Source organism: Gavia stellata, chromosome 29 (assembly GCF_030936135.1).
Source record: "Gavia stellata isolate bGavSte3 chromosome 29, bGavSte3.hap2, whole genome shotgun sequence".
NCBI classification, from domain to species: domain Eukaryota; kingdom Metazoa; phylum Chordata; class Aves; order Gaviiformes; family Gaviidae; genus Gavia; species Gavia stellata.
Genome location: NC_082622.1, coordinates 3,931,030 through 4,056,611, shown reverse-complemented (window position 1 = coordinate 4,056,611; position 125,582 = coordinate 3,931,030). Strand labels below are relative to the sequence as shown.

The 125,582-nt window shown below is 47.7% G+C and overlaps 5 protein-coding genes across 6 annotated transcripts; 2 read left to right on the top strand and 3 right to left on the bottom strand.

Annotated features, from left to right (window-relative positions):
• Positions 1-14,620: 14,620 nt before the first annotated feature.
• MACO1 (macoilin 1) lies at positions 14,621-44,769 on the bottom strand. Of its 2 annotated transcripts, XM_059830729.1 has the most exons (11): positions 44,690-44,769; positions 35,429-35,570; positions 34,585-34,711; positions 32,381-32,504; positions 29,963-30,141; positions 28,994-29,492; positions 20,565-20,723; positions 20,187-20,369; positions 19,223-19,343; positions 17,542-17,716; positions 14,621-16,403 (listed from the first exon to the last, which is right to left on the bottom strand). In XM_059830729.1, exons 1-11 carry the CDS (start codon positions 44,767-44,769, stop codon positions 16,201-16,203), a joined length of 1,992 nt encoding a protein of 663 aa, XP_059686712.1. In that variant the 3' UTR covers positions 14,621-16,200. The 2 variants fall into 2 exon arrangements, with proteins under 2 accessions (XP_059686712.1, XP_059686713.1); XM_059830730.1 differs by lacking the exons at positions 28,994-29,492; positions 29,963-30,141.
• Positions 44,770-48,425: 3,656 nt separating this feature from the next.
• RHCE (Rh blood group CcEe antigens) lies at positions 48,426-57,722 on the top strand. Its single transcript, XM_009811864.2, has 10 exons — positions 48,426-48,558; positions 49,796-49,982; positions 50,212-50,362; positions 51,037-51,178; positions 53,845-54,002; positions 54,313-54,450; positions 54,690-54,820; positions 55,740-55,819; positions 56,947-57,020; positions 57,659-57,722. The coding sequence occupies exons 1-10, from the start codon at positions 48,426-48,428 to the stop codon at positions 57,683-57,685; spliced, it is 1,221 nt and encodes a 406-aa protein (XP_009810166.2). The 3' UTR covers positions 57,686-57,722.
• A 1,949-nt stretch (positions 57,723-59,671) lies between these two features.
• TMEM50A (transmembrane protein 50A) lies at positions 59,672-62,786 on the bottom strand. The gene is made up of 7 exons (XM_059830845.1): positions 62,728-62,786; positions 62,233-62,344; positions 61,717-61,829; positions 61,252-61,319; positions 60,953-61,045; positions 60,308-60,368; positions 59,672-60,006 (listed from the first exon to the last, which is right to left on the bottom strand). Exons 2-7 carry the CDS (start codon positions 62,323-62,325, stop codon positions 59,961-59,963), a joined length of 474 nt encoding a protein of 157 aa, XP_059686828.1. The 5' UTR covers positions 62,326-62,344; positions 62,728-62,786; the 3' UTR covers positions 59,672-59,960.
• A 274-nt stretch (positions 62,787-63,060) lies between these two features.
• RSRP1 (arginine and serine rich protein 1) lies at positions 63,061-68,205 on the top strand. Its single transcript, XM_059830792.1, has 6 exons — positions 63,061-63,256; positions 63,453-63,508; positions 64,784-65,413; positions 65,754-65,908; positions 67,112-67,195; positions 67,678-68,205. The coding sequence occupies exons 1-6, from the start codon at positions 63,168-63,170 to the stop codon at positions 67,861-67,863; spliced, it is 1,200 nt and encodes a 399-aa protein (XP_059686775.1). The 5' UTR covers positions 63,061-63,167; the 3' UTR covers positions 67,864-68,205.
• A 951-nt stretch (positions 68,206-69,156) lies between these two features.
• SYF2 (SYF2 pre-mRNA splicing factor) lies at positions 69,157-71,666 on the bottom strand. The gene is made up of 7 exons (XM_059830901.1): positions 71,610-71,666; positions 71,413-71,520; positions 70,913-71,038; positions 70,509-70,626; positions 70,297-70,387; positions 69,671-69,769; positions 69,157-69,561 (listed from the first exon to the last, which is right to left on the bottom strand). Exons 1-7 carry the CDS (start codon positions 71,664-71,666, stop codon positions 69,396-69,398), a joined length of 765 nt encoding a protein of 254 aa, XP_059686884.1. The 3' UTR covers positions 69,157-69,395.
• Positions 71,667-125,582: the final 53,916 nt, after the last annotated feature.

The following is a 125,582-nucleotide window of genomic DNA, read 5'->3' as shown; positions in this document are numbered from 1 at the left end:
TTTTTTTCTCCCTTTCCTGAGCTTCAGGCTGACATTTGCTCTCTAGGATTAGGAGGTCACCATCTTCATCACTCTGGGAGAAGAGTTTTCACCCCAGAGCCTCCAAGCCCAGCTGCCAAAGCATTACCATTGCTTGTGAAGGGATGCTGGGAGCTTTTAAGTCTCACTGCAGTTGATGGGATGTGCCAGGCAGAGACCAGACAACCAAGAACACTGACAGACTCAGCTGTGAAGCCCACTTGCCACATCCTCCAGCCCACGTGCCAGGGACTCCTTGAAACCATCCTGCTAACAGGCCAGCCGCTGATGCGAGTGAAATGTCTTGGCAGCTAAAGTCCAGCAAACAGGGTCACAGCTTTCTTTTGGATGGGGACTGAGGCTTGGCAGGGCCAAATCTTTGAGAAATCAATTTTCTATTCTTTTTTTCCTTTACGAAGAGAATTTCAAAGCCTCTGTGCCTCTTCCTCTGCTTTCCGGCATAGCCAACGCCTCCTACCATCCTCCTCGTTACATCAGCACCCGTTATCATTGCAGAGGTGCAGAGTCAACACAGCAGGAGCATAAACCAGACAGATTGGGGTTAGCACCAGCTACAGTGGCTAAGTGGACTGACGGATGCTTTTAATAACCGCAAATGCTATTCTTGGTGTTGATGATTTAGCAGTTATCATAAGATACAGAGGGAATTAAAATGAATCTAAGGAGAGTACTTACTTTTCATCTATGCCTGCCTGCTGCCCGCTGGCTTGGCTCTGGCTTGTACTATTACTGCAGGGAGATAGCACAGCCTTTCAGCAAAGAATCCAAATCCACAATCGCTTGATTTGACAGCTGGAATATTGCAGTCTTCCTTCTGCACGTGGTCATCCGAGGTCACTGAAAAACATTGCGAGGTTTTATGTTTTGATTTGTTTGTTTGAATAAAACCTCCTCACCCCAGAAGCAAACGACACAAAACTCAGGCTGAACTAAGTTATGTCATTAGTTACTTGGTTAAAATGCATTTTTTTAGTAACTCTGTTTAAGTATGTGTGAATTTTTTAAACAAACAGTGGGTTGCAGTGTTCCTTTTCAGTCCAAGAAAGATTTTAAGGCCAATCATGAATGGTGGAGTTTGGGAGAAAAACACAGGGACACAATCCCCTTCGTGCAAGCTTGAACTGTCCGAGAGCCAGAGCCCAGCTCCCTGGCCATGATCCCAGCCTTCCTAGATGAAACTTGCTGCCCTCAGTGTTAGCACCTGGGGTCTCCATAAAGATCCTCTAAGGCAGCAGAAATCCTTGCACTGAAAGGTTTCAGAGAGCAGAGACACTGGGTCTTAGGAATCGATGAAATTTTAACTTTTTTTCCACCTGTTTTTAACAGCGTGGGTCCAGTAAATCTATTTCTTCTCACGCCCTGAGCACTGCAGAAATATCTGTCTTGTCTAGGCGGCTAACAGTGCGGGTTTTTAAACATGCATGGTACTACAGCAAAGACAACCCAAAAAACGAGGCAGGGGCCACAGAATCAAAAAATTAGGCAATTGCAAGAAAACAAGTGCTAAGTGCGAGACTAACTGCAGGATTAAAACAAGCCTCTGATTAAAACATTTCTCTGAAGGCAGAAATAGTTCATGTTACAGGACAAACGCAGCCAGAATAGGATAAATGTTGCATCTCTGCTATCAACACCCATAAGCGTGCAGAATACTGGCTTGTAGGTGATCACGTTGCAGTGGCTCAGTAAATCCATCAGCTGATGCCCGTCAGCGGTGCCACAGTAGCTGCCTGAGCTCACCGGGACCCATCGGCAAGGTACCGCACCCAGGCAGCGGGGAGGAAGGACCAAGCCGTGGCTCGGCAGGGGCAGAACCCGCCTGCCGCCGGCCACGGTGGCTTGGCTAGCAGACGGCACCACGCAACCGGTAAAACACTGTTGTCTTCAGGTGTGTGCTTGTAGCCTGCAGATGGGACTGTCTGAGGGCAGGCAAGTCAAGACTTGGCTACAGCTGATTATTCCTTTAGATTTACCAGTACTGGCTACATGCATTAAAACTACAGGTTCCTGGGGCAAGTCAGGCAACAAAAGGTTCATTAAAATCAAGCAGGTTAAAAGGTCAGCTTTTTGCTTCGCATGGATGATTGAAAGGGCCAGGGAGAACGCAGCTTCCAGGCATTTACTATTGTATTTTTCATTGCTCTCCAATAATTTGAATTTTTGCATTCATTAAATCAGCATTATCCATTCTCAACATTACCGCTTGCCTCATTTCCTCTCTCATACAAGATCTCAATTTATTCCATTCAAATCCTCAGAGACAGCTTCCTGTGTCCCTATTCTAACCCTCTTTAATGTTTAACTCTTCTTCTGGTACACCCCAAACTTTCCAAGGAGCAGGGGTCACAGGACTAGCTGCCCTGTGGATCCCCAGCCCTTCTGTCTCCGGATGGGGAAGGACAGCCTATTCCCCCGATCTCCAGCCTGCGCTTTCCTTTGCCTCCTGGGTTTGCTTCTCCACCTGCAGCCCCTTGTGCCCTTTCCCCATGGCTTAGGCATGAAGTTGATCTCTCAGCTGTAATAAAGGGGAGTCAAGTTTTGCACAGCCTGTGGACACAGCCCCATCTCCCCTCCACTGGGATATTTTGCCATTATCTATTTTGAAAGAGAAGGGGAAATTGTGTTTGGAACATTGAAAGCATCTTAAAAAATGAGGTGACATTGTCGCTGCTGGTGCTTCCATGGCAACCTGCATTTGTTTCTCAGAGCTGTTTCATAATAATTAATACACCACTTCCATTCACGTGGCCCACGTTCAGAGTGCACGGCACAGCCTCCACTGGGATTTTCCTGGGTCACATGAAATATTTATACCAAAGAATCAGAAGAAAGAACTTTTCTGGTGAGTTCTGGCCACTGGGACAAAGCAGTGACACACAGACATCCCATCACCCCTTTGCTAGCCCAGCTAGCAGGAGCACATTTGCTGACAGTAGCTGGGCAGAGCCCGTGATGACATCCCTCCCACGCGATGACGGGGCAGCCAGAGAAGCCCCGGTCCTGTTGATCACACCAGGATGGAACAAGGCAGGGCTTGTTACGCAGTCACAGCAAGGAATCCAGGACTCTCCTCTTCATGCGCTGGCAAACGCAAGCCGCCCTACCCTGCCACGCTGTGCTGACGTGTCTAGACGTGGCCAAAAGTGAGGGGATTCGGGGAACTGCACCAGCAAAATCCTCACGTGCAGAGAACTTGCCTATCTTGCATTACCTCCCTGCTGCAGGCTCTGGGGGAGTGTTCAGCTGAATGTGGGAGAAGCGGATCAAAGATGCGGTCGCCTGCCATAGCAGTAATAAAGACAAAGCTGTGAGCGGAGCCTGCAGACATACTGCCTCTGGGCTGCGATCCTGCCAGATCCCACATGCGAAGAATTAGGCTCTCAGCTGGCAGAACCTGGATAGGGATTGCCAAAGAAAATTCAGGTGCTGCAAGCTGCGGCTAGGAAAGATTTGGTAGGTGCTACTACATAGCCTTACCTCCCGCAGGAAGCCAAAGGCGTTTCCTGCTCCAGCAACTTTCAGGGGATACATAAAACCGAGTGGTTGGACCCAATATAGCTATCAAACATCCAATGGCACTTTCCCAGGAGGAGGAGGGTAAGCCCCAGGGTCTTGGCTGAACTCCAATTTAGATAATTACGTTCTGCCAACCGTCGTTCTTCCTGCAGCTTCAATTGGATATGGGATTTGGAGGCTTTTCTCAGCCGAGATGTATTTCTGGCCCTTTTGCCTGCTGACTAGACTCTTAAAAGTCCCTAGCACACCAACCCTTCATGTGCAGCCTGGCCTGTACCCCACCAGCATCAGTCTGGGAGGAAATCAGTCATCTCCATAGGCTCTGAAACGCACTTCATGAAGGCACTCACATATGAAGTCTGCGTCCTTCTCAGTCACTTGCTGTCCACATCCTTCCATAATCAAGAGCCTCTGCCACAGACAGCTTACCAGTACTGACCTACTCCACGGCTAAAATACTGACATCCTTCACCAGACACCGTAGAGATCCACAAGTGTCAGACACTTCTAAAGAGCCTGGCATCGCAGATGTGCAAGCCAAGAACTCTGCTCTCCCTTGTTGACCTTTCTTCTGCTGAGTGAAATGCTTGAATGGGGGACATTAAGTGATCAACAAGCGTAAATTAGGGTAGCGAAAAGGAGAGACCTCTCGCTGGAGCTGTGCCTCGATATCATTTAAACAGGCCTGAGGGGCTTAATTGTAGGCTCTGGCAGAGTACAGACAGGCTGCTTTACCCCGTGCTTGTGTAGTCACAGCTACGAGCAGGAACTGCCCCAGCTCCCGGCGACACACAGCCATTCACTGCCTAGCAGTGCCGGTGTAACTGAAACATTCCCATGTCCCTGTGAATTATAGTGAAAAGAGGGCTGATAAATCTCAGCTGGCTGAGTATACAAAACCCCTGAAGTCCCAGACAGTGTGTGTTTGTTTTCTTGCTGCTGCGGCTCCTTGTTTTCTTGCTGCTGTGGCTCCTGTTGTCAGAATCTGTCAGGAGATTTCTCTCTGTATTGCACTATGATGGGAGCACGTGCAGCTTGGATTCTGCTCAATCCCCTTTTATTGGCTTAATTTGAAGCTGCAAAGCAAGGGGCCAAACACCCAGGAGACAGAAGCTGTTCCCTTGAGCCTGCCTATGAAGATCTAAGAGGTTAATGAAGAGATCCCCAAAATTACAACAATTGCACAGACAGTCCGTGACGTGCAGGAGCTTTCCTATATCAAAAAGTCAGAATTATTTCAGTTCTCTCCCACCTGATGATCTCTCATGATCCTTTATCAGACTAACAGGGCTTCTCCTGGTGCTACGTGTCACAGGAGACATCTCAGAAGTCCTCGTCCTCTTCCTCCTGGGGAACAGTGCTTTCCCAGCAGACACTTCCAAGGCCCCCGTCAGTTCTGAAAGATAAAGCACCAGCTTGTATTTCTTCATGTCAGCAACCACCCTTTCCGACTCTGCTTTCACATACTGTGTTGTTCACTATAAAGAAGGGTCTTACACTATGTCCCTTGTTCTCTTGAGGTGTAGCTGCACCAAAGAGCATTTGGCTGCTCCCCCCTTTTTTGTTTCTGACTGTTCACCTCTGGCAGAGACTCACCTCTTGATATTCCCACTCTTACTACGTTTCCTTTTGCGAAACACACTGGTTTCATCCCTCTGACAAAGCAATGAGCTAGGGAGTGTCTACAGGGACTTGCAACATCATTAATGCCTAAAACCCAGCAGCTACGTGCAATGCTCTGCTCAAAGAGCGTTTTGTTTTGTTTAATTGTGAAGTTAAACATCCGTTCTCCTAACAACTACAGAACTTGGCAGCACTGTGACAACACCCTTCCTACAAGGCTCTCGATGGTTTTTCTCAAGGTTGTATGTTATCATCCTTATTTTAAATAGGGAAAAAAGTTCAAAGCGCAGACAGGTTAAATGCTTTGCCTGAAACCACAAAGAAAGTGAGTGGCAGCGTTGGGAAGAATCGAGGTCTCTTCCACCCTTACTACTACCAACCATCATTTCAGAAAAATCAAAATGTTAAGCTAGATTCTTGATGTCCTTTCCAATTAACTTGCCGTAGAGGAAAATAGTCAAAGCACTGGATTCAGTATTGAAACACTGTCACAGACTCTGGCTAGCCTGCAGTTAACTTGCCCCTACGAGATCGGATCAGAAAGGCTCAGCAGCATGCCTTAGACCTAAAATTAATAGAGAAGATTGTTCTTCAGCTAGAGCAACGGCATGCCCATCTCTTTTGGGGAAGATACTTGCTGGTGCCATTCAATTCGGTTACACCTGAAGATTGTATCTGGGCAACGGCACAGAGAGGTTTCGGGATGACACCCTCCACCCCAGCCGCACGGCAGGCTGAGTTTTTGCAGCACAGATTATTGCTAGACACTTCTGATTGCACATCATTTCAGAACAGATTATGGGCGTAAAAACATAGCATCCGCTCATCTCCTTTGCATATCTGCCACGTGCTAACTGAGCTCTCAGGAAACTGCGTGCACCGCAGCCCTTTGGGCTGCAAAACACTACAAACCACCCTCAGCCTGAGGTTCATTTTCAGGTAGGGATACAGAATGAGGTGCTCATGCCCCATTCGACGAAGCACAGTAACAGATGTAATTGCTCCCACTTAATTAAAACAGGTGACCTTTTGGGTTGCCACTGTCCTATGGCAAAACAGCTCTTCCTCCAAGCTCATTGTTTAGGATGATAAGGCGGAGTGTAGTAGAGAGCACCAGTGCATATCATGAAGAGAAGGTAATTGTGCTTTCACCTGCTATTACAGAGACAGGTTTTCTACTCAGGCTTGCAGATGACCTTCTCCAATCAAACATTAACTTTGCAGCAAACAATCATTAGGGAGCATTTGCAGGCTTTAATTATTAACGCTTTTATTAATCCACTGACTCCACTTCAAGCAACAGGTCTCTCCAAAATTAATTCTGTTGCCATTTAGAGGAGAAAGAAATGAATACCATTTCAAGGCAGAGAAGGAAGAAGGTATTTAGATTCCACTGCACTTTCTAAAGGTACTGGATCCGCTCCTAGAACTGTAATTATGCAACTTATTACCTGAACTGCCAAACATAAGGCTAAGTAATTTTCAAAGCCTGGGCTTTGAGAAATAGTATTACTGGCAGCCATGCAATCCAAAATCCAATCAAGAAAGACCACAAACTTTCAACAGCCTGAAACTCCATCAGCTGCTTATTGGCTGCAAAAAGCAAGGGCGATGAAGAAAGAGGTCCAGCTAAGCAAATTACCTCCTTTAGAATAAGGGACCTGCTTCTCTGAAGAGCCAAGCAAGGAGTGGAGGGGAACACACCTCTTCAGAGCTGTACTGCACAGAAAGCCCAGCTGGGAGGGAATAACTTCCACCTGTTAGGCAAGATATCTCAGCTCAGTGATGTCTTTGGCTTGTGGGGCTTCGCAGTTGTGCTGAGCGCCCCAGGAATTTTAAAAGTCAAAAAAAAAAAAAAAAAAGCAACAGGGACCCCAAAGCAAGCCATCGCTCAGCTGCCAGTGATGATTTTGAATCCCTGTCCAATAGCTCTTTTAAGCGCTATCACAGAACAAATAAAGTTGCTGTTTCCCAAGCTTACTAGAGAATCAACCAGATCGGATACACAGGCTGGGGAGAACTCAACAGTATTTCTTACCCTTACTTTTTTTGCTTCCTTGGATCACCACCCATTTAAGAGCAGGGCAGGCACACAGCCGGCGCAACTGAAATACAAAGAAATTGCAAAGCAAACTCAGCTAAGGGCAGAAGGGGATCAATAAGTGTTGGTTAATGTAACTACTATTGAATATGCAATGCTGAAAAAAATAAGGAGGAAGTGCTCAGAAAATTCTCCTGGTTAATCCTTCTTCCTATGTCCCCCCAGATCAGTTTCTATGGGGCAAGAATCTGCCTTACCATTTTTCAGCTAAAAGCCCCCTTTTTGCAGCAAGTCACAGTGACAGGGCTGAGCGCAGAACCCAGTCTTGCTCAGGGCTTTGCAGAGCTCTGCTTGAACCACCGGATAATGCTCCCTTTTGAGTGGTTTGGTGCATGTGGGATAATTGAACAGGCTCCCTCTGCAATGAATAACTCTTGCCTTTGTGTTTGAATACTTGAGGAGCGTTTTGACTTTCTAAGTATTGCTGCCATTTAGAAACACAGCATGAGAATCAGACTGTTAATGCATTACTTCGTGCCGTAATATGTAGTAAAACTCATGGTTTCAATTCCTCCAACTTCTCCCCTGTCAATGCCTAAGTGGGGGTCCTGCTGCTCTCCATCGCATTACTGCATTCCCCCCCCCCCTTTTTTTTAGCTATGGTAAATCAGAAACAAATTAAAAAGAGAAGGACCAGAAGACACCAGACTCTTTTCTTACAACTATGCATATATTTAAGTTTTCCTTTTATTGTTACTAAAGTTTTGCAGCTGTGGGCAAGATAAGACATAGGAGGAAGCCAAATATTTTACAAAATATCTGGCAGAGAAATTCCTACCTGCAACTATTAAATGCAGCCTTTGCATTCCTGTATGTCTGAGCCCAGTGAAGTCCCCCGCAGAAATACTGAACATTTTAATAATGCCCTAAACATTTAAAGCAGCAATAAATATGGAGTGAGCTTTAAAATATTTCCCTGAGAAGCCAAGAAACAAAAATCCCATTTTACAGATGGGTAAGCAAGTAGAGAGGTTAAACCATTTCCTCCAGCATACATACCTGTCACGAGGAAGATGGTATTAAAGTTACAATGATCTTGATTTCTTGGCATCATTCAAAATTAGCCGTCACCCTCTAAAACCCAACATGCAAAATAGAGAGCATTCGAAGCTTCAAAAGCAAAGCACGAATGGCAAGACTACTCTCTGAGAAAGAATAACGTTGATTTGTTGTCAGCCAAGCGTTTTTGTTCTAACGAGTACAACTTGGTCTGTTTTAAATAGGCTTTAACACAAAGTAGTTGTATGAACACACTTAACTTGGAGTATCTGCAGTCCTGTGGCTATGGGTCTCCTGATTATAAAGCCTAAGAAGACTTGACCTCTACGCAGAGATCTTCCCGCAGCAGCTAACGGTCTTCCCCTCCTCTACTCAACTGCCTGTTTTCTCACAGGTTGTAGAAGCTTGTATATCCTTAACGTTAATGATTTGCTGCCAATTTTAACCAAAACTAGCAAACTGATTTTAAAACTAAGCAGACAGAGAGACACCCAGCCATATGGAAATACTTATATTTCCCTATGAAGACCAGGTAAAAGACAGTAGGAAATATACTTTCAAATTCTTGTATTAGAGCCAGAAAATTAAGAGCATCAGGCTTTATCAGTCTGCACCTGTAAGGCACAGTTACTGGCACTCAGAAGTATATGTTAAAAAAATTGCCCATAGTGTATAGAATTTTTTTTTTTAATGTAGTGACAAAAACCAGGTGAATGATACTCAAATTCAGCAAATTCAAACAGGCATCTGGAAAAAATGTGTCCTTGAGAAAAATTAAAGGGATCATTTGTACCTGGTAAGCCAGCTGTCCACTGATGGAAAGAGCCTGAAGGTCTCCCTTTGCTGCAAGGGGGTTTGGAAAGTTTGCTAATGATATGTAAAAATGCCATTATAAAAGGGCAGGCCCATTTTTATACTCCGCACTCGCATTGATATACTGACTCCTCGGAGCAGCAGACATGAATCTTTAGATGTAGCAGCAGTTCAAGCCTGAATTGCTAGGTCTTATTCAAGTTGCCAGCTCTGCCAAGGGCTTGAACCTGCCGAAACTCACACAGCAAGACGAGTTTTGCAAAGAGCTCGCCTTCCATCTGGGCACCAGAACGTGCACGGAGCTCCTCCGCAAACCTGGCCCCAGCAGAGCAGTCTTTGAGGCAGTGGAGGAGGCGAAGCAAACCCGGCATACTTGCATCTTGCGAGCCAAGTTGTAAAACGGGAACGCTGCTGTGCTGCTTGATTTGATTGATTTCTCCCTCGTCTTCTGCAAGTCCACTCAGGCTCTGAGCACTTCAGGGCAAAAAGCCCCCTCGTTGTCTGTATACGTATAACACGAGGCACAAATGCTCTGAGTTCGGTCCGGACTTGTAAGCGCTACTTACAGATTGCTAACATAAGTAATAAAAAGAAGGAGTTAAAAATAACTAAATGGAAGGGGGAGAGGGAAAAAAGGGAAAACAAATTCATTCCATAATCCTCCTCATCTTCTTAGAAGAATAACCTCCCACCCACCGGCCCGCTCAGTCCTGCTGTACAGCTGCGTGGCGATGCACGCTGTACACGCCGGACAATGAGACACAGCACAGAGTTTAAAGGAGCCAGCGTGGAGAATTGCATTTAAATCAGGAAGCCAAAGGAATGAGCTAATGAAGGTCAACTCCACAACAACAGGGTGTTAATGGGACATCCCACAGCACTGGTGTGGTTTCTCCCTGCCCCATATTAATTTGTGTAAGGTTTAAAAATGCTCTGTGTTTACAAATACACTTTTTTATGTAGTGACTTTTGATGCTGGGCATCTTTTACTATAAATTAAACTTTAATGAGAAGAATTATTCTCAACAGAAATCTACACCAGCTCCTCCACACAAAATACATATTGCACCTCTTTGCAGATAGAGGAGAGTTTCAGCAACTTGTTTTTAGCCCTAAGAAAGTCAGATACTGGATCACAAACTAGACTTTGGTCCAGGACTAGACGTTTTTCACCTGCATTTCTAAATAATACCTTTCCTTTGTGGGAGGTGACACTTCTCCACTTTCGGATAGCAAAGACGTAATGGCTTGTAGGATAGCATGAATAGCCATAGATCTTTGAAAGGTACTTAAGCTGCAATATTAGTGTTCCCGAGGGAGAGGAGTTACCGGCAAGCTGCAGCTGAAGCAGGCAGGCACCCGGTAAAGGCAGTTCAGCACGTAAGTACCATCACCATGGGCTGAAGACGGGTGAAATACTGTAGGTGTATACACGGTGGAAAGTTTTCCTGTGTTTGCGTCAAACTTCAACCAAGGATCTATATCGCTTCAGTTTCTGCACCAGAAAGGCTTCTGGATATGGAGAACAAAGCAAAGCCGCCTTTCCTCCCTTTCTTTGAATCTCTGTATAGTCGCACATGGAGAGAATGTTTGCATATTGATTATACTTTTATCGTCACACAAATCCATGTATTTCTGAGCTCTTCGGGCTTCCCAAGATGAATTTCCTATGCTTTCATAGAACAGAAAGACTACGAAATAACATTCAGACGTCTGTTTAAAAAGAAATGGAATTTTTTGCAGTATGTTGGGGACTGAGTAACGTTCATGATCTGCTCTCCGAGCAGGGCCAGGCTCACTCCAGGCATCCTGGGCCCTCTCGTGGCTGTCTCGGAGAGGGCACAAAGTACTTTTCCTTTCAGCAACTTCTCACTTTCAGAAAACTCCAAGATATGTTCTCTTCGGGCCCTCCAGATCTCAAGTATTTCCCTTGAAAACTGCTGTGAACCACAACATTCAGTTTCAGATCAAAATTTACTTGGGATTTAGGGTTATTTGGATTTTTTTGTTTGTTTTTGCTTCAAGCTAATCACCAATAAAAGATTACTTCCCTTCTAATCTTTTTACCCCATCAAAACAGTTCAATATTTTAAAACTTAAGTCTCTAAGGATGCACCCTGTGTAATCGCTTTGGTTTGCTTTTTGGTACATGGGACTAAAAGCAGATGAAGCATAAATCTTCTCATGATAAAAAATTGCTTGCAATTATTCTATATGGCATTTAATTCATAGAGAGGTCTGAGAAAAAAGAAACCCTAAGCCTATTTAAAAAAAGAAATTACAGATAAACAGATGGTTTTAAGTGGCAATACACCTGAAGAGGTTACAAAAAATACAGAGTCTGCCTAAAAAGATCATCAAGAGAGCAAATTGTTTAGTCAAGGTTAATGGAAGTTAGGATATAGTGGCAAACGCACGAGGAAACAGAGCAGATTAAGTGAGCAATTATGGAGATAAAGATTGTAAAATGCTGGTTGTTTCAATCTCGTAAGAATCCCTCGGTTTTAGCACCGTCTTAAATTGTCTTTAAAATGCTTGTCATGCATTTTGCATAAGGCATGTTTCAATCAGACTTTGAATGGAATGGCTTGAAAGCAAAGGATAAGAAAATTCACCTGAAGCTGACATGGGGTTTATGATCCGGGTACTGCATTACAGCTGTGTTTGTTAGGAAAAGGAAATTGTTAAGCTAATGCTTGGGGGTAGAGCAAGAAAAAGCTGCATTTCCCCACAAAAAAAGGTACTACTCCTGGAGCATTTCCAGAAACGTAAAGAGAGCAGGCTACACTTTCACTAACTGCCGCTACTATTTTATTATAATCAAACCATTTTTGTTCATATCAGCTAAATTTTGATGGGAAATAATTTCTTGTTAATTATGTAAGACATATAGTTTAAAGAATTTCATTGTAAGCAGTAAAACCCAGTATTTTCTGAACCTGACAACATGCTCTAGAACAGCATAATTGCCACTCATAGAGATTATAGGTAAATGAGCCACTTACGTACATTTGAACTTGACTGAAATGGATTCTTGCCCTTTTTCCTGCCCATTCTCCTTTATTAGAAATGCTTTAGTCAAACAGTTGTGTATTATTTTAGTGCATCATAGAAGCTGATTTAATTAAGATACTGTGGCATCTCAGATTTCATTTTTATAATCTATTATGTATTAACTTGCTGAAGGTCCATTTCTGACCTTGACTTCCAAATTGCAATACAGGAAAAGGAAGTGTCCAGTAGTAAAGAAACACATCCCCCACTGCACACCAACTCCTCCGTGAGTATTTAATAACCATTGAGCTTACAACTAAAACTTTTAAGCTTAAAAACAACCAAACAAAACCCAAAAAACCCACAGCAACTTACTGCTGCAGATGATCAAGCTGCGGCACTACAGTGGTGCTCAGTGCCAGTAGTACACAAACCTGTTTGGACGAGGTCAAATGCAGACTTTGGGTTAGGCTCTCTTTCCGCTCTCAGATCCTAATCTTGGGAACAGTCTTACTCTCAATAGCAGGCACTATTGGTAAAGGAAAAGGGTTAAACCTTTTAATAGAGCGTTTTCTGTCTTATGCTATTGGAAGGAGTCTGATTTTTATTTTGAAGTGGGGAAAAAAAAAAAAACAAACAAAACCTTATCTGTTGCATACAAATGTCATCAACAACTATTCGGAGCAGACAGCTCCTGGACACAACAATGGCAGGATCAGGAAATGCCGAAAGGCAAGATTCTTTTGGTCTAAGAAACTGTCTTTGAGCCAGTTACTCTAGTTTGCAGTTCCAGTGTGATTAAGGCAATGCTGGGGTAAGCAAACAACTTCTAAATCTGATTTAACAATTAAGACAGACAAGGGAAAAAACAAACCACAGGTTTGTTCTGCTTAAGCACTTCAGAGGAAATAGCTACTTTAGAGTAGATGGAAGTTCACCTGCTTTCCTGCACTGAAGTTGGTATCTCCAGCTTCATTTCCAGCTGGCCAAAGAGGACATTTCAGTCAAAGCAGCGATTTTTTACTTTCTGGAAGTTACTTGATGAAGCAAGACTGAGTTTAATACACGCATTCAAGCCCTCCCTTCCCCATCACCCCTAAGAAAGGGGTGCTAGTTCATCTTGGCACAGTTATAGAATAGATTCTGTTAATAAAGGAGCTTTTCATTAAATATTAAAAATAAAATTACATACTGCTTTCCGCTCTACTTAAAATTTTAGTGAGGATAAACCCCGAGGTGCTCAAAGCTATTACAGAGAAGTCCTGTCTTTCCATTACCTTTTCTTCCTAGATTTATACTGGCTGGAAGAAGTTCTGGACACTTTAGTTTTCTTTGGCAGATCTCTCTAGAGTATTTGTTCTGCAGTAGTATTTCAAAATTGACTGTAGAAAAAACAAAATATCCTAGGTGACCCTTCTGCAGTCTTACGTTCTTAAATTCCCCATATATTAATCTTGCAAGTACAATTTATGATGAGTCATTAAGATATTTTCCATTTCAGACATTTAAATATTTAAAGACCCAGAAGGTTGGCTGGTATAAGATTTGAGTGCTTAAATTATCCCCTTCCACTGACTTCACTTATCCTGCACAGCACACTGGTGCCTGCAAATACTTTCACCTTTCCTAAAGGAACGTTTCCATTTGAACTGAGGAGGGTACTAGAGAATGCAACTTCTGCTGCACTGCAACGTGATCTGTTAAAATTGCAAACTTCTCTATAATGTATTTTGATTAGGAAATGATCTATGCGTATATGTCAGACTGGTGGTGATTTGAGAAGAAGAAGAAAAGAAAATGAATGTGCCCTCAGGGAACTGGCAGTGCTTGCAGCAGAATCGCAGAATAGTCGAGGCTGGAATTTCTTGGTACCTGAAAAATTTTACCTGGAGGCTTAATGCAGTCAGAGAACACCACCCATGTCAGGACCAGCTACGGCAGTAGCCAAAGCAAAGATGTAAAAGACAGCACATTTACCCTGAATACAACGGCAGGATTCCAAAGAAAAAATTTTACAGCAGCCACAGCTCCTGTTAGGAGCATTAAGTGGATATACTGCAAACCAGGAAGAAGTTGTTCTTTCTTTTTGCCTAGACAAGGACAATGCTTAAGCCTCCAAATCCATCTCGGCTTTGCTTTTGCAGTAAGGAGAATGGCTGGAAAGGCTAACCTTCCAGACATACTTCTGCAATTCTCAAGACATTTCCCTTTTTTTTTTTTTTTTGAGCCCACAGACAGGGTAACCTGCTAAGTTTATACATCGAATACAAAAACCATCTGTTCTTCCTTCTGTTTCACAGAAGTGAAGCTCTGTTGCAAAAGAGAAGACTTACCTGGAATAACAAAGTGCTCTTTAAACAAAATGTATTCTTTATACCAGGCTAAATCAGGTCAGTTAAAAAGGAAAAAAAAAAAAAAATTTGTTTTTATCTGCAAGAAAACGTTTATTCTTTGTAAACCCCACAGAAAAAAAGAATGCAGCCAAGACCAAGTATTGAACGAAAATTGTGCCAAAGTAGGCAGCAAAATGGGGGAACCTCAACACAAAAAGTCAGTGACAATATTTCATGTTTTGCACAAAGATGAAAAACCTATGACATTTCTGAGTAACACTTTTATGGTGACAATTACACAAGATGATTCAAAAATGCAAATGACAGCAACATGCACACCTGGCTAAAGCTAGAAGTTTTATCCCAAAAGAATATCTGTGATTAAAATGATGAAACTTTAATACTTCTATTGACTTGCGTGTCCTACTTCATTTTTTTTTAAGGAGGCATACATGCCAATTAACATGAAACTTTTTTAAAAAAATTCTTTTAAGAACTTTGTTCTTCCAGAGTCCACTGCATGTTTGCGAAATCATAATGTTGGGTTTGTAATTCTGCTAGTTTCCAACACAATTTTGCTTCCCACCCCTCCAATACCCCCCCTTCAAAAAATCTGAAACACTTCAGAAGTTGCCAGTGCAAACACTTTCTATCAATGTATAATATACATTTTTAACTTAAACCTTTGTGCAATTTATGAGTTTCCTTTAAAACTCCTTAAAAATTCCTTGGCACAACAGCTGAAAAATATTCAGCTCCATTTAAATTGTCAAACACAAGGTGATATCAAGTGTAAATCACAGTTGAATAAAATAAAAAAACCCAGAACTGCAGCTTTTATTAGCCAGCTTTACAGTCTCTTGTATACAGTACATTGCACAGTTCCGCCTTCACAATAACGCTTCCTGTATTAATATTGTGCCTTCCACGATGCAGTATAATCAAGGCAAGTTACAGAACACTGCTGAGTTTATATCAAAATAAACAGAAGATGTAACCTTGGTTTATAATGAACATCCAAATTACCATGTACAATTTGCAGTAGACTCTGTAATGAGCTTGATATATAAGCTAGATGACAGTGAAGGGGGAAAAAATAGTTTAAACTATCAAGTTTCCTCTTGAAATGTCTTTTCCCAAGGCACTGTGAACAAGACTGTTAGCAATTCTCAATGACTAAAAACACCAATGGGAATATAAATATTTCACACAACAACCACCGTCACATCATCATCTATTCTCTTATTCTTTCCCTTAAACAACGCCCCTGAAATTTGTTTGGTCCTTTGAGGGGTAATCAAATTATCTTCTGCAACATCACATATTTGTATTTAATACATCTATAAATCAAAGCTTTGTTAGATTATTTAACCCTTTCACTGTAAAAACTAAAAGTTTTTCCTCACTATTTCTGAATGAATCTGCAAATTCAACTTGATTATTAAAAAAAAAAAGAAAGGGTTCAAAATCAAGCAAAGCCCTGTATTTTTCAAGAGGAAACCATGCAAGAGTACATAAAAAGGCAAAATTGGCTACTTGAAAACCAAGAATTGTTTTTAATGCATTGGCCAAGGAAAATAAATTGCAAAGTTCTGTGAGGTTTTCTAAAAATTTACAAGAAAAACTGATGGGCAGTTCTAGTCAATCCAGATGTTCTTTTATCCTTTTTTAAATGACAACAAATACAGTCTCACACAATACAATTTCATCTTGACTGCAAGAGACACTCCTGTGTGATGCCTTCAGCATGACAAAATTACTGGGCAAAAAGAAAATTGGCATTCATTTCTTCAAGGGCTGATAAACAGAGGCATTTGGATCAAGTCCAGAAGGGCTGGTCTCCACAAATTTGGAAGAGTAATGTGGGGAAACAGGACTCAGAGTGCTGGTGGCTGCTGTGTATGTTATGCTGGGCATTACTGCCATAACTTCTGCAATCTTCTGTTTTAGGTCCTTGATTTCCTGATCTTTTTGAATTATTTGCCCTGAAAACAGCAAATAACATCACTTAGAACCAGCAGCATGTTTTCACCCTCCACCAACTGTTCAATGATAAGAGCTGTTGATGCAAAACACCCAGAAGACATTCAGCGCTCTAACATGACATCAATAAAAGCACAACTCACATAATTCGTTGTTTGTGTTGAGGAACTATGTTTAATTACCTTTAGTTACCATGTAACCCAACTAGGCATAGCACTTCGTTAGATTTTGCATTGTTTGGATTCACAGCTGCACCATACCAAAAGATTATTTCTATGGCTCAATGTTTTTCTGCACTCTTTCGTTCATATTTTACAAGCACCTCACAGGGACACAAGTGTTTGCTTATTAAATGTGTTATGTATTTTCAAAACTGTCCCATTCTCACCATTCTTGTAAACCCCCTTTGTGCACACCCACAACATCACTACAGCAATTTAAGAAACTACATAAACACCAATGAAATGAAACAAACAAAAAAATTTTCACTCTAATCAAATTTTCCTGCAACCAAGCAAACTTCTGCAAGGAAATTAAACAGGTGCTAAATCAAAAGGTTATTTAATTTTGCTTCACGGTTTGCACAACTGAAGAAAGGACAGTCTGGGCAGGGTTTTATATTGACTTCATGCTCCCTCTGGTGGCTGCCACACCAGCCCAAGACGGACACCAGTGTCCATGCTTACCTCACCAGCATGGAGTTTAAAACAGGTTGGGTTATTTTTTTTCCCCCCACATTTAGGTTGTATTTACTTCAGGAGTATCAAAATATTATTAGGATTCAAGGACGGGGGCTTAATAGATGGCGACTATTATTTTATCTTCTAGCTCTTTAAAAGAAGTTCTCCAGCTTTAAGGTAATGGTTTATAAAAATGCAGAAAATCATCATAAATTAACTTAAATGCCCATCTTGACTTTTACTGTCTTCAGTTTAATAGCTTGGGGAAATTAGGGCAGCTGATCAGCTGGATTGCTTAGGCTCACATTCACAAAGCTGTAGAAGACAAAAACCCACTGAAAGCTGAAATGCTGCGTGGAGACTGTAGCCCACCCCTAAATAAAAAGGTAGGATATTCTTTCTGTCATATTTTCGCAATTTCAGTCAGTACTATGTGTTGAATTAAACTATCCCACATTACCTTGGGCAATCTCAAGCTGCCGTTTTGCATCTCCTAATGCAGAGAACAGATCCAGCTTGATCCTGGTCTCTGCACTCAGGCTGTTCTCTAAGTGCTGTGTTTTATCCTGCATGGCTGAAAGTGCTGACATTAACACCTCCGTATCCTTCTCATTTTCCTTGTACTTCCGCAGTTCCTGTAGGAGTGATTAGGACAAATGTTATTCTCATCGACTTTACACATGAGATACACTGAGAAGTCTTTCTCTTCCCCACAGCACACCACTGGGCCTGCTATTAATACTGTAAAATTAAAATGATGGTTAATTAAGGACACTGTAATATTACCTCCAGTAATTATACACAGCCATCATACAAGTGATTAAAGCCATATTGTACAATGCATAATTACAGTGAGGTGAGCAAGTACCATTTACTCTGCTTCTCAGCCCTTTATCATCCGTACCGAGACCCTCCACCCAGAAATCCTCCTCAGCACTTCCAAGTGCCAGCTAAGCAGCCACACAGTGCTCTTAGCCAAGCTGCGGCACACGAAAACACTTCCCACAAGCAAAATGGCTAGAATGGGAACTGACCTCTTGCTAGACAGTTTAAAGTGATACTAAATAAGCATTTTAAAATATTTCAGTCGGCTGAAGAGAGAGATTTATTTGCCTCAGAATACTTCCCACATTGAACCTAACTGTGCTGCAAACCCAGAAATTTAGAAAAGAGAGAAGGAGGGAGCAAGTATTCTGCACATGAGAGACAAGCACCTTATGGCTGGGAAGCATGCATTAACGTTTTGACTAAGAAAAAATGAAATACTGTACATAAAAATAGTTCAGTCCTTTTAAATGAAGAAACAATACTACAACGGGGGAAATAGTAATGCCTATAACAAAAAGCTTCTCTAACAGTTTGAAGATGGTAATAAAATTAAAAAGCTTGATTACAGCTAATTTTAATTATTTGAAAGCCATGCTCATATTCTCCATGGTTAAACCACACTTGTTTTCAAGGGTTTGGTAAAACCACAAACAACAAGGCTGCATATGTTATTTGGAAACAACTTCACAATAACACCAGGTGGATTTTGAAGAGTGTCTAAAAAACTACAAGACATTAAAAATACATATTCATGCAAATTGTCAGTTGACAGTCCGTGTACATCTTTAGGAACAGACATTTTAAAGGAGTAAGGTCAACTTCAACTCACACATTTGAGCTCTTAAACTCTAACATGCCAGACAATGTGTCTGCTGCAAGTCTACCACAATGTACTTTCAATATTCAAGCGCTTTCACAAAAAAAAATATGTCTGGCCAGTGATAAAGACTGCATTGAGTAAGCAATCTTATTTGCTAGCAGTGAAATCAATAATGACACAGACTGGCAACAAGCTCCTCACACAGACAAAAACTGTTGTTGAGGGGATTATATTCTCAGCCTACCCAGACCGTTGGTTCGGGGGGGAAAAAAAAAAATCTAATAATTTAAACGATTGAGTGGTGTGGAGCTGAGACTATTAACCTTTCTCATACCCATGTTCTTACAAAGCCTGATGCAGGACATGCAAGACAGACATCTGAAAAGCATAATTCTTGAAGGTGTTGATTGCCTGTTATGAAGATCCACCAATTTCAGAGGGCTGAAAGCACTCATTGTGATGCTGATCTAAGCCCCTGGTGCTTTCTCATTACCTGAACTTTCATTTCTAGTTCTCGTATCTGATCTTCTTTCAGCTTTATGTCAATTGTTAGCTTCTTGCACTCTGTCTCTAGCTCTCGGATACGATTTCGTAAAGTTTCAGTACATTCTCCTCTGCAGAAAAAACATTAAAAGAGAAGAAGATGATGAAATAAGAATGAGGCTGTCATTCCTGAACTGTTTGTAACGTGGAAATTAATATAAATATTGAAGGATAAAAAGAGGAAGCTAACTTTGTTCTTTTCAGCAAGAGAATTTCCTTTATGGCAACAATGCAGAAAGCTCCAGAAAGTTACTCAATGTTATGCCTCAAGTATTAAGAAATCTGGAATATTTATGAAATACAGAGAACAGAAAAGCAGAAATAATTCCTTTTAGACATTTGGAGCACTGCAGATTAAAGTCATCCACAGTTGTTCCATGCTTTCATCTTGAAAAACTTCCCATCTATACACCTACGTTGCTACTGAAACATCACTGTGCTGAGCACTGGTAGTCATTGGCTAGAGCAGAATACTTTCAAGATGTGAGATCAAGACAGTATTTTGGCCAATGTTGTTGCATGAATCCTTGAGTCACAGTCCCCACATGAAGGGGATGTTCTTTTTTTTTAAAGCAGACTGACCCATGCAGGGTACAACATCTCTCTGTTAGCACAATCAAGGTACAGCAGATAATTTAGCGCATATTCATCCTTTACACCCTGCAAATGTAACTATACAAGTACTGAGACTTGGCTTCATGGAAGGAGATCTCCCAGTCCTCCCACTGCCTTAACACAAATAAACCTCAACACAAATAAAACTTCTTTTTCAAAAGTCAAACACAGACTACTCCTTTATGTACAGAAGAGTGAAAAATGCCTCCCCAAATCCCCCCAAAAGACATTTCAGTAGCAACAGCTACATTTCAATAATTTTCTGGAGCTGAGCTTGCTTCTGGGGTAGAACAAAGTACCTTGTAGCAGCAGCAAATGCAACAGCACGTGCAGCAGTTGCTTCTTCCAACTTCTTTCTTTTCTTTTCTTCCATTAATTGTTTTTCTACAAAGGCTCGTGCCTCCTGCTCTGCCTTTAGTTTCTTCTCCAACTGGCTGATCATTTGTTTGTCTTTTTGTTTCATTTGTACAGCATTGTGTAATCTGGAAGGTAACAGGTATGGGATTTAATGGAGGATTTTACTTACTAAAAATAAATTGCTGTTAATGGTCCCAAATGAGTCTTGCTGGATTTGCAGACAAGTGCCTCAAATTTTGTAGAGTCTTAACATAATAATTCCCCTTTATCAGACTACAGTCATCAGCACCTAATTTACAGAGCTGTGTAGAAACACATACTTGTTCTGAAGCAGTTCATTTTCTTGCCGGAGCTGTCCGATTTCAGATCGAATTCCCCGCTCTGTGTTAGTCAGAGAACTGATCTGACTACGTAGCTCCTGTTCGATCTGCCTGCTTGCTTGCAGGTCAGCCTTTAACTTTTTAATATCTTGTTCCAACCTAAGAAAGACAATTTTAAAAGACAATTTCAACTTTATTTCCCAGTTATCCAAAGGTTCAAGCACATTATATAAAAATAAGCAGAGTAAACATCATACCATCTGCCAACTCCCCCAAACCCTTGATTCTTAAAATAATAAAAACTCTCAGAAATTATGTCTATCCTTGCTAAATAATAATAATGTTTTATATAACTATACATATATAGCTCTATGTATAGCTATACACACACTTCATAACCTCCCACAGGAATTTTGTTCTCCTCCATGCACTGCACAGTTGTAAAACAAATCCTATGGAATTATATTTTTCCTCTTCAAGCAGAAATGAAATGGATAAGTCTGAGAAGTTGTAAACAAGGACAGGTGCACATATGAACAAATTTTACTTTTCTCAACAAATTATGAGTTTAATTTGTTAGTTATAGCTGAGCTATGGAGCATACTCCTGAATTCTCACCTAAATGTTTTGTGGTTTTTTTTTTTTCTTTTTTTTTTTTTTTTTCTTCTTGGAAGTACATGATGTGCATGTTGAATAAAGAGTATGTGTTAAGTCATCCACAGTTCAGGAGTCAGTAAATTTAGTTTTAATTGCTCCTTAACAGAGACCATCTGCTATACACTTAATTGTAGCGTTAGAATGTTCTTGAAGACTCTTGCAAGCTTATTAATTAAAATATTTTCAACCAAAATTGGTTAAATAAAATACAAATTTCTAAAGAGAGGCCCCCTGCTCACCTTAATTTTTTCCCCACATTTTCAAAATAAGATTATTGAGTCTTAGAATAAAAACACATCACAGGTGAATAATCAACCATTTATGAGCACTGTGTTACATACTTATTAAAGCAAACATGCCTCTCATTCACACATAATCCTCATTTGCTCCTTCAGTTATTGACTTAAAAGTTTTTAAATGTTCATAAACAAGATAAAGATGGTTTTATTTCCTAAAGTTCCATATAGAATTAGTGGTAGTTGAACATTAAGACTTTGGGAAAATAGTCACAAAAGCCAAAATGAACTGTCCTTACTGACATTCACTAGCACAGATGAACGGTTATAGCTTTTTGTCCTCATAATGAAAACACTTAGCTCTTTTGGGCTTCAAGTGCAGGAAAATCTCAACCTAAAATGCTAGTGAGAGATGTAACTGTATGCGGCATAAGAACATCCTGTGTGAATGAATCAAGAGGTTAAATGTAGAATCATCAAACTTAGGGAAGTTCATAAAAATACATCTGTAATAGGCTAAAACTGCACCGAGAGGTCTACCGGGTAAATTAACAGCAAGAAACAGCCTATAAAGGAGCATGGTCTATAATACACTCATATAACTCAGATGCTCAGATCCTACTTTCCACAGCTGTACTAAGCTGCCTTTCTAATTACACTTGAACTGCCCTACTGGTAAGATGAATTCCTTTTAATATAGTATAAACTGTGGTCAAATGTACCTTTAAAAAGAAAAAAACCCACCAACTTATACTTAGTAGGCAAATAGTAATAGTACAAAGCAAATACACATTTCATGTCAAAGACCACAAATCATTTCAACACCTTGTACTCTGTTGTAGGAGGAAAAGAATTTGCAAGCCTAACCAAATACTCATTCAACCATGTAACCATAGCACACAAAACAAAAATGGAAAACCCATCAGCAGACATAGGCATGTATTTTCACCGTGTTCAGTATGTTAAGTGATAGAGCTGGACAGTAGTTGGGCGATGATCTAACAGTTCAATTTAATCTTCCAATAAGCAGTAACTATGTGTTTTTTGAAGGAGCAAACTTAGTAATTGAAGAGAATAAGATGCTGTAGGAAGCATTAGCAGACTGTTGTCTGCCAACAGCTGATTGGTTTTAATATAGGTTTTCATAAATAGGTGAAAAAATGGTTGGTAGGACAACGTAAAGGAATGCACATAAATCACACACACTTTGCATTGACAAGTATCCATCAATAATTTCAACATACATCTCTACAAGAAAGTGATAACTGTGAAAACAAGAGAGCTGCAAATAGTCTTATTTATAGGGAAAAGGCTATGTCAAACTTGCTCAAATAAAATATACCAGGATTTATTTTGGGTGTTTAGTATTCCAGGAAAAGAAGCACTGATCAGGTAAAGCCCGAATAAATTGGAGGTGCTGGCACAGGACAAGCGGAGTTCGTATTTTTGGCAACAGCGTATTGACATTAGTTCCAACTCCTGAAGCCATCTGGTTCATGGCATTCCTGCCGGTTTCAATGAGGGCTCTGTACCTGCAGTGCTCGCGGGGCTGGTCCAGACTGTGCTGTCAAGAAAGCTGAAACCTGCGTGATCTGCAGAGTGCACACAAACGTGACCAGAAAGGACGCCTACTTTCCAAACCAGGAGGAAATATGAGACCGCAAGCCACAGCCTGCCTTTTTACACAGCATAGGTAGAAGTATCCAACCAGAGCTGGGTACGTTAAATTTGTGAGAATCAGGATCAGAAAGTGTTGCACACTCATGACGCATCATTCAAATCCTGCCTGAGCACAGAGCCAAAGCCTTACGGATGTCCTTTCCACCTTAACTTTTCAAGCATGCTCCAAGCATCAAACACTCATCCTTTTACTCTGAAGGACCACAGGGGACTTTGAGTAACTCTTACAGGAAAATGAGACCAACCTGCCGTTCATTATGACTTTCACTGTAAATCAAAGAAGTCAGGATTAAACCAACAAGAATTGATCAAACTCTGGGTGCTTCCATTGTTCATGAAAAACCAGTAGCCATAGAACTAAAGCACATCCAGGCCGACCAGGTACTGATAGAATATTACTGCCTATGAGCAGTTGGCGCTGTTTGCCTACAACCCTTAATTCACTAAATGCTGCAGAGAGGAATTTCTATTTCTTAGAAACTGCTAGCAGGTGTACAGTGGGAACTATATACCTTGTGCATCCATTAAAACACCAAGACTCCGATTTACTGGCCACCACAAATGAGCTCACAGTAGGCTCAGGAGTGAAAGAGTGGCAACTTAACCCGTTCGACTTACTCTAATCAAAGAATTCCAGTACTTCTGTACATCTGAATTTTTCAGGCCACCATGCAGTTAAGAGATTTTATTCTGTTGCGAAACAATCGCTCCTATCAGTACAGATGACCTAACAAACAGTCGAAAGACAGAATAACATACGTAAAACATGATCAATCTACATGCGGTGTGTGATCAACTATTGCAGTGCAATTCCAAAAGGGGCAGAAAAGAATGAACACAGAGAAAACTAAACTCTTCCAAGTCAATGGCAGACAAAACCATTGGAAATTTATCTGTTGATGGACTTGTTTAGAGTAAGTTTTAAAATAAGGTTTTACCAGATTTTGATTACTCCTTTTCATTACGCTGTAGTTTTTGCTATATCTTTAAATACCAGAGCAGATGTTTTCTGCAATTTATAAAGCAAATAAATGTTCTTTACTATCTAAAATTAATTAGGAAGCTAATAATCCATCATAAAGCAAGGACTGAATGTTTCCTATATGGTTTCTCTCACAGACAGACATGCCACAATTAGCTAGAGATACAACTTCATTTAAAAAAAAAAAAAAAAAGAGAGAGACAGACATGAAGAGCCACATGTACTCCTTGCATTCTCTGGTGTGTAACCTTGTTCTTATCTACCTTATAAAGTCCAGTCAAACAAAATTTCCTCCTGTGGAACAGCAAGTCAAAGCTCTTCTCTGTATATAGACTTAGAGGTCATCCATCATTCTCACAAAAATACAAAGAGACTAAAACACCCTTTCTGTTGCCCCTTTCTAAAATGAAAGCACATCATCAAGGTAAACCAATACAATGTCATAAAAGAAAGCTTCGCTGCTATGAGTGCAGACTAGTGCATGGAGATTTCCCTCCTCCCCTCCGTAATAGTCTGCACTACTGATACAGTGATAAATGACCCAATAAGACAGCATTTTTTTATTATTATTATTCTTTCTAGCATTTCATTTTCTGCTTAAGTCTCTTATTTCCAGGCTTATTGAAAAAGTTATTTACAAAGCGGGGTGAAGAAAACTTGAGTTCTAGAAGATGCTTTTCTCTGTTGCTGCATAAACTACAAGCCATTTTGACACACAACTATTTTTAAAATGAGGGTTTAGTTGCAGATTATTACATTGTGCCATTTATACAACCAATGCCAATTTCTTTTGGTTTGTCATTACTACAAATGCAGATTTACCCATTTTCTTTTCTCAGCACTACCACATATCATTCTTGATCTCACTGATGAAGAGAATTAATCAGTAATCACCTCCAAGACTGAGTATTTTTCCAAATGCTTCAGGGAAGATTGATGGATCAACTTAAAGACAACTCAATTCAGCTTAATCCTCCTAAGTATTGATAACTCATGAATAATATACCCTTGTTGCTTAGTTTACTCGGTTAATGCAATTCCATAATCACCTGGCAGTTGCACACAAATTAAACACAATTTATACAAAAATTAAAGTTTTAAAAGACCCAGAAGGCACTCAGGTGCTTTTCTAAGAGACCCATTTTTTCCTTTGTTCTGTTCTGGCCCAATCTCTTGGCGTAAGCATCCCCCGCAGTGAACTTACTTCTTTGAAGTAGCCAATGCGACATTGAGGTTCTCCTGCTGTAACTAATATGCTGTACTAGCAGTTCCTCAGAGCATTTTTCATTACCAAAAAGACAGCAATCCACAGAGAAAAAGCAGAGTTACTTATTTTTCTCCTACACAGAATTGATCTAAGCAGCTAGCATTTCAAAAGGTTATTCTGTTTCTGAACAGTCCATGCACTATATTGACAGTGGCTCGAAAATAGTCTGCTAGAAGGATCCTCTCCCAGATTTCTAATTTACATTCCCAATTCTTTTGCTTTTCTATTCTATATTTTCCTTCACTCCCATCATATTGCATGAAACACTGACCATATCCCCTACAGCAGCTGGCAACAGAAAGCCTTCTGGTACACTAATGCCATTTCAGGCAGGGGGGATAAGAAAGAAGCAGCACTCACTCTTAGGACATCAACAGTGCCAGAGAAGATGTACAATAATTAGCATTGAACAGACAGAAATTTACATTAAAACCTTCAGGACTGCCTCTGCAGGCAACACTAAATTTTAGGAAAGTAAAATAAGATGCAGTAGACCAGCCCTTGCTTCACAAATATTTTTCTTAGTCCAATTGCCAGAAGATGTCATCGTTATCTCTGAGAATAATTAGTACATAAGACAGCTTGTTTCAACACCTCATGTGCCAAAGGCAAGACCTCTATGGATACAAACAGTTTTGCCAAGCTGCACTGCCAGTGTTTTGTGGGTGTTTTTTGGTGGGCTTTTTTTTTTTTAATTTTAAGGGTGCAAATAGCTAGAGGCAGGACACGATTATTATGTAGTAGGCAATAGAAAAAAAAAATTCTGCAGCAATTACAGCTTTGACTCGTTCCATACATCAAGCTCCTAAAACGCGAACAAAACCTGCTGCACTGCAGAAGTGACAGTGAAACCGTAACAAGAAGTCAACTTGCTCGGTACCTACTGACAAACAGTATTAAGTGTAAAGGGCTACCAAGTTTATCCCTCCACTGGATACCAAATACCTAGAGATGGGGAGCCGCAACTTCCTCTCTGGCAAACCAAACACACACACTAACCATTTACCAGACAGAACAAAAATAAAAATCTACTGTTTCAAATAAGAGTAATATTGTCTGTCTAAAATATAAACTTAATTAGCAGAACCCTTTCAGATATAGATGTCACATCAAGTATTTAAGAGAAAAAAATTAACAAACGTGCAAGACTGTCTTGTTCTCAAAAAACCCCAATCTTTACTGTCTTGAATAACCCCTGTTAATCCTGAGGCCCTAGCAGTCATAAGGCATACTTTACATTTAATACTGGTTAGTCAGCTCAGGGAAATCATTTGTGAACACAAAAGGAAAGCAGCTTGGTTTTGACATCCTGCTGTGAGTCTGCTGGACAAGAAGTTATAAAAAGCATCTTTATTTGGAAGCTGAGCAGATCTGATCTGAAAGTCGGACACAAATACAGGACTTCATCAACCCTTTTCAGGGTACAGCACTGATGCAGACTAAAAGTTTAATAACGGGAATGAGTAATACTACTGGAAGTGGAAAAGATGACGAACAAATGCCTTACACTCCAGGGACAGGATAACTGACAAGTTAAAAAAAATAAACACGAATTTTTGAATTTAAGTGCATCCCATCCCATCCAATTTGTCAGGTAAGTTTACGCTTCTATTGGTGTAGGAGTTACATACTCAATCTGAACTGAAACAAGATTTCATGAATGATTTCAGTCATCCACGTTCATAAGAAACTGTGAGCAGCAACACACAGTACGTTGGTGTTTTAAGTACTCCTGGCTTGCCTGCACGGCGAAATCAGTGCACAATAAGCAGCTACGCAAATTTGTAGCACAACAGCCACATCACACCCACGCATCACACAGAAACACTTGACAAACAAAAGACTGAAGTAGCTTGATTCACTTTCAGGGCAGAGTAAGGCTACGCTGCACAAAGGCACTTTCAGAGGACACTAATTGTGTACACCATCCCCTCCCAGTGAATTAGAGGAGCTAGAATTCTGTAAGGGCACAGCCTAGTTTATTGTATACTCACTTCTGCATTAGAAAACCCCCTTTGGATGATTACAGTGACCACCTGGTCTAAGATCACATCTGAGGAACAGCATAGAAAAATTTCAACGTGTAATTTAAAACCTGAACCACAAGAGGTTTAAATCTCATTCCTTGTCATAGCTACATGGGACAAAATTCTTAGTCTGGCAGGTTGTTCTATAAAGTGCTTCCCCCTTCTCTTTTCTCAAGACTTAATGAGCCATATTTTGAACTGCAGCAAAGCTGAACTGACCTGTTCTCTTCTTCAGTGAGCAAATAAACCATATAAAGCGTACAGAAATGCCCATCTGAAACCGGCAACATACAAGGCAACATACAACAAGCAGTCATAGACATGTTTATTTAGATGGAGCCTTGCTGAAGGCAGAGCCATCTGCATCCCATTAATCTTGGCTGAATTTGATTCACAGATTAGATTGATTAGCTTGTTTCTTATTTGCTTCATACAAGTTCTCTACAGATATTAGGTATCAATTAGTCTGGATATTTAATTGGCAGAGGGATGCCAATCAGTGGCAGAGTGATTATCAGAGGAGAAAATAGTATTTTCATTGAAGTAATTGTATTCACATAGCACAAATCCTCAGAGACAGACCAGAGTCAAAAGTCCAATTACCAAAAGGTACCCACAGGGAAAGCGAACCCGATCTGCCAATTAAGTTAGCCAACAAGGATTTGTTGGCTGAAGAGTGTTCAGCACATGAGAAAAGGAAAAAGAGAGACATAAGCCAGGAATGGTAGGAAAGTGCACAGTTGTGCAACAGTTTTGTTCTAGACGTATCTCTATCCCCATTCAGAACAGTTACACAGTACCTCTTTCTTACAAGTACTTGTTTTGGTAACGTATGAGAACACCGTATGCGTCAGGACTTACACTCTCTAAGCACTTAGCTGCATTTCATAAATATACCTTTATTTAAACTTCAGATAAGCATATGTAAAGATGTGACTTTTTCAATCTTTATAGTTTACAAGGCAGCTAAATTCAATCCCTGTGACCTGTATTTAAACCAACAAGGCAGCAGGTATGCAAGCAGGAATACGACTTCCTGCTTTAAGGAGTTATGCAGTAGATGATACTTTGCATCTATACTCATCAATTGAAGATTAAAACAAAAGCCAAACGTTTCAAGGGGAAAAAAAACAAACCAAAAAATTAAGACAAAACACCTCCTCAAGCACCATCAAACCCCACTGAATTCCCTGAAGATGCAAAGGTCACCCCATGAAAGATTTGTCAAGAACACATCCACTGAGCTCTGTCATAATGATTCTCCACATTTCTCTCATCCCTTCTATCAAGTGATTGTCAAAGCTATTTATTATGCCTCACAACACCCCTGTGAGGTAGGTAAGTATCGTATACTGAGGTAGAAAGGAAGTAATTTGCTCAAGGCTGCATAGCAAAGCAGAGGCAAAAATCAGGAACAGAACCCAGAAGGCGCAGCTCCTAGTTATCTTGTTCCATTACTAAACAATCCAGCCTTCTTTATGGGATCATAAGCTACATTTTCCCAAAAAAAAAAAAAAATGATGGACTGGAAGGCCGGGAAGATAAGACAGGCTGTTACACAATGTTCGGATTAAACTTACCTTACCAGTGCATCTGGTTTGCTTAGCTGGTTATTAGGAATACAATTTTCCATTAAGTCCTTATGTGTGCTTGGGCTCTTGCTAGCACATTTCTGTTTTTTCTCATTTTTAGTAGATGAGGAAGGGATGCTCCCATTAGTTGCACTGTGACTGCGAGGCGAGGAGTTCACAACTCCACTGACATTTTTGTAATTTTTGGACGAGGCAGTGCATGAGTCCTCTTTTAAGAGGTTTTCTGTACTTCCTACAAGATCATTATTTAATCTTTTACTATTGATATGGTTTTCCATATATTCAATTTCTTGTATTTTAGAGTCTACAGGTTGCAAAATATTGTTATTTATTCCAAGGTTGTGTTTCTTAGCATCCTTGTCCTTTTCTTTCCCTTTTTCTCTATATTCTAGCTCTGGCAACGTTGCAGATAATTTTTTATTGGCTGGAATGCCTCCATTGTGCTGCAAAAGTATTGAGGAATCCATATCAGATAATCCTTTGGCTGCTGCAATATCAAAATAAAAAAAATACTTAGTTCATTGAATCAATCAATACTGTGACATACAAAGAAAAATCATTAAGTACACATCAATCATTTCTGCAGAAAGCAATCATTATTAGAGTCTATCTAGCCAAGAAAATCAGAAGTCACATGATATTTTAAGACTTTTTTCTCATTACAGGCAGGAAACAGTAATCAAGGGATTTAATAATAAATACTAGCGCTTCATTGAGCACTGACTGACTAGATTGATGCAGCTGCTAATAAAGAACTAAACAGAGAGGACATAATTCATTTCTACTGTCATACTAACCACTGCCAAAATAATTTTATTTCTGGCTCCTCTGTTTCTAAGTTCACCATACTTTCATCAAAACAACATGGACTAAAGAAGCTCTTCCTTAGTGGGCTTTTTTTTTTTTTTTTTTAATAGCAGATAATAGCCAACACATTAAGTAAGAAGTATAACTTGCCTTCCTCTGCCTCCCTCTCTTGCCTTTGTAGCATCTGCTGTTCTGGGGGCAGAGCTTGCTGGAGAAGCTGCATGTAGAACTCATTCTCTTTCTGCACTTCTTTTTGTTTTCTTAGACGCATTTTGTAGCTGACGTAACTTTTAAAGCCAAAGCCCAAAGTCACAACAGGGTAGCCAATACTAAGAAAAAAGAGCAACATTATTATTCAAAATGTAACCGTAACAGCAAATTAATAAATTGTAATAAATTATATAGCTGTGAATACATCTGGATTGCAACTTTTCATAGAAAATTATACATAAAACTTTTTTGCTGTACTACAACAAAGCTACAGTTCAAAAACGTAGGCACTTCTTTATCAAGATAAAGTTACATTCATTACAGACAGTGATTAACTGTAGCATAGATTAAAGGGCTACGACAATGCAATTGCACTATGCATAGCAAAGACAGCATTTAGACAAGCACCAGACTAGGAATTATGTATCTTTTAAGGAGAAAATAGCCACATACAGCAGAAGTTCCCAAGTTTTGCTCCTACAGGGCCACGTAATATACAAGACATTAAGCTGGGAGATGTGTTAACAACATTCATCCAGAAGAGTGAAAGGAGAAACTATAATCCTTAGCCTCATCCCTTTGCACTCAGAAATAAAGAGCAGATCCCTTTTCCACCACTCTTTAAAGCGCAGACAAAACAATGGTTCTTCAAAACACCACCTCTGCAACAGGCCCTGTGATACCTTCTCACTGCAGCACAGGCTGAGAAACAAGAGCTGGAGAAGCCGCTGGAACATACAGCTTTGGGGCTGCTGTATTGCTGTGGGGGGACCAAGGCTGTGAGCCGAAGTGCCATCACCCACACCTGGTACAGCTAGAAGCGACCCCGGAGGTAGAGCCTCAATAACCACCTGCCTCTGTTGAGGATGGCCACAATTAAGACATCTTTTGTGGGCAATAAACAGCCTTTGGAAATTCCTCATTTAGGAGACTGACCTTGAAGCTGTAAGCAAAAAACAACTTATCTCTAAACTTAGTTCTTCCTTATCTTACTGACAGGTAAGATATGAAGAATTTCACTTCCAGCCAGACTCTGCTGTTCCATTTGTTGACGGGGATGACAGAAGTGTAACAGAACTTTGGAATTATTTTTTTGTTTATCAGCTTCATCACGCAGAATTTAAGTATTCTTATTAGCTTGTGACAACTGCACCGATACAGAATGCTAACAAATCATGCTAGTGTATTTATTAACAAGGATACTTGATCAATGAGCAAACGTCCCTGTATAAAAATAAATATATCTTTGACAAGTATTTTAACAAAGCACAGTGAAGTTGCATTTTAAATACTGAAGGTGGTGTAGATCAAGGGAAAACTCAAATGCAGATGACTTTTAACCATTAAAATCTTCTCATTCTTTGCTCTGTAATAGCACTGTGCAAATTGCATTTCTAAGTAAGCTGCCAGAATGCAAGCACCATTTGCATATGCATCTGACATTATTTCTGCCAATGCTTCCTTTGTAATACTGCGTAAAGCCAGCTGTAGCTACAGTTCTAAAACTCTGATGACAAGCTGAAATGTTTGCATCCAATTCAGCAGCAGAAAGACCTTCCTTCACAGCTCCTAAAGTGCTTTTGTAATCTATTATAGAATTTAATTAGTGTTTAAGGGATTTATTGCACAATGTAGACAATATAAATTAAAATGACAGATGCCTAATTTATTGGAGACTGTATCACAGGGAACTGGACCAAATGACTCCAGGAAAAACAGGACACATTTTAAACGTAGCCTGATCAATGCATACTACACTAAAAACTTGTGGAATAAAAGTGCTTTTCTTCCAGATATGGATACTCTGCAGTTAAGCCTTTTGCCTGAAGTCACTCTTATCACTGCCAAAGAAGTAGTGTAATAAGTAATGTTTGTTTTTTATTTTCTGTCATGATTTTCAACCTGAAGCTTATTCACGTCCTCTGGTGAATTATGAAATCAGATGCTTATGAGAACTCTTCTTGTTGGAGGGGAAAGAGCGAAGTGCTTTGTTACAGGGAAAAAAAAAAAAAAGAAAATTTTCGTAATGGGATACATAAATTATCAGCAAAATTTTTTTTTCCTATTTTTACCATCTATTCATTATGTAAATACAAAATTTGTAAATTGATGACAAGAACTCTGAAGAAACGTTAGGAATATCCATGCTACAAATTCCCTACAGCTCACAAGCACTGTATCTTCAGAAAGGTTGCACTTGGTTAATGTTTAGCTTACATTCCTTGTGGAATATTTAATGACAGATGTGTGAGGGGAGAACTGAACAGCCAAACACTGAACCAAAATAAAAAGCCTCAAGTATTAATTTCCCTGGTGAAATGAAGGTGAAATAAGAAAAGGAGAAAAAAAAACACTTACCAGTGTGCTGCAAATGGACGACAAAGGTCTACATGGAAGTTTTTTAAATCTTTAAATCTAATGGCTGCTTCAATATAAACAAAAAGTATCCACAGTGATACTGTTGGTAAGCACACACCCCTCTCTATTGAGAGAAGAGAAAAAGACAGAAACACCTTAGTAACATATTACAAGCAGCAAATATTTTAAAGTTATTTTAAAAACATTCCAAAAGTCAAGGGAAATTTTCAGACAAACATTCAGGGAATTGTAAGAGGGTTTTTTCAGAATAAAGTATCTAGGATGTCTTTATTTTAAATCAACTCTAAACTTTTGTTTCGTTATCTTACTTTATTACTTTTATAAGGCATCAGTGAAAAATAACAGATGCACAGCTAATGAAATAGCTTGGCACAAAACCCTATACAGAGAAGGAACACAAATGGAAGAAACTGCAGAAGATGAGGTAATGTTACAGCTTATGATCTTTGAGTCAGAAGCGGTAAGCTTGGACTACTTTTTCACTCCAAGTTAGGTATATCTTAGTAGCAGCAGTGAGCAAATCAGCTGAGAAAACAGGAGTGAGTAAGCACGGTACTGGTTACTCCATATACAGTAACGCAGACAACAGTCTGCGACGCAAACCTCCACATCGGGGGAACATTTAGGACGCTGTATTGATCTCTCTCTCCAGCACTACTGGTGAGAATGTAAAATAGTAGCCAAGCAAAACTAAGGTCTTAATCCTCTTGGCTGATGGAAAACACCACTGTTGCACGCAATATAGCAATTGTAAACCTCCACAAATCAATTCCAGTTACATGCCACAAGCTTCATAAAAATAAACAAAGTTCTTGATTACATACTGACATCAACATATTGTGTGCTGATTTGGAGAGAGGTCTCAAATTTGAAACTAAAAACAGTGTTACTCTGAGGCCCTGATGTTATTTACTGTGCTCTCTACTTTGGTCTCTCTTGAATAGCTGCACTCTGCATAAATGAGAAACCTAGAGCAGAAACAGTCACCTTAAAGAGACTCAGCATTTCAGCTAGGTAGACATGCCACCTAAAAAGATCATAACTTCCTAAAAAAAAAAAAGCAGCAAGTTCCCATCAACTTAGATGACCATTTAGAAAGATGAATCCCTAAGGTTACAGTGAATTAAAATATTAAACAAGCTCAATAGCTACAGTTAAGACTGGCCCATCAGATTTTTCCTTTAGGGTTTCTAAACATCAGCTCTGAGAACAACTCCAGATAACACTTCAACATCTTAATACAATCCTAAAAATAACTCCAGATTTTTTACATATTTTAAATTGGGCAGCAACTGGTTCACAGTACCTTCCATTAGCTCCCACATTGTCATTATTATAAATGACTAACTTGTCAGAAAGATGACTGCTTTCACTAGTAAGCTGAGAAAGGATCCATGCTATCCTGCAAATCCTTGAGCTCTACTGGCAAGTCTAACATAAAATATGACAAAGCCCCAAATCCCAAGGACTTGGGTAGGGGAAAAGTTACCTCTAAAAAAAACAAAAAACAACAAACAAACAAGTTTTATTCCTAAATTTTTTTTATTGAGAGAAAGACATATATGTAACCCATGTCAAGTATTAGCGCTCATGCAAACTAAACCACCTCCCCCCAATCCAGCTGCCGCGCCAAAACCCAAGGATTTATTAAAAAAACCCAAACAACAAAGGATGAAAAAAAAAAACAGGTGGGGGGGAGAGGTGGCAGGAAGAAGATTTCTCCAGACACGTCTCAAACTGCTGGGGCAGCCACTGGTATTACCAGCCTTGATTTGACTAATACTAACTTAAACTACGATAATACCCAAAATTAACAGCACACTAATCAAGTAGTAGGAAGAATGTAACACTGTTTCACAAACATTTCTTATGTGCTCTGTATTTGTTGAATTGCTGCAGAAGTATTTTGAAGTCAGGAAAATATTTTTTTTTACTGCTCTGGAATTCCTGTTTCTACACCTTCAGTTCCACTGGTCAAGCTTTAATGATTAATACAAGAGGCACCCAGACATGTCTCGCGTGCAAATCAGCATACTAACGAAAGCAAAAGAACATTTTTCAACTCTAACAAAAGTGCATTAAAACAAGTGCGGTAACAAATAGAAGAGGGTTTCTGCATGCTATTAAAAGCTGCAAGATAGATATTCAAATCAGTAAGTTATAAATAAAGAATAGTGACCTACCTGTGTGCCAGACATACTGTACCCAAACATACGTGCTGGCAGCAAAAAACAGCCATTGTATTGGTATGAAGAGCAGACATATTATATTTGATGTGAATGCTACACAAACAAAAAATACTGAAAAGGCCTAAAAGAAAGGAGGGGTGGGGGGAAAGAAGAGTGTTTTGGTTTATTCCAGCAAATATTACCAGTTTATTTATTAATGGTGACACCACAATGATTTCAACATAGAAACACTAGTGTTGTTTATAATCAGGGCAAAGAAATGGAGCAGTCTAGCCAATGAAAGTAGAACCTTAGCCAATTAAGAGAGAATGGGTACAACTCGAGAATTTGTGCCCATCCACAGAATTTGTGCCCATTCCAACAAGTCTCTGAACAGCTATATTTATTCCTTATTATCTTGTTTGAAGACTTTCATTTACACTGTTGATATAGTATTATCATTACTATATTCTCCTCCTGGAAAAAACACCCCAGCCAACCAGCAGCATCATTTACTCTCTGAAAGAGTAGTAAACATCTAAACAGGCAAGGGCTTCTGTTTTATTTTAAAGAAAACCCTGTTATACAGGGACCTAAACCAATTCACTAATGTCAGGAATTCAAACAATATTTTCCTGTGGTGAAAATTTGACAGCTATATATTTCACTTCCACTTGCCACAGATAAAACAGGCAGTCAGACAGAAGAGACTTGAGCCCAGGTCAGCTAGTCACTTGAAAATTCCTCCTCTCGTGAAAATGATCATCAGCACCATTAAGTTAGTTGTGTAACATGGAATATGCCCTGAAATGTTGCACGATTTCCCTACAAAGGGACAGTAATTTTGTGTTATACTTACCAAACCCTGGTATCTGAAGGAATCGTAAACACTCCTGATGAAGAGCCAGAATGGCCACAGATACTCAAATCTGAACTCCAGGACAAAATCCGCCAACAGTACTAGGGCCCACACTACCAGGAACTTCAGATACAGAAAAGTACTGTATAAAAAAAAAAAAAAAGAGAGAGAGAAAGGTAATTTGAGGTCAGTATTTCCAATAGAGAGACTTACTTTCTTTTTTTTTAATTAAAGTTCAGTAATAAAAACTATAGACAACTATAACACAGGTAAGAAAACGTCATCCAAAATAATTTTACAAAATAGGTAGTTTTAGTATTACATTAAAATGAGGCCTGGTCTAATGAAGTTAATTGTATTCAACTGCATTTGTTTTTAAAGCAGCAAAGAAACAGAAGGCTCCCTGCTCTTACAAGACATTCAGCGACAATCTCCCTTTAGCTTTGCAGCGTATTTTTACAAAGTGAAGTCTTGCCAACAGGTACGCTTTCACAGCTGAAATGCTTCTCTGCTAGTTTGCACTCTTTACTTGGAGCTCAGAAATTTCTGTGTTCCCTCTCCTCAACAGACTGCAGATGTTCACTCATTTTCCACATTTAACACAGAAACTGCAACACCAATAAATTGACATATATTTTAAGCCTACAACTATAGCAATTAGGAAGACTGTTTTGATATTGAGTTGTCAGAGTTATATTTGAAAACATCCACATGAAAGTAAATGCATTCATTAAAAAAAAAAAACATACAACAGAAATATGGAGGCACATGAGACTTGAGACCAGACAGTCTAACTTGTATTTTTTGAATTATTTCAAAGCCACATTCTCTTATTCTTAGTCCTGTGTTTTGAACCATTGACGATCCTTCTTGGCTACAGAACTCAAAATATTTTGACATCATACCTATCTAACATAGGAGCACTTGAAGGATCAGCCCAATCCATTCTGCTAAAGAGGAGGAAGCAAAAACCCCTTTCCCCCAAAACCCAGCACCCAGAGATCTAGAATGTTACTCCAGTTCCCCTAAACGCAACTACCTTGTTGCACGGTATTGGGTTATAACAAAGGTGGGGGGGGTTAAAATATATTTTTATTTTTTAAATCAAGGGCAGTTTTTCCTTTTAGTAACTTATTTTTCCTCCTCTATCATACTGCCAACAAAACCAGTAGAACTTTGCCCTGGAATGTTTACTTATAAGTTGCCAAGGGTTTGCATGCACAGTGCCAGGTAGAGTCAAGTTTCTGCACTGTTCGTGGACACGCAGCTTTTTTAGGAAGCTGTTGAGAGCTTCAGAGAAGATACAAAAGAGAAAACTTCTATGAAAAGTGTTAGGCACCAGCAGAGGTTTAGAAGCAACTGAACTACTCGTCCAATTACCCACTCACATTACTTGTGATGAGGTCAGCTTCCAAACCACACGCCTGGGAAAACACTTTGATTTCTTGTGAATTGAAAATTAATTGCATGTGCCTGAAAGTGACCCTTATCAACTGTCTGACCCTGCAGCTCCCCCAGTGGAGGGGGTTTTGCTTCGCTTTCTCACTTACTGTATGTTATCAGGCTCTGCCCTCTGTCCAATGCCAACGTTTTCACTGTGACTAGACCCCATGAAAGGAATTGCTTCAGTGGAACTACTTACGTAAATGCTCTTAAATGTACTCATACGAGTACATGCTTTAAATCAGCACAAACTAAAGAAAAACTTCATAGAAAATACATTTTTGAAGTCTGGACAAACAAGCAACTATTCCTACGTTTAACCCTCCTCGCCCTCCCTCTGCCCACCTTTTTGAATATTCTGTATCTGGAGTTTAATCTAATGGGACTGAAAAAAAAATGCAAATATAGAGGCCACAGGAAGCACTTCAATTTAATGGAAACAAAATTAATGACACACACTCTTGGAAAAGTTAAGGTACTGCCTTTTTTCAGTTTCTGCAGAACCATCCCCATCCACTTAGTCCAAAACTACTCTCGGAGAAGAATGAAACTACAGCATAAGTATTAAAAAAAAAAAAATCCGCAACAAACACCAACCAACCAAAACCCACCAAAAAACCCCTTAAATGGACACATTTGTCCTGGCAGATTATGCTTGCATATGCTGCTGTTCTCTGAAGAGTTAAACTTTAAATAAACAACAGATATCTGTAGAAACCAGCTGCATTCAGAGAATACTTACGACATAAAAGGTGACAGACATTTGGGTATGCAGTCACCGCTGTGTTCATTTTGACCATGCTGTTAAATTGTACATGTGCAGCTCTTAAGATCTGAGAAAATATGTAAAGGCATCACACCTAGGCAATCATTATTCTGTCTGTTTAGCTGGAAAAGCAGTTGTGTTGTGCAGGCACTTTTTCCTGGGTTAAAATTATGGCTATTGTTTATTTTTCCTGCCACTGAAATCCACAAAGAGACTACATTTTTCCTAGCAAATTATGGTTATCAGAACTAATGCTTTTCAACTGTTAAGTGACACTCTAAGCTAAAGCATTTGCTGAATAAGAGTTCTGTAACACAGCTATTAAAGTGATTTCTAATATTAAATTCATATCAATCTGAAGGCCATGGTGACATTCACCAATTTTTAAAGTGGAATTGTAACAAGACACATTCGTAATAAGGTTTTCCCAACAATGTTAAAGAGCCTACTTCTCAGTCATCTGAAGGACTCAAAAGGAATTAAGAATTCAATGAGTACGAGCCCAAGACACAAGAAAATTATTTCCTTTTATAAAAGGCTTCATCCACTCATGTTGGTCTCAGCAACAAAGTTCACTGTTGTGTAATGTATCCTACATATGTATTCAACTGCATGAGTCCACGTGCATACACGCACTTATAGACAACATTTTAAAGGTACTATAGTGCATCAATTGTGGTGGTTGTGTTTGGTTTTTGGTTGGTGTTTTTTTTGGGGTTGTTTTTTTTTTTTTTTTACATCAGGACCCCCTGCCTCCCCCCAGTTAAAGCCCACAGGACTGCAAAGTCAGAAACTGCAGTCCATAACTAAACGCTCCACCCCAGTTTCACAAACCAATATTGGTAGCAGCCTACAGACATCAGCTCCCTCCTCGAAATGGGCCGGTTTTACAAACCGTGCTGGGCTTCCGTGCTGCCACAGTTACACACACAGCTGGGTTACAACCAGCTCGGGGGGCTTTGCAGCACACTGCAGTCTGCAGATGGCAATGAGCCTTTGTAGGCGGAAGAAAGGAACACAAATCTCTGCTTCCCTTCTTCCATAAAGGCATGCTGCACACCGAGATTTGCTGTTCCTGACAAGCACAGAGTTCATCAGTTAATTTACAAGGGCTTAGTGAACAGACACCTCTTCAGCGAATGCTTAAATTAGTGATAGCTGAAAAACGTCCAGCAAGAATTAAACCCCAAAGAAAAACAGGCTAATGGACCCTCGTTTGGACAGGCTGATCACTCTTCTGCTATTTTGTTTCATATGACAGACCTTTCAAATAAGATCACATGAATGAAACGACTAACAAAATTTAGCAGTAGCCCTCCTTCCTTTCTCTGCTTTGTACTAGCCACTTTTACTTCATCTTTGCTCTTCAATCCCTTGATTCCCTCCAGACACCGTTCTTGCCTTCAGCGCATTTCTATTGTTATCTAGTCTCCGTCCCTACTGCGCCTCCCCTCCAACACGCTCATCCCACGACCGAGACAGCCGGCACTCCTTCGGAATCCAGCACCGGCCATTTGGTGTCTGTGAACCTCTGATAGTCATTGATCTTTCTGGGCACATCCACACGTTTCTCCAATTTTGATAGCTGCTGCGTCAGTACCCTCACTTAGAGGTAATAGTCACTAGGCAGAAGTGCTTTCTAACCTCTGTAGCCCTTATATTGGAAAGGCTCAAATATATTCCATGATGCCAATTATAATTCTGAGTTTGTTCTCAATATAGGGGAAGATTGTTGCACATAAATACCTAAAATCCGGGTTATCCAATTTTCTGACACAGGTCAAAAAATCTGACTTCAGTGATCTGAGAGAGGTGTAAGGGGGACAGGGCTTTCCCTATAAAACGAGCATACGGTATCTCATCTTGTAGGGTAATACAAGCCGAGAGGGAAGGATGGACACATTAATGAGAAGAGCAGGGTACCGAACGGGAAGGAGCAGTGATTACAGTGCTGCAAATTCGGTGCAAGGTCAATTGATTGCTAATGTATACTGAATATAAAGATTTATTCATAACCCAACAGTGGCTGTGCTCCCCTTTTGAATCTTCAAACAAATAATTTTCCTCCTTTCCCCCCCCCCCACAAGTGCCAGATGCCATTTCTTTTTTTCCTTTTTTTTTTCCCCTCTTGTTCTTTGTTCTCTTTTTACTGCCCCACAGAAACAGATATCATGCTTGCTGTAAGATAAAAATATTTTTAAAAATCACTAGAAAAAAAAAAACCCAAACAATTATGCACCCCAAATCCAAACTGGTAGCAAATTAAGCCACTATTATCAGCAAGTCCCAAAGGCTGGAAAATGAATCCTAGCAGAATTAATGGCATGTTTCATTTTGCAGCCTGACTCACACAAGACAATGGGGTGGAAGGCATCTGAAGGCTGGCAGGGCACAAAACGCAGAGGTAGGCTTTAGAAAGGTGAAGTTGTCAACCACCACCATCTCAAGGTTACCCATTCAATGCCAGACAGAACACTGGGGATGCTGACTGAATATCTACTGGAGATTTTAAAATAAAAAAGCTTCATATATGTAAAAACACCTACATATATAAGATATCACTAGCGGACAAAAAAAGTAGTACAGAATGAGCACAGCAAGTATGCAAGAGAGAAAACACGACTGCTGGGATGTGGTAAGCATATTGGAAAGTATTAGGTGAAGTACTCGCTAACTAAATTTTTGAAAACGAATTGAAATGTAAAGAATCTCAGGAAACCTCCCGGACTACTTATTCAGTGTCTTGATATGCCATAGAATATATCAATCACTGAACTATGGAAATATAAGTAAAGGAAGACAAAATAGAAAACTCTTACAGTAATTCTGGAAGCAAGCGTAATAGACTGCTGAACCACAGGCATATAATCAGCAATCAGTATTGTAGTACTGAAACAAGAGAAACTGTTAGCCCACTGTGGTAACTCAGCTGAAAACACCCGAGTCCAGAACGCATAAAATAAAGCTAGAGGAATTTCAGTGTGCAGAGAATGAAAGTCACTGGCAGAAGGAAGCAATATTACATGTACCATTGGGGTTGACACAGTAGAACACATTCAAATGTAAGCTAAATTAGATTTGAGACCTCAACTTAAGTTGAAGTCATAAAAGGTAGCACTGCTGGTTTGTTACAGACCTCCAGGGCAGGTTGAGAAGAAAATGTTTTTCCCCCGTATAGGAAGCTTATAAAAAAGTGCCAGAATACATCCATAGGGAGAACCATTATGGATTTAAAAAAAAAAAAAAGAAAGAAAGAAAAAGCCTAAAAGGCAGCCACGTTCCTGGAGTTAGTAATGAACTGATTTTCCTTACAGTTTATTTGGCTGTCAGCAGAGTCAAAAATCAAGTCCTTGGAAACAAGCCGTATCAGAAGTCAGGTGGCATACAGAACCACGTGAGTATCTCAGCAAAGGGATCACGGTATCTAGAAATGCTGCCCAGCGCGAGATACCCGCTGGTGGCACAGGGGCAGTCTGTGCCCCGGGCATCTCGGTACCCACCTGGGGATTACAGACACACACACATCCTCTCAGGCATTCGCTTGGCTGCCAGCCCCGGTATTGCCTGTGATAAAGGGCAATATATATGTAGGGCTAAAAAAAAATCACAATACTAAAGGAACATACAGTGTTTAAAGACTATTGTCATGATACATAGCATAAGTCAGCTGATGTCAAGTTAAGCCAATAACATGTGGAACTCGTCTGGAAACTTAACCAGCTACAAAATTTGTAGCAAGTGCCAATATGACTCAGTAGAGCCAAAACAAGCAGTATCAGCAATAAAGCTGAAGGATTTTAAATAGATCAAGGATGAGGACTGGGAAGACTTGGAAACAAGCAGTAACAAGTAAACTTTAATTGCTTAACTGATGACAAGCTGCAATGAATATTTTAATTAACAATTAAGGTTTTAATGCCTGCACAGTGTCAAAGGTATAAGATGTTAATCACTTAAGCGTTGTAAAACAATGGCAACGGAGAGCTTAAAAAGTGAAAAGGCAAAGTTTTGAACATACACTGTGGAAATAACAAGAGATCTCGTGATTCCTACCATTAGTTTGTTGGTTTTGGAGATTGACTGAAAGGACAGTTATGTTTTAATTATAATAATGTTCTTTCCACAGATACTGTAATGCTTCTGAACAGCACAAGTCTTTATCGTGCTTGAACATAATATTAGATTGGATTCATCAGGTTTTTCAGAGTACAGGTGGCAATATTCCCTTTAAGCTGTGATAATGCACCACTGGCATCCCAGGCTTCAGTCGCAGTACCCAGGAGCAAAGCTGCGAATGGCAGTGCTGGCATGCCGTGTTACACAGCGCTTGTACGCAGCCTGAAGTACCTTAGAGCTGTAGATGGGGAGTAAAACTAAACTGAAAGGGAAAAAAGGGGTAAAAAAGGTAGAAAGAAGAAGGAAGGAAAACCAGCAGAATGGAAAAAGCAGTCTAAAGAAGAATAGGGAGGGCAGCTGTGGAAAATTTGGTGGGGAAGGGGCAGGGGGGAAGATGGGTTAGGAATAACTTTGGAAGTGTTTAGGGAGGGCTGAGGCCAAACAGTGCATTTAATTTAGTTAGTAAATGTTGGGGAAAGTACTTTAAAGAGCTACAGCTGTAAAATTTCAAATAAGAAAGGTTGCAAACCCTTAGATAAACTTGTTAAAAAGGATACTGCAGAAGTTGGCAAAAAATTAACATTCAGGGAGGCAGGATATTCACCTTTTTCAATGCAACCCAGGATTTTACATTTCTAACTCTTTTCTGTGACCAGAAATTATTTTTCTATCACTTCTTATAATCTGCTTCAGATTTACACATGTAGAGAACCCTGCCACCAGAGTTTTACTGCAGTACAATTCCTTCGTTGCTTTACCTGCTCCAAAACTCTTCAGCTTTGCAGCTCTCAACTATGCTCACATGCATCTATCAGTGACAGCTGTGCCTAGCTCTGTACTGAAAGGTTGGAGAGGGAACAAGAGTGGGAAGATTGATCTTAATTTAAAAAGCAAACAAAAATCCTACAAGAGTTAAGTATCTCAGTCATGCTGTTTGTTCAGCCTAGCTGCTTTGCTTGTAACACTATGATGCTACTGATAACTGTATTTACTGGGTTTGTGTAAGCTGATGGTGACAATTAAGATAAGTAGAGTAAATAACGATAGTAATTACAATAATTTAGGAATCTATAGTTATATGAGAAGCTACCTGTATGTAATCTCTCTGAATTATGGTGGGAAAGAAAAGATAAAAAAAGAAAGGAGAAGAAGGAGAGCAAAAGAAGCAAGAGAAAGAGCCACAATCCATGTAGAGGTACCTCTCTCTGCTTAGATTTCCAGAGAGGCAAGCCTTCACACTAGTTTCTCTTTTCCTTCTGTGGGACAATATTTTGAAGTAATTGACAACTTCTGTTTATCAAAATGCCACATGAAACAAAGGCTAAAAATCCTATTTCTGAACTAAAGCATTCCAGGAGAAGTTAGCACAAGAAGCCAGATGTCTCTCTTAGCTGTTCATGCAACTACAACAGCTCTACGTGCTGAACACACTCATCATCTGGTGTTCTTCCCATCTTGTTCTGGTTCTCCCTCCTTCTCCGACCCCACCTTTCCAGCCAGTCACCTCAAAGGTAATGGAGAGCATGTGATGTTAAATGACTTGATGAATTATATAAGGAATTGCTTACATTTGAGTTATTTTCTTAGGAATAGTCATCTTAAATACTAACTTCTAAGCAGTGGATGCTTTTTTCTTTAACATTCCGAGCACCACTTTCTCAAAACCTGGCAGTCTAAAGCAACAAGATGCCCTCTGCTCTCCAGTAAAGATTCACTACAACTAGGATAAGCAGTATATCCTGACAATTTTCCTACAGTCACAGCTCACTATCAACTGTTTCCCTTATGCAAAGCTAACACCTGCATTCTATAAGTTTACTCAAGTTTCCAGTTACTGCATATATAACCCTCAACTGAAATAGAAATGGGACATTATGCTTAGTGTAATTTTCAGAAGCCAGCTTTCTAGCCTCTACTAAACCAAACTTCTCTTTAGTCAGAAATACGTAATTACTGTATTTCATATAAAATTTGGCGTATGTAGATATTCAGGAGGGCAGAGCTCTGAAACACTCTTTAAAATACGCTCACAACAAGCAAATGCTTAGGAATCTGTGTTTTGGTGTGTTCTGCATGTAAACACCTGGAAAGCGTGCTTTTATTCCAAGACCCCGGTGAGGTACATCCCATGCCTAGGAAGGTGGATCTCATTTCACTACAGTTTCCTTTCTCATTCCGTAGGTCAGAGGCGAGTCAGACACCCACTGTGTTTTCACACCACAAGAACATCCATCCCTGCTCCAGGCATTACCCACACAAGTTGTTGCTCGCATCCCTCGCTGCTACACCGATCGCTCTCCTGCTTCCACTGCAGAGGCCACAGCACAGGTACCTTCGCCACCACGTGCAAAACAAGTTTCTTAACCTTAGCGCGGGAGGCTGCCGCCCGCCGAGAGCCAGCAGCCCAGACGCTAGCCTGGCTCTTCCACGCTGTCGAACCACCGCAGCGCGCGGTTCAGAGGTTTGGCACCTCTGGGAGAGCCCAGCCGCGAGAACCCGCTCGGGAAACCTCCCCCGGGAGACAGGGCGGCGAGGGCCCCCCGCCCCACCGCACGCTGCGAAGCCCGGGGCGGGGGGGAGGCTCCCGCCGGCTCCTCGCTGCTTCCTCCAGGCAGCGCCGACAGGACCTTGGCCAGCAGCTCCCCCCCCCCACCCCGCGCTCTCCCCCGGCCCCGACGCCTCGCCGGAGCCCGGAGCGGGCGAGGGGGCGGCGGAGGGGCCGGTGCGGCCTAGCGGCGGCGCGACCAGGCCGCGGGGCGGGGCAGCGCTGAGGGGAGACGGGGCGCCATGTCGCGCGCGGCCCCCGCTGACAGGGGCGGGGGGGGGGGGGCGGGGCAGCGGGGACCCGCCGAGGGGCCGGGGGTGCGAGGGGGCCGGGGCGGCGCGCCGTGTTCCACCCCCCGCGTCCCGTCCCGACCCCGGCGGCCGCTCGCTACCTGCCGTAGATGCCCTCGGTGATGCGGTTCCGCTTGAGCGGCCGCCGCAGCTTGCTGCAGTCCGCGCTCCGCCGCTTCATCCTCCCGGCCGCCTCCGGCCCGGCCCAGCCCGGCCCGGCGGGCCCCGCCGCGCGACCCGGCCCCGCGCTGCCCCGGCCCGCCCCGGTCACGGCAGCACCATCCGCCCCCGCGGGGGGTTCCCTCGCGCCGGCTGTGGTGGTGTTTTTTTTTTTTTTTTCCCCGGGAAACAAAGAAATAAAAATAATTCCTGGTCCGTCCCTCCCCGCCGCGTCCCCCCGCGCAGCCGCCGCGCAGCGCCCCGCCTCCTCCAGAGTTGTCCAATCAAGCGGCTGACCCCGCCGGAATGACGGCATGCTCGGCCAATCGGCAGCGGGGAAAGGCAGACGGACGGCCGAGGAGGCCCATCGCGGCATCAGAAAGTTCGTCCCGCCCCACGCTAACGAGTGGCCCGCCCACGCCTTTGATTGACGGCCGCGGGAGCCCGTCAAGGAGAAGGATTCGTGAATTGATGGCTTGTGGTCCAATCCCTGAGTAGGCTTTATTCTTCTCCCGCCTACTGTCCTTCTGGGGTGGTTCCCGCCCCCTGTTGTAATCGACAGCAAGACTGCCCAATGGAAGAGACAAATAAAAATAAAAGGACAGCTCAGCTATCCATTCGGAAACGGAAGAAGGAGGGCTCAATTTCCTCTGTCACCGTAGGGCTGAAGTACCGCCCCTCATACTTGATTGACAACCTCGCTGGCAAATAGGCTGTTGGGAAAAGGAAAGATAAGTTGCAGGGTGCAACGGTAAGAGGAGGTAGCTCGTCGCGCCCCGTGCTTCCCCCACTGCGCGACCCTGTCCTGACGGCTTACCGAAGGGAAAAAAATACCCTCAGAGTGACTGACGGACTCCTCCAGCCAATAGAGGACTCATACAACAGAGTGACAAGCGATTGGTCTAATCGCGGGGCAGGAAGCTGGGGGGGCGGGGCGACCCGGCCTCTCTTTCCTCAATCGGCCCAAAGACGGACGGTGGCTGGAGATGGGCCAATCAGAGGCCATGAGGGAAGCCAGCCTTCGGCCAATGGAAGGCTAGTCCCTAAGGGAGGCCTGCTTGGAGCGGCGGGTGTTCAGCCAATGGGAGGTGAAGGGTGGGGCAGGGCGGTCCCGCCGCTGCCGCCGCCGCCGCCGCCGAGGCTGCCTAGTCACGGCCGGGCGCCGCCCCCTCCCTGTGCTGCCGCCGCCGGTTCAGGGCCCAGGGCCCGGGCTTTGGGCCTCCCCACCCCGGGGGCCGCTCGGCAGAGCCTCCACCCCAAGGCCTGTGGTCCCCTTTGGGCTGTGGAAACCGTGAGGAAGCCAATGGCGGCCCCCGAGCCTGAGGGAGGCCGCCAACGCGGCCAGGCCCGCCCCGGCTCCCCGCCCGCCCTTTGGCTGACTTGGAGAGTGGCGGTGCCCGGGCCGCCCCGCGCCCCTCCTTGCTGCCTTGCCTTCTCCGGCCTCACCCGGGGCTGGGCTGGCTGCCACCGGCCTGCCAGGCCGCTCTGAGGGATAACGGGCCTCCCTGAACAAGGCTGGCCCGAGTCTGAGGAGCGTGGGTCCCGGTACGGCGTTAAAACTGGCACAGAGGAATGCGTGTGAGGCTGCTGGTCCCCTTGGCTGAGTCGATGGGGACGTTTTGCTGGTAGCAGAGCTCTAATTTGAAAGTTATTTTGTACTTCACCCTGTCTGAGATCACTGAGCTTAGGTCTTTGGGAGGGAGTTTAAGCTGGAAATCTGAGCATCAGCGTTTACAGTGTGGCATGTCATCCTGAGGGAAAAACATGGGTAAATTCCTAGCCTGTGGTGTATTTTCACTGAGTGTTAATTCTGACAGGGGATTTGGTAACAAGTGTCAAAAGAGCTAATTGTGTTCATTTCACCAGGGCAAAATGGTGGAAGGAGTTTTGGGTTATTCTTATCCTGGGCATGAGTCCTAAGGGTTTGTCTTGCAGGAAACAGATGAAAGCTAATTTGATATATTGCATTTATAAACCACACAAAGACACTGCATCAGTTAGCTAAATCAATTTCTAAGTTGCTGTTTCAGCTGTTACCTTTTTCTTATCCAGAGACAGTTGTCCAGGCGTTCTCGTTCTGTGTGAATTACCCACATGATCACAGAATTCCCATGAAAAGGAGCGGAATGTAGATCTTTCTGCATCGGGATTTTTCTGAAGTCAGGGCAGTGCTCTGCACATCTGGGAAAGTCCTTTGAATGTTGTTTAGGAGCTTCTGAAATGGGGGTGAGGATACTTAACTTACGGTTTTATTAGGCCTAGGTAAAAGGTGGTAAAGCAATTTGGTATTGCATGTGAGGAAGGTGCAAGTTATGACCACAAATGCAAACCTTTCACAGATGGCTTGAAAACTATTGTTGTGTCATAGCCTGGGTTTGCAGGAGGAATGTCCTAAAATATAAGTGAACTGGAATTTTTCTGCATATGTGTTTGTCTGATACATATTTCTGTCACCAGTAGGTGGCTTTCTACCCATTTGTATGCATTGTTACTATCCCCAACGCCAGCATGCAAGCACAGCGCTCGGTTTGAAATGGCCTCAAAGTAGGAAGCCTGAAGCATAATTACAATACTTCAATCTCCTGGACTAGCTGAACAAAGAAGGGTTCAATTTACCAAAAGCACTGTGAATACTGAGAAGATAGTAATCTTCATATTACGGATTCGTAAATTGTCCTCAACAACCAAATAATCTTATCTAACAAATTATGATGGCTGTGCATAGGGATATACTGAACATAGTTAGCTTCCACCACATAGCCCTGCTCATGTGCCCACAACGCTCACTCTAGTGGCTCCTGGTTTAAAAAACCAACAACAAATAAAAAAACCCTGTGCCTTACCAAAAGGCTCAGAAGCCATAAGGCAACGGGTACCTTGTAGTCACAATGTGCTAATAGAAGTCGATACACTTCTGGATGAAGGCTAGGTCTGAATTAAAGAATCAGGAGGGTGGAGGTCTGTGGTTTGGTTCTCAGTTAAAAGCCTGCAGCTTCCCAGCCTGGGGATTACCAAGGTCTTCCAGAGTGTTCACTGTAGCTGCTTCCACAGCCATACTGTAAAAAACAGACCGATCTTACAAGTAGCGTAGGAAGTGCTACATCTCCTTTACACGTCCAGAGATTCTTGATTCTCTGACGTTGGCCTGGATTCATTATATGTGAGAAGGTTTGTCGTGGGACGTGGGTGTAGAGCTATAGCCTAACCAACCTGAGAATCACAGTGAGAATGTCAACAGGACCTTCCCCGACCTTTATACGAAGGGACTTGGGTCTAGGATGAATACAAGCAATGTAAATAAACAATGGGTTTGCATGAACTTCAACATCCTACTCTATGAGTCCATGTTCTTTACTTGCCACTTAGCTGATATGTAAGGCTCAACAGCAGCTGAAGTACTGTATGGATGGTATCCTGGAGCATTATGGTATTGACAGCTTGATAGGTCTGTGTTCCTGAGTACTTTTTGAGTTCAGTCCATGTCAGTTGTGGTAAGCTTGGGCTCCTGACGTGCCACAGATAAGGAACTGTTCCTTGCTGACGCCTCTTGGGCTTTTTATCTCTCTGAGTTTTTATTCCTGCCCCCCCATACCTCCTTTTCTATTGGTTTGAGGTTGCTGGAACATTTTTATAGAAAAAAATATTAATGTGTTTGTGCTTAATGTAGTCTAGTGCACAATGCCTTCTAATTACCGCAACTTCCGAAAAAATGTGCCGTGGCTAATCCTTTTTCTGGAAGCTGTTTTCATCATCCTCTTTTACTTTTTGTTCTCAGATGATAGTGCATCCAGATCAAGCATCTCCTATGCAGGTAAGATCGGCAGCCTTGCTGTGAAGGGGAGGGCTAATGCCTGCTTTTATTTTGCAATGCAATAGAGATGGGATTCAGCAGGTTTGTGTATTTGTTAGCGAGATGTAGAATGTTTTTAGTGCCCTTTAAGTACCCTACCTTGCCATGTATGGTGTGTATTTATTTGTATCAAAGCAATGACAGTGAAGGAAGACATAAGTGATACTAAATTGCATTGCTGGTCTGTTTTCTGCTGCCTGTTTGTGGTAATCTTGACTCCTATGAACGTAACAAACATCTGAGGGCAGGCACTGCTCTGTGTTAAGTGCATAACTCTGTGAGGTCTTGGCATGCAAAGGCATTGTTGTACTACAAAGTAAGATGGCAGTATTTTCCATTTGAATGCTTGATGTAAATAAATGAAGTTAATACAGTGGAATTAAGGGTCTAAATATATTCTGGAGATGTATTTTGTGCATTGATCGATGTATTAGCAGATTATGCTATGGCCACAGTGTGTAACATATTTACAGGGTTGTGCAAATATGAGCTGATTAATCCTCATGATATTCTTGTGTTACCCTCTCTGTTTTATAGCTCAAAAATTGAGATCTACTTACTAGCAGCCTGGTATTTCGCTGTAGGTACAGGCCAGCACAACCATATGAGAATATGACTGTTAGCATGTCCCAGGGGACACTTCCAGGCTTACAGATCCAAGAGCTTATGTCTTGGACAGCCTCTACCTTTTATGCAATGGTGCTGGTTACCATATTAAACTCTTTCTGCTGCTATTTCTGTTCCTTCTACCCAGATGAGGACATCATACAGGTTTCTCTTTGTAACTCACTTCTTCCCTAATGCCCTCAAGGAATGAATCAGCACTAATTCACAGTAACTCTCCCTGAAAAGTCCAACTTAAGCTCTTTAAATTCACCTCAGGAAAAGTAAATGCCCAAATTTCATTGCTAAATGCACTTCATTTATATTGTGCTTTTTGACCCCTCAACTCCCATCCTATGGCATCCATTCTGATCACTTTGTAAAAATAAATTCAGGGTCAAGGGTATTGTTTTTCTGATTACTTATGGATTGGAAAGAAAGCGCTGGAATTCTTTACAAGTACTAAATAATAACGGCACCCGAATTTTTATCTGAAGGCTTCTTAATTAATTCTGATTTTTTATTTATTCTTTTAACCAGAAATCCAGTCTGCATTAATAACTTCACTGCTGTGTTGGTCTTTTCTGTCATGCAGCTTTTCAAGATGTCAACCACATGGTGATTTTTGGATTTGGCTTTTCTCTGATGTTTCTGAGAAGATATGGGTTTAGCAGCACTGGATTCAACCTCCTGATCATTGTACTTGGTGTCCAATGCTCCATCCTGATAGAAAGTTCATTAGTTGTCCTTCTTCACAGGGAAAACGAAGGTGGTCTGAAAAGGTAATTAGTTTGTGTTAGAATTGGAATAATCTTGAACTGCTGACTGCTCTTTGTGGAGGATAGTGCCTTGTTATATGGACCTATTTGCAAATTAGCATAGTCGTATTTGCAGGCATTTTAGAAGGCTTTGGGTTTTTAAGTACATTTTACTGTCTGTCATTCTTTCTTTATTAGCCCTGGCATGGTCCTGATACAGAATTATTTTTTTCTTTCCTTTCTTTTCTTGCAGGATAACAAAGGCTGTTGTGAGTATGACTGCTGTGGTCATCTCCACTGGAGCTGTTCTGGGGAAGACTAATCCTGTGCAATTAATTCTGATGACAATTGTGGAGATAATAGTTTTCCATATGAGCAGATGGATCAACAACACATTCCTGCAGGTACTGTAGTATGATTTCCAGGCATATGGGGGAAAATTTCACTGGGGCTTTGGAATGTTGCCTTTTGGTGGTTTGTTAGTGCTCTGCTGAAAGGAACGTTAGTGTGTTTTATCTCTTCTCAGTTAGATTGTGGCTACATTTTCATTAAGAGATGTAGTCCGACTTTGGGACTATATTTAAGGACATTGAACTCCAAACCCTGCATACTCTATATCTATATAATAGGCTGTATCTCTACTCTTGGCCTTAAAGGGTGAGCTGATCTGATGAATTGGGATGTAGTGCATTTGGCCTTGCCCACACCCAGACCATCCCCACACATGAATGAAAGCTAAGGCACTAATTGCCTTTAAACTTTACCCCTCCCTGTGTCAGTTCAGTCTGGAAGATTTCCAGTGTGAATGGTATACCAGCCCAGTTTGGACAGCAGAGTCAGACCTGCATTTAACGTATAATGTAAACATACCCCAAACTCTCTGTATATGAATTGTGTGTTTATGAGCTGCATTGAATTCAGATAAGTTAATCTCGCATAAATAACTCATGCATAAACTGAGGGACCCTGAAAATAAATTTCTTATAGGGAGGTTACATGAGCAACTGTATCAGGAACTGCATCAAAGGCTTCCTGTGGCCTGAAATAAACCACACATTTGATTATTCTATTGATACAGGTTTCAGACATTAACAGCATGATGCATGTCCACCTGTTTGGAGCCTACTTTGGTCTGGCAGTCTCCTCACGTTTCTCTGAGCCGTCACCAAGGTCTGAGAAGAATGCGAGTACCCTGAAGTCGGATTTATTGTCGATGTTGGGTAAGGCATTTGCTTGAACGTCTCAGTTGGAAGAAGAGATTGCAGTGAGAACATTGGGAAGGTTTTTGGGGGCTGGCCACAGCATGCTGAAGCTTTTGCATCCAAAATACAGGTCTGAATGCAGCCAAGCATAGAAAACTGCTGCTGATGTGGTTGGTGGTTTCTGACAATGAGTTGGTGAAGTCTCAGCATGTTTCCTACCAGGCACATAAGCCGCTCCTGCAACAGCTGTGGCTTAGTTTGCTTTTGTTAGTCTCAGGTTCCCTTTTCCAGCTAAGTTGTCCCCTTTGGGCTTGCATAGTCATATTGGTAAGGGAAGGGACCTATGCACCAAAGTTGAGGTCATTACTTGTATTTCAGTAGTGCTTACAGTTCCCAGCTGGGGCCAAGGCTTAGTTTTGTTTTGCAAGGTGCTGTACAGAGATATAAAAAGGCAGTCCCTGCCTAGTAATGCAAATGAAAAGATAAAAGCCTAATGAAGGGTGGGGAATATGATACAGACAGGCATACGAGAAAGGATATGAGTGATGGTAGGCTGAATGTATGGGATTTCCATTCTTTTTTGTAAAGAAACAATTTGGTTTCTTTATTATCATGACTTCTGTTATGTAACTGCCACCAGCTGAACTAAGATCTTTCTGCAAAGGCCCACAGAGTCCAATTCTCAGTCAGTCTTCGCCCAGTTGAAGGGAAGAGAAATTTAAATGCTGCTCTTTTGAGTTGCTGGAGTTCTTGCTTTGCTGGAGAATTCGAGGAGATCAGTATTTTAATCTAACTCACCAAGACACTGTTAAGCCTTCATGGTAATTTTAGTGCAGCTTGCTACAACCAAGTCCATGCTATTTGGAGTAATTATATTGCCATGTCTTGAAAAATTCCTGAGGTAATGTGGGTAGAAAGGAGCAACTGAGCAGGCAAATTCCTCATAGTTCCTTTTGCATCCTGCTTCTGAGGGATGTGTGAAGGGTACTGAGGTCTTCACCTGTATTTGGACTCATATTGTGACTGTTTTGTTTCCATAGCTGAGCAGATACTCATAAGAATGCTTCAGTGGGATTAGTAGTTTTTTGTTTTGTTTTGTTTTATGACTGACTACCCAATCAATGGGAATAAGATTGTCATAGTACAGATCATTCCACCAGTCCTCACTGCTACTATAGGTTTTGAATTGCCAAAATGGTCTCTCTTGTCTGAGAGGCGTGGTTATCACCATCTTGGTGCACTGAAAGGGTGAAAATTAGCAATGGAAAGTGGATTTCAAGGAGCCAAATAAGCTTGTACAAAAGCAGTAGCTGCCAGAGGTGCTAGTAACTGGATTTCACAGTTGTGCCTTATAGTGACACTGCCTGTGTCCCTTCTTAATTGACTTGAACAAGAGCACTTCAAATTTTACTGTCAGATGAATTGCACAAGGGTCTGGTACCTCTGTGGCACAGAGAACAGAACATTAGCTATGGAAGTTGACTGGACGGCAAAAAATAATGACCAGACAAAACAAAATAAACTGTTGCTTGTTTGTGTTGTCATCTGCCCGCTCACAGCTTTGTGCACCTCGGGGAGCAGAAGCACAGATTGCCATGTGTGGTCCAGTCTGACTTAGTGTGAGGCCACCGACTTCCCTCTGCTGGCTGGAATCCGATCTGTGCGTGTGTATCCATATGGACATAGGAAAGGATGTATCCTGCCAAGCGGTGAACTTGTTTTACAGAGGCTGAGATTCCTAAATGCTCTCAGTCAGGGCCCACATCATAGAAGCAGAAGAACCTGTTTTCATTCCTATTGTTAGCGAAGCCTATGCGGTCATGAAAGTGTGACGCTGTGCAGTGATCTTACAGGAGGGAAGTTAATTCTTCTTTTGGACCCATATACTAGGGAGTAGCTATTTCATAGATAACTCTTTCACAAATAACAAGAAATTTAAGCTGAGTTGGTGAAGCATGATCACCTTAGCTCAAGCTACTGGTCTTTAGCCCTCCTCTGGAGTAATCCTCGTAGAGGTAGAGAGGATTCTGTTCTTATGATCCAGTTCATCCTCTTTTTCTCCTCAAACCCTGCCATGAGGCAAGACAACCAGTACAAGTCATACTATCAGCCGAGGTAAAAGACATTCCAAAGTGCACTTTGGGTGTCTTTATAGTGATTTGTACCATGTGAGCTGTTTTCTCTTCCTCCTTGGCTTCCTTTCATTCTCTCTTGTAGCTGATTTTGAACAGTTACTCCACAGTTCCATGAAAAGGAGAAGTAATTTTGGCCAAGGACCAAGCCTCTGGTGCCTGTGCAGAACAGGCAGGATGCTGATTGTTTGGAAAGCAACAGTGGAATTGTTTCCACTTGTATCTGAACCTGCATCGATAGATAGGACAAAGCTGATGCTAAAGGTGTTCTTGAAAAAAGCATCCTTCCTTCAACTCTGCAAAGGACCAGCCAGATGCCAGCAGAGCTGTTATTTGGCTGTATGTTTGACATTACAGCGATATGTTTCTGGAAAGGTGTTGGTACAGCAGGTAACTCTCAGGGCTGTCTGCACTGTGAAGTGTTACCCTTTGTTTACAGCGTGGGAATTACAGTGAATGCAAAATATGGGCCGGAGTCCTCCTGAGACAGCTGGTGATGGATTCACTGTGTTTTAGAGCAGGTGATGATAGTTGCTTGTCTTTGTCTCCAAGGCACTCTCTTTCTCTGGGTGTTCTGGCCAAGCTTCAATTCTGTACTAGCTGCGAACAAGAGGAAAGCGATCTACAACACCTACTTTGCCCTTGCTGTGAGTGCTGTAACTGCCTTCGTGTCGTCTGTTCTGACCACAAAGGATGGAAAGTTCAGAATGGTAAGACCTGAGAAAATCACTGCATGGAGAAGGTATTTTTCTGTTACTACCAGTCATACACTGAAAGTATAATAGCTATTAAGTAAAAACAAGCCAAGGTTTTCAGCCTGGCAGTCATCATTAGCCTCCCAAACAGAACACTGAAGCCTTAACTTAGAAATTATCTTCTCAGATGGTAGTTCGCAGTATACAGAGGCCCAAATTTGCCCTACAGAGATTGCACTTGCATGAGAATAGCAATCTATGATATTGGGCTGCTGTAAGTGATGACTCAGCTCTCGCTCCATGTTTTTGTTGTTCTGTTTTACAGGCTCATATCCGCAGCGCAGTACTGGCTGGGGGGGTTGCTGTTGGCTATGCAGCACACAGTATCGAGTATCCTTGGATTGCGATGATTTTGGGTCTGCTTGCCAGTGTCATAACCATATTAGGATCTTACTGTTTACAGGTAGTACTCAAAACCTGAAGTTGTTTTTGTATAAGCTGCATAAACTTCTTTTCCGATGTAAGATACCTCAAGGGAAATCTTCATTCAATGAGATTAACGCTAGGAAACCTAAAGTCTTTTGAGCCGAGTGCAGGATTGCAACTTGCAAAACCAAAGTTTATTTTCTACGTCTGTGATAGACAATATGCTATTATCAACTTGTCTTTCTGTGTATCACTTAAACCTTTTCTTCTTCCCAGCAGTGCTTGAATCCTGCTCTCAAGGTTCATGATTCCTCTGGAGTTCATTTCACTTTTGGCTTGCCCGGTGTGCTTGGAGCTCTTGCCCAGGTCGTTCTCTTCGTAATAAAAAACTGGACTAATTTACCAAGGTACATAAATTTTTGCTATTAAGTAATAAGCTTAGCTAACTAACCATTATTGTAGTATGCCTTGAGAAGAGTTCTCATACATACAGAAAGCCAGAATGTCATCACAGATAAATCGTTTTATACCAGATAACCTAAGATAATCTCTGAAGTCCAAAAAAGTCAGTAAAAAAAGACTTTCAGCTTTGAGCAAACTTTGGATCAAAACTTCAATATTAGCTTTTGGTCCTGTTTTCTGTCTCCCTTTTTATTTGATATTAAATACAGCACACATAGGAGATGAAGGCTGGAGATGTGCATCCCTCCAAGACTCATTTTGGCTTTTGTGATGTGTTTTGCGGAGCTTTGTATGCTAATACAGGGGGGGCAGAAATCAGCATTTCTCTTCAAATCAGGCTTTAACTCTGAGTCAGGAGCAAGAATGCCAGTTTGGACTAAAGCCAGTCCGGACACTGAACTGGGAAATATATGTAGGGAGATACCCTGCAAAAGCTGAAAGGCTCAGTTAAGGATATTCTCCACAGGTTGTTTTGATCTGGCACTGGCATCCCATTTTTGCAAATCAAGCTCATGATGTATAATATAAGAAGTTCTCCAATTTTCTCAGTTTATGCAGGAGTGAATCGCAGTGCAGCGTAAGGGCCTTTCACTTCTCGCCATATTCTTATTGAAACAAACAAATTTAAGGAAGTTTTAGTACCACAGTGATAGTTTCTAAGGGCAAAATACGTCCTCTGAAGTCTGTATTAGGCTTCTGATAGGATCTCTTAAAACATCTAACTGCAGCCGCAGAGAGATTCAAGAATAACACAATCTTTATGAGAGGTTTTGATGTAAAATGCTGTGTAGATACAAATTCATTCACAGTCTTAATGCTAAATTCAGCAACTGTAAAAGGTGAAACACTTGTTTTGCTTTTCAGCCTGGGTTATTTGGTCACGATCCATGTTGGTGCCTTCTGCCTGACCATCAGTGTTGCCTTGATAACAGGTTTTATTACAGGTCAGTATTGAAAAACATGTTTCAGTAATATCTTCCTTATTTCCTCGGGGCAAGGGGTATGTCATCTTATTGCACCTGCAACCCTTTGCAGAAAGAGGCCAGTTGTTTAACTGGGGCTCTGAAGTGTGTTTCTACGGGTAAATTATTTGTAGAAGAAGCCACGGGAAACATGAATGCCAGGGACTCTTCAAAGCCAGTCTTCTGAAGAAGAGATGTATTCAACATAAATAACCTAGTAGCACCATTCTTTCATTGGTGAAGTTTCTTTTAACAGATGCTTAACAGCTGCCTTCAAATTTCAGACAGGAGATGTATGAGGATGAAAATATTTTTACATTTGGGTATTGTCTTAGTGACAGAAAAGTGCTATCTATCTAGCACTTCTCACTTTTTAGGCTGGTTGGTATAAATCTGCAAAGTTTCACTAACGTCAGTAGCTCGCTTGCATCAGCCAAGCACGAGGCCTTTGATTGCTAGTGGTTTGGGATCGTCAGGGCTCATGCATTCCTCGTGTGACATTCTGTCTGGTTTATGGTTGCTGCAGTTTTTCTACAGTTGTTAATTCTGTCTTGAATAAAGAGAAATGTCAGATGAAAACTGCTGTGAAATACACTCGAAAATTTTTTTTTTGTACTTGAATTGATCTGAAACCTTTGCATTACCTTAAGTGTAATTAAGAAGTTGAGCTCATCAAGCAGATTTTTAAAAAACATTCTAAAATAATCAAACATTCAGTGTTTAAGCAAGTGTTTAAGAATCTAGATGTTTCCATCTGAAATCCCAAGCTACCAGTGCTGATAAGCCCGATTGCTTTAAATACACAGGCATTTTTCATGCAAGAAGTTACTAATTTTTGATGTATTTTTAGAATCTGGCAGGCTGTTTAATGGGGTTTTAGCTAGAGTAATTAATTTTTAATAACACAGGCCTTGATCCTGGCAAGCTTCCTTCTTTGTATTTAAGGTCAACTTGAGCCAAGGGGCTCTGCCGAAGCATTGAGTTCTGCATTTGTATTTTGATCTATGTTACGTTTGGATGCATGTTACTAAGAAACCTTCAATTACACATAATCTTCCCCTTTCCTTGATATATCTATTTATATTGGATATATGTGTTTTTACAAATAGGTTTAATCTTAAACCTCAAACTGTTTAAGACCATCCCTGTATCAAAGTACTTTGAAGACCAGTTTTATTGGGAGGTAAGTTTCAATGTAAAATTAACTGTGTGGGAGTATCTATAGCACCTTGTTTACCTCCATGAAGAACTCTAGGTATTTGAATTAAAAATTAAAAAAGAGGGATAATTTCATTTCACAGTACATTTTAGATGTCCTGTGTGAAATGGATGAACTGTTCCCACAGTTGATTCAGAGCCTGAACATTATAAATGTGCATAGTCTTCAGCCAGGATTGTCAGAGCCATCAGTGGGCACAGGGCTGAATCTGAAATGATCTTATTTGTTGTAACACGTCATCTTAGGTGCTCTGACATCCTCTGGGATTGACAGCCCCGGCCTCCCTGCTTCATACATGGTCTCTGAGGAGACATGAGCAGCATCTAAGAGGGATTTTTAGAAGCCAGTGAGTGGAATAGAAGGTGCTTGTTACGAAAACAGACCAAGCCTCCCAGCCTTCGTGGCTGCAGAGTGGTGCATCATTCAGTCTGATGCACAAACACAGGCCTTGGGCACCTCAAGGTGCTGAGTGAGATGCTGTATCTGAATTGCAGAAAAAAGAAATGGATGAAAATAAGCTTCTAATAAGGTTTTCCATTGCCTTTTTCATATGATGGTTTGATGCATAAAATGTTCTGATACAAGAATGTTTGTCTTCACAGTTTCCCCATTTGGCTATTGGATTTTGAATGGAGGAACCCAGATGACACATTTGACCACGATAAGATTTTCCTATTTGTCACTAGAGAAAACAAATAGCTATAATGGGTTGAAAGAGCACTTAAGTGTCAATTCTCAGGCTCAAAAAAGTCATGGACACACAAAAAATTAGTAATAAACTGTTCAAGTAATTCTTGAAAGATACAGAGTGTAGATTTACAGATGCAAACTTAAAATACATTTAGCTTTTCTGCTTTGTTGGTCTTACCTTCAATATTTTTAGTAGGATACGTACAAAAAAGTTGGCTGCATTCATTGCTGTAATGGCTTATCAGTCAAAATGCTTGGAAACTTTAAGCTTCCAAGCTTAAAAGCCCAAACGTGTATTTTAAAGTATAATTTTTCAAGGAGTGCATGCTCATCTAGCGAAGCGTTGAAGTACTTGTTTTTAAGCTAAATTAATTCTGTTGAAGGCCTTGTTAAGCAAGGATTTGATGAGTGAGCTGGATCAGGGCCAGAACTCTGCATCTTGCCAGACTGAGCTCTTTGAGTTATCTGACAGCTTAAAGAAAAATCTGTAATTACTTGGCCCAGGCTAGCTATTTGGAAGTTCAAATAGCAAGAAGTTAAATTGTTCTGCTTGCGGACAGTGCCCCTGAAATCAGTGGTATTTACTCATATTTAAGATTCAGCAGCAAACCTCAGACCAGCCCGTCTGTGCAGTGGCAGTCTGCGCCACCATGGGGTCAGCTGCCTGAAGGGTGTGGACAACTGGAGAGGCCAAGGGAACGGTCCTTAGTGCTGCTTGGTACCAGCGCTGGGACCCCGCTTCTGAAGCATCTTCTGTTGAGTTTTTTTACGCCGAGACAAGCAGGGGCCTTTGGCGCACGAGCCAGGGCCCAGTCAGGCAGGGGATTCTGTGCAAATGAACCCTTGTTTTTAAATGGATTGTAATCCTCGGTGTTTCTTCTTTGTTTCAAACTAGTTGACATAGAAAAACTCTTTCAAAAATGCTTACCTAATAAAAAAGTCAAAATTTGATGTGTTTTTTTTATTCAGCACGCTTGCTTAAAAGTGAAGTAACGAGGAAAAATGTAACACTGAAGACAACGCACACGTTCTTTGATGCTCGCTGCAGTAAAGCGTGCTGACCTCAATTCATTCGGAATTAAGCAAAAAGTAGATGATGACTACAGTTAAAGAAGCGTGAGACAGGTTTCAAGTACTGAAAAATTACTTGCAGAGGAAGGGCCAGTTTTTCTTATTTCCAGGTCACAAATAGCCAGTGATCTGCTGACGGTGACATTCAGCCTGGATGCCCACTTACGTAAGTTGCGTTATCTCACAGTTAACACACTACTACCCATGTAATAGCGTAATCCAGGCTCAACCCATGCACTTCCAGCAACCGACCAAACGTAACTTCTGCAACACAAACGGCTTCTGCTGTTTTCTAGCAGGAATGCTTTTAAGGAATAGTATTTTATTCCCTCCCTTTTCCCCACATCTCTTTTATCATTGATTTCTTGAGCAAGCAGCCTAGGTGAATGCATAGGAAGGGGCAGACACAGGATCAAAATTCTCCCTGCTAGTGACTGTCCCTGGGCTGAGGAGTACTCTTTGCCAAAGAGAGAACTCTGATCTGAAAAGTATTCTTCCCTTTTTTTACAGCAGTTAGAGAATAGTTGACAGCAAGCTTTGTGGATGAGGTACTTCCATCTAGAGCCACTACATAATTTGTACTTATGCCTCTACAATGTCACAACAACAGTAAGTTGTTACTCATTATCGCCATAGGATAAATTAAATATTGGGGGGGCGGGAATCCCAAAGCAGCACAGCTCTATATTGGGCAAGAAAAGCCATACACCAGTAAGTTTTTAAATCAGAGAAATGGTTATATTGCCCAGATACAGGAAATATTTAATAAATATATGTTAAAAAATTGGTTTAAAGCAATTTTAGTAACTCTTGGATTGTAAATAACATCATAGAAACAGCTGGTTAAATACATCCATTTTCCACTATTCTCTTTACTTGTAGCAAACATCATATCATAAAAGTGACTGCCGTTGTTACTCGCAGCAGTTTTACATTTGTCAAAAACATGACAACATTTAAATCAACATACAAGAGTAAAAAAATTAAACAGACTAGAACCAGAATTTTTAGTCCTGTGATTTAAGTTTTCCTTGTTTTATCTTTAGACACAATTGAAGGTCACTGTTTACAAAATGGTTTTACAAAATTTTGGGAGTGTGCAGTTAAAAAACCGGCATGGCCCATGCGCTTCCACAGGCGTGTTCATTGCCACAAATCTTCCGTGCGACCAAATTTGAAGACCAGTCCTCTGTTTAAAACAGAATAAAGGGACATGAGTATGTAACAGAGCAAATCAAATACCTAGTATTTTAAATACATGATTTCAGGGAGCAAGTTGTAGTATTTGGAAATCCAATTCCTGGTCCTGCAATGAGACCTATGCAGACAGATCCCAGAGATCTACTGCCTTTACCAGCAGTTTATTCACACATGTCTAGTAACAAAACAGGGCTTAAGGAAAAAAAAAACCAAACCAGATTACAGCAAGTTTCAGTTTTTATCATTAAAAACAAATTAGATAAGAAACTAACAAAGGAAGATAGTCTTACCCAAAAAAGATGAACGCATTCTGGAAAAACACAGCTATTCCTGGGTATACTACTGGTTTTTCTAACAAAAGAAAAAAATATCTGTACTTTTTTGGAAGTAATTTTCACACCTATCCCACCTATTGACATTTCAGAAACACCAAGTTGCACTAGGATAGCAAAGATAACCAGTTGCATTTAAATACGAACATTTGGAGTCAAGAGTTGCCTTCACAAAAAGTTACCGTGGCTCATGTTAAGGTATGAATTTAAATAGGCAATTTGAATTATTTTTTCCCTTTTGCTAACTTAGCATATAGGCTTTGGGAGCAATTTGCATGAAATCAGTAATTTTTGTTCTGGGAATAAGTGTTCACCCAGGAAATTATTCCCATATAACTGCATCAGTTTAATTATATCAGTACAGTTCCCAAGTGACCAAGACCTGTGTTTCTAAGGAGGCTAGTGGAAGTTTGTGACTGAAAAGTAGATAAAAACCACCCCAATAACAGTAGATGGTATGGAGTAGCGGTGCGTAGGGAACCAAAATATTAAAACTGGGCCTGCCTAGGAACTATCTAAAAATAAGTTCTAAAATTCAACAGTCATTTAAAATACTTTAAACTTTCAAAAACACATCAGGTCGCATTCCATGCTGTATCTTACCTTTAACAACGTAGCCTCCAAAAAGGATCCACATGGAAGCAATCAGAGATCCAAAAGCCATCATAAAACCGATGAACAGCCAGATCCGAGCACCTTGAAAAAGACGTAGGGATGTTTTGTGCCTGTGTCCGAGGACAGACACTTGCGACTTTTAGCGTGCTTTTGTTCCAGAGCACCTTCTGTGCACACCAGAGCTATGCACAGATAGACAACATGCACACTGGTACCGTTCTTACAACTCTTCCAAGACTTAAAGACTTCACAGATCAATTGCTATACAATAGCCTATGCCACTGTACCTGTTTGTCCCAGACAGCCTTCACTGTAACTGTCACCCCGCACTTGTCCATTAGACACTGCATTGATCCTGTACCAGCAAAACAGGATAAAACCGGGTAAACGTAGGTAAAGCAAGGAGTAAGTGTTTATGAAGCAACAGGAGAAACTTCTCAGAAACCTATATAAAAAGAATGATGTTGTATTTCTTGCATTTTTTGGATTTTTTTTTTTTTTAAAAGGGCGACAAAACTAGAACTTAAAAAGCATTTCTCCAAAGACTAATAGGACTTGGACCTGTACTACATACTTAATTTTTTAAAATGGTTTCTTACTATAAATATCAACAAATACAAGAAAGATATTAGAGATACTCAGACAGTAACTTGATTTGTTATTCTTAGTTTAAAGAAGACTATGCATTCTTTTATTAATTGCACAAAATAAGTTCTAGGAGTGTGTAGCTCTGATCAAGAAATTACACTTACATTAGGAACGCAATAGTGGCTATAACCCCGCAAGCATGGTATGAATGGTTGAAATCTTCCACTTTAGGGTATTTTACAGCTGCATCTATGATTATCCACCAACCTGTAAAAAACTATTCAAAAAGAAGAAAAAGCACGACAGTTTAAAATATGGACACAAGCCTTTTAACAATATATGATTACTTTAGAAAAAGTAACATTAATATATAAAATCATTCTGACAGTCTCCAACCCAGCATCAACTGATAGCATAACTGGTTTTGCTATCGATTTAGGAACAAGGTTAAATGCAAAGCCAGAGATTGACCTACTCTAATAGTTATTACACGGGTAGAAGCTGCAAAACTCAAGTAACACGTAGATGCCAGCACCCAGAGCAGATTTTGTTGCTGCTACGTACAAGGACAATGTATCCCTGTTCTTCCTTTTACGTCCAAACGGCTAATAATTTTTAGCTCGTCGGCAGCTGACTACATCTACAAAGCCCGAAAGCGGCGTAAGGGCAACCGTACATACCAGCACTCCCGCAGCAACAGAAGCGATCGTGTTTCGTTTCTCTCCCCAGTCGACGCACTCCGAGCACCTCAAGCTCTCAAGAAAACCTGACATTTTTCAGCGCTCTGAAGAACTAAAGAAGAAAAAGGGACAACTCTTTCCAAGAGGAAACCCATCACGCTTCAAGAGCTGGTATGCAGCAGTGCGCATCGTGCAAGGCAGGTTAAAACCGCCACAGGCTGCCTGAGGATCCCCCAGCCAGGGCCCCTTCTCGAGGGACGACCGAGCAGAGCAGCTGACAGAGCCCGGCCACCCACACCCACCCGGGGCACCGCTGGCGCCTCAGCGCTGAGGCGAAGACACCACCGCTCAGCGCACCCAGCCCCCGGAGGGCGCCCCGCCGCCCCTGAGGCCGGGGACATCCGGCGGGGCTGTGGCCATCCGGGACGGGGAGAAGGCGCCGGCCAAGCGGCCCGCCCTGTCCGGGGAGCGCGCACACGCCGCCTCTCCGCTTACCTGAGGGCGGGGAACGACCGTCGGCCAGCGGCAAACCGACGCGCGCGCAGCAGCCCCAACCGCCGCCAGCCAGCCGCTGAGGCACACACTGCGCACGCGCGGCGTTCAGCTGATGCGCTCCGGCGGAGTCATGAGACGGGGAGGCTTGGCGCAGGCGCACTGGGTAAAGGCGGGCCCCAAATCCTTCTGCGCATGCGCTGCAGTACTAGAGGCGAGGGAGGGGATGGCGGTCAGTGCGCATGCACGGGAAAGACGCTCGACCTCTGCGCGTGCGCCCTACTTTCCTGTTACGTAAGGGGAGGGGGCAGTTCTGGAAGGTTCTCGGCTGCCCTCAGTCGCTGCTGGGTGGTGGGAGCGGGCGGCGGCTGCTGTGAGGGCTGCGTCGTGCTGGGGCTGTATCGCGGCTTCTTTCCTGGGTGGAAGGCACCTGGCCGCTCGCTATGGGGGTGACTCATGAAACGGGGCTGTCTCCTCAGGCGTCGCCGCTGGAGCAGGATCCGTGTGGGGGCAGCCCGGCTGGCTGGAGCCGGTGAGCTGGCGGGGCGGTTGGCGGGGCACCGCGGGGGCAGCTCCGCGGAGGCGGGGGGCCTGGGGCGCGCTCGCAAAAGGCGGTTATTCGGGGTGGTGGGAGGGGAGATGCCGTTACTTTTCTTTCGTTGAACGTGCCGTTGCGGGCTGATCGCGGGGTGGAGGACGCAGATTATTCACGTTTCTCTTCGTTACAGAAGCGCCGTGGTGTCTGACGGGAACCAGCACCGGGGGTGTCCGGCGGCTCCCAGCGGTAAGTGCCCGTGAACAGCCTCTGACGCGACCTCCCGTCCCTGTGAATTCAGCCCGCTAATGTGTGGGTGGAGGGGACCGCGCTTTCTGCGCGAAGGCCAGTTGTGTCAGAACACGTGAGATGTGCCCAGTATTTACGGTGTTGGCAACAGTGATGTCAAGGTAGTGTAGCGATGGGAGGTGGGGGTGGTGTTTGAGCTCGGAATTAATCAGCTGTTTGGTCTTAGCTGTGCCCTGTATGGGGTTTGTGTCCTTGGCCCTTGTTTAGAGGTGGAGCAGTGAAACTTGAGCTTTAGTAGTAGCAAGGGAAATGCTTCTTAGAAACTCGTGTAGGACTTGTACCCTTGATCGATTTCAGTGAGGTTTTAAGAGTTACGTGGTAACTTTGGTTTACAGTGAGCACCGAACAGAAATTTTGTGATAATGCAAGCTTCCTTAAACTGTACAGTGATGACGTAACTCGGGGTTTAAGTACTGGTGATAAGATAGTTACACCCTAGAATACAGTAACCTTTGTAGATATAAAATGGCTGCCACTAGAGGGACAGCCATTTTAATTATTAATATGTAATCTTAACAAGTGTTACATCCTTTTCAAGTCATATCCAGTGACTCATTAGCTGTATTTATTACTAGTTATGTAGCATGTTTTTAGTAGCAGCTTGCTACATATGCTGCTGGGATGTGTGGAGCTTTGTGCAAATGTTTTTTTAATGTGGTAACAGTCAAGATACTGAAGTGGCTGGTTTATACTTTGAAGGTATTTTTTTTCCCTTGTTGGAGGAAAACAATAAAACTTCATAGAACTACAGAAGAAAACTATTCGATTTGTACTGATCTGGAAGGCAAGCGGTTATTTTGCATTGTAGATGCAATAGGCTGCATTTAGAATAGATTGAAGATAAAATACCTTAAAAATTCTGTTTGGAGGGGAAAAAAAAGATACTAACTGCTTTTCATAAAAACTGTGTGCTTGCCTAGCAAATGAAGTGTATTAAACTTAAAACCCACACAGACAAACCTCTTCAAAACTCCATACAGAGCTACTCATGGTTGAAACGGATGGTTTTTTTATTTCCTATAGAAAACTGACTGGAGGAGTGGAAATGATGAAACTTTAAAATTGTCATGTGCAAAACATGCTGCTAAACTGGATGAGAATTGTTGGTGTGTTTAATTATCCTTGAACTTTTTGTCTGTGTGTCATAATGTTTGTTGCTGTATAAATGACTTGCTGCATGTAAATGATTAGCTTACCCCTCCCCACCCACAACAGGAACAGAGACTGGGTATTACCGAACAACAATAAAAACGGAACCAACTTCTGAAAGTACCTGCATGGAGAAAACGGTGGTTAGGAAAACTGATGATATGACAGACTTCATGGATGACTTAACCCTCAGCTCACCAAAGAAAAGAGAGTCATCTTTGAGATCCAAGAGAAGTTGTGATCGGTCGTCAACAAGGTCATCTAGCAGATCCTCCTGCAGTTCACAGTCCAGTTCAAGTAGTTCCTCTTCAGCTTCCTCCAGGAGTTGGAGCCGGTCCAGATCCAGATCAAGGTCATGGGCTAGAAGAAATGGTTCCCGAAGGTACAGAAGATACTCTCGTTCATATTCCAGAAGTCGGTCGAGATCACGTGGCTACATGAGGTACCGAGGAAGGTACCATGCCAGACACTACAGGAGGTACCACCGCTCTCCTCTGAGGTATAGATCACGCAGTAGGTCATGGTCTCGTGGAAGATCATACTACAGAAGGTCCTATTCGAGAAGCAGATCACGTTCAAGAGGCCGAAGATATTACGGATTTGGGCGAACTGTATATCCCGAGGTTTACAGGAGCTGGAGAAGCAGATCACGAACGAGGTCTCGGAGTAGATCACCTCTCCATTTGAGTGAAAAAGGTACGTTTTTTTGAGACTTTCATTGTGTGAGCGCCTCAAAACATACAAATTGTATTAACTAGTCAAATTCTTATCTGTATACTTGCTTTATAGACCGTAACTGATAATGGCAATGTAGAAGAAAATCTGTCTGGTTATAAAAATGTATTTACAAAAAGTAGTTCAGAGCATATTCTTTGCACTTCCAACTGAAGCTAATTCTCCCAAGTTCTGATGAAAATGCATCGCAGTTGATGCTTCCATAGGTGCAGCGATAGTAAACCTGCAGGTTTTAGGCTTCTGTGAGTAGGTACGTGTTGATTTAAGCGTAAGAGAATGACACTTTTTTTTCCTCTTGTAGACAAGAGGGAACTCCTGGAAATTGCGAAAGCTAATGCTGCAAAAGCTCTGGGAACAGATAACATAGTCTTGCCAGCAAGCTTGAAGATCCTTACCCCTTCCAAAGAGATAAAAAATGAAAAACAAGAGCACAAAGATCCTGGAGAGTCAGCTGAGGTAAGTATGAACTGGAGTATTCTCAGTGAAAAGGTAAACACTTCTTAAAACTTGTCTTCTGCATGGATGTGTTTTATAGTTTTTAACTGTGGAGTTTGTGATTATGAATTCAAACCCTTGAACAAAAACTTCAGTTTTACTGGAATGCTAAAAACTGCTCTAGAATCCACTGTAGACTTAAGCTGAAAGTACTGTGGACTCTTAAGAGGTGGTTGATCCACTGAGTACACGCAGGCTTTCCAGTAGTGATAGGTTGGGAAGGAGAGGTGAATGCAGTTTGTTCTTTTAAGTTGTTCTTGCCCATTACTTAGACTAGTTTATGTGTTTCTGACCTAAAACAAAGAGTCTCCTTACCAAACCTAGTGAATAGTGTGGGGTTTTTTTAAAGGTTAAATCTTGCTACTCTTTTTAATTGTTAAAAGCTTTTCATATGCAACAAACTGTTTCCCAGAAATTACATACCCAAGCACACAATGCATTTTACATACTTTATTTCTGTCTTATAGAAATCATGACTATGGTTCCAGACATGATGAAGAAAATCTGTTGGTAATTAAGGGACTTGTGGGCTATAGCTGCTGTGAATTTAAGGGAGGGAGAAACTTGAGCAGCTTAAACTGAATTTGAATTTTAGTTTGGCTCTGTTATGGTGTGTTAACCTGATTCGTGATAAATACAAAACTGCAATAACTGTCACATCGATCAGATACTGCTATTTCAAATGGAAGTAAATTTACTAAGGGTTTTAGACAAATGGTACAGGCATCCCTTTCATAATATATGCAATATATTCCAGATGTTGAGAGAGTACAGAAGAAGAGGCCTGCATCACTTGCAGATAAGTTTACTGTCATTATCCAAAGCTCTGCAGGATGGATATGCAGAACTTAATGCAACCTACACTACCACTACACTTCATCTTATGGCAGTCCATGCTTTGAATTGTTTGAATCCTTTTTAAAACTGTAACTGGGGCATGGATGGCAGGTCACGTGTGAATTGGCACAATGACATTGGTAAAAATACGGAATGCTTTTCGAATTGCGTTCAACATTGATCTGTTTGCATATTTAGTAGCTTACAGCTACTTTTGATATAAATACCTGAAACAACTCTGCCAGAAAGTTCACGCTCTCTAGTAACTGCCTTAACTTGCACAGAATAACATACCCTCCCACTGAAGCTGTGTGTGCTCTTCTCTAGCAACCCAGAAGAGCGGCAGAAGACATGACCAAGAGTGGAATGGAGCGAGCAACCGTACAGAGAAGCATTTCTTTCAGTCCTAATGTAAGTGTGATTTCCCAAGATGGAAGTCCAGTACTTCGTCCCTCCTGCATTAGGCTTTCCCCAGCGTTGGTTGCTAGATTAAAGGTCTTACAAATATACCTAGTTGAATTTAATGGCTCGAGAATTACTTTCCTGGGGGAGTTGGATCATACTTTAGCAGTAGAACACTGTAAATACACTACAGCAGTGCATTTAAAATAGATGTTTACCTTTCAAGGCTTAATAATGTTGAATGCCTATACTGTACTACAGACTCAAAAGTGTATGCCAGAACTGGTTTATGCCAGAACTTACTTCAAGTTACATGTTTGGTTATATTTTGATAATGCAGAACTAAGGAAAAAGCAATTTCCCTGAATCCTCTGTCAATTAAGTGTATGAAAACATTTGTCTTCGTGGCACAGATTAAACCCCTTGAAGTTGACAGGTCTTAATACATTCCTTCTCATTCTAGCATTTTTAAAGGAAACTTCTTTTTCCAGAACACAATGGCAAAACCAGTACTACAGAAACCAGTGAGCCATGTTGTTAAAGAACCGGCAGTTTCTCCGGGAAGAGAAGAGGACAGAAAGGGAAGTCCCTATGGGCAATGGGTTCCTGTCAAGAAGGAGGAGAAGAAAACATTTTTAAACTTCTCACCTAAAAGTGCACTGTTCAGGGCACGCTAGCGTATTTTTCTTGCTGTCTCTTGGCTGCAGTGTTACGCATCCTTCAGTAGTCAGATCTGAAATTTTCTGATCAGGTTGAAGACTTGTTAATACTGAGTATTTATTTTGAGATGTTAATTTTGGAATCTTAGGTTTCTCTTTCAGATCTAGAGCACAGTGATCCAGAAGCCACAGATGGGAAATCTTGTGTATATTTGTAAATATTTTTGTATTGCTTTAATGGACTAGAACTTACAGGTGGGTAACTTTTTCTAAACAATAGTTCAGTAGCTGTTATTTTGAACACTTGATTTATGTTGTATAACTGTTTACTTCAAGTAAATAAACTAGTTTTGCACTGGCTTCTCCATGTGTCAAGTATTAGACCTGTGTTCGGTAACGAGTTGCCTGTGTCCTATAAGTGATTATTTCCAGGTTCAGCTTTCTCTTACCCTACTGTTACCACAGTGTGCAACAGAAGATCATTTTTGCATCATTCTGAAGGTGGACCTTTACGCTGGAATGGTTCCTGCCCAGGCTGTGGCTAGTTCAGGGCCTCCAGAGTAACTTCCCCAGATACCCCTCTGCCAAGTGGAAGGCTTGTGTTGGCTCTGTACCTGACTGACATATGTGAAGCTGCTGCTGGTCTCACTGTCAAAACCGTTGCACCTGAGCAGCTGTCACTTCTGCTGAACTTGACTTAGTGCTGGCTTGTGTTTTGATTTAGGTTGCTTTAAAAACAGACTTTAAGGGCTCACTCTGTAAGGTGGTAAGCAAATCGTGAAGTTGTGGGAGATGGCTTTGTGATACCCATGGTACAGGTATCAGCTGAGAGCTGTGGGATTTAGCAGTACACTGCACTTAGCTCCATGGCTCACCAGAACCTTTGCGAAGAAAAGCACTGCAAGTAAGTCAACAGGCTGTTGCATGGTTTTGGGAGCAGTTGTGCTCACTTTTTGTAAAAATAAATGGCTAGTAAAATAAACTACTGCACCTCTGGTCTGGAAGCTTCTTTAAGAAACTATTAAATTGCCAAACGTACTGAGGATTACGTGTTTTGTGGCAACTTGAAGTTAATGCTTGAGATAATCTGTGTTCCTCGCCCCCTTGGTGAGGAGGACGGGCACTTTGCTGCCTGGGCAGTGGACAGCTGTGCTGTGCAGGTCTGGCATGTGACAGAGCTGGGGGGAGCTTCCCTTTCACAGAAAGGTCATGTGTGTTCCTCAAGTAGTACTTCATCTTGCTAAACAAGTGTTTTCAGGGACTTTATCCATCTTCAGCTACTGGAGAATGAAGACAAGCTTTATTCCAAATTGATAATGAGTTTGTGTTTATTTCAAACATGAAATTGCACAAGCTGGTTACTTCAGCAAGTAAAGGCTATATACAGCTGTTATGCACATTACTTCTGTTATATTACATACACTGTTGAGTTTACAAAGTACTTAGTGAGGGCTACAAAGTATTTTTCTGATAGATTAAAGTTGCCTGCAAAATCACTGCGCCAATAACAGACGTAGGGCTGTCGTGTGTGCTTTGCTGGAGGTGACAGTTCAGACGGCTGTTCCCCTCTCCAAGTTCTGTTTGATCTCGGCTGTGTACTTCCCGTAGAACCTCTCTGCCTTCTTGTTGAACTTGGCGTTCCGCTCATTAATGTAGTCGATGTCTGCGTCGTCATTGTAAGGACGTCGTCGACTGTATTTTTCACGCTTTTCAATCCTGTAAGATGGACAGCAGTGTTTGAAGACCTGTGGGTGAACCCTGTGGATATGATTACACAAAGCTGCTCTGTCACATGCTTCTTTGTTTTATCTTGGTATTTACTTACTGTTTTTCAAGATCTGCAACCATTCTATCAACCCCTTCCTTAGATGGCACGTGAGTTCCGTGGAGAAGACTGTCAGATGTGGGATAAAGCGCTTCACCACTGGCCAAGAGTAACAGATAGCAGCAGTTAATACAAGTGATCGCCTGAGATTTCACTGCTTCTATTTAATTTTTAATGTAACACTTCGAGGCACTTAACTCCTATTGAACTGTGGGAGTCCAAGATGCAATATTGCAAACAAGCTCTCAGTTATTTTGAGAGACCCTAGCGCATGCCTTTAAAAGATACAGGAACCCACTGACATTCAAAACCTGTCTGAATGCAAACTTGGTAAGCTCTCTGTTGGTCCGCCTGTTCTTAAACCATGCCAGACTGCTTAAAAAAACACCCTAAACCTACTCCAAGAGTAATCTACTCATGCATTTAAATACCACCTAATTGACAAAATGCTGCAGGGACTACAGAGTAGATTATCAGGCCCTGTGTTTCAAGATAGTATTAAAAGACTAATTAATATTTCAGTATATATGAGAGTATGCATGTGCTGAAAGGATTAGTTTAAGTTAGTATTTGCTAATAATGTAGAAATCCCACAGACAGTATCAGATGCCTGAAATCAAACTTACTACTGCTCTTTGAGCTGCTCGTACCGCTCCAGGTCAGGCTTGATCTGCCGGGTTAACCTCTGGTACTGGCGCAGCTGAGCAGCCGCGTAATCTTTGGGAGAAAATGAACTGGTATCAGGGTGAAGGTTTTTATTTCATGGTTCAGTTTGCAGCTGAAATACTAACAAAGGTGTTTGTTATGAACACTGACAATTACATAGTTAAGCCATTACCTGAAAAGCCTAGATCTGGGTTTTTCCTCTTCTTTTTCCTTTCCCATCTCTCGGCATCCTCAGCACTGATCTCTAGCAGTTTAACCCGCTCATAGTCTTCTCCTCTCGCTGCACATTCCTAACACAGCACAAAGAACGCTTCAGTTCTAACAATAAGAGAGTGACCAAGCATCAAACTTAGTTGTAACTACCTAGATCAGTCCAGTCAACCCCTAGTGCAGGATAATAATTTAGGTAATGAGGAGGATTTTGGGATAATCTCTAACTAGGAGATGGATTTTTGGGGGGTAATGTCCATATAAGCTCCCAAGACTGTCTAGCCACCAGGAAGGGGGCTCGGCATCACTGCAGGCACTTGGACGGAGGCTCGGCTGGGTCACAGGAAGCCAAACTGTGGTGTTTACCTTTTTCTTTTCCTCCACCTTCAGCTCCCACTCCAGCCGAGCTTTTTTGGCTTCCCAGTTTGCTGGCAATTTAAGTCTTTTATCTTCTTCCACCACTTCTTGGTGATTCAGCTTGCGAGCCTCGTTCTAGGAACAAAACAGTTCGGTAACAAACTCCAGAGATGTGTGGCAACGCTCGCTCACAGAAACAAAACAAGCCCGGGACCCCCCAGGATCGCAGGCACCTGTCCCGGGAGGGGCCCAGGCCACCAGTCCCTGCTCTGCCACGTAAAGCGCTGCCTTTGACGAAGGGCTAAAGAAACCATCACCCGCCTGTACCGGCCAGGGAACCGCTGATGCGATGGGAACGGGGAACCGGCGGCACAACTTCCCCGGGCCGCGGCCGGCCTGAGCCCGAGCTGGGCCTGGCAGCCCCCGCCGCCCCTTCCGCTCGGCTTCCCCGCGCATCAGCGGCACCGCTTGCAGGAACCGGTCCCGCTCCGGCGGCCGCCGCCGCTTACCCGCTTCATGTGGAGCTCGCGGAACTTGCGCAGCCGCTCCTCCCGCTTCTGCGCTGCCGCCGCCGCCGCCGTGCCAGGCCTCGCCTCGTCCTCCGAGCCCGAGGAGCCCTGAAACCACCCACACTCAGCCACCGGCCCTGGGAAGGAGTCGGGAAACACCCCCCCCCCCCTTTCTTCCCCCCTCGCCGCCGCCTCACCCCGCCATCGGGATCGGGAGCCCCCAACCCGCCCAGCGCCGACACCGCCGCCGCCATCGCGCACGGTAAACGCTTCCGCTTCCGGCCTCGCGCACGTCCTGCCGGAGAGCTCCCGCGGCGCTCGTCCGCCCCCCAGCGGGCGGGAGGGGCTGCTGCCCCTTTCCTCTGCCTTCCCCTCACCTCCTGAGGCGGCCCCGAGGCCGAGGCCTTCCCCCGCCGCCATTACACCGGCCCGCGGTGCTCCTCGACGCCTGCGGGGCTTCTTTCTTTCCCCCGGGAGCTGGAGAGGCTCCAAGCTCTGCTCCCTGCCGCCACCTGGGAGGTGGCCTTGCCGCCACGGCCTCCGGTCGTCGTCTCCCCGCTCCGCTGCCTGATCTGAAACAAGCCGGTTGTTGCGGGGCGGCCCCCGCCTCGCCGGCAGCCCCGGTTGGTGGTGGTCTCCGACTCCATCAGCGTTCTGCGCGTGTGGGTTGGCCTTTACGGGCTTAACTTCTGTGTGCCGAGGAGAAGCAGATGAAAAGCGGTGACTCTCCTTTTTCGTCTTTGGAGGCAGATTTAAAGCCTTGCCACTGCATCTCAGAGCCGTCTGGAAAGCAATCTTTAAATTATCCCTGTATTCCAGACGCTAATGTCCGGGCAGGCAACCTACTGCCGGCTCGAAGTGGCTGCATGGCGTAGTAAACACTCTTAATCAACCTTTTTTCCTTCTTCCAAGGAATCGATGGGGTGACGCAAGTCCAAGTAAGGAAGCAGCATGTGAACCGGATGAACTCTGCTGTGCCTCAGCTCGCCTGGGAGCACCGGCGAGATCCAGGGTAGGGCCTGGCGTAGGACGAGAAACCAAGCAACAGCATCCCTCTGTCTCTGCCGCCGTCCGCTTGGCCACTCCAGGAATCACTCAGGTTACCCACAACAGATTTGCTCAGGGAGAAAGTTGCAGCTCTCACAGAAAACAAAAAGTTTTGCTGCAACTTCTGAGCGAAGAAAGTGCAAATTTCTGTAATACTGCTGCAGTGGCCAGGATCTTCCAGCCTTACGTAGATTTCTTCTAACGGTTTATCAGTAATATTGATATGCACATGCAAATACCTTTATGTGTATGTATGTGTAACATCCTCATATTTGTACAGTAAAGGGAGAAGGGTTCAGGGCTTTTGTTTTCCTTTGAAGAAACAATCCAAACCCCAGAAGGTTAAGGATTGCGGGCCAACGATATTTTTTAAATTGACCTTGTCAGCTCCGCCTCGTGTGACTTTCCAGCAGAGGGAAACACAGGACAAGCGATGAGGGTTCGTGGCAGTGGCAGGCAGCCCTGGCAATCGCGAACTATCTCTGTTCTCTTTTAACTTCACTTTCTTCCGCTGCCAAACTCTGATGCATGCTGAGTGATTAAAAATATCAAATCCAGTGTTACCCAGCAAGGAGTCAAATCAGAGAAAAAAAAAGAAACCCAACCTAGTGAAGCCAGTGCTGTAAAACTGAGCAGACTGGGGCAAAGAATGGGGAGCAGAAGGCTTTTCTATAGCCCTGTTGACAATATCTTAAGAAAAAGGAGAGGATTGTCCCGACATGGGTTGGTTTTTGGGTGTCCTTGTGTTTCCATGCACACGGAGTGAGCTGCCACAACACTGGGGACAGGGATCACTGGTGCTGGAAGAGGGGAGATTTCTGAAAGAAGCTGCCAGTGAAGCCGTTTATGTTGCACAGTAAATTGGGCAGCGCGCTGTCAAAATCTGAGTCACGTGCTTGGGCCACGGCTTTACCACTGTCTCTCTGTCTGTCTGATGCTCCGTCCTCTCTGCCCTGAGGTTGTCCCTTAGGTTCTGTCCTTGCTAGCTCTGAGCCCTTTGCAGCGAGGGATGTCCTGCCGCCTGCATAGGTGGCCCCGTGGAAAGGGTTTTTAGCGAAGGTGACCAGTTCATGACAGGAGCAAAGAAAAGCTGAGAAACATCTTATTGCTGCTGCAGCAGCAACCCTGGCGATGTCCGGGCAAGTCTTAGTGCTTGTAAAGAGGAGTAGCAGGATCCAGCCCTACTCACGTGCCCTAAGATGGTGCTTTGCTTCAGGGGCTGTCTCCATGTCCCTTGTGCGTGGGAACTGGTCGCCACACTTGGGATCGGAGAAGTTTTGGGAGCAGGGAGGGATGCTGGCTTGGCTTTCAGATGCATGAAATGCTGCATCAGCTGCACTCCCCCCGTAGCTCCCGCCTGTGGTCCCTTGACTGGCCTTTTATTTTCGGGAGCATGCAGACAATCTCCTGTGACACCTGAGCGCTGGGTGGCTCCTTGTCTCCTCAAAACACAAGTTAGGAGCCAGAAGAGAGGCGAGCGGCAGGGGAGGACGTGGGCTCTGGGCCGAGGCTGCCCCAGATACCTGCTCTGCTCCATGACATGGGGGTGGCCACAGCTCAGCTGCAGAATGAGGCCATCAGCCGCTTGCGTACTCGCTACCCTTTTATTTAGTCACGGGAAGCTGGATGGTTTTTATGGGTTTGTGCAGTGCCTTGGCCCAGCCAAGCCCTGAGCTCGGTGGAGCCTCTTTTCCCTTCTCACTGCCGTAATGCAGTTATAAAATAAACCCAAGAGGTTTCCCTGGCTTCTGTGGATTTGCTTCTGGGTCAGATGCCAACTCAGGGAGCCCGGTTCCTGGTGCAGGTGCCGAGTGCCTCCCCGGCTCGGTGATACTGCTGTGAATCCCAACCTGGCCTGAAAGAGCAGGGAATTCACCCAAACCCGCCTTGTGCCAAGGAGCAGGGACTGGTCCTGAGTGGGCTGACAGTGAGTACAAGCAGATCTGCTCTTGCTGTCACTTACAGTTAATTTATTTTTAGATTAAAAAATGTTTTTATTTCTCATGCACACAGAATTGGCACTGCTTTTTTGGGTTGTAGCTGACTCCATTGTCTTCTCCAGTTATGCCTCCCCTGCAGTGCCGAAATGAAAAATTCCAGTTACATATTGTACAGGGGATGGGAGCTCGGAGGAACTGACTCATCTCGGTTATATTTGTCCTTTTCAAAGGGGAAGATCCCGGTTGAGGGGTGGTGGGGGAACAGCATCGGTTATCTTCCATCCACCGCAGTAAACGTGATGCTTATATCAGGGGTCCGCAGGGCGCGTGGCCGAGTGCCCCTGCGAAGGCACCCAGGCGTCCTCACAGCGTGAAGCTCCTCAGGCTGCTCAGGCAGTCGAGGCAGCAGGGAAGGGAGGCCTTTGTGTCCTTTCTCAGAAAAATAATTGTGGCTGCAGCGTGCCAGAGGCCACAGCGCGCTCCCCAGGACACCAGCCAAGCCCCCGCAGGTAGCAAGCCCCAGCCCTGGGGACATTTCCCACCCGTGAGGGAGGGTGGATAGGGAGGACAACCCCAAGCTGGAGCTGAAGCGGGGTGCTGCAACGTGCCCAGCTCGCTCTGTGTGGGTAGCGCTTAAACACAACAGCCGAGACGCTGGGACGGCCGGTCCCTCGCCCTGAGCCGGGGCATCCCTCAGCATCTGTTCCCTAAATGTCCATCCTCGCTGCCTCTGTCCTGCGGTGCAGCCTCCATCTCCCACCCGCCGGGGCTGATCTGCTGCAGCACCCGGCCTGTGGGCAGCAGTGGCTTGAGCTGGGCGTGCGGTGCCGTGGCCGGACCTGCGACACCAAAGCGTGGATGTAGAACGCTGTGGCTTGGGTGTGCAATGCCGTGGCTTGGGCGTGCAATACCATGGCTTGGGTGTGCAGTGCCGTGGCTTGAGTGCGCAATGCCGTGGTTTGAACATGCAATGCCATGGTTTGGGTGTGCGATGCTGTGGTTTGGACGTGCAATGCTGTGGTTTGGGTGTGTAGCGCCGTGGTTTGGGTGTGTAGCGCCGTGGTTTGGGTGTGCAATGCCACAATCCAGACCTGCAATGCCACAACTTGGACCTGCGTTGCCGTGGGTCAGACCTGCAGCACGGCGGGTCCTTGCGCGGGGTGTAGGTGCTGCTGGAGATGGCAGGAATGGTGCGATGCTCTGCTGTGGCCAAGGACAGCTCTTCTCCCCTTGGTCCCGCAGGAGAGCTCACCCCTCCCCAGCCGCCGCGTGTCACAGCGGTGCCGTCATGTGCAACCTGCCACATGGGCTTCTTGCGTGTCAGAAGGGAGCCGTGAGCGTGCCGGGGGATGTGATAAGGCCCCGGCATGCAGTGGCGTGAGTACAGCTCTCCTGTGCCGTCCCAGCAGCTGCAGGAGCCGCTTCCACTTCCTGCCCGTCCCTGCCTGTGCAGTGCAGCTCCATGCTGTTCAACAGCTGCCGCGCTCCATCCTGTTTCGTGATGAAAGGTGCTTTAGAAGCGGAAGAAAGTTATGATGATCAGGAGAAATAATGTACAGGCAGGGCTGGAGACAAGGCAAGCCTGCGCTCATCCCGGTCCCAGCCCGTGGGCTGGGTGGTGGCGGCGGGGGGATGGACATCCTCAGCCCAGCAGCGGCACGGTGACCCTTCCCCGCCTCTGATTTTTGGGGAAACCACATGGGTGAGCGTGGGTGGCACATACGGGGTTGGTTTGCCGTGCTCCCGCTGGGCTGGCTTGCTGCAGCGCCATCCCAGCGGCGTGCCAACATCTGGGAATCTCAGACCTGTGGTGAAATCCCCTTTATCAATGAAAATTGGGGGCAGGAAAAGAGGCAGCACCCAGGATGCCCACGTGGCCGGGAGCCCTGGGGCTGGGACCAGCGGGGTGCTGGCATTGACCACGCTGGGAAGCCCTTTGCAAGCAGAAGCGCTGGTCTGGGTACAGAAGAAGAAAACCAGACCTAAAACTTGAGGAGTGGCTGAGGGAGCTGGGGTTGTTCAGTCTGGAGAAGAGGAGGCTGAGGGGAGACCTTCTCGCTCTCTACAACTACCTGAGAGGGGGTTGTGGTGAGGTGGGTGTTGGTCTCTTCTCCCAAGTGACAAGTGACAGGACAAGAGGAAATGGCCTCAAGTTGCGCCAGGGGAGGTCCAGGCTGGATATTAGGAAAAGTGTCTTTCCTGAGAGAGTGGTGAGACACTGGAATAAACTGCCCAGGGAAGTGGTGGAGTCACCATCACTGGAAGTGTTCAAGGAACGTGTGGACGTGGCACTGCAGGACATGGTTTAATGGGCATGGTGGGGTTAGTTGATGGTTGGACTTGATGGTCTTACAGGTCTTTTCCAACCTTAGTGATTCTGTGAGTCTGTGATCAAACTTGCAGTAACTGCATTAATCCAGTGAGACGGGCGACATACTAGTGTGTTGGTAGATAAGATTAATCAGAGCATATTTACTTATTGGAACAGATCTAATATACAGCTTTATTGTGTGTAGTTGTTAACCATGAAGAACTTTGGAGAGAGGGGAAATGCGAAGATTGTTTGTTTTTTAGGTAGAAGAGAAGCTGGTTTTCTTTCTGTCCGGTTCCTTTCAATCACAGACTACTGTTTGTGTCCTGTTGGGTTGCAATTATAATCTTTCAGATCAGACACATAATCATTGGGCTGGAAAGCCAAAAGTACCTGGGTAATGTGCTTAACAGAAATTAACCTGGTTACGTTTGTACTCTATTGAAAATGAGAAAGTGCTGATGGTCAAAATCAATTCCTCCCCAGCCAAATTACTGCAGGGCTGGCTTAGGGTTTCAGCTAAATGCTCAACCCTCGAACAATGAGCCTGATTGTATTGAATTAGGCTCCTGATCATATAGTTCAAATGATGGCAACGGTTTGTCTTTAATGCTAGCAGCAAGCGGGTGGGCAAAATGGAAAATCCACCCTGGTTTCCCCCCGGGACCATGCGGAGGGTCCCGCTGGGTGTCCTGGGTGCCAACCAAACGAGGGGCTGCGGGCGAGCTTTACACAAGCTTTCCCTGTCCATGTAACAGCCCATCGGTCCGGGATCGTAGCACCGATTGGGACAATGGGCTGGGGGACGCAGGGTGGGATGGTTTGGGATTTGCAGCCCTAAGGGCCGATAAATCACAGCCTTCCCAGGGGAGGTGATGTTTCTTTTGGAGACTTCTTAAGTGCCTGGAGAGCGGGGCAGCTCTCCGCAGCGCTTGTCAACTCCTGCCCGGTTACATCTTTTCCCTTAAAAGCCGGAACCTCGCGGAGTTTCCTGGATGAGAGCACCTCAGTCATTAACCGTGAATTTCAAATGAAGCAGATTTACAGTATATATCACAGGAATATGCCGGTGCGAGACAGCGGGAGAGCGGCCCGGGGCGCTCACCTCTGCGTTTCTCCCCTCGACGGGTTCTGGCTGGGAAATGACCCGGCTGACGTGCCACCCTCGAGCATCGCCCGCCAGCACAGCCGCCCCGGTGCTGCGGCGGAGGGCCGCGCTCTGTGCACAGCCATTTCGGGAGGTGCCAGGCTGGTTCTCCGCTGGCCCCTGCGGGATGGGGATGCCTTCAAGGCTCCCAAAACCCAGCAGCAGCAGGGATCGATCGCTGGGAGCGGACGCTTCCCTGGGGGAATGTGACAAGTGGCAATTAATTAGCTGTCAATAACGAGGAAGGATGGGACCTGTGGTCCTGCTGTTGCAATTAGGGGGAGAAGGAGACTGGAGGGAGGGATGCTGTGAGCTGGGCAGCGTGATGGGGGACACTCCTGCTGTTGGTCCCAGCATGAGTAATATTGAGTCCACAGCATCATGAGGGTCCCGAGAGGCTGCCCTGGACTCCGGCAGTTTGCTTCCATCCCTGCTGTGGGACACGGGGCTCGGGACATGGCCATCCTGCCGGGAGCACCCCAGGGATGTGCCAGGAGGAACCCATCCCTGGCAGGCAGCGGGGCAGGGGGTGGCTGCGGGGGAGCAGCCTCTCTGGGCACAGAGGGAGGATAACGTAACATTTCCCCCCGATCGATGAAGATTTTGGTTTGTGAGTTATTAGCCCGGTATCATAAACTATCTCAAAACCACAAAAGTAAAATAATAAATCTCCCTGTTTACCTTCTGTGCATTGTTTTTAAGTACCAAAGTCCCTCCAGGCATCTGTTCAATATTGCATTGGCCAAACGCGAACACAAATCACAAAGACGAAGCCGGATTTTGGGGAATATTAGTCAGTCTTTACTGTTTTCCAGCACTTGGCGGTGTGCAGGGAAGCTCCCGTGGGCTCGCCGGGCACCGCGAGCAAGCGCCGACCTTGTGGCGAGCGCAGGAGGGCCGGGGCTGAGCGGGGCCGGGGAAGCGCTGGGTGAGGGTGATGCTGCTGCGGCTCCCAGGGACGTGTCCCTGTCCCATGTGGGCCCCATCCAACATTTTGGACTTCTCTTGCCCCTGCCTTGCCATCCCCCAGCCCGTGCATTTTTGCCACTGCAAAGTTCGAGCTCTCCCAGTCTGATCATCGCTTTCTGGTAACCCCGCGGTGAGCCCCCCTGCGTGGGAAGCACACTTTAGCCGTCGTTAAATATTAAAGGGCAGCCGGTGCTGGTAAGCAGCAGGCACCTCGCCCCCAAACCGCGGTTCATCGACAGTGCTGGGGGGACAGGGGCCAGCTCCCCCCAGGGCTCCCAGTGCTCCCAGTACACTGCCCCTGGGTGCAAACCCAGAGGTGCTGGGGGTCCACGGGGCCCCCCTGCTAGCAGAGGGGCTGTGCCCCCCTCAACTCCATCCTCTGCCCAGTGCCCTGGGGAGCCTGGAGGTGTCGGGGTGTCTCCTGCCCGCCTCGAGCCTCCCTGCCCCTCCCGCCAGCCACGGGTTTTCTTTTTAAAAATGCTTCTGGTCGCTCTTCCCAGTATTTTTGTCTCCTGGCCGCGGCCGCTGCATCCTCCCTCATCATTAACTGCCTGGGTTGGGTTGCTCCGTGGTTTTCCCCTATCCCGGCGGTCTCCCCCCTCATTACCCACCAGAATAAACCTTTCAAAGAAGAAAAAAAGACCGGTAAAGGCTATTTCGGGCAGGGCCAGGGCCAGCAGGTTGCCCTCCGCAGCACTGGAAGCTGGATTTGGGGAAAACTTCCAGCTGCAAAGAGAAACCCTGCGCCTGGCCGCAGCTGAGACCTGGGAGGAAAAAGCGGATTGCAAAGGCGGGGAGGATGGCCGGGGATGCAGGAGCTTGCCCCAGAGTGCTGCGCAGCTCCGGGGAGGGATGCTGGAAAGCCAGCCTGCGTTTCAGGTGTGAAGCAATTAGGGTTGGGGTTTGATGGCTTTAATGAGGGGAGTTCAAAGAAGAGAGACGGGGCCACAACGTCTCTTTTCCAGGGAGATGTGAGATGCACTTTGCTGCTCGCCGCAGAGCAGGGAGCAGTCGGTGACGTGGGGCGTTGGGGCACATCGCTGCACGGGCATCGCTGCACCTCGTGTCTGCTAATGAGCACCGGGAAGGAGCCGGGGTGCAGGCTGCTCCCCACGGGACACCCCGAGCCCCGCAGCCCCCGAGCCCCGCACGCAGCCTCTCTCCTTGCAGAGCAGTGCTGGGAAACGACGCGTTTCCCATCTTGTCACCTGGATTTCAGGAACCCCCACGCTGTTCAAAGCCGGAGAGGGGAGGAAGCTGCCCCTTCGCAGACCATCCCCTTCCCTGACCGCGGGGAGCCGGAGCGGGGTCCCGCTCCCTCCGTGCCCCACAAAACCCAGCAGGACATGGGTTCACAGGGATGGAAAACCAAAAGGAGCCGAGCGGGAGCATTTTGGAGGTGCAAAGCTGAGTTCCCCGCGCTCCCCGGCCCCATGCTCTCTCCAGCCGCCGGCAGCAGGATGCTCCCCAGCCAGGCTCGTGTCTGACACACCATAGCAAAGCCCTGCTACTACACGAGGGTTTTTTTTTTTTGTGGTTGCGGAGTCGGATTCTGCTGGGATGTAAACAGGTGCAGCTTATTGGGCTGCTTCTGAGGCCTGATTTTGGCCCCTAAAGTGTTAAGTGAGTGCTAAGCCCTATAAAATTACCCTTTCAGCTACTATTTCTGCACAAAAGGCTTTCAGCGACAAGATATGCCAAAGCATCTGATGAAGTAATATGTCTATTCTCATTTGTGACATTTATTATTAACAGGGAAAAGAAAAAAAAAAAAAACAGCCAGAAAGAACTCTTAATTGAAGGACTATTGTGCCGTGGTAACTGCTATTAAATTAATCTGCTGCATTCCTTTCCACCCACACACTTTAAAACTTCCTGGTTATAATTAGAACCATTTAAAACCAATTTGACACTCCTTGGATGATGCAGTTCAGCTGCTTAATATGGTGAAACTTTGGTGAAAGGAGCAAAGAGGGGCTGGGAGCAAGCTGGGTTTGCTCAGCTCTTGGGGAGGATCAAACCCGGGAGCTGATGCTCGTGCACGGGGATGTTCAGTCCCGCGGGGAAATGCAAGCTCAGGTCTGCTCCCCTCCTGCTGTCAGTCCCCCCGAGCCGTGGCCGGACTCAGTCCTCTGCAGTCGTCCCATGGGAGATGACGCCACGAGAGCTGCCCAGAGCATCCTTCGCCCGGGGACACCCATGGGTGCTGGGAGGGCTCAGTGACGCTGGTCTTTGCTGGGAGGGTGCGAATGCCTTCCCCCTGTTTAGGGAGGCACCTTGAGCGGTTGCCTCCTCCTTTGTGCAAGGTGATAAATGCACCAAAGCAAAAAATGCACCAGTGCAAAAGTGTTTGGGTGATCAAGTGTGGTAAAAAGGCATTTAACTACAGGACCAAAAGGGGATTTTTTGGCAACGGGAGACCTTAGGAGTGTGCTGATGCCATGCACCTCTGCACCAACGCTCTGCCCGCCTCGACACCTCGGTCGGGGTTAGGAAACCCTCAGAGGGTGCTGGACCAGGGCTGGATTTGGGAAGGGTTCTCTGGCTGCGTGGGAGCCAGGGCATAGCTGCTCACTGGGAGAATAAACAGAGAAACCACCAAGCTCGGCTGAAAACTGGTGCTGAGCCCCTGAGGGTGTCACTTCTGCAAATCTGTTCCTGCTCCGCCGCCTTTATCTGTCATTCTCGTAACCACCTGGGTGGCATTTTGATGGTATCTGCGGGGCCGCCCGTAGCTCTCGAGCACATCCCCGACCACCTCAAGGCAAAGCCAGTTCCTCTAACCGGCCCTGGAAGATCCCATTAGTCACGGTATCTTTACTGTCACCTTCTGTTTCCTTCTCCATTTGGCTTTCAGTTTTGCGACATGTGTTAACCAGGACTGTGTGCCGGATCCAGACCCAGCCCCGCAGCTTCCTCACCCGCTGCTGGGACAATTTCCTCCCGGCACCCACCTTGCACCCGTCCACCCGGCAGCCAGGGGTGTGATGGCTTCAACTCTTATGTTCCAGGGGGAAAACATGGTGTTTTGTGCTTCATACCCTCCGTCCCATGTGTTTTTTCCCTTCAGGGAAGGGCTGCGGTGAAAACCTCGAGGGCTCGAGCGCTGCCCCCAGTTCCCTCCGCTGCAGCTCGGTTTCAGGTTCCCGCTCGGCCCTTGGGGCTGTGGCTTTTCGGACGTGCTACACGCAGAAATTTGGGCAGCCGTGGCCCCAGCGGCTCCGCAGAGCCCACCCTCTTAGTGGGGGCCGGTAACGGCTCCTGGTCCCGCTCGCTGCTGCCACCAGCTCAGCCCCTGCACCGTGTACAGCTCCAAGCACGTATTTAGCCATTCTGACCAGCACTATTTGCCCTCCTTTTGGGGCCAGACCCCTGCCTTCCCGTGCCAGCACCTTCCCTTTTCTTTGACCTCACTGCTCTCCCTCTTGCTGACATTCTACGTCTCTCCCAGATGCCCTTAATCACCCTCGGCTCATCCTCGTCTCCCTCCCTGGCACTGCCCCTTCCAGGGCTCAGCGCGGTGGCACGAGGCGGGGACGTGCTCTCGTGCCCTGTCCGAGTGGGTGCCGGGGTTGATCTGCCAGGAAGGAGAAGGAAACGTGAATTTTTCCCCCCAAGCAGGCCCCTGCTGTGGGGCAGGGACCCCTGGTTGGGGCTGGTGATGGGGAGCTGAAGCCGACGGGTTGTCTCCGCAGGGATGGAACGCAATGGGCTGGTGTCACCGCGTGTGCAGGTTTTTTTTTTTGTTTTAATAAACAAACTCCAATTTTTTATATTTTTAATTTCTTCCCTCCTTCTGTCCTCCCCCTTCTTCCGCTCTGGAGCGCGATCAGCCCCAAAGAACAGAGGTTATTTATGCGTTTGTCTAATCTGTGTTGGTTGGGTTTGGGTTGGGTTTTTTTTTCCCCTCTTGCTACTTCGTAATTTTTTCCCAACTTTGGAAGCAGGACAGAGTGGCCAAAGGAAAAACAAAACAAGGATATTTCTGCTACCCTGTAACTTTGCAAAAATGCTGCGTGCCTGCGCTGGTGCGCGGCGGGGGGCGTAACGAGAACCAGGGGCTGCGAGCTCCGGCCAGACGGAGTAAAATTAGCCGAGGAGGCGGGAGAGGGGGAAACGTCTTCATCCCGAGAAGCCTCCGGAGCCCAGATGGGTTTGTACGGAGCGAGCGGGATGCGGACTGCGCTCGCCCCTTGCAGCGGGGCCGAGCCGAGCCCCAGTGTGATCTACGAGTCCCCTCTGAGCGTTTAGCTCCGCTCGTTAAAGCTTCCCCATCCGTCTCCCTTTGCCAGCTCTCCTCCCTTCGAAACCCAAGCCGGGGCCCGCTGTCTTTTGCTTCCCTCCGAGCTGTGGCGTTTCCCCAGCTGCTCTCCCAAACTGGGCGGCTGGATCCCATCCTTGCCGGGTTCCCAAAGCGGCGCTCCTAGAAGGAGCCGTGCACCCGCATCCCCTCTCCTGGACCCCCGGGCACCCGGGGCCGAGGGGAGCCCATGGAGGGGAGCCGGGACGCGAGTCCTCCCCGGCCGCCCGGGGCAGTTATTTCACTTGTTGTTTACAAGCAGCGTCTTGGCAGGAGGCGTCAGCTCGGCGCGGCGGCTCTGCCAGCGTTTGTCGCCGCGCTCGTGCCCGCTGCTCAGTGGTGCCATCGGCGGTGGCCGTCCCGCTGTGTCCCCGCAGGCAGCTCGCCGTCCTCAGGCAACAAGTGAGCATGGGTTTGTCTGTGTGTGCCTGTAAAATGTACCGATGCAGCTTGGATTTGGGTCTTCAGGACAAAAACAAAATTAAAAAATAATCCAGGCTGTATATTTTTAGGCGTAGAAATCCCTCTGGGTCCCGACGCGGGGCTGTGCCGGTCCCTGACGCCCGTGTGCGGCGCTTGCTGGGGGCTCTCTGAGTATTTCTGAGAAACATCACGGGCTGCGTTATTATTCGTATGTATAAATGCCCATTAAAGTAAATGTAGAGATTAGGACGTGGACAAACGTGATTAGGGAATCGATGCTGCCAGATTGGAGGTCTGGGCAGAGGACTCTACTGGAGCTGATTTAGGCATCACAGAGGGTAACTGAATAGGATAAAAAGCCCGTGCTTGTTAGCAGGGAGGTGGTCATTAAGACACGTGGGTGCCTGAGCCGGTGCACGGGTGGCATCGTGGTGCTGAGGGTGCAGGGGCGGCAGTGGGAGCGGTGCGGGCGTAGCAAAGCACTTGCTTCCTTCCTGGGAATGGAAAAGAGGGATCGGTTGAAATCAAGGGGGACAAGGAACAAGCCAAGCCTGTTCAGAAGCTGATTTGATCTGACACGGTCTTCGGAGCTCTCCGAGTGGCGTTTACTGCTAAAGATATGGCAAAGAAAATAAATCTCCCGGGCACGACAGCTTGCTTTAATTAATAACATAACCAACCGCTTGGCTGAGCGGGATGGGAGGGTTTCGGCACTGAAGTACCAAAGCGGGGCTGGGTGATGGGGTAGCAGAGGGTTTGCCAGCCCCGCCGCTGGGCCCCAAGGTGGGAAAAAGTAGCTAAAGCCAAAAAAAAAAAAAAAAAGGAAAAAAATAAAAGAGCAACAAGTGGACACTTGTGATGAGAAGCGCAAAGGGGCTGGATCCCGGCTGGGCTGTGCGAGGAGCTGGGCAGACCCTGCTGACGGCGCAGGGCGGGAGGAAGATGCTCGATCGCTCGCCTTCCCGCGGCCGGACGTGCTTATCGATCGCCAGCGCTCGCAGCCCGGCCCAGGGCAGGCGGAGCTGCCTCCCCAGGCAGGGCGGCTTCGCTGAGCTCCCCGGGAGAGGGGGATAATTTATATTTGAAACGAGGAGCTGCTGAAAGGGAAGGGGCCATCGCTGGGAGCGTCCGGGTGCTGGGACACGCAGCATTGAAATTCCCAGCTGTTCCATCCTGATGAAAACCTGGGAAAAGCCCAGACCTGAGCATTTAAATAAATGTAAAGAGGCAATATTCTTGTTTTCTCCCTTGGTTCCAGCCCTGCTACGGCGCTGGGACCCTGCAGCCCCTGCGGAGCCACCCAGCACGGGTGGATGCTCCTGTGCTCCGGGAGCCGGAGCATCCCTTGGGCTTGCACGAGGCAGTTTCAACCCCTTGCTCCCTTTGGGGCAGATTTTCCTTTCCCGTGCACCATGGCAGGGTAGGAAGGGTGCAAAGTCAGTGCTGTGCTGCAGTCTGGCCCCTTCTTAAGCCTCTTTGGGGTCCTGTGGATTCAGAAATAAGACCCAGACCCGCAGTTCGGAGCTGGCACTCTTCGAGGGGTGACAAGGGGCAGGGTCAAATGCCTGGCACCCGTGCTGTCCCGCAAGGCAGCTCCGGCGGGACGGGGTGGAGGCAATTAGGGATTAATCAGCTGCAGTCGGTGGGAGGGAAGGGAGGCGACGGCTGCTCGGGATCGCGGCTGTGCTGCACGCCAGCATCTCTCCGGGGAGCTGGTGGAGGGGCTTTTGGCTGCTCCCGTGCTGCAAACCGCAGGGGCTGCTTTGGCAAACGTGGGTCTTGAAAAGCGGTTGCTGCTCCTCGGAGCTGTCGTGATGCTGAAATATCTCACGATACACTCAGGGTCCCCGTACATGGGAGCCCTGGGAAAAGCAAGGGCTGGCAGGCAGCAAAAGGGTAAAATTTGGGCTGCCCTGGCCCGGGGCTGGTGCTGGGGAGCGGAAGAGGAATTGGGTCATTCCCTGTGGTCTCCGGCCCCGCAGCTTTAGGGGGTCTTTGCACAGTGCTGGCATGGGGTGGCCAGCAGCTAACCTCGTATTTGGCTCCCGGGAAATACCCACAAAGCTTTTCAGCTAACTGAAAGAAAAAAATTCAAAGCGGTTTCTTTTGGACTGGCTGGAAAAAGCTCCTGGGCTGCTCTACAAGGCTGCTTAGGAGGCGTTTCTACTCCAAAAAAAAGCCTTTCCCATCAAAAAGTGGGAGCGCTTTATTTTGAAACACCGACGGAACGTGCTTGACGGTTTTGACTTTTAAGACGATAGCTCAGGAAACGGAGAGAAACTTGCGGAGCGTTTGGATGTCACTAAACGTGCAGGTTCAGCCCAGCAGCTCCCGCTGCAGCAGCAGCATCTGCAGCCGGCGTGCGGGGCCGCGCCGCGCCGCTCCCCCGGCTCTGCCAAACCTCCAACGGAGGGGGGCAAATATCAAGGAACCCACTTACTTCTTTGAACAAGGCTCTGTTACGGGAGCAGCTCCGGGGCCTATTTGGGCTGGAGAAACTTTCCCCCTCGCCTCCGAAGACTGGCCGGTCCCAAAGGTTGTCACCCAGCGCGGTGACACTCGAGCACTTAGTGGCCTGCTGTCAGTCCCCAGATGACTTATTTCTCTTTACTTTTCTTGAGTCAGATTCTCTCCATTTGGTCTATTGATTTGAATTTTAAAGTGAGGGGGATAATGTTGTTTTTATTGTGCTGAGCGGGGAGCTGAGGACTCTGGTGGGGGGCGCGGGCACTGCGGAAATAAATCAAATTATTATTGCGTTACGGTGAACGTGAAGCTGCCGTGGCGGGGGGGTGGAGGTGGTTTGGGTGGTTCAGCCTTGCAGCACTTTGGGGTGGTGGGATGAGCTTTTCCCCGCCGGGAGCCTGGTCCATGCTGGATGTCCATAAATCCCTTTCATCCCACGTGAGGACCACAGAAGCAAAACCAACGCGACGAAGCCCTGCGCACCTTGGGTGGCTTTGGCATTAAATATATATGGGGAGAAAATTAGCTTAATCAAGTCGCAACAGAATTGATTAATATTTTAGTAAAAATGTCAAACTCGTGTTTAACATACTGGTTAAATCTCAGCTGGAAAAAAACCACTGTGGTTCTCCACCGCCTTTTTTTTCTTAAACCCAGGCTGGTTTCCACAGCCCCGTCTCTGCCTACGGGGGCTGGTGGGGCTGCCGACCTCCAGTGGGGTTGCTGGAGAGCATTAGATGCACGCAGCTCGCCGAGCTGTTTGCCCTTTAGCTGAGCGAATAATTAGTAGCGGTTTAAAAAGGCCCTTTCTCCCCCTCCCCGCTCCCTTTTATAGGTACAATAATCAGATAAAATATTTCTGGAAGACTATTTACAAACTTCCCCATACCCATCAATCTTGCCGTTAAGAAGGAACGGAGGAAGATATCTAACCTCAAGAAGCTGCTAATGCAACCGAGCTATTTAATGGTGGGGTGGACTTTTTTTTTTTCCTGCTGCCATTACTATGGAATACATAATAACATCAATAATTAAATATAAATTGGATTTAATATTTTATGCTGGCGACATGTAATTTACACTCTACCCGAGAAATCAAAAGGTCATGTCTGAAGTAAAGGCAAGAAGTAGGGGGAGATGGGCTTGTCCGTGAAATGAGTCCTGCCGTCGTTCTGACGGGCTCTAACCCCGCTGAAAGGGAGGCTCAAAAATTTCTCCGGGGAGGGAAATAAGAGCTTTGTTTGGGGTAGAAAAGGAGAGTTAGTGGTCGGATTGCAGGTTGCATGATTTTTTCCTGCTGTATTCTGTCCTGGATCTGATAGTTCTTGGTGCAGTAACGCTCTTATCTTGATTTTAAGCATCAGCCGGCGGTGATGGCCATAGGGCTGGGCTGAGCGGGGAGCGGCTGCTTGCAACGCAGCCCCCATCGCTGCTGTCTCTGAGCATCCTCGAAGAAACGCTGCTCAGGAGTCCGAGAAGATGCCGACGTTATGGCAGGCTGGCAGCGCTATCGCTGCATTGATTTTTGTGGGATTACGGCAGATTTCGGTGGCTTGCCAGCGGAGCAGTCTCCATTAACGCGGTGGTAATTCAGGAACTGCCTGTGTTATTTCTGGAACATTTGAAATATTTTCTTTTTTTTTTTTTTTATTTCTCCCCCCCCTCAGGTCACCAAACACCTTGTCTAATTTTCGCATTTGTACGTGGGATTTTGTACCAGCTCTGGGTCTCTGCAGCCCTGACTCTCTTTGCCGTTCGCTTTACATCTGTAATTAATTAAAAATAGGAAAAATCAAACATCCCTTAGGCAGATGTGGGGTCTTCCAGCTTTCCAACCTCCGTTCTGCAGCTCCTCCTTCGTTCCCCTGGGTTAGGAGCCAGCCGGCAGCACCCTGCCCTGTTTGCAGGATGAAGACCCCCTTAATAAGACCCCAGAGCAACTGGATGCACGAGCACACCTCGAGCCTTCCCGGGGGCCGGGCTGCGCTCGGCTCGCTGCGGCGTGGGGCGAGAAGATCCCCATCGTGGCTGGGATAAATTATTGCTCAAGATTGCGGGCAGAGAGGTTTGGGGCTCGTCTGGGCTGCCCAAAGCAGGTTTCTTCGCAAGTGAGGCTTCTGCTTTTTTAAAGGTTGTGCAATGCATCTGGGCAAAGCCATTCTTGATTCTTCTTCTTCTTCTCCTCGGAGTGGGTTAAGCGCTCGGGTGAGATGAGGAAGTCGGGGGGAACCAGCCCAGATGGTGGTTGCTTTCGGGGTCTCACCTGGCACGAAGGCCGGGGAGGCAGGTAGCATCAGGACGGGGCTGCACGGAGAGAGGCAGCGCCGGCTGCCGAGTGATGGGAGCTGCTTGTTTTGTGGATGTGAAAGGGTTTGAACCTGCAAAATAAAAGTTGAAGGCTGCGGAGGGGGGAAGAAATCCTTTTTGTGCGTTGGAGGGCGGCTGGCCGGAGCTGCTGGCTGGGATTTGGCTGTCGCCTTGTGCGGGATGGAGTTCAGCTGCCCGTTAAACGGAGGGCACGGCCGAAAGCGTGCGGGCAGGCTTCGAGGGAAGTGCTTTCGGGAGTCTGCGGACGGGCGAGGAAAACCCATCGATGCACAGGCACCCTCGGGTGGCCCTTGCAGGATGGGCGAGGGTGGCACGTCACCCACCACCCGCTCGGCTTTCCTGGTCGGGGAGCCTGGGATGCGATGCTAGAAATGCCTGGATCTGATTTTGGGTCTGTTTTGTCCAAATTTAGTTACTACCATCAAATCGACGAGCGGAGGCTGTCCAGGAAGGTGTGCTGCCTGTGACCGAGGTGGAAAAATCCTCACTGATCCTTGTGTTAATTGAACGTCTATTTTGGGTTTTTTTAGTCTCCGTGGCCAAGTTAAATAAAAGCCCGCGATAGCCGACTTCCCAAGCCCTCCAGGAGTTATAAACCCGCGTTACAGTCGCTCAGAAGTGGGCAGAAAATGCCCTGTTTAATTTGGCAAGCCGCGGACGTGGCCAAAACGTCTCCGTTCGGCTTTTCGCCGAGCCAGAACCCCACCGGCCAAAGGGACCTCAGGGGAGCCCAGCTCCGACGGAGGCATTTGGGAAACCGCGCTGGCTGGGGGGGCCAGATCCTGCCTCCGGACCTGGATCCCCTGCTGGGATTAAGCCTGATTTGGCTTTTTGCGTCATCTGAAGGGCGGCAATCACTGTCTTTTAGGGATGAAGCTGATTTGGGCACCTCATCGGGTGACGCGGTCCAAGTTGAGCTGCCCCCAAAGGCACTTGGGGCTGAGGTTTATAAGGTCATTCCACTTTTGGTGCCTTTTTATGAGGCTTTGGAGTCCTCTTGGAAAGAGAGCTACTTGTTTTTTGTTGGGGCTAAATGGTTTTAATCAACAATGTGGCATTTTTTATACCTCCTTCCCTTGCCCAACCCGCGGGTGAGCTCAGCACCTGCCTCCGGAGGAGGAAGGATCTAATGAATTGCAAAAGGATGCGACTGTACCTGCCTTCTCGGGGCTACGCTTTAGTGGGCTCCTTCCATTTACTTTTTTTTTTCCAAGTCAACTATGGAAAATCTATATAAATCCCCTATTCTCGCAGCTTATGGTGCCCCTGAAAGTGAAAACACCTGGTTTCAAAGGGCAATCCTGACTCTTAATTGCTCTTAATAGCATGTTTTGATTTTATGGACAGGACAATGTGACTTGGGGGCTTGCTTGCTTGGCAAAGGAAACACTGGGCTTTTCTGATGCTTTGAAGTTTGAGTTGAGGAAGGTTTTTGGTGGAGGAGTCAGGGCCCTTCCCCGCGTGTCTCTGTCCCCTGTACAGGCTACATCAGCTTTTCAGGGACACGACAGCCACAAACTCAGTGGGGACGGGTCAGAACAAGTCTCAGACTATACATTCTTCTACTTTTAATGCACCAAAATCCAGAGGTATCTGGTGCCATTCCTGTTTTGAAGGGCCGAGTAACTTTAATTCTTAAAAGATTAATACAGCAAAGTTGCAATACCATTGATATACTATTATTTTCCATCTTTATTCATCCCCAGATGCAGCAAGAATGGCTCCCTTCAGGCCATTCATAATTGGCAAATGCTTTTAAGACCTTTAACAGTCTCACGCTCCATTTTGCAAGGTGCCTGGTTTATGGTCTGAAAGAGTCGCTCTGAGAAATTACTTCACTAATGTTTTGCAAGGGACCAAACTGAGTGATTGATGGACAGGATTCAAGTCACTGATAGCTGGTCACTTAATCTGCAATCAGGACTGTCCTGATCAATTTGAGAGGCAGCGAGGAGGAGATGCGGAGATTTACCTTTGCTGCGGCGGCTATCGAGGGATTATTGCCCAGAGCAGCCAAAATCTGGGCTGGGCTGTCTGTGGGAGTCGGTGAGGTTAATCCCACTGAGGATCTGGATTTTTGCCTTTCATATTTAGGATGCCAATATCAAGGATGCTCTACTATATCTTTAGCTGTGCCAGCGGCACCGTTCTGCTTACCTGTTGCTCACGCTCTTCCTGATGCCCATAAACTCCCCCTGCTCCAGCTAAAGGCTTTTCCATCACCTCTGCACTCCTCTTTGCTTTGCAATGAGTCTTTGCAGTAGAAATTATTTGCATTTTGAGTGCCCTGTTGCTGTGAAAAATGCCTGCGCTGAGACGAGGGGGCCGGGGTGCACGCACAGACCCAACGGCTGCGCTCGTGCCCCGGCTGCTGGGTTTTCATGTTGATTTTCGAAAGACCTCTTCAGAGGGGCTGGGGGACTAGTTCTTTACTGCGGCACCATTGTCTCACCCTTTTTAACTGAGCCTTAAACCCAGTTCTATTCACCCACAACCCTTTAATTTACAAACCAGCCTAGGGTACGGGTAGCCGGGGATGCTGCAGCTGGCGTAGCCGGAGCTCTCGGCAGCCCTGGGGAGACCCGCGAGGTTCGAATCCATCCCAAAAGCTGCTGCAGGAGGGACTCAATGCCGTACCCCTACCTCAATGCAGGTAGAAACCCCGCCGGAGACTTTCTGCTGGTCTTTAACTCTTCTTCCCCCTTGCAAAGAGAGACAGTCCCTGGCCGGGATTACTCCCCGACAAGAAAAGTTCAGCAGCTCTTTGTTTTGCCGCTGCAATCTTTTGCAACAGAAAGCAATTACAGCTAACGGCTCTAAGGCTTTACCTCCCCAACTTGATTTGCCTTGTCACGTCCCATTAACTTCGAATTCAGCACTAATCCCTGCCCTGAAATATATAATGAAAGACATTCAAAATATATCAAAATGGCATTGGTATTGATTTATTAATGCTAGGGAATGCTGCCCTAATTGAATTTAGGTCCAGGAAGTAAGTTAATGCAGCTGACAGTGATACAGGAATCCAATCTCCCCAGCGCACAGAGTTAGGACTTTTTTTTCTCTCTTTGTTGTCAGTTGGATAAATAACAAATCAATTTAAATTTCAACGAGGTTGCTAAAAACAAGGCAGCACCTGCCTGGGCCAATCCCTTGGCCGGGGTTTCGGCTGCCGGCGAAGGTCAGGGAGGTTCAGCAGGGGATGGAGGACGTCCCCGGGTCTTGCCGAGGGTTTCTTGCTGCTGACCCCTCCCTGGAGGCTGGGGACCGTGTTTCTCGCTTGGGGTCCAGATTGGTGACTTTGTTGGTAAATGCTGTTGTAGGTAACAGTTGTTTTCCCGTTCCTTCCAACCCAGAGGACTCGGAAGCTTCTCCTCCTCCAAACCCCACCTGGACTTGGACCTGCAGACGCTGCCCATGGGGGCAGCAGTTGTGGGGCTGTGCTGGGGCAACACGGGTCCCTTCCCTGGGCTCCGGGGTTGTCTCTCTGCCTGACCTGCCCAGAAACTCTTATCTTCCCTTTTTTTTGGGGGTGCAATCAGAGGTCTCTGGAAAGCAGCAGGAGCTGCCGTTCAGTGCTGCCTCCAGGAGATGCCATGAGCATCCTCATGGTCGTGCCTTGACTTTTAGCCGTTGAACACGTTCATTAACACTCAGTTCAAGTTTAGGCTAAACAAGTCACAAATGCTTGTTGCTAATCAGGTTTAGGACTACAAAACTGATCTTGCCACCCTGGAATTGAAGAGCCCAGTCATTCAGAGTCATCTTTTTTAATTTCTCAGGGCTTTTTTTTAAGCCCTGAGAAACACTCATGGCTTGTGTTTGAAATCCAGCCCTGCTGGGGTTGGTATGGTCCAGAAGGCAGAGGAGCCTGAGTTAATTAAATCAACAGCTAACAGTGGAGGTTACCCACAAAAGTGAACCTTGGTGCCCCTAAAACCACTGACCAGAGAATGGCTGGAAAAAAACAAAACCACAGTTGGAGTGAAATGGAAAAAGAAATCTTCAGCTCTATATCACTTCAGCTAGCCACAGGTATCAGAATATTAATTGCTCTTTGACTTGATTTTGTTGTGGGATTAAGGGCACATTGTGGCTTATGAAGATATTCTAGGAGCCACAAGGATGGATGCAAAATCCATCCGTTAAGCATTTCTTTGCCTGCTGAAATCCAGGATGCCACTGCAGTAGCTCCAGCCTCCCGCTGCCGCCGCTCTCCCGGCACGGCCGGGGGCACCGAGCAGCCGCTTCGGCTCTCCCGAACCGTGTGTTCCCCTCCGACAGCTCGGAGCTCCTTGTCCCTGTGGGGAGAGATCGGGTACCGAATGTAATTCACCCTAAGGTTTCGGATGCGGTATTGTTCTGCTGGCTTTGCCCGCAGTTCAAAACTGGTCGGTGGAGGCTGGTGCAGGGTCCTGCCTCCTCCCTCTATTCCCAAATGCACAAATCGCTGATGGATGGACCAGCACGGAAATTTGCAGGGAGGTGCCCTTGGCCAGGAGGGTACCAGAGGCTGTAAAACACATGGGACAATTTGAGATGGAGATGAACTACACGATGGTTTTTCCTCTCCCCCACAGCGGGCTGTGCCCACCGCCCGTGCCGGCCAGTGCTGGAGGACCTGTCCCTTCTCCCCGGGCGTCCCCGTCCCTTCTCCCTGTCCATCCCCGCGATGCTCTGCTCCGCGCTGGCCGCCCGGCACAGAAGCACTGATGGATGTGAAAAACGATCACAGCCCGAGCATCGCTCGGGCCAGCACACGGCCGGCAGCAAGGAGGTTTCCTGAGGACAGAGGCAGCACGGAGCTGCTGAGCTGCAAACTAAGCCGCCTCCAGCCCCATGTTTGCCGAGCCAGGAGCCGACGGAGGGAAACGGGCACCTCGGGGCCGGGTGTCGCTCCCTGCCCAGTGGCTGGGTGCCGGGGAACGTCGCTTGGTGCCTCTTTCAAACTCATAAATCCAAGAGATCAGAGCAGGGGGATCCAGTCCAGCCCATAAGTCACGGGACGTCAAATAAAACCGCGGACGTTAAAACTTTACTGCAGTGAATAGTTTTAATTTCCTGGGTATAACAGCTGGGTTGACGCTAATGGCAGATGAAAGCGGAGATTTCCCGGTCGGTCCAGCCCCAGCCTGGACGGACGCAGCCAGGAGCACGGGCTGTTAACAATGTGGCTCTTTATCCCCTGAAACTCAGATCCATTAACCCCAGAGATGTTAATTACAACAGAAATTACCTATGAAAGACCGTGCTCAGGAGCCTGAACGTTTGCAGACAGTAATTTTATTTTTTCCATAATGCTGGTGCCATTTGTTTGGTGGGGGTTTGGGGTTGCTTTCATTTTTGGTTGAGGTTTTTTCGGGGGGGGGGGTGGGGGGGGGGCGTTTCAGTGGCTTTGTTTTAAATGTGTTTCACTAATGTAATAATTAACATCTCTGCTTAGCCCTGACTGTGGCCCAGAGGCTTCATGTCCACCGTGGGGGTTCGCTGCGGTAGCCTTTGTGCCCTGCAGCGGCCTCGGAGGAGGATGATAAATGGGTATTTGGAGAACAGAGTAAAGAAAAGACGTTGGATGTTTTGGGGTTTGCAACTGCTGGGAGCTGCCATCGAAGTGCCAAGGGGGTTTGTGCCGCCGGCTATGCCGTTGGTGGCCCGTGGGGATGCTCTGCACGGCTCCGTGTGCAGCCCGGGCAGAGCAGGTTTGGGCTGGGCTGGGGTTGGCGTGCGGCACCTGGGGAGAGCTCGGTGTCCCCGGGAAGCCTTTAGGGTCAAGTGCCCGCCCTGAGTCCTGTCCCCGATCCATATTTGGCCCTTTGTGCCGTGAAGGACTTGCTGTTTGCAGGGGCTCCGCAACCGTTTAATGGCTGGGATGAGAGGGAGCCGCTCACATCCCGGCTCTCACCCGGCTGCTTCTTCTCTCATTGGGATTTTATTGCTTCTTTTCATCTCAGAAGCCCACGGGCCCGGGTGAGGGCAGGCAACCTGGGCTGTCCACCGGCACGGTGCTCTCAGATGCTCTCAGCTCTGCTGCTGCCACGGTACTGCCGGAGCTTGTGACCAGGTGATGGCAATGGTGTGGGGACACCTGATCCGGCACCCTTTGGAAGAGACGGAAGATCTCCGGCTGACGTCAGGGCTTGGGTCAAGCCCTCGTTTCCAGCCCATTCCCTGCTTTCATTTTCCCTCTCGGGTGGGGGGCTCCTCCCAGACACGGGGGATGCTCAGAGGTGACCTCTCTCCTGGAGGATGGACCAGACGGTGGGTCAAGGTCCTTGCCGAGCCTGTTCCCCCCACGAGCAGAGAGGATGCTGCTTATGGAAGTGGGAGAAGAGCCGAGATGCTAAAGAAGAAGTAGGAGGTCGGTAAACCACCTCGTCTGGCTTCGTCTCAAAGCGCAACCCCGAGAGGCGGCTGTGCGGTGGGCAACGGTGACCCCGTACACTGTGTGCTCAGCCGGCAGAGCTAAGAGAAGTCACGTTGGTGGTCAAGGATGGGTTTTGGGTTCACGGTGGCCCTGTTGTGCCCTTGCCCTGCTGAGCAGCCTTGGGTGATGCTTGGGGCAGGTTCCCCTGGGCAAGGGAGATGAGAAGCCCTTTGCAGAGGGTGCCCTGCCAGCTGCGCTCGCCCGTCGCCCATGCAAAAGGAGCTGCTGGGAGCGGGGAAGCCATCGGATCAGCGCGCCTGTGTGGCCGGGGACCTGAGTCATCTCGGGCCAGGAGCAAAGGGGGAAGCGGGGAAAGGCCACCCCGCGGGGTGACCACTGCTGGGAACAGGAAAACAGAAGCGAGGGGCCGTTGCGCAGCTGTGAGAGCTGCTGGGACCCCGTCCCTACCCCAGTGCTTTCACCTCTCCAGCAAATGGGGCACAGGGTTTGGGAAAGCCCGGTGGCCGCGGCTGCAGCCGGCCCATCCTGGGAGCAGCGCGGTGGCGAGGGCTGGGTTGGTGCCCGGCGGGCACTGACTCACTTTCCTGGGGTTTCCCAGGCCAAGGACAGCCTTTGGCCTGGCTCAGTGATCCTGGTGACTTCTCCTGGCCCTGGGAAGGGACATTCCTGTCCTCGCACCATTGGGGACAGGCGATGGGAGAGGTGGCACAGAAGCAGTGATAGTCCTTGTCTAATTCTTTTCATTGCTCTCCCATTGCCACTGCCTTTTCTTGGGTGAGGTTTCTCCTGCAAGTCCCTGCGACTCCAAAACTGGTGCCAAACGGAGGTGACGTTGAGCACCCAGCCCTGCCCTCCGCAGATGGACGTCAGTGCGGTGGCAGGCGATGCTATTTCACATCCAACCCCTAATCAGCAGAAAGGGTCTCTATCTCCTGGGAAAAGGGTACGATGTGGACCCTGGAGGGACGCGTGATCCTTGAAGGTGAGGCAGAAAGCGGTGGCCCAGGCTGCACGCATCTTGCAGAACAGGACAGGCTCTGCATGCTCTCCTGGCTGGTGAATAAAGGTAATTCTCAGCCAGTACAAACAGGCTGACATAAGTACCTCATCGTGTTTTATACCATATCAGTTCCCTGTTATTAAAATAATATCGCAGCTGATACTTCATTAGGTGCTTCATTAGGTGCTCCTCTACCTTCCCACGTGGCCGCAGCCTGCTTCCCCAGGTGCCGAAGACAGGTTCCCCCGTCCCGAGTGCGACTTCGACCCTGCTTGCTAACGCCTTCGAGGCTGCGGGACAGAGGCGCCGGTGCCGGTTTGCACCCGGCAAAGCCGTGAGGTCTCCCCTGTCAAAGATCCTGGAGTAAGGTGCTGGCCCCAGTAAAACCAGGGAGGGTTCCAGCATGGTGTAGCGCTCAGCGCCGTGATGCAGAGCCGCACTGGCTAAATCATCAGTGGTTGTTAGTTTTACCTTGTGAATTTTGGCTTTTTTTTTGGTAAGTAAAGTTTTGCCTCTCCGGCCAGGATCTCGTGCAAGGTTATCTGTGTGCCTGTCTTAAAATTGCAATTACATATCTGAAAGTTGAGCCATGGCCTCCCGGTCCTGGATGGATGGGACAGCGGTGGGGACAGGCACAGAGGCAGGATTGGACCTTTCCTGCTCCTGTGGGTGATCACCTCATCCTCCAAATGCGCTGGATATGGCCCCCACCACCTGGTGAGCGATTCCTGGTGATTTGGGGTGTTTTGAAGGGATCGCAGTGCTCCCCGGCACTGGTCGGGTCCTCCTGGCTGCTGGAGCAGGGCAGGAGAGCCCGGCTTGTCGCTTGGTTTTAGGCATTAACATCTACGATCGCAGAGCCCCCGGGGAGCTCGGAGTGGAAAATATTGTGTTCCTCATCCAAGCCCACCCCTTGCTTAATGAGCGCATTAACAACAAGCCCCTGTTTATTTATATCAATTTCAAAATCTCCAAAGACGCTCCTATATATAAGCAGGGCATCGGATCCCATCCCTATAATGGGTCATTAATGTATTTTAAGCGAGAGAGACAAGTTCGCGTTGGCAGAGAGGAGGATCAAAAATGCTTTTATAGCAAAATGACCAAGAGTGCCTTTTTGATTGCCTCTAAATTCCCAGTGAATAAATGAATAATAGAAAAATAAATGAATAATAGATATATCAGTGAATTAGATATTGCAATGCAAGGATAATAAGTCACCCTGTACCTCTGCCAGAATATTTGTTTAACAGGACAAACTGGGAAAGTCAATACAGAAGGTGCGTGGGGACATGATAAAACTCTCCCGGTCGTGTCACTGTAGGAGACAAACTCCAGGTGCTGCTTCAGGCGGGCGGTTTCTTGGGGTCCCATGTCCAAACTGTGCCCTAAGAGGACGGCAGCCTCTGCTCGGACCCGTTCCCCTGCGTCAGGACCGGCCGGACACGCCGTGAGTGCTGCCGTTACGCTGCTACGAGCTTTGCTCCGGGGAAGCGGTGTCGCTGGCCGGTGCCATGGGGTGCAGCCAGCGCGGGTGCAGCGGCCAGCCGGTGGGCAAGCCTTGGGGCTCCAGCCGTGTCCAGGGGTGCCCAGCCAGCATGTCCCATCGCCGAGCTGCTCTGGAGTGATGTGCACTAGAGGGAGACAAAGCCCCACGCTCCGCTGGTGGGTGCAGGGTGCACAGTGGGACTGGGTGCATGGTGGGACTGGGTGCCCCACAGGATGGGGACCCCAGTCCTGCTACCGCAGACACATGGCGAGCGCTGCTGGGGCTTTTCCCAGCACAGGGTCCAGCCAGATGCACCGATGATGCTCCCACGTGGGGCCGGGACCTCCTCGAGGGCTCAAGTCTGGATTTGTGTGTGAGCTGAGCCTGGTCCCTTCACACCTCAGAGACTGCGGATGGTGTGGCACCCGCCGCCGCGGTCCCTCGGCAGGACGTCTGGTGGCACCCGGCTTTCCCGTGCGGTGCTGGTGCCCAGGCTGCGGTGCTGATGCCCGGGCTGTGCTCCCCATGCCGCCCCGCAAAGCCTTGGCTACTGCTCCGCTGCGACGGCGATCGATGTCCCCAACCACAGCGGCACCCCGCGGGGCCCCCGGTCGATAGGCATTAGGGGCCGGGAGATGGGGCCGTTTGTGGCTTCGCCGTCAGAGCCGCCGGCCACGGCCGGCAGCCGCTCGAGGCTCTGAAGCCACGTGGGAAGCGCGGTTGGGGCTCCTGCAGCCGCCAGCACCGTCCTCTCCCCACCAGGACACGGATCCCTGCCTGCCCATCCTGCCTGCCTGTCCTGCCCGCACACCAGTGAGGTTTTCCTGGGGTCTGAAGGGCTGACAACCTGCAGGATTGGGCTTCTCCTTGGCCCACAAGAGAGGCAGTCCCTTGGCAGGAGGTCGTCCCCAAGTGACAGTTAATGACTGCTCCGCCAAGGAGATGCTCTTTTTCTGGAGTATGTTTTATTCCAAATAAATATAACAGGTACGGGTGAGAACAATTATATTTGATTTTTCGCTGTAATCCATCTCCACCCGTCACCTCCCTTCGGCGCAGCGAGGCTGCCCACCTACCTGGCGCTTGGTTCGCTTGCGTGTAGATTGTGTGATTAAATGCAATTTTACTTATTTATTTATTCTTTATGCCTCCCCCCCCCAAAAAAAAAAGACCCTAATCTAGAAGTTACTGAAGGAGGTGGCGTTTCTCACCGCAGTGCTCTCAGCCCCCCAAACTCGGGTATAAATTCAGATCTTCAGCGTGTAACGTTGGTCGTCACTTTCTTTGATTTCAAGGGGGGCGATGCTGATTCCTCCCAGCGGAGGCCTTGGCTGATGGCTGGATCCTTTAACAAGATCCTTTACATCTTCCTGCTGACGAGTTCACTGGGGTGGGATTTGTCAGCAGCCCATTTTAGGGCATCTCCGAGGCGTGAATCGTGTCTGCGGGCACGTCCACTGCAAGAAACCACGGGCAGGGGCTCGGCTGTGCCCGTGTTTTGGCTGGAAAGGAGCAGAGCCGGCTCTGAGGAGCCTCTCTCTCTGATCTGCGGGGGGGTTTGCCATCGGGAAAAAGCTCCCAGAGGGACAAGGGATGTCTGCATGGGGAGGGCTGGAGCTGCACCCCATCTCTGCACCCCACGTCTCTGCGCCGAGCTCTCCATGTGAATCTCTTTGGAGTGGAGGGCTGTTTTCCTGCTGGCTTCGGTCTGAGCCTGTCCCATCCCGAGTACTCGGTTTCAGTGGGGTTGGTTTGTTTGTTTTCTTGTCTTTTGCTCTCTTTCTGCTCTGTAGAAAACCCACTTTCTCTTCCTGAGGCCGCAACGTTGCCACCCTGGACAGCCACCCTCCACCCAGGGTGCCCTTAAAGAAAAAAAATCACCCAGAAGAATAAAATGAATAAAATAAATAAAATAAGCAGAGGCTGTTCTCTGTAGCACGGCTGAGGCTTTTCCCTTCCTTTTTCCCCTCTTTGGCCACGACCACAAGGCCAGAAACTGGCTGTCATTTCTGAACCGCTGTTAAGATGCTCAGGTGACGCTCTGCTGTGGGGCCACGGCAAAATCCCGCTCCAGCGACCGCAGCGCTGGCTTGCAGCAGCTCTGCTTGGCACGACGCAAACCGAACGCTGCTGGCAGTGCTTCCCTCCTGCAAATAATAATTAGAGCAACGAGCGCGTCCTCCATGCCGTGGCATCCGGGCGGGAGAGGTGGAAATGGCCCTCGGCAAGTTTTTTGGGGAGGGTTTTGAAGGGGTGGTTGACAGCAGAGTTCGGTCCAGGTGTTAGACGCTGTCGCTGCGTTTCGGCTGAGAATATCCTCTGTGGTTGGTTTGAGGGCTGAGGGATGCAAATGAGCTCTTGCTTTAGTTTGTTTATTTGTTTAGAGCCATGGTCTGTCTTTTTCTGGCTTCTAATTTGGACTCATCCGAGAAGCCTCATTTGTTTAGACGGCCCATCTGTACCAAGGCTTGAAAAAAACCTTTTTCTGGGATGTTTTTCCTAGGCACTGAGATCACCCAGTGAAGCCATCAGCTCCTGCAGGCTCAGTGCCAGGCAAGTGCCGGCCGGGGAGGGCACAGGCTGTGGCGGCTCCTCCAGCACCGGCACCGGTACCCCGGGACCTGCTGTCACCTGTGAGTTTTTAGGATGCTTAGAAAAGCCGCATGAAAGCCCAGGGTCCCTGCGGCACACGCAGGCGGTTCCCCCCAGTACCTATCTGGGGCAGTGGGGATAGGAACATCGTTAAGACACCTCGTTAGTGACAGCCAAGGTCCCCAAAGCAGCCTCTGTCAACCACCTCGAGTTCCTCTATGTCCTACGGGATGGCCAAACCGTGACGTCTGCAGGTGCTGTCCTGAAGCCTTTCCCATCGCTGATGTGCTGACGGTAACATGAGGGAGGGGTTTTCCAGCCAACTCAAGTAAGTCATGGTGATGCTCAACTCAGCCTCTTGGCAGGAGAGAGCGCCTTCGCTGCAGGACCTCGGAAGCATCACCTTGCATTTCAAGGAAAAAATCCCCGCATTGAGTCAGGGGAGAGGGGAGAAGGCTCCAGTTTTCTGTTTTCTTAATAGTTTGTACACTTGATGAAAATGGCTGTGTCATTAGAAACCACAGGTTCCCCACTGTTGACATCTCCATTAATGAAGAAATCATTTCTATTTGCAGGTCAAGAGCTGTGGTTTGCAACCAGTTACGCTAATGAAGACTGTGGCATGCCCAGCCTCATCTGGCTCCACGCCAGCACCCGTGGAGAATTTGACCCACGCCACTGAGTGCTTTCCCCAATTAAACGGCGCGGCGGCGGGACCGGCGCTTCCCCGTTACCTCCCAGCAGGAAGGCTGTGGGTCACAGACAGGTTTCTCACGGTACCTGAGCCCCCCGATGCATCCTGAGCCATGCGGGCTTGTTCCGTGGCCGGTGGCTGGCAGGGAGCAGCCGTCCCCATCCTGGCCTCGGTCCTCGGCGTGCCGTCAAAGGAAGGAGCTGCTGGGTAGGGTGAACCAAGGAAATAGTGTTGTGGTGCTGCACAATCAGCTTTTGAAGGGCTTCCCCGGGGTTTGGCGGCTGGGAGGTGGATGGAGAGGAGCGTGGCTGGTGCTGCACGGCTCCTGGCCCCACGGCAGCTCCACTCATCCCCCGGTGCTGGGGAGCTGCCACGGCCCTGGCACTGCTCTTGCTACCACCCGTGCGGCTCTGCCTGCAAGGACGCCCGCGCCGGCCGTGGCCCGGGGCATTCCCCTACAGCTGGGCTTGGCAAGAGCCCAGTTCCTTTGAACCATCCCATCCACCCTGTGTGTGCTGGTGGCACGGGGAGACATCCATCCATCCATCCATCCATCCATCCATCCACCCATCCACCCATCCATCCATCCACCCATCCATCCATCCACCCATCCACCCATCCTCCAGGTAGTGATGGATGTCAGACTCGTCCCAGTGATTTTAAAACTTCATTTCAGTCCGCTGAGGACCTCTGCAACTCTCATCTCCTTTGCTGCTCCAGCCATGCTTGGAGGTGAAGCGGAGCAATCTGGGGCAGGTCCTGCCCTCGCAGGCAGCCGAGGTGTGATGTTCCCTCAAACTGCCGGGTACCCACACAGGATGCGAACCAAGCCCTGGGGTTCGGGATCGTAATGTATAAGATTAAACACCAGTCGCCCATTAAACACCAGCTGTGGGGTGTCCTGGGGGGAGATGCGTGGGAAGCAGTACGGCCGGGCAAGTGGCAGCTCCCTACGTCCTCTGTGAGCGATGTCCCCTCTGAGCCAACAGTCCCCGGGCTGCGCCCCGATGCCGAGACCCACCAGAGCCCGACTCCTCCCGACCCCCTCGGCCCCCCAAGCGCTGCTTCTTCTCGGGCAGAAGCGGAGTGAAGCCTTGACCACACTGATGCATTTCTTCTCCCGGTGAGTAATTTGGGGCAGATCACCGGTCCTGATGGGAAAGTTTTTCTCACGGTGGGTCGGCGCTGGAGGGGATGGCCGGGAGAAATCTGGGGGGAGGCAACAGCTTTCTGTCTTGTATCAGAGAATATAATTATGCACTTTCCACCCCTGTTTCTTAACACAAAGGGGGAATGTGCAGTTATGTGATCACAGTTTGCTGCAGTGAATTATTTAGTCAATCTGTCCCGGAGCATGTTGTTGAGGCTAATGTTGCTTGTACTAATGTAGGAAATCATTAAAGATCAATAAAGAAATCATTAGCAGTGTGACGCCCTTACCGAACCGCCTGAGCTACAGATATACCACTTAATCCGGCCATAAAAACGGCACCATGAGCTCATTTTAATGGGTGTCAGCAAGATTGATTGGCCGGGGGCAAAGGTTATAACAGCAATTTGGGAGCAGGACCGCTAATGCACTTGTAACTCTTTGGTACACTTTAATGCGAGTTAAACAGAAAATGCCCTGGAAACCGCATACAGTCCTCTTGTGCAGACGGTTTAAAAGACTTTCGATGTAATGCAAGATTTAGGAATAGAAATAGCACAATAGAGCAGATGGATTTTACTTAGTTAAAGCAAAACAAGCCATAACGCCACTCAATAGAGACGACTCCGAGCAGCCTCTAGCGGGGCTGAAGCCACTGGGGACATGGGGCAGGGGTTTGGGTTCGGTCCCCAATTCGGTTGTCCCTTTCCTGGCTGCGATGAGCCTTTGCTTGGTTTACCTGCTGCTTCGGAGTGATGTCATGGGGCGTTCAGCTCCACTCACTTTAAAGGCGTTTGCTTTTCTGCAACTGCTGTGAGCACCCAGGAGATGCCCCAATTTTGGGTGTGCTTTCACAGCTTTTGCCTTTTCCCAGATGCGCATCGGGCTGCGGAGTGACCTTGCACAATTCCCTACCAGCACCTCAGCTTCCCTATCTGTGAAATGGGCTCAGTGACATTTTGTGATGGGTTATGCTGTTGAGCGGTGTCACCAGCAGGTCATTTCACAGCACTGGTGAAGGGAGCTGGAGGTCCTCCAGGGACTGATGCTCCCTTGGCACCGCGATGTTTCCTGCGCAGGGCTGTCTCCCTCTTCTCAACACCGAAGAAATACCAAAGACTCAGGAAAAGCCGTATTTACATAACGAGGCCACATCTCCCTACAATCCTGACGAAGGGCATTGGATTAAGTAGACAAATCCCAATACCGAGGAGGGGAAATTGTGGTGGTACCAGACGCACACTAAAGCAATTAGTGGGCAGTGTTGCCGGGCTCCACCGTTGAATTCTGTGGTCACTCACATTTAATGAAACCCCATCCCAACGAAGACACATCAGCTGTGACCTCCTCATACTTCACGTTGGCCACAGGCACACCACAGCGGTATCAAGAGTGATTCGAGGCATTAAGGAAAATTACTTATTGCAAGACAGCGCCTAATGAAAAAGCACAACCCAACTGACCAAACTTAGCGAGGCTGAAATAATGGGAGTGTGGTTTTTCTTTCCTCGCTCGTCAGGTTTAAATTACTGGCGTAGGGATAAAGTTCTGTTAATTAGTCCTTTCGTTAGAGGTTTCTTCCTTCGGGGTGAGCGGCTGCTTTGGGAGGTTTTGCCCCGGTCTGGGATGCACTGGGACAAGTTTGGGTTTGGTTTGGGTTCGTTTCCATGCCGCGGCGAGCGCTCGCATGCTGTGGCTCGGTTTCCATCAGGGAAGCATTCGTTCCCTTCCCTGCCTTAAAACACGTCACGAAACCCCCTCTGTTCTCATATATCCTCTTTCTTGACAAGACCGAAATATCGGAGCCGCATAAAAAGTTAAGCATCAATTTGCACTTAATTCACTCAGCTGAAATTTATGGGATTATTCCTGGGCAAGAGAAAAGCTCAGCCTGTTGCATATCCAAATTCCCCGTCCTAATTGTTTCTTCTTAAGCCGCTGCTGCTCTCAGACGTGCTGGGACTGTCCGTGCGGCCTTTGCTGCTCTGCCTGCTGCTTGGGAAGGGTCTTAGGTTTGTAAACGCTGGTCCAGATGCAATTTTCAGCCCAAAATCTGAAGCTGGCTGGGTCCTTTCCAGGACAGCATGGACCCGCGTCAAGGGAAATGTTGTGTTTCACACAGGGCTGTCTTCACCCTTGGCAGACTCCCCGGGACGGGCACAAGCACCGAGTAATTTCTAGGTCAAAATAACAGCGGAAGGGGCTTGGCAAAATCTGGAGTGGGATGAGCCATCGGCCCATCCATAAAGTTTGTCTTTTTGTGGCGGGGCAGAGAAGGCTGGTCTTTCCCTGGAAAAAAATGCTTCCAATTTGATCAGAAATGAGACGTTTCTTTTGGGTTAAAATCAAGTGAAACCATCAGGCTGCTCTGGACTGTGGTGCTGCTGTGAAACGGCTGTGTTACGGAAACGGGTGCTGCCGGCGAGCGGCTGCTCCGTGGGGTTTGTCCGTGAAGACCCAGGGCACGGCGGCCAAGGAAGGCTGAGGTTTTGCTCTGTGCCATCTCACCGCTCGCTGCCGCAGCGCCCGGTGGGGATTTTGCCGCTGAATTCCTGGCCGTGGTCTTTGGAGAAGCCCGTGGGCATTGCACCTTCCCTACCCGGAGACCCCCCTGGACGCTGAGGAAGAGCTGGAAAAGCTGAAGAATTGGTCAAATCACCCAGTGGCCAAAACCATGGGAAGGTGGGTTTTGGCTGCACGGCACACACCGTTTACAGGAGCCTTCCCCAACCCCTTCCACCTGATCGCCACTGTTTGCCACACTGTATTTTAAAGCACTGAACGTTTAATTATAAATGGCATAATAATCCATGGCTAATGAAGTACAGAGCCCTGCGGATGCAGCGGATGCAGCTTGCATTAGCTGCTGCTCGCTCCTGACGACTTAATAAAACACTCATTATCCGCTGCCAGCCGGGAGAAAGGTTAGATCCCTGTTTAATAAGTAATTTCTAATGAAAAGTTTTGGGCTGGTAATCAAGGAAATGCACTGGCCGCGGTTGCAAGTGTTTATGAGATTCTTGGTGAATTAATCCTACGGTGCTTGTGCGCTGCTGCGGCTGCAGCCGTCGCTCGGGGTCGGGTCGGGCTGGCTGCTTGTGCCGAGGGGAAAAGCCTCCTCACCCCGCGATCCGCATCGCCCAACTGGGGATCCATCCCGAGAGAGGCGACGGGGACCGGGGACAGCCAAGGAGGTGGCCTGGCGCTTTGTGTCAGGGCTCTGCCGTGCTTTGGGCTGAGAGCTGCGGTTTTGTGCCCGCTGTCATGGCATGACCTGCCCCAGCAAGGCCGGGGGGGCTGGCAGCAGAGGCAGCCCCCGTGCCCACCCGGAGCGCCCTGTCCCTGTCCCCCGCGAGCTCCAGGGATGGGGATGCAGCACCAGGATGCTCCTGGGGAGCACGGGAGGAGCGGAGAGCCCAGGCTTGGTGTGCCTCTGGGTTTTGGAAACAATCAAAAACTGTTTTTTTGCTTTGTTTGGGGGGGTTTTGTTGTTGTTTTCTTGGCTTTGGGTGGGGTTTTTTGTTTTGTGATGTTTTTTCCCTTTGCTTTCCTGCAAAGCCAGCACTGATTTGGGGTTTGTACCTCCCTCTCTGCATCTAGGCCAGTCCAACTCCCTGGACCTGCGGTCTTGGGGCTCTGCGATGGTCGGCAATGGCCACCCCAAGTGCCACGGGGGTCCGGCACCGCATCCACCTGGCTGGCAATGGCAAAGCAGTGGGCTGGCAACCGCCTCCCTGCAACCACTGGCCCCCACCATGCGCTGGGGAAGGGAGAAGCGAAGTGCTGAGAGACGGTAATTCAGCATAAATCCTCGCTAGAAAGAAAAATCCCCACTGGGGTTTGCAACACTGGCTTTTTCTTCAAGCCCCAGAGAGTTGCAGGTGGGGGGGTCACTGGAAGCCACATCTCCTTCCCTCCCGCCGGCCCCCCCGGCAGCATCCTCTCCCACGCGGCCACCCCGCCGCGCTGGGGGCTGCAAACCGCCGCGGGGCCATCGGCCACCGGCGACTTCCCCAGCGCGGCACAGACTTCTGCTTGGGGAGCGCGGCGGGCGGCCGGGGGTGCGTGAGGCACTGGGCCGTGGCCCCCCCGGCGCCGGAAGCTGCTGCGTGTTGTGTCTGCTGCATGGCTGAGAAAAAAGGCGATTTCACGATTTCGTGCTGCGGCTCTGTCTGCTGGAGGTGTGGGGGGGAAAACGCCCTCCTCCGCTTCCTCCCGGCCGCAGGGATGGGGTGTGACAGAGCGGGGGGCACGCGGAGGGGGGACGTGCTCAGCCCTGGGGTCCTGCGTGCAGCCTGGTCCTGTTCTGGGGGTGCTCCCCCATCCCCTTCACCCCTCTCCGTGGTCCCCAGAGCAAAACCCCCAGTCGTTTTTGGGGCAGAAATGGTGCAAAGCCATCTCTGCCCTGGTCTGGTTCTCCAGTGTCACCCCAGAGGGACGCCCCAAGCAAGGGCTGGGGCTTGCCGCAGCCCTTTTCGATTGCAGGGACCGCGTCTGCAGCCGGGGGGGTCGGATCGCCGTTTGGGGTGAGCCAGGTCCCGGCCGGCCCCTGCACCGGGCTGGTTTCACATCAGTTATCTGGGTCAGAGATAAGGTGACTCTCGACCCGTGTCTTTGTGTCACCACAGGGTTCCTGTGAAGTTCAGCAGCGTCTGCGGCCGCCCGCTTTCAAATCCTTCGGAACGGTGCAGAGCCGGAGCTGCCGTCCCCATCCCCATGTGGCACTCGCTCCTCGCACCTCACTCTGCTGCTGTCCCCCACGTCCCCCCCGGACACCCTGTGGCACCCCGGGGTGGCTCGGCTGCCCGCGCCAAGGAGGATGTGCAGGTTAAGCCCCAGGGGCTCGCAGCGAGGGGTTTGGATTTCCCTTTAGCCTGGCGGGACAGCCTGGGGGAAGTAGCTTCAACACCAAAAGTTGTTACTTTCTAAATTAAAACCTGAGAAAAATTGGTGCCTGACGTGAAGCATTTCCTCCCAAGCCCAGTGCAAACCTGGCTGTATATTTTTTCACCCCTTTCCAATCGGCTTTGTTGGGTTTGGACCCTTGATATTTTCTCCTGCGGTTCTCAAAATCGCTCAGGAACTGGGAAAAGCTGTATTTTGAGTGGATTCTTGCACCCAGAGCAGCTGGGGAAAAGCCAGTGCCTGCTGCCCCAGCTCGGTGCTGGCGTCACCCGTCACCCATCGCCTGTCACCCATCGCCGCTGCCGGCAGCACAATGCCGTGCGTGCCCTGACCTTCCCCCCCCCCGGTACCTCCCAAACGTGAATGAAATGTGGCTTTGCGATTTATTTTTAGTTTTTTCCTCCAGGTTGAGTCACCTGCAGAGGCCGTTCCAAAATGATTCAGAGCAAATTACAAGAATTCAAAACTTCAACCTCGGAGCTGTTTCGTTTCAGGAGGAGACCCAGCGATGCCTGGGGGAGGTGTGAGCCCCCCCGGTGCTGCCTGTGCCCCCCGTGTGCGTCAGCAGCATCCCCTGAAGTCCCCGTGACCTCATGGGTGTCTCTGCACTGACATTGTCCCCAGGGAAAGCCACCTCCTGGCTCCCGCTGCGGCTTCTCGCTGGTTCAAGGCACCTGCTTGATCCCGCTCCCGGGCTCCGGAGCTCGAAGGATCTCACATCGCACACATGATGGCACTGAGAGAGCCGGGAATGTGTATTTTTCACCCAGAAAAATGCCACTTCAGCAGCCCGAGTCGCTCCAGCTTAGAGCCGCCCCAGGTTTATAAAGATGCTGCTGACTCACTATAAACTGGGAACGCACGTTGGATTGTGCCTCAGTTTCTCTTATTGCTAAGGCAGCAGCTGAAACCCTCTGCAGGGAAGTGTATGACTTCTAAAGGAAAGAGAAAAAGGCCTTTAGAAATCCTGGACGCGCATCCCTCCCGCACCTGGACCCTACTCAGCTCTCCATGGGGTCAGGGGCAGAGCTCAGCTTCTCCGGGGACGCCTGGAGCCCTCCCGGCTTGGGGAGGTGACCCAGCCCTGTGCTGGTGGCCGGGACCTCCGGGGTCCCTCCCTGGGGACGGGGCTGGGGATGCTCGACCTCCACAGCTGCCCGAGGACCCGGAGCTTCCCAGGGTCCCCTCGAGGGTCCCCTCCGGGTCAGAGGAGCCCTTAGCATCTCTCCTGCCCCCTCCCATGCGATACCATTTCAGATAAGAGGTTTGGGGTTTCTTTCTTTGGTTTTTTGAGGCAGGGGAGAGTTTTCCTGTTTGAAGAGGGAAAAAAAACCCTCTTTGGAGCTTCCTCCTCTTAAAAGATCTGACCTTGATCTGCTGCGCCGGAGATAATTGTGCTGTGGGTCCTTCGAGGCAGCGGCACTAATTGCCACTGCTGGGGGCTGGGCTTGGTCTTTTTTTTTTTTTTTTTGGTTTCTTTTTTTCCCCCCCCTTTTCTCTTGCTCTGACTGTGACTCACCCGGCAGCAGCGAAGACACAAGTCCCTCCGTTTAGAGAAACCGCACGTCTGAAGAAGTTTCCCACGGTCTGCTCTTTAAATAGCTGCCGGGAGCCGTGGCTGGACCACGCCGGTGCTCGAGCATCGCTTCCCCCATCCTCTTCCTCTCCCGCACGCCTTCCCCTTTCCCCCCATCACCCCTGAACCACCCCACGGGGGGATTTTTCCCAGCGTGAACCCACCACTTCTTCACCCCAAAACCCTCAGGGGTGCCCTGAGACACCCCGGGGACCGTGCGGTGCTGCCCAGAGGTTTCCTGCCCAGGCTGGCAGCCGAGCCCCGGCGCTTCACAGCCATCCCTCGCCAAATCCTGCCTGCAGCGCTGCCTTCATCCCCGTCACCTGCCACCGCCTTCGTGACAAGCGCCCCGCGGTGCTGCTTCCGCCCGGCGCTCGCTCACGACGCCGCTGAGCTCTTGCTCGAAAAGTTTAAAAAAAAAAAAAAAAAGAAAAAGAAAAAGAAAGCAAGAAAAAAAAGCGGTGAGAAAGGAAAGAGCGTGCCGCGAGCCCTCTCCGCACCTCTTTCCAGTAAGCGAGAGCGGTGAGTGCAGGGGGGGCGACGGGCCCTTCTGAGAAGCCCGTGGTGCTCGGGGGAGGCGGAGGGGGCACCCGGGGGCTGGAGGGTTTCTGTGAAAGCAGCTGGCGGTGGGGAAATCGAGTGACGGGAGCCGGGGGTGGACGTGCCCCCTCCTGCACACGAGCCTCCCCCCCGTCGCTGTTTCTTCTTGCAAAGCCCTTTTGAAAGGTAAAACTGGGATGTGCCCCCAGCGCCATCCCCCAGTGGGTGCTGGGGACCCCCAGCCCTCCCCAGGGCCCCCGGCCCCTCGCAGGGCCCTTTGCCCCACGCGCTGTGGTGCGGATGCGAAACCCCGCGTCTCGCAGGGCTGAGCCGGCTGCAGGGTCTCAGGGCGTTATCACCTGCGCTCACGTTTTGGGATGCCACAGCGGCAGTGCTAAACCTTCCCCGCACTGGCTACCGTGAGATGCTGACAATAATCATCATCATCATCATCATCATCATCATCACCACAATTTAGGCCACAAATTACGTATATTTACAGAGGGTGAGATTTTGCGGAATTTGGCAGACAGCGTCAAAGTGCTCCTGTCCTGCTGTGAACAGATCTCCGCTCCCGGCATCGCCGCGTCCTGGCTGCTCCCTGGCAGGGATGGTCCTTGCTCCGGGCAGATCCCTGGGGGCTGGCAGGAGCCGGTGAAAATCCCACTGCCCCAGCACCCACCGGGGGCTGCACCCACCGCAGCTCCTCACCCCGGCCGAGCACGGCTTTGGCACCCCCGAGCAGCCAGACTTGGTCCTCAATTGGTTTTTTTTGCCGTCAAAAGATGCTCTTTGGGTTTCAGTCGCCCTTGCCTGTGTCGGTGGGTCTCCATTGCCGTCAGCAGGATTAGCGCTGCTTTGCAGCAGGGTGAGGGAAGGGCAGGTTTGACCATCACTTTCCCAGTGCCAAGTGAATGCGTCTCTGCCGAAGCCGCCCATCAAACAGCACCCAGGAAGCCCCTGCCCGCTGCTACATGCTCACCCCTGACCGCTGCCTGAAGTGACGCATTCAAACCAAAACCTGCCCGAGGTGACATGGTGATAACCTCGAAGCGGTGGGACGCGGGGCCACCCTGTGCTTCCCCGCCCGGGAGGGCTGCGAGCTGGGGTGCAGCGTGGGTCACCCCAGGGATGCTTCTCCCAGGCCCTGGTAGCTCTCCATCCTCTCCGAAATATCAGCTCCCGCCTTGATTGGGGCGAGTCAAATCCAGTTGGCGGCCGGTCACACGCGGAGTCCCCCAGGGCTCAGTTTTGGGGCTGGTCTTCTTTAATATATTTATTGATGATCTGGATGAGGGGATCAAGTGCACCCTCAGCAAGTTGGGTGGGAGTGTTGATCTGCTCGAGGGCCGGAAGGCTCTGCAGAGGGATCGGGACAGGCTGAATCAATGAGCTGAGGCCAATGGTACGAGGTTCAACAAGGCCAAGTGCCGGGTCCTGCACTTGGGTCACAACAACCCCAGGCAACGCTGCAGGCGTGGGGACGAGTGGCTGGAAAGCTGCCCGGCGGAAAAGGACCTGGGGGTGTTGATCAACAGCCGGCTGAATATGAGCCCGCAGTGTGCCCAGGTGGCCAAGAAGGCCAACGCCATCCTGGCCTCTATCAGAAGTGGTGTGGCCAGCGGGAGCAGGGAGGGGATCGTGCCCCTGTACTCGGCTCTGGTGAGGCTGCACCTCGAATACTGTGTTCAGTTTTGGGCCCCTCACTACAAGAAAGACATTGAGGTGCTGGAGCGTGTCCAGAGAAGGGCGATGGAGCTGGTGAGGGGTCTGGAGCACAAGTCTGATGAGGAGCGGCTGAGGGAGCTGGGGTTGTTCAGTCTGGAGAAGAGGAGGCTGAGGGGAGACCTCATCGCTCTCTACAACTGCCTGAAAGGGGGTTGTGGGGAGGTGGATGTTGGCCTCTTCTCCCAAGTGACAAGCGACAGGACAAGAGGAAATGGCCTCAAGTTGCGCCAGGGGAGGTTCAGGCTGGATATTAGGAAAAATGTCTTTACTGAGAGAGTGGTGAAGCATTGGAAGAGGCTGCCCAGGGAGGGGAGTCATCATCACTGGAGGTGTTCAAGGAAGGTGTGGACGTGGCACTGCGGGACATGGTTTAGTGGGCATGGTGGGGTTAGTTGATGGTTGGACTTGATGGTCTTACAGGTCTTTGCCAACCTTAGTGATTCTGTGATTCTGTGAAGCGATGTGGGGGAACTTCTCACCAACCTGCTTTTGGCAGGGCCCTGCTCTGCAGCAAAGTGCCCGAGGGCTCAGACCACCAAAGGTGGGATAAAGGAAAATAAAATGAGAGCAACGAGTCAAAACCTTGAACTGCACCTCTCTGCGCTTGCAGCCGGCGTGCCGGGGCTTGCCGAGGCAGGTGGAGCTGAATCCCACAGCTCCGCAGGTTCAGAATCACGGCAGGATGGGGTGGGGGGAGACGGGGTCTGGAGCAGGCATCGCTCCTGGGACCTCGCCCCAGCCAGTGCTTCCTGCTCCCGTTACAGCCCTTCCCTCCCTCCCTGCCACATCCCGGGCGCTGGGATCAGCCTTTCCATTTTTCCACCCTCTTCTGCGCTGTCAGTGGGGGATTAAGTGCAGATTTGCTACAGATGTGATCAAGAGAAACAGCTGCCTATGAGGGGGAAAAAAAGGACAAGAAAAAGAAAAAGAGTAAGAAACGGAGGCAATGTTATTTTGTTTAGCAAAAGGGGTGTTGCATGAATGGGAACAGAACACCATGGGTTGAATCCTTTTAAATTCATCCCTGGTCTTTAAGCCATTAGCTCTTCTGGTTTGAATCTCTTCTCTCTGGAGGAAAGCAAGTAACTCGGTAGTAATCCTAATAAAGATTTTTGTCTCTGAAATAAAACATAGTACTTGCAATATGGATGGCAGGAGAGAATTGGTGACCAGCTGGTAATAAATTATGTGTATTGTTGGCATTACAGTAGCTTTCACCCCCATCCAGGAGGGATCAGGGTCCTTTCCTACACCCGACAGAGCCAGTTGCTGTGTTGGAGGCTTGTGTGGGGATTTCGGAGCTGGTCATGGTCAAACCCTCCCGGGACTCAGGGCTTTGATGCCATGCCGGTCCCCATCCAGTGTTGCTTTCAGGGATGCTTTCTGCAGGGTGGATTTGAAGAGGTTCTTGTTTCTGAGAGCAGATGCCCGAGGTCACAGCTGGACTGGGTGTCAGACCACCAGTTTCACACAATCACAGAATCACTAAGGTTGGAAAAGACCTGTAAGAGCATCAAGTCCAACCATCACCCCAACCCCACCATGCCCACTAAACCATGTCCTGCAGTGCCACGTCCACACGTTCCTTGAACACCTCCAGGGATGGTGACTCCACCACCTCCCTGGGCAGCCTCTCCCAGTGCTTCACCACTCTCTCAGGAAAGACATTTTTCCTAATATCCAGCCTGAACCTCCCCTGGTGCAACTTGAGGCCAACTCCTCTTGTCCTGTCTTGTCCTGTTTCTTGAATCCCAACCCACCACTCTAATAAAATTTCACCCGAGTTTGCTGCACTGCTGGTACTTTTGAAGCAGGACAAGGGAAAACCTCCAAAACCCCCAGGTTTACCCTTAAAGCAGAGACCACCTCACGCCACCGGTGCAGGGCAGCTGCAAGGACTTGCCTTGCCCACGGCTCTTTGCACCGGCCGTGGCTGCGCTCTTCTCCCTTGCCATCACTGCGTTGAGCGTTGTTTTGGAAGGCGATATAACAGCAATATCTGGTTAACAGCACCTTTGGTGAGCCAAAAGCACGATGTGCAAGTAGGATCCAAAACGATCGTCGTGGCTTAGCCCAGGCAGCTCTCCCAGCACGCCTGCGTCCTGTACTGGTTTTACTGGCCTTAGAAGAGAAATCCTGAGACAAATGAAACTAAGGCGACGTCAAATCCATCGTGTTGGGTACCTCGGAGGGCTACAAGCCCCTTTCAGGTGGATATTCTCCCCGCAGTGGTGTACCAGCTCTTGTGGCCTGCCCGTATTTGGGGTGGAAAACCTGAATGTGATGTTTGTTGACGTGAGGAGCAGGAGTCCGGCTTTTCCGAAGCCTTCTGCACCTTCCCACCCAGGGAGGCATCTTCCAACGGACAACGTCTTCTCCTGGCTGTGCCTCTTCTGTGCGCTCGGGTGTTTCTGCTCCCAGGTTGTTCCCATCACAAAAAATGCTCAGGAGCAATTTTTTGTCTGAGAAGTGGGGGGTTCCTGCAGGCGCCTGTAGGAAGGAGAGATTTTATATTTCTAATGACTTGAGCAATAGCTAATTGGCTTTCTTAAACAGACCGACAAAAATAACTTCAGTTTTCAGTTTAAAAACAAAGGTGAAACTTTCTACTTAAAAGTGAAAGAAATGGAGGGGGGGTGAAATGAGGTTTTTGTGGAAAAAACCAAATCTCAGCCAAACTGCAACCTGTGCTTTTTTTTTAAAGGAGCCATTTGCACCTTAAAGTTTTTAATGAAAAAAGATGTGAATCTTATTTATGGAGACACCTTCATTGTGAAACACTCTATAAATGCCGGGTAATAATTCCAACTGGATCGCTTACAAATTCTGTGGAAATTTAAAAAAAAAAATATATATATATGCATGCATGTGTGTGTGTGTATATATGCACTATAAGAAGGGGCTGGGTGACTCCTCAAGGTCTCCCTTCCACAATCCATGACTATATTAAAATACTGGTATTTTCTACTATTTTGTGACCGTACATCAAGAAATTTCTCAGCGCATTTTTGCCTTTTGATTTGGTCGTGGATTTTAAAACTGGAAAGAACAACGAGCGTGATAGATCAGATCCTTAAAGCAGGAGCATGGGGGGCACTGGGATGAACATATATATATATGTAGGTATGTTTAGGGGTCCCCCCTCCACTGTCTCCTTGATTTACTGAGTGTTCAGGGGTTGCAATTTCCACCTTTCCTCCAGACTAATTATTTTGGTATTTTACATGAATCCTCCTCTCCCCAAGCAGCATGGAGTGTGCGGGAGGATTTCCATCACCCGTGGATGGATGCTCGGTACCCATCGAGGCTGTGCCAGCCCAACGGCTCTGCTGAGCTCCCCCATGGGCGGCCACATCTCTGCCTCTTGATTTGCTTTTTCTTTCCTTTTTTTGTTTCTTCAAGGTGGAAAATGTCTCCGAATCCACCTGTGCCCACAGGCTGTGGGGATAATACTCATTTTTTCTAACCCCTTCAAAAGCTCCCCAATAATGAGCCGCAGCAGAGAGAAGCAGCAGCCGGCCACGGAATGCAAACCTGGCGCCCGCTACCCAGGGCACTGGGTGCTTCATGGGGGGCAAAGCCGGGATCCTGACTCTCCTGGGAGCCCTCGTCTTCATCGCTGCCCCAAAACGTGCCCTGGCTGAGCCCCAGCCTCCCTAACCGCTCGCAACCTGGTCGCTCCTGCTTCACAGGTCCCCCTTGAAATGTGAATTATTGCTTCTGTTTGATAAAGTAAATCCAACCCTGTCTCCTGGGGAGGGAAGCAAAGAAGCTGGAGGGTGATGGCAGTTTCCCCCAAGCTCTCCAGATGATGGTTTTTCCTTATTAATGCCCAATCTTGCAAAATACACTCTTAAAAAGAAATGCTTGGAGCTTCCCTCCATGGCCTCTGCTGCGGGACCCCCCTGCTTTGGTGCAAGTCGTGGTGGGACTGTAGCACCGAGCCCGGTGGGACAGGGTGCTCCTGGTCTCCTCCGTGCTGGTAAACCTGGATTGATTTCTGGCATGGTCATCCCTCGTGGGAGACGTGTCAAGGGAGAACCCACCAGCGACCGTCTCGGCTTCCTTGGCTTCTGCAGGAAACTCTTCTTGGAGAACATACGCTCTGAGACCACAGACCAGACACAAAAATTCACGTTCTTTGCCATAAATTGTTGTTTGTTTTTGCATCGCCGCTTGCGAGAGCGGCTGTTAAAATGGGTGGGCGATCGCTGTATGATCCCCTGGGTATTTCAGAACAGGCAGATGTATTTAAACCCAAAAAGGAAAGAGAATTTCCTCGTGCTCTGTGGATCAATTGAGGTTTGGGGGATTTTTAGACTTTCTCTCCCTCTGCGGGGCTGGATGTGAAGTGGCGTTGGCCCGCGGCTGCACCCATGGGGACCTGCTGGCCCCACTGTTTTTTTGCTCACCCCCCTTGGAAACGCAACACCCCCCTTAGTGCCGGTGATGGAGAGGGGCCAGCGCTCACCAGGACAGCGCGTACGGCGGGACGGGGCTGTCAGCCCCCAGGACACCGCCAGCCCTCCCCGGTGCCTGCCTGTGATCCCCAGGGTCAGGTGAAGGGCACTGGCGTGACCGCGCTCTGCCGGCGTGTGACTGCGGCGTGGCCCGGTGATGGCGCAACCCCGGCCCGTGAGGGGTTCTCCCTTCGGATTCGCCTGTGCTGTCGGCTGAAACGTCTCTGCTTGGCTGTTGTCTCCGGGGGACTGCATGTCCCTCACCCCATCAAACACCCCGAGACCCCCTGGGGTGCCCGCGGTGTGATGGCAGAGGGCTGCCAACGGCTCAGCCGGTGCACGGCATGGATGGGTGATGCAAACCGCTCCAAGGAGCTGCTCATCATCCCGCGGGTCTGCTGGCATTGCACCCCCCCCCGGCAGTGTTGGGTCCCATGGGAGTGGGAAGGAGCACGGCCAGCCTGGCCCGTCCCTCTCGCTCTGCTGACACTTCTGTCCCCAAAGCCCCTCTGGGCTCTGGAGGTGCCCAGGCAGGCACCGGGTCTGTGCCCAAAGGCACCACTGAGTTGCCTCAGATGCTTGGTCCCCTCCTAAATTAACTTTATTCATTCCTCTCTTTTTTTCCCCCCTCATCCCAGGGCCATGGTCACGTCTGTGGTCAATCCCCTGGACCCGCTGCAGCATCCCTCTGCCCGTACCTCCCCGGCTGCTCCTGCAGGCACCGGACAGCAGCTCCACCAAACCATCGGCTCCGCCGCACCAGCTTCGACTGCTCCACAGCTCTGACACCACCAGCAGCTCGGCACCAGGGTCCTGGACCACCGCAGTGGCACCCACGGCTCCCAGGCTCGGGTGCTTTCCCTTGCACCCCCTGGGATGCACAGGGAAAACAAAGCAGCCGTGACGGGAAAGATCCCATGGCCGGTCCCTGCTCCAGGGTCAGGAGGCATCGCTCGGCTGGCGTCGGGGTTACAACACCAATATTGTGCCGCTCACCACACACGCGTGCCTGCGCGGCTCCGCACAGCCGGGCGCTGTGCACTGGCAGTGGACATTCCCGGAGCACCCTGGCGCCAGCGAGGAAGGGCCGGGGTGAAGCTCGGACACAACCATGAGTTGTTCCTGGGTCGTGACAGTTTTATGGAGCCGATCACATGCCTCCTTTCCCATGGCTTCGGGCAGAGCCAGCGCAGGGCTGGGTGCCGGGATTGGCGGTGGAGCAGGGATGTGCTGTCGTGGCCTCATGGCTCAGGCAAGCGAGTCCTGCCCTGGCCAGGCTCGGCTGGGCACTTCCATCAGCCCAGGGTGTTGGAGAGGGTCACGAGCGGCCCCTGTGTTTCGGAACGGCTGGGTGAGACGCTGGCAGCTGGGTTGGCTAAAATGCTGTGTGCTGAAATGATACAGCGCATCGCAGACGTGCCGGGTCATGCGCTGTTAAGGGCACGACTCACCTGCTCTCAGTCATCTCCCCAAACGAATGGACGTTTCAGTGCCCATCGCCCTGTGCCTCAGTTTCCCATCTATAAAGTGAAAGCCCCATCCCACCTCCCTGCCTTGTGCATAGTGACGTCGTTTGGGAAGCACTGAGCGCTGCAGCAGCTTTCCTTACGGAGCAGACCTGTGGGTGCTAAAGCCCTTAATTCTACATTTCCCTGATGTCTGGGTGCCGGCGCTTGGGCTGCACAGGGCAGGAGGGGTCTCCATGTATGTGTGTGTACAGTGCTGCCCGACCCGCCGCCTGCACCTTCGGGAGCCGAGTCTGGCCACCCCGTTCCCAGGGGTGAGAGCTGGCGGCACGGCGGGAGGCTGCGCCCAGCCGCAGTTTTGGCCAAGCCGTGGAGGAAGCGACTGAGCTGCGAAGCCCCTCGGCCACGCCAGCGCATGGCGCCGGCTGCACGTACAACTTGCTGCAGGAACTGTCCCAGCGTTCTTAGAAGCAGCTCTTTGCTGGGGGTAAAACCGGTGGGTTTGCTAAACCAGAAATGCCTGGGTGGTTCTGCGGCTCGCGGGCAGTGGGGTGCAGGCAGCGGGGTGCAGGCAGTGGGGTGCAGGCAGCGGGGTGCAGGCAGCGGGTTGCAGGTGCTGGTTGCTCTACCTGCACTTCGGTTGGGAGCACGCAGCTGCAGCCGGGCTGGCTCGAGGCTGGGGCTGAGTTTCCAGGGGAGCATTAAGGCTCGGTGGCTTTTTGGGTTTGCCCGTCACTCGCAGCACAATGCCCACAAAGCCAATCCAGAGCTTCGGGGTGGTGAGAGCAAGGGGGAAGGTTTAGGGCTGGGGTCGCTGATATTTGTTTCCATCAATATTATTATTAGCAGGAAATATTCATCCTCTGCAATGTGCCCGCTTGCCTCTAGCCGGCACGGAGCTCTCCCTGGACACACAGGGAACAAACCCACCCGAAAGCCCACCCCATGGGAGAGCTGTGCACCGGGCTCTGAAGAGGAGGGACCATCCCAGCAGTGGATTATTTGCACGAGAGCTTTTAATCAGTTAGTTTTAAAACGTGCCCATTCCCGAGCCACAGTTTGCACATACAAATGGAAGAGCATCTTTAATCCCAGAAGCCAGACTAAAACCAAAGGCTCATTCCACCAGTTTATAGTCTTTTGTACTTTCTATAGGGTGGGTGTTGCCCCTCCACCTGGCTCCATTTCGCAGCTCCCGTGGTAACACTGCTAACGAAAAAGGACCCATTTTTGTGAACAGATGTAAAAGGGCATGAATTTAACGTGGGTTTGGTCCTCAAATCGCTCTGGAGCCTCTTGGGGCTTTGGGGAGGAATTTTGGATCTCCATGCGAACACTAAAACGTTGGGGATGTCCGTGACTCTCACCTAGATGCAAATAAATGTGTGTAATTAGGTGCGTTGCCTGGGCTGGTCGTTATTCTCCCTGACAGGCGCTGCCAGCACCCCACAGGTAGCGTGCTTAGGTAACGTACGGAATACCCGGCAGGTTGTAGCCCCATAACGCCCCTTACATCTGTCTGTGGGAGCAATTGGGAGCATTTCAATTTAAAGCCCCAGATGAGGAAAAAACCCATGATTTGAAGGGGCAGGAGGAGAAATTTTATGGTGGCGGTTGATTTTGCGGATCACACGAGGATGATGACCAGGACCAGAAGCCCTGGCTGTGCCGAAGGGGCTCAGGACCATGTCCCTGGGGTGGCACAGCCATGATTTAGGGAAGGGGAGGGGGGGTGGGAGGGTGATGGAGAAGAAAAGCCCCATCCAGAACCTCCCCCGATTAGTGCTGCTGAAGGATGTTTGGTCAGTGTGTAAATCAGCGCAGCTGAATCGGAGCTCCCAGCTGGCACCTAATAACGATGTGGGGAGTGGGAAGGTACCTTAAAAGCACCTTCTCCTTCTCCTCCTTGTCCTTTTATCCTGACTTTTTTCCTCCATCAACCCCAGTGGAACCTAAGCCAGGTGAGGGCTGAGATTTCCTCCCCCTTTCCTGCAGGGAAGGAGCCATGAGATCCAAAAATAGCCTGAAAAACCTGACTATTGCCCAAGAGGCTTGTAAGGCTGAAGCAGGCAGGGGTGGCAAGCGGGATGCTGCTGGGCTGAGCCACCCCGCTCCCCTCCGGACCGTGGCGGGGGCCAGGGGACCGCGTCCCCCCCGGCTGGAGGGGAGAAATGACTTTGCTGCCTGTCGCCTCTCGTCCCGGGGCTGGAGCTGTGGTTGCGGTGGGTGTCTGGCAAGCGAGACAAAGCGATGCTGTTCGGTGCCACAGGCCCTGTTCTGTGCAGCAGTGGGTGTTTTCCAGGCTGGGTTGCTTTTCCCTTTCCTTTTGTGCTAGCATTTGCACAACCTCTGCCCCCTGCACTGCTCTGAAACCCCTTCTTCCCCCTCTTTGCTTAAAAGCAGCAAACAAGCAGTGTTCAGCTGCAGTAAATATGAGCTGCTCTATTTTTTTTTTTTTTCCCCAGCCTCTAATAGCGCTACAGGAATCTGCAACATCTCGGCTGATAACATCTCGATACGTCCCACCGCCAGCATCCATCAGATGAAAAAGTCAATGGAGAATGACAGCGGTGAGCAGCAAGGCGCGATGAACACCAAACTCTCCAAATACCTTGAAATCGTACTTGTGTGCCCTGACGACCAGTGTCTTCTGCCTGCGGTCCTATTTGCCTGCAGATTTTGGTCGCTCAGGCTTAGTTTGCATTTGTTTCACTCCATCAGAGAGCTCCCTTTGCTTTTTCTTATGAGGAGAAAAAAGAAAAGGACAAATATCATCTCATGTTTCAATTCGACATTTCTTCCCATTTAGGGAAAATTTGTCTCCGAGGGCGATAACGGCAATTTGCTGTGAGAAAACCCATCAGCCCCCGGTGAGGCAGTGTCTGACGGCGGCTCCTGTTCCAGGCGTGAGCGCCCATTGGGTGCTGGTGTTTCTGCAGTCCAGCAGAAACGGCATTTTTAGGTGCTCCTGGAAAGTTGCTGTGCCTGTATTACTGGATTGGCTTTATTACTTAAACACAAAAACTATCTGCTGTTATTTGGGCAAAACAGGAGGTCAGCGATACCCACTGCCTTCCTCCTCTCCACCTTCCCCGGTGCCCCCCTCCGCAGCCAGTGCTGTTTATTCTGCCGCATGTGCTTCATATTTTTGCTTAATACTAATTCACATCAAATCCCTGTGAAGAAGAACCACCCATCTACACATATGGAAACAGTCTCGGCACGCAGTCCCCGTACCCAGCTGGGAGTCGGAAAGCCGTGTACAGCTCAAAATTAGGATACAGACAAGTGGTGAATGTGGGAGAAAAGGCAGTTAAAAGGAGAAAACCACGGCATGTAAATGGGTTATTACTTCAATCACCCAATTAGGAATCTACGGGCTCTCTTCTTCGTTTCTTCTAAGGCAACAATATAATTAATTAAAGAGAAATGTCTCCTCTGCTCCCGTCTGTCACTCAGCCACGAGTCCGAGCGAGCCTCCCATGAACCACCAACTACAAACCATAAAATTAATGGTAAAAAAAAAAAATATAGAGGGGGGGAAAAAAAACCCCCAACCCCAGCACCCCAAAGCCGCAGCGATATCACCGGCCCGTTGACGCCACAGATCAGGTGACGCCGCTCTCCCACCCAGCAGATGCCGAGCCGGCGGCTCTGCTGTGCCGACCACAGAACCACCAGCCAGCCGGAGGCTACCTGCGCCGCCGGCGGGGTTTTCCTCTTCCTCTCCCTTGCTGCCGCCTCTCCCATCCCTCCTCTTCCTCCTCCCATCAGCCAGCAGCACCTCCAGAAGAGCCGGGATACGGGACAAGGGAGATGGCTTCCAACAGCATCTTCAACTCCTTCACCACCTACTCCTCCGCTTTCCTGCGCGGTGAGTACAGACCGGGCTCTTTCGTTCCTCGGCAGCAGGAAACGTCGTCGGGTTTTGCATTTATTTTATTTTTTATTTTTTTGCAAAGAAGCAAACCAGCGGCGGGCTCTGATGCAGCTTTGCTGGCACCTCGCTCCTCGCCGCTGCCTGTCGGGGTTTTCCGCCGGCTCTGCGATGCTCCGGGATGCCGCTGTGTTTGTCCGGGTTTGGTGGGTGGTTTGCTCCCCCCCTTTTTTTTTTTCCCCCCTTTTCCCACGTGGTTGCAGTGCTGGGAAGGGTCGGGGCTGAGCGGTGCTGGGATTGATTTGACGCGTTTGTCCGAGTCGTTAGCCGGGTGCTGGGTGCCGGTTGGGTGCAGCCCGAGGTGCCATGTGGGGGGAGCAAAAATCTGCAGAAATGTAAATTGCTGCTAAAGAGAAACGGGTTTGCAGGGGGAGAAGAGCTGGGGGAGGTTAGGGCTGCATTCAAGCTTAGAACTTTATATGTTTACTTTTATATAACGCTCTAAATACGAAAACACACAGCAACTGTATATAGTGCTTTGCTAAATACATGACTCCGTTGGGCAATGAATTTGTTCAACCTGCTCTTCCCGGCTTCTCTGCACACCCCGGGACACGATGCTCTCAGCCCTCCCGGCTGCCTCGGGACGGGCAACCTGCCCACGAGCGGGGTTGCTTCTCCCCAGATTTCCCCTCCGCTCGGTCCCAGCTCCCAACAGGATCTCACGTGCCCAAAATTGAACCCGCCGTCATTTCACAACTGCCGTCCTCTTGTCGTAACTCCTCTGCAGCCGGGCTGCTCGGGGTGAACCGGGCGGGCTGGCGTGGGCTGGAGCTGCTGGGACCGCGGCTCCCAGGCGTGTGCCGAGACCGTTTTGGGAAGGAGCTGGGCGCTTGCTAAGGCATTGGGCAGAGCTCTGCAAACCTCTGCCTTTTCCTTCCCTGATGCGGTTCAGGAGCAAAAGCTTGAGCTGATCACGGCCGTGAGGACCCAGGTCCTGAGCGATGGCTCGGTACGTCGCGCTGAACCCAAGCAGATCAGGGGAGGGTGATAACAAACCCCTACCCAAAGACCAAAATGCACCAGGTCATCCAGAAACGTGTCGCTGCAGACCAGATTTTGGCCTATTTTTGAGAACGCAAAAGGTTATGTGTCCTTTTGAGGTGGATCGGTGATGTCAACCTGCATCACCGCGTCTCCTTGGCTTTGAGTCGTCTTCTGAGCAGAGGGTGTTGGAGAGGCGGCAGGAGGAGTCAGGGACGGGAATGGGGGGGTTAATCCAGACCGGCTTCCCCAGCTCCATCACGGATACACCATGCCAGAGCACAGGGCGAACAGGCAAAATAGCCACGTTCATCTTAATGCCCTCTGCTCGGAGATGGTGGCATTATAAATGTGTCCTTTGTACTCCGTGCAGCTAATTAAAGGCAGTCCCATGGCAAGGAAATAAGAGAAGTTTATAAAAAACATTTGCATGGTTCTTTTTAATCTATACTTCACCCTCCGCAAGCCAGATGAAGAAACGCCGGGGTTTAGCTGGGCTTGCTCATTTAAAAATAAAAAGAGAGCAAGCAACAGAAATATCACGTCTTGTATGCAATTTCCATACAAATAGGAACTCATAAAAGCAATAAACATCTTTGTTTCAGACATAATTTTTTATTAAATGGGGGAGAATTAAATGATTGCACCAAGGATGGAATATGGCCAAATGGTGAAACATTTGTTTAGTATTAGCACAAGAAATCCTTGTTTTCTTTAAGGAGCTCAGTGTGTCTTCTCCTGCCCCGCTAGATTTGGGTGAGTACTGCAAAACATTCACGAACGTTCATTTAAATTCCTCATGGCTTTGGGGGATTCAACTGCATTCACAGTTTTTGTTTGCTTTTCTGGGCACATCCATGAAAATGGGTGTTTGATTGCGCAAATATTTAAGGAATGAAACAAAAAATCCCAAAGGTATTCACTAGTTAGTCTGGAAATGCGCTTCTTTTTTTAATAGAAAAGGGATTTTTTGGCTTTCCAATGGGGCGGGCGAAGGAGCCCCACGTGGGAGAGCGGCACCAATCCCCGCTCGCACGCGCCGGATTCAAAATTGAGTAAAATATCTGACGGGGACTGAAATAAATTTGCCTCCACTCGACAGTTTTGGGGATACAAACCCCATTTTTGGCGGCCAGCGCCGGCTTGGCCTGGGGGCTGCCTTTCCATCTCCTCGCTTCTCTCGGCGACCAGCCAGCAGTTGTAAGGTAAACTGGGCTGAACTGGGGGGACTCCCCCCTGCCGCTCCCAACGGCCAAACCCTGCGGTGGGTGCCAGCCTGAGTTCTCGGCGTAGTACGTGGGACCGGACCGAGCCGCGGCTGCGCTCCTCCGCGGGGCTGCCAAGCACTTTTCTATCCTTTTTTTCTTTTTGCAAGATAAAAATAACTGCGTTGTCTTCTGCTCCATCCGAGCACCCTGCGGCTCGGCTCCTGGGTTTGGCCAATGCCCTCCTGGGACCCCGGGAGCCACCGTCCCGGTGGCAGCCGGTTGTCTCTAAGTCATCAAACCACAAATGTCACATCCATGAGTCAGTTCTTCGTTACCGATGGCTATCAGGACGGGGCGGGGGCTCAGCCACAGGGGCTGGTTTCTCAACAGCCACCGCTGCGTTTTCAGTGGAAACCTGCGGGGACAGCCACGGGGTGCGACGGTCTGCGGGGCCACCGAGGGAGGAGCGAGGTGCCAGCGGCTCAGATGCTCGCAGACATTTTGGGTAAGGGTTGGGAGTTATTTTGCCTTGGGGTGAGCCCTGTGAAGGCTTGCTGGTGGCACAGCCTGGCTCCTCTGCTCAGGGGGTCCATGCTGGGCTTGTTCACCTCTTCCTTGCTCAAGTTGCCGATGTTTGACATTTTTTCCTCGGTTTTCAGACATCTAAAAGCACGTGGGAACAGCCCGTACACTGTCACCGTCCGTCCGCGCTCCCCAGTGAAAACGAAACGGTGTTATATCACTTTCTTTGCCTCTTTCTCCATCATGTTGGTGTCCTCGTGGGCAGCTGCGCTCGCCCCACCACCTTCCCCAGGTGGCTTCATGCCCTTGCATGGGAGGCGAAGGGCACCAAGCCTCAGTCTTGGCGTCGAAGGAGGGAATTTTACTGTTTATTTTGCAAATACACGAACGTAGGCACGCTCTCAGCCCTGTTCGGCCATGATGCAATGCTCAGTGCTGCTCTGAAGGAACTGGGACTGATCCTGGGGTTTAGTCCTAGCTTTGCCACTTCTCCAGGGCTCTCCGGGTCCTCGCCTCCAGTTGATCGTGGCAAATTTCCTCCTGTCTCTGCACCTTCTTCTCTCTGCTTTGCTAAAGGCAGCGGGTGGTCTGTGCGGGCGCGGGGAGCCTGAGGGTCCCTGCTTACCCTTCACAGCCTCGTCAGCCTAACGAACACGCAGGGTTCTGTGTGAAGTGGGGAGCGTGGGGGCTTGGAGGGTCCCTGCGAAGGTGCTCTGCCCCCAGGGAAGGCGGTGGGGTTGCGGCCCCATGCAGGACAGCCTTGCTGGGGGGGTCTGAAATACCCCTGAGAACGTCGTCTGCCCCGTAGGGGAAGAAATGAGCCGTGACCCCATGGGGGACCCACCTCATCCCCAAAATTGGGTGGCTTGGATGGACAAACTGGCCCTGGACCTGCCCCAGCAGATGCTGGAGGAGGAGCAGGAGGAAACCCTGCGGTGGCAGAGCGGGTGCCGGTTGCCTTTGGCTTCTGAAAGTGGGCGATGGCAACCGCCCTGGTGTGGCGGGCAGCCGTCAGTTCTTCTCTGGAAGGTCGCTGCGTCTGTGCCGTTCCCCTCATTTACCACGAGCACGGATTAGTCACAGTTTTGTAATTGCTGCGTCAGGGGCTGTAGTCTCCGGCTGCCGCTGCGCGCTGGGGCTGGCACATCCCGGGGCACGGGGAAGCTGCCCCAGTGCTCCAGCCGTGTTCCGGTGCTCCGGCCGTGCCCCAGCACGGTGCCTCTCCTCGCTGCACCCCCAAGTCACCAGCAGCTTTCCTCGCCTGTTGGGGTGGAGGTGATGGCCCTGGCTCGCCCCAAGCAGAGGTTTCTTTTTCCACCCTTCCCATAACTGGCCACTGCAGGATTCCCACTCCGCAAACTCCCTTTTAATGGATTTCTGTGTTTCTTCCTAACCACAGAAAACTGTAACCCTGACAGTATTTCAAGACATTTTTTTCCTCCTCCTGCCACGCCGTGCTCTGGGCAATGCCTCCGGCGGAGGCTGGGTGAGCGAGCACCGGGTAACACTGTGCATGTGTACTGGTGTCACCGAGCTTTGCTGTTGTGTTTCCCTAAAGGCAAGGGTTTTGTCTCATCCTCTACCACCCAAAGTGATTTTTTTCTTTTTTTTTTTAACATATGGGTAACTAAGGTCCCCACCAACATGACGGCAGTACATCGCACTGGGGGTCTGCAGTGATCGGGTGCTGGCTGGGAGACACGAGCACATGGACCATGCCTGCCCGCAGCCAGGCACGTTATCTGTGTCGGCAGGCGGCAGAAGCAAGGCAGAGCCTGCGTGCTGGGGAGAGGAGGGGTGCCCCCGCAGATGTCTGCACGCCCGTGAGCAGTGCACTCCCCATGCACGTTTGCAGACCCATGAGCATTGCAATCCCCGCAGATGTTTGCACACCCGTGAGCACTGCACTCCCCATGCACATTTGCAGACCCATGAGCATTGTAATCCCCGCAGATGTTTGCACGCCCGTAAGCAGTGCACTCCCCATGCACGTTTGCAGACCCATGAGCATTGCAATCCCCGCAGATGTTTGCACACCCGTGAGCACTGCACTCCCCATGCACATTTGCAGACCCATGAGCATTGCAATCCCCGCAGATGTTTGCACGCCCGTAAGCAGTGCACTCCCCATGCACGTTTGCAGACCCATGAGCATTGCAATCCCCGCGGATGTTTGCACACCCGTGAGCAGTGCACTCCCCATGCACGTTTGCAGACCCATGAGCATTGCAATCCCCGCGGATGTTTGCACACCCGTGAGCACTGCAATCCCTCGGGCTGTCTGCGCACCCATGAGCGTTGCACACCCAGGAGCTCCCCTACAGTCACGGCTCACCCTGCTCTCACCCAGCACCCCGGGTCCCTTCGCCCCCCTACCCCTGCGCAAACCCTCCCTCTGCCCTCCCAGCTCCCCGGGGGTGGAGGGCGCGGGGACCCCCAGTACCACCCCGGTCCCACGCACACGCGTTCGCCCACGTGCCGGGGGCCTGGCGCGCAGCACCACGTGGCCACGAAATCTGGTTTGCCTCCATTCATCCTCCACTCCTGGGGAAGGCTTGTGCGCTCGGAGCTCGCCGGCTCCTGATTGACTGTCAGTGGCTTTG

What these genes read in the sequence shown, in the direction of transcription:
- MACO1 (XM_059830729.1), bottom strand. Translation starts at nt 44,769, where the DNA reads ATGAAGCGGCGGAGCGCGGACTGCAGCAAGCTGCGGCGGCCGCTCAAG. An exon ending in ACCGAGGGCATCTACGGCAG is followed by an intron (nt 35,571 to 44,689) that starts GTAGCGAGCGGC and finishes TTTTTTATACAG; the next exon opens with TACTTTTCTGTATCTGAAGT. An exon ending in GCATTTGCTGCTGCTACAAG is followed by an intron (nt 19,344 to 20,186) that starts GTACTTTGTTCT and finishes TTTTTTCTGCAG; the next exon opens with AGGAGAATGTACTGAAACTT.
- RHCE (XM_009811864.2), top strand. Translation starts at nt 48,426, where the DNA reads ATGCCTTCTAATTACCGCAACTTCCGAAAAAATGTGCCGTGGCTAATC. An exon ending in TCAACAACACATTCCTGCAG is followed by an intron (nt 50,363 to 51,036) that starts GTACTGTAGTAT and finishes CTATTGATACAG; the next exon opens with GTTTCAGACATTAACAGCAT. An exon ending in AGGATGGAAAGTTCAGAATG is followed by an intron (nt 54,003 to 54,312) that starts GTAAGACCTGAG and finishes TCTGTTTTACAG; the next exon opens with GCTCATATCCGCAGCGCAGT.
- TMEM50A (XM_059830845.1), bottom strand. Translation starts at nt 62,325, where the DNA reads ATGTCAGGTTTTCTTGAGAGCTTGAGGTGCTCGGAGTGCGTCGACTGG. An exon ending in CTGTTGCTGCGGGAGTGCTG is followed by an intron (nt 61,830 to 62,232) that starts GTATGTACGGTT and finishes CTTTTTGAATAG; the next exon opens with TTTTTTACAGGTTGGTGGAT. An exon ending in TGGAGGCTACGTTGTTAAAG is followed by an intron (nt 60,369 to 60,952) that starts GTAAGATACAGC and finishes TTCTTTTGTTAG; the next exon opens with AAAAACCAGTAGTATACCCA.
- RSRP1 (XM_059830792.1), top strand. Translation starts at nt 63,168, where the DNA reads ATGGGGGTGACTCATGAAACGGGGCTGTCTCCTCAGGCGTCGCCGCTG. An exon ending in GTGTCCGGCGGCTCCCAGCG is followed by an intron (nt 63,509 to 64,783) that starts GTAAGTGCCCGT and finishes CACCCACAACAG; the next exon opens with GAACAGAGACTGGGTATTAC. An exon ending in TCTCCATTTGAGTGAAAAAG is followed by an intron (nt 65,414 to 65,753) that starts GTACGTTTTTTT and finishes TTCCTCTTGTAG; the next exon opens with ACAAGAGGGAACTCCTGGAA.
- SYF2 (XM_059830901.1), bottom strand. Translation starts at nt 71,666, where the DNA reads ATGGCGGCGGCGGTGTCGGCGCTGGGCGGGTTGGGGGCTCCCGATCCC. An exon ending in GCGAGCTCCACATGAAGCGG is followed by an intron (nt 71,039 to 71,412) that starts GTAAGCGGCGGC and finishes TTTTGTTCCTAG; the next exon opens with AACGAGGCTCGCAAGCTGAA. An exon ending in AGGTGGAGGAAAAGAAAAAG is followed by an intron (nt 70,627 to 70,912) that starts GTAAACACCACA and finishes GTGCTGTGTTAG; the next exon opens with GAATGTGCAGCGAGAGGAGA.